This window comes from Carcharodon carcharias, chromosome 1, assembly GCF_017639515.1.
Source record: "Carcharodon carcharias isolate sCarCar2 chromosome 1, sCarCar2.pri, whole genome shotgun sequence".
Taxonomy (NCBI): domain Eukaryota; kingdom Metazoa; phylum Chordata; class Chondrichthyes; order Lamniformes; family Lamnidae; genus Carcharodon; species Carcharodon carcharias.
The window spans coordinates 35,277,275-35,421,453 of record NC_054467.1 but is presented as its reverse complement, the minus strand read 5'-3'; positions in this window follow the sequence as shown (position 1 = coordinate 35,421,453).

Genomic DNA, 144,179 nt, shown 5'->3' with positions numbered 1-144,179 from the left:
AGCCTTAATTCTGTTTCTTGTTAAAAAGAAATTTGGAATGCTGGAATGTCAGAGTATAAAAACAACACAACAGCTCCGAGATAATCTGGGTGCACACCTGCATTAACTTTTTCTTGTGGTTGCACACCAAGTTGTACGTTGATGGAATGAAATCCTTTGCAGTTGGAAAAAAAGGACTCCTGGTTCATCTAGTCATCCTCAGATTGCCATGTGTGTGCAATGGATGGCATTAAATACCCATGGAAATCCAGTCAGAGACATGGGGCCAAGTTTTCCCAGGGGTTGTGATCCCGGTGGCAACCTCCGTTTTGGCTCGGGAACTTGGAAGTGCCTGTGGCGAGACGATGGATACCATCTTAAGGAGGTGACCAATTAAACGCCACCTTCGGAAGCCCCTTCAAGTTAGGGATGGTGGTCATATTTCAATAAAAGGAGGACTGTTTAGTGTGGGTGCTGCTGAGTGGTCAGCAATGGGAGTAACAGCGGCTCTGTTGCGTCAGGAGTTCTGTGGCAGCTGTTGCAACAGGTATAACATTAGTGGAGACATCAGTCTCCATGAGCTGGCTGCCTTATGTTTGTGGACACCTGAGTAATGCAATTTCCACCGACGCACAGTGGCAGTGGATAGTACACGGTGTGTACTATCTACAAGATGTACTGCAGGAATTCACCAAGGCTCCTTATACAGCACCTTTCAACCCACAACCACTATCAACCAGAAGGACAAGGGCAGCAGATAGAATGGAACATCACCACCTGGAAGTGCCCCACCAAATCATTTACCATCCTGACTTGGAAATATATTGCTGTTCCTTCACTGTCGCTGGGTCAAAATCCTGGAATTCCCTCCCTAACAGCACTGTGGGCGTACCTACACCACATGGACTGCAGCGGTTCAAGAAGGCAGCTCACCACCACCTTCTCAAGGGCAATTAGGGATAGACAATAAATGTTGACTTAGCCAGCGAAGCCCACATCCCGTAAATGAATTTTAAAAATCCTGAAATACATCAATGATCACAAGAACTCTCTGCAAAATGATTGCCAGAGAAGCATGAGAAAGCACTGTACTTTCATTCATGTTGCTCAATCAGAATTTTAAAACACCACCATGAAATGCCATCTAATCTCGACTCCATTCATGGTGAGTTTCCCGAGCCCTGGAAACCTGTGCCGGAGATGTTCAATCAAAATCCTCGTCGCAATCGCTTCAAGTCTATCTCATTAGCATGTACTAATGACTGACCTGCCTTCATTGAACAGGTTATGCCTAAATGCACTTCCTTAAACCATTCATGGTGGTTTGGGACCAGGTTTCAGAATTTCTAATTTTTATTTTCCTGCCCATCCTGAGAGTTAAAATACCCTCCCAGAGGGAAAAAAAAAACACATGCAGAAAGTCAAAATGATTTTGCTGTCAATAATTCCTTCTTGAACATCCAAAATGACTGCCCCCTGTCTTTACACCCCCATTTCTAAGAACACACCATTTGGGAATCTCTGAAGGCTGAAAATTCTTTGGATGCTTATACACTCTTTGTAGTCATTCAGATTAATAATAATGGAATATGTGAAATATGGATCATAAAGGTTTCGAATATGAAAGATCCATGTGTGGCCTTTGGTAAACATGAACAATCACCTGAAGCTCAGGGTTTTCAATACACGGTGAGTATAAAGCTAGGGAAAAGAAAGCTTTGTAAGTTCAACATTAAACTCTTGTAGGCCAAGAAAAGCAATACTGTCTGATTTTTGCAGCTGTTACTATATTTAATTTTAAATTATATTTCATCAGCAAGTGAAATATGGGCCACATTTTATAGCAATTGTTATTTTTAGTACAGAATAGTGATCTGAACAGTAGAAATACATTCAAATATAGGTTGATATTAAACAACGAATGCTTAATTCATTACTCCACTGGAAACATAACTCTACAGATGTATCTTGTTAAATCCATACCCACAAAAGTAAATTTTATTCATCTGACAAATTCAATTCATTTCAATGTTTTTTTCACCAGCCTGATTATTCTAACAGACCATGTTTTATGCAGAGAGGCATAAATTAACAACATTATTGAACAAGAGTAAACTAACCAACTGTATATTGTTACTGTGACTAGATGGTAACTGTTGCTTATATATTGATTTATAATCTTAAAACAATTGTATGAAAGGTGTTACCATCCACGTTGTGACTGAAATGTTGCTTTTAAAACATACTAGTTAAAAATAATTTTCCAAGGGAAACTGTCATCCTAGTTTTTTTTCAGGCAAGCTGAAGCACTGGAACAGCCAGCAACAGCGTTGTGTTGAAGTGGCCCACCAGGTCGGCCACACAGGGAAGGCTTGTGCTTCATGAGATGCTTGGTCCACTGCAGTTTGAACTTTTCCCAAAACCTGCAAGTATTTAAGATTTATTGTGCCACCCAAGCCCACCATAAACAATATCCTGTACTGGTGAAGATTCCTGCTGAGACCACTTCCATTATATTAACAGTTGGGTGCCAATAGGGGAACAGATGGTTAAATGGCACTGACATAACTCAAGAGGCAGGAGGAGAAAGTGGGCATGTGGTACAAGCAGTGCCATCACAAGGAATCAACACTCTTGATGTTTTTTTGGGTTTCACAAGCTGGGTTTAAAATGAAGCCAAATGTATAGAAACATCAAAATCTATATGCAAAACATAATCAAATGAGGCAAGAAGAAAGGTTTTGATTTAAAAGGTTGTTTCTGGCTCACATTCAAAGGAAATGATGAAAAGGAAAAACAGGAGGCTAGTGAGTTTCCAACAAGAGCAGTGAGTAGTCAGTGCTAGACAATCCCACGAGGTATGGAAATGGATGAGTGCATTTGAAAGCTTTTGTAATGTCTTTGCTGACTTGCCTGACAGTCTTACAACATCAGTTCAGCTTTGTTTTTCTGGCCTAGTTCTATCTTTCTGTCATATCTACAGCAGGGGTCATTTTTTTTTTCAAGAGGTCTTCTTCAGATTTTCTCGAGCGCTGCTTTTTGATATTCAGGGGCTACTTTTTGGTTTTCAGGGACTCCTTTTTCATTCTCACCAGCTCCCTTATTAGATAATAGAGTCATGTAGTAACATTACATTCTGTTTTGATGTTCACATACGGGGTATTTGGACTCAAATAAAAGCAGAATTAGAAGAATTCATCAATATCCTCAATAATCATTAAACCTAAAGCCACAACACACAAAGAAAGCATTAATTCCCTATACACTACAGTATTTAAATTGGCTCAAGAAAACAACAGGCATAAGTTAGCAACAAAGTTTTTTTTTCCCAAAATAACTGACACACTTCTACACACAAAAAGCTATCATCCTAAACATGCCTTCTGCAGACTGATGAGGTCACAGCTAATGCATTTTCATCTCATATGTACAAAGCTGAAAGATTTTAACCAGGCAGTTACTACCCCTTTTACTACATCTCAGATCTTAATCTCAGTTTTAAATTTAACAATTTATTTAGCATTACAACTGATCTAGCATCAATTATTGTTTGCAGAAGACAATTCCAAGCTTTATGTGTAAAAATGTTTTCCAATTTTACTCCTGAGAGATTGGGTTCTAAATTTTAGACTATGCTCCCTAGTCCGAGGCTGTGCTAAATTAATTGTTGATTTACCTCATTACATTTCCTTCATTACAACAGTGACCACACTTCTACAGTACTTCATTGATTGTAAAGTACTCTGGAATGTACTGAGGTCATAAAATGCATTACAATAATACAAGTTGTTAATTACTGTTGGGATCTTAGTATATGCAAATGGCTCCATGTTAAGCTCTACCACAGTCACTGCACCTCAAGTAACTCATAGTATGTGAAATACTTTGAGATGTGATGACATAAATTCAAATGTTTCTTATGAAATAAAACCATGCAAGTAACAGTAAGATTAAAGCAAAATACTTTGGATGCTGGAAATCTGATATAAAAACACTCCCTTTATCTTGTGTCCATGACATATTTGTCAATCCGTCCTTAGCTCCCACCTATCCTTGACCTTCTATCTTGCTCCATCCCCTCAGTATAAAATCTATCCCATTTCTACATCTCTTTAGCTCTGAAGAAGAGTCATACAGACTCAAAAGATTAACTCTGTTTCTCTCTCCATAGATGCTGCCAGACCTGCTGACTTTTTCTAGCATGTTATGTCTTTGCATGCAGTTAACAGTGTTCATAATAATAGCACTCACAACAATTTTTTCAATACATTAGCAGTAGCTCCTGAATTTATGTAGCCTTAAGCTAGAGACTTCACATTCATTTGCAAGGAATTCATTGCCTCAGTGACTACAAGGCATGAATTTTTGTGAAGGAGGAAAGTTTCTCCATCATTATGAAATGGCTCCAGAGACCTGAATTTGGCTGGGGTGGTGGGGGAGCTGGGGGTGGAGGGAATGAGGGATTGTGTTCCAAATTGCACATCTGTGGTTCATGGATACAACTGCCCAGATAAAACAGCAGTGTCCAGTTGTGTTCGATTTTCATCATCTGGGAGTGGGAAAAATGAAATGTGCAGATAAGACCTGGTAGGAGCAGGTCTAAACTTTGCATAGTTGCTTGGATAAGTGGGGCACTCTCCTGGAGGGAGAAGGTACTTTTTTGTATATGGACCTGGGGCACCTTTGGGGGAGTTCAAGTGGCCTTTGGAAGAGGTAAGCTGCTCTTTGGGAGAGGTAACATGGCCTTTGGGATTGTTAACATTGGACATGAATGTATGTAAAAAGTGCATAAGATCATTGGAACTGTCAATAGGAGTTATCAAGCTGTCAAGGCATTTAAAATTTCTGCTGTTTAAATGTTTGAAAAAATCCTGTGCGCAATGTTTGCTAAAATCCATGCTTGCTATTTCACACTCACTGTTGACATAAGCCTAAAGCCTACCATTACTGGATTAGAGCTGCATGATTGATTTCACAACCTTCCATTATCGAAATGGGGTGCCTCTCGGTTCACAGCTTGATTGGCAATTCCAAGTGGTTGTAAATTATTTGAAGTGGGATATGAATTCTAATGCTTGTTTTTATAAGGGATTAAAGGAAGATAAATGTAGTGAATGGTTTTGTTTTATCAAAGAGTGTTTATTTTTATAACTGAAGTCATTAGCAATCTTTATTTTATCTTATCTCAGCATAGGTCCTGAGGTCATCACATGGTGTATAATGATTGGGTTGGCATGGTAGGTTTAAGGGCAAAAGATGATGTGTGGGGGCATGAGTTGGCACTAAGTTGGCATAGGGGCTATAAAGGGACATGGGGGTGGGTAGAAGGGCATAGGTTGGAATAGGGGCAAAAAAGGGCCATGGGCATGTTTAGAGGGGCATCAGTTGGCATGGGGATAGGTAGAGGGGTTAGGCATGGGGATTATAAGAGGCCATTGGGGTGGGTGGGGGCATGAGATAGCATGGGTTGGCATGGCTGGGGCATGGGGAGTGTGTGAGGGGTGAGGGCTAGAGGGCTGTTTTATACTACATTGTTTTCTTTTAAAACTTTCACACCATGCCAGCGCTCTGAGACGAACTTTCTACCCAACTCACCTCTGCACCTGGCAGCCTCCACACAGTTTCCGGGGTTGTCTGCCATGATTACCGGAAAACCATGCCCCCGTGAATGAAAATCTTAAGTCTTGGGGCATTTTTCCCCCCGGTTCAGGTTTTGGAACTGGGAATTGTCCCGACTTGCGCTCCTGACCCGGGAGTGAAAAGCCCAGTTTCCTGTCTCCCAGTTAGCTGAGTATTTCATTGTTGACAGTGTAAAAATTGCTCTCGCTCCCTTTGCAGCCCCTCCTCCCACAGCTTTTCTCCTCCATTTTGCAGACACTTGCCCCCCTTCGCAGACTCTACCTCCTCACAGCCTCTTCCTCCTTCGCAGTTTCTCACCCACTTCACAACCTCTTCCCCTCGCAGCCTTGTTCACCCTTCGCCGCCTCTCCCCCTGCAACCTTTCCCTCATTGGATCTCCCCCTGCAGCTGCTCCCTCGCTGCCTCTGTCCCCCTGCAGCTGCTCCCTTGCTGCCTCTCTCCACCTGCAGCTGCTCCCATGCTGCCTCTCTCCCCCACTGCAGCCTCCCCAGCACTGTAGCATCTCCCTCGCAGCCTCTCACCACTGCATCAGTGGCCTCAGCCTAAGTGCCACCACTCATCTTCCCACTGCTTATTCCTCCTCCAATCACAGGCTGTTGCTTTCCTATGGTTGCTGCAGAGAGGCTTACCAGTGAGCCTATCAGCAGCAAGAATGGGAGAGAAATAGCTGTGATTGGAGGAGCAGCTCTTAAAGAATCTGTCACTTCTATGTGAGAGAGCAACTTTTCTCAGATTGATCATCCCTATGATTGAATTTTTCCAGACATAATGTTGGTGAACTTCTCACCGCCGCTGTGTATTTTGAACATCCAGACTGAACTCAGTTGAACGGCCAAACCAAGATTCAGTTGGTCAACATGTCCATAACAGTCACCTGTGAAGGCACAAGGGCTAAAGGCAACTTGAAAAGGCCCAGCTCCAGTTAACATGTAAAATACATGACAGCTTAGCTCCTCACTGAACAGCATTTCTCATAATATTAGAGATAATTTTGAGACTAAGTTTCCTGAAAATTTTACAATAAGTATTTTGTAAATCTTAGCTGAAGGTTCTTTGTGCGCTTGTGTTAATGAAGCTTCTCCACTTGCTAGGTCAGGGATCTGGTGGTGTAGTGGTAATGCTACTGGACTAGTAATCCAAAGACCCAGGCTAATGGTCTGGGAACATGGGCTAATAAATCTGGATGTAAACCTAGTTTCAGTCGTGGTAACCATGAAACTATCATGGATTGTCATAAAAACCCAACTGGTTCACCAATGCCCTTTCGGGAAGGAAATCTTCCATCCTTACCTGGCCTGGCCTATGTGTGACTCCAGACTCTCAGTAATGTGGTTGACTCTGAACTGCCTTCTGAACTACCCTAGCAAGCTATTCAGTTCAAGGGCAATTAGGGACAGGCAACAAATGCTGGCCTTGCCAGCGACGCCCGCATCCCATGAAAGAATAAGAGAAAGAAAAGGTCTCCTGCTTTGAACTGAGTACAGTTGTTTTCATTGTCAAAGGGATATTGCATTTGAGCCTATCTTTAATGATACTGGACAAGATAATATACAATGATCTCTTGGCAAAATGGGTTTAAAGTTGGGCTCAGAAATGCCCATTTTTTTGTTACCATGGATGCCATTCAGGAACAAAAATGGCATGCATTACATGCACATACTTCTGCCATGAACCTTGCCAACCCCAGAAAGTGCTAGTGTGCATGAGTTAACGTCTACTTGAAGTATGCAGAGCAAGCAGATATTAAGCCAGCAAGTATGCAATGCTGATTTGATGCCAGTGCTGCCATTATGGAGCTCAAAGCTCCAACTGATGTCCTCTCTTAATGGTTGAAATTGCATTAAGCATCAGGAAGGATTCCACACCAAGGAATTTGTAGCTGATAGATTTCTCCTGGCTGCTGCTATGGTTCTACAAGTGTTTGGTGCTTGCCACAGTTGTTTCAAATTCCAAAAGTCGACAGGGAATGCTCTGAGGCTGCTGAACAACTAAAGCTTCTGCATCAATCAAATACAGGTGCATTAATGAATATTCTCCTCAAGGATAGAACATGACTGGAATTATAAGCAGACGTCATGCAGAGAAGGTGAAGTGGCTATAAGATGGAGGAGGAGGAGTAGAGTGGAGCTCTCAGCAGAAGGCCCTATCTGGCTAGGGTATTCAGGGAACAATATGTTCTCATTAAAATCTCACTGACATATGTCCTCACTGAAATCTGTCATCTGCTGCAATCATAGCTGCAACTTTAGAGCAGGGTCAGGATGGCATTGCCAAAGGCTGTGAAGGTGACAATGGGGATGAACCTTTATGTATCTGGCTTCGTCCAGGCTGGAGCCGGAGATATTTGCAGCATCTCTGTTTTTTGCCAATTGTTGCAAAAGGAAGGTCACTGAAGGTCTCTTTTCAAAGAGAGATAACAAGCTTTCATTCTCTACTGCAAGAGACTAGCAGGTGGAGTGAGCACAGAATTTAATTTGATTGCAGGTGTTCCTATGGTGCAGGGACTCAATGCACAACACCTGTTGGGTGCCGCATGTCAAATCTGTCATGCACTGGACCCGAAAGAAATTCCACTTCCGCAACATCTAGCTGGTCTGTGACCATAGGCAGTGAATCATGCAGGTTGTACCCAGTAACCGGGCAGCAGTCATGATGCCTTCATTGTGCGGCTGTCTACTGTGCTTCTGCATTTGAACCACAAAAGAAAATCAAATGGTGGTTACTGGGTGACAAAAGCTATCTGCATGCCTACAATGAAAGCTATGTTGCCACACAAAATGTGATAGAGAAGACCATTGGTGCGCTGGAGCAATGATTCCGTTGTGTAAGGTTCTGGGGATCTTTGCACCAGAAACAGACAGGAACAGACTTGGTAGCAGAGCTTTGTTGTGAATCGATTTTACTGAGTCAGGCCCAGTTTATTAAGCTCTCAGATAAACCAAGTCAACAAACTTGGGTGGTGACTGACAGTTTAAATTGGAATATACGCACGTGTAAAGGACTGAATGGCAGAACAAACAAAATAGTTTCTATCACAGCTTTGGTCTTTTGGTCCTTGAGTGTCTCTCCTTCTCTCCCCCTCTCTCTCTCTCTCATCTCTCATCTCTTGTCTTGTTTGATCTTGGGTGGAATCATCCCAGATTTCCACCAAGTGTAGTAGTGAGCGGGATAAAAGGGCGTCTTACCCACCAGCTGTAATGACGACTGTTCACACTGTATCATAACATTCCCATATTATCCATTGTCCACTCCTGGGAAACACGCTGGGTTGCTGACAGGGTAGCCTATAATTTGCCTGCCCCGGAGTCACTTCAGGCCTTTAGTAAACCAGGCGCCATATTTAAAGGGCACCCCTGCACGGAGCTAGCACTCTTCAAGGGATTGGATGCTGCTAGGAACTGATGGCTGCCAAAGGGAGGAAACATGCCTACTGGATACAGTAGAGGCCCGCCTTGAAGTCCTCTATCCCCGCCCTGGGTGAAGGCCTGCAAGCAAGATCACCAATTGAGCATGGGAGGCGAGAGCAGCAGTGGTCAGCGCCAATGCACTCCAAAAAAGGACAGCCACCCAGTGCCAAAAGAGGATGAATGGTCTCGTCTGTTCCACCAGGGTAAGTCACTCTTCTCATTGCTCTCAACTCACACACTCTCAAACCCATCACACATCCACAGGGATCTCACACCTCAAGGGAAAACACCACTAACTCTCACACACACCCTCTCATCTTCATAAGGCTCATACCCTCTGGAGCTTGCGTCCTCATCCCTTCCATGGCTCTGCTCATCACACAAACATGCCTTGCAGTGCCATGTGTCCTGCTCACACCCCCTCCATCTGTTTTCATGCAGGAGAAACTGCCTCAAAGTAGAAGTGAGAGGTCCCAAATCGGGGGTGGATTGGCCCACATTAGACCCCTCATTCGCTTTGAGGAGTATGCCGTTGCGCTGACTGGTGAGGTTGGCAGTGAACACCCATGTAAGGATCCTGCACCACATCATCCTTCTCTCAACACAACTGTAAGTGGTCTCTCTGCTGCCATGCATTACTCATCTCTACTTTGATTCACAGGGAGCTCTGCCAAGTGACCGACACCCTCAGCCAGCCAGTTCTTCAGCTCCAGCGAAGAGGACACCTCCTCCATTGAAGAGCTGAAAATAAGCAGCCTGGAAGACCCGTCACAGCGCTTACCCACACCCTGCACCAGTGCAGAGACACACACCTCGATGGGATGTAGACCTAGAGCAGGCTTAGGTTCACAATCTGGTGGTCACCACACAGACACATATCTGCATCAGGAGGAGGCAGATTCAGTCGTGTTCCTCGGAACTCGGAGGACTGCTGGGGAAGAGGCATCTGTGAGGTCTTAGATGGAAGATGAGCCTCTTGATTTGGCCTTCCAACTCATCATGGGGAGTCAGCAGAAGGTGGGGGGACATCACACAGAGCTGTTGGAAGCCCTCAACAGAGTGGCATGAGAGTTGGAGGAGTGCTTCTGCCTGCTCTTTGATGAAGTGGTGCCCATGTGTGCACATATGGAGGTCTCCATGGGAATGATGGTGGATGCCATGGAGACCCTGGCCTAGCAGAAAGTGGAGATATACGTAGACTTGCACTCCACCATGGTAGCCATGGGTGAATTCCTGCAGTGGCAACAAGAGAGGGAAACAGGGAACCTCGATGTCCCTCCAGTGCTCCTTTCCTTCAAGAGGTTAGGTCTGGGCCCTCAGGCACTTGAAGAGAGAGGAGCAGCAGCTGGACATCCCTGGGTCATCCATTCAGGAATCTCAGAGGCTGTCTGCTCCCTCCAAGTCCCCTTTGCCTGTGACGCCCTCAACCTCGTCCTGTCACCGTAGAGGGAGTAGCTGGCCAACAGAAGGACAGCCAAAGCAAGCCGGGGCCCTAAAGGCCCCGGCTCTCCAGAGGATCAACGCCAAAGTCATCAGGGGCAACAGTACCAATTATTGCACAAGCTGTCCCCACCACTGCTGCGGATGTCAGGGCAGCACCTAGAAAAATTGGTAGGCCAAGAAAAGTTAAGAATTTCTGATCATAAGCGATTCTACAGGTGAACACATTTTGCCACTTTTTAATCTGAAAATATATTTACTTTCACAGAATAATGTGCCTTTCAGCTTCATTTACAGACTTTGCGAGTCATCCCCCTGTACCCGCTCCCCACTAGCAGTTCAGCTGCACGCAGCTGGACTACAAGTGATTCCAGAGGGAGAAGTGCGTGTGTGGCAGGGCCTTTTAGAGCCTTGTGCAAGCACTCTCCCAAACACACGGAGCCTTCCTTCATTACACTGATCTTACTGTCCTGAGCATTTTCAATGCTGCCTGCAGGGGTTCTCTTTCAGTTGTACAGCTGAACTGACCTGCATCTCCGCCCACCTGCTGATCACACTCCCATGCAGTACCTGTGCCTGCCCAATATGAGGCCCTACTCACTTTCGATTTTAGAAGCTTTGTGGTGTTAAGTATCTTTTCAATTCTCCCACCCTTTCCCTTCCCCAGTCACCAATGTCCTTTCCCCCATCACAGTTGACCCCCCTGGCACCTTCCACCTCTCCACAGTCACGCACCAACCAGAACTCTTTTCTTTCCAGGATGTCCAGGTGAACATGCACATTCCCTATCTTCCTGAGAATCCCACCCACATCCATGTTAACCTCTCCGACCTTCTCCTTCCCACCTCCAGGATCCAGTCTGACTCCAAGACCCCACCAACCACCCTCGCTGTACCTTATACCGATACCATTGCACCCTCACCCCCAGCCCCCCACCCCACCATTCTGGCTCATTCTGCACCCCTCCCATACTCGCCATTCCCCCCTACCATGCCCACCATCACTTTGCTCCCCAGACTCCACAGACCCCCTCTGACATGTTCACCTGGTCATTCACTCCTCCCTTACCCCTTCCTCCACCCTTACCCCTTCCTCCCTCCGAACTCCGTCTCCCCTCCGAACTCCTCCCCTTGCACCTTCCTCCCTCCTTACACCTACCTCCTATGTTTCCATATTCTCCCCCATTACACCCTCGTCCCCTTATACTCCCTCCCCCTCCCAACCTCACCCACCTCCACACAGCCCACCCCCCTCCCACAGTACACCCTCACCTCCCAGTCAAACCTGGATCTTCCTCTCCACACTCTCGACGATCATCTGTAGCCCAGGGCAAAGATGCTGATGTCCCGAAGCAGACCCCAGGCATCAATGGTTACCTTCCGCCTTCCTTGGGTTGCTTCGCAGCGGAGCCATGTCCATATAAATCCACCCAGGATGCGATGAACGTTTTCCTCCAGGGCCCGAAAGACATCAGGCTCCAGGGCCTTCTGCTCCTCGGACATCCGTGATGTGAGCAGGGCCCTAAGAGTAAGTCCCGACTTCTGCACGCCGCACTTGTCCAGCCGTGTTCTGGGCTGGTGTGTTTTCTTGCTGACGTGAGCGATAAACTTGATGTGGGGGTTTAATTCCGGTGAGCATGGATTATAACTATATGCAGATGTGTTAAAATGATGTTCCTGATGTCCGGTGGCGGGAAACGTGGCCCGTCATTGATGGGCTGAGTGGACGATCGCAAACTGGTTTCATGACGTCTTGAAATGGATTTTTGATCTTCCCGCCATATTGTCCGTTCACGCCTGATGCAATGGGGACGGAAAATTCCAGCCCTTGACTCTGGGTGGTCCTTCTCTCCCCACAAAGAAGGCAAACCCAGGGAATCTTTTATTCTAACTGCTATCGAATTAACCCCTCCCTCAACCCAATCATCTTCAGCTCTGCATGAGAGGATGCTTCCCTTAACCAACCAGGAATAACTTATGTAAATGTGTAAGGTTGGCAATAGCCACATAAGTCATGTCCTTTGTGAGTAATACTGTATTTCAATGGTCTGACATGCCATAATTCCTCATCTGGTAGGGAAAGACATCTACATTCTATTCTTACTGAAGCAGTTTTTCACAGACAGCCTTCAAGTTTTTTCCTTTTGCAGTTAGCAATCTCTTTATGACTTGACATAAACTCCCAGAATCCCTTTTTTCTACACAATGCTCTATTTCAAAGTTTCCTGCTTTACTATTCTACCAAGAAAAGTATCTAATAAAGTCACGTTAGTAAATTACGAGGTCAGTTGTTAATTTCTAATAATAAAATTAGATTTTAACAATTAGTATTCTTGTTAATAGCCCCTAATTTTATAGTGCCTGGAGCACTCTGGAGGAGTCCTGCAGCATTTGACCTAACAGTCCTCAAGAACCATGGTGATTTGCTGTATGTTGGACAACATTGACATCATGAGGAAACAGCCCTACCACTAGCTATCTGGCAAGCTGAGGAACAGAAGCGAGAGCAGCATTTGACCGAATGTGGCATCAAGGAGCCCTCGTAAAACTGAAGTCACCGGAAATCAGGGAGAAAGCTCTCCACTGGTTGGAGTCATACTTAGCACAAGATGGTGGTGGTTGTTGGAGGTCAATTATCTCAGTCCCGGGATATCACTGCAGGATTTCCTCAGGGTAGTGTCCTAGGCCCAACCATCTTCATTTGTTTCATCAATGATCTTCCTCCCATCATCAGGTCAGAAGTGGGAATGTTTGTGGATGATTGCACAAGGTTCAGCACCATTCGTGACTCCTCAGATACTGAAGCTGTCTGTGTCCATATACAGCAAAACCTGAACAACGGGCTTGGGTTTTTATGTGGCAAGTAACATTTGCAATACAAAAGTGCCAGGCAATGATCACCTCCAACAAGAGGAAATCCAACCATCTCCCCTTGACATTCAATGGCATCATCATTGCTAAATCCTGGGGGTTACCATTGACAGAAACTGAACTTGACTAACCATAGAAATACTGTGGCTACAAGAGCAGGTCAGACGCTGGGAATTCTGTGGCCAGTAACTCATCTCCTGCCTCCCCAACGCCTATCCACCATCTACTGGCACAAGTCAGGAGTATGATGGCATACACCCCATTTGCCTGGATGAGTGCAGCCCCAACAACACTCAAGAAGCTTGTCACCATCCAGGGCAAAGCAGCCTCCTTGTTTGGCACCCCATCCACTACCTTCAACATCCACTATTGACGCACAGTGGCAGCAGTGTGCACCATCTACAAGATGCACTGCAGCAACTCACTAACGCTCCTTGGACAGTACCTTCCAAACCTGTGACCTCTATGACCTAGAAGGATAAGGTCAGCAGATGCATGGGAACACCACCACCTGCAAGTTCCCCTCCAAGCCACACACCATCCTGACTTGGAACTATATCGCTGTTCCTTCACTGTTGCTGGATCAAAATCCTAGAACTCCCTCCTCGAAAGCACTGTGGGTGTACCAACATTACTTGGACTGCAGCGGATCAAGAAGGCAGCTCACCACCACCTTCTCAAGGACAAGTAGGGATTGGCAATAAAAATATTGGCCTAGACAGTGGTGCCCACATCCCATGAAAAAGAATTTTTAAAAAGTGAGCAGGAGTGGGAAAAGAAAGAGAAAGGTGCAGAGAATGATATACATTCAATTCCACCTTCTCCTCTTCCTCCTACTCCTCAACCAAGAGGAGGAAGAGAGGCCTTAACTTTGACAGCCCTTCACTTCCTGAGCTGTCTACCAACAACTAATTTGTGTGTGATACCAGTAACCACAAGCCCATATCTCCATTCACCAAGTGTCTTACACTCCTTACCTTCCCTCTGTCACTGATCAATGCATCGTCCTCTTTGTCACAATGAAAAAATAAAACTCACTACAAAATGAACAATGCACACACATTTATAAGTTAATAATGCCATGTTCCATATGCAATTGAAGTAATCATACTTATTCATCCCTTCAAGCTTGTCCTCCATGTATCTTTACTTGTCTGCCTGCTCTACAATCTGCTACGCATGGCTCCTGGAAGTGGGGAAATTACAGATAGTGTATGACCTCGAGCTCTGAGCCTAGAACATCCAGCTTTGGACTACACCATCTCAACATGGGTGGTAGCAGTCTGGGCAGGCTGGCTAACAGGCACTGGCACAGTGACTGTATTGGGAGGACGAATGCTGCCACCCTGAGAAAACTCAGCGGGTTTGTGCCCCATGGAGTCACTGTTATTCCCGATGGTGGCATCTCAGCAAACCTGGTAATCTGTTGGGGGACAGATTGCTGGACTGCTGTGACACACTGCAACCCCTTTGAATGTTGCATCAGGTTTGGGTCCACGAGCGTGTTAACAGAATTGGCACCACTTCCATTCTGAAAAGGATGGGCTCCAGCCTCCGTGCAAAGCCTCTGCTAAGTTGGTGCCAGATTGCTTCAAGCTCCTTGACATTGAATGTAGACTTTCTGGCAGACTTAGTGCACCAAGCATTTCATTGTGCATGCCCAACATCCTTCTTTAACAATCAAAGTGCTTGTCTGGATTCTCTGCAGTGAAACTTGTGTGCCACTTTGTCTTCCAGCAAGTCCCAGTCCTCTCTCCTGGCTGCAGAACACTTGTCTGACCACATGTAAACCCTGTCCCAGTGCCAGCCTCTAGGATACACACAGTTAGTATCTGAGCTGGTGGCTGCGGGTGTGAAATCGAGTGATAGTTTAGGTTCATCTCACTGTCTTCCTGGTCGGCCTCAGCTCCCTGGCAGGTTACAATTCTTGGGAATCTAAAAGATAAAAGGCATAACAGTTAGATTGAGATGAGGGGAGCAGGTACGTAAGAGGTGCATGCTACACCATCTGCAACTTGTAAATTGGAAAAGATTGTGGAATGAGAGGGAATTGGGGTGTGAGAAGGAGGATTTAGGTTTGATGATGCCATCATCTGGCCACAGCCTCAGCAATTGTTGTTATAATAAAGGCCAGCACCATTTTCTCTAGAGGCGTTTGAATATGCAGACATGTCTATCTGCCTCCAGTTGGCTCCTGATGCAGCCAGTTGTGTGTCACCTTGTGTCCCAAGAGAGAGGTAAGTGTGTCAGTGAGTATTGTGTAATCTATTTAGGTGATGTGAATAGTTGGCAGTGTTTGCAAAGTGTTAAACGTGAGCCTGCGGCTTGCCGTATTGCTAAGTGTGTGAAGGCATGAGTCCTGATTGATAGGACTGAATTTAATGGCTGCGTTGTTGGCCCTGGCCAGAAAGCCCATGGCAATGTCAATTCTCGCCATTTCCTGGAGTCTGGATGGGATGAAATCCAGTCAGGCAGTTGCTTGCCGGCTGTCAGTGTTCCTGGATTTTTCAGGATGAGGATCCCGCCTCCAAATGCTGCTGGCTGATCAGGCACAGCAGTGCCACTAGGAGCGATGGCCACTGCTGGGACTGCAGGAGGCCCAGATTAGGGGAAACCATGGAGGCCCCGGAGCCCAGGTAAGTGGAGCAGCCACATCAAGGCCAGTCAGACAGACACCAGCCTCAGCCTTCCCTATCCCTAATCTAATTAGTGGGAGTCAGGAAGCAATAGAGCTCCATCCTGTGACTTCCCACCCAATTAAACGTTGCCCCTCCCCTCCATCCCCCCACTGCCACACATCCCAGTCAGCTCCTGGGGTGGGGCATGGGTGTCGTGGTGGGAATTAAACTCAGCCCTCAGAGACTGTTGATGGATGAGTAATGGGATTCTGGTTAATTGAGGAGTGGTTGAGGCTAGAAGTGCAGTTGGCATTTGATGATGCATTCACTGACTTTGACCACAGCATCTTGTGGCTGTTCAATCAGGTTCTTGGGCCTAGACTTCATGGCTAGCTGGTCGCAGTGCCTTTTGACCATGTGTCTGGAGGGTATCCTAGTCCTCTGTGGATACAGAACATTTCTCCTTCCTTCCACCTCCTCTAGCAAGACCTCAGTGCATCATTGAAAAACCTTTGGGTCTGCTCCCTCCCATAATAAAAACAGAAAATATTGTGCCATATTTCACTGTTTCCCAGGTCAGGTTCACTTTCTGCTTGACTTCCAGCACCTGCTCCAGCAACAATGCAGCTGCCCTTTCAGAGTTACAGGCTTGGAGCAGTGCAGAAGGCTTTAAGAAATTGCATGCAACCAATGAACAGTATAGTTAGCTTGGTTGGTGCTGACTGAATGCCTAAATTATGCTAATTAGCATGCCATTTGAAGCTGCATTCTGCCTGCATTTCAAATAGTGGGAGTGAGTTGATCACGCATTGCGATCCCTATGCCCGTGTAGTGGTCACTTTGACAAACGGACCACAGGAGTCGCAGGCACAGGTCACGATCATTTATTCGAGCAATTGCAAGGGGAGAACCATCTCAATGCAGCTTGAGATAGCACTCTGCTAAATTACAAGTGTTTAACATATTTATACATTATTGGTCACGTACAAGAACAGTTTCCAGATTCCGATCTCCTCAACATATAAGTTTACGTTAAACAGACATCTCTGGTAACAGGTACATGCATCGTATGTCCCTATTTTTCACCCAGGCAGAGACCTTCCCTCCTATTTAACCTAGGACCATCTGTTCTTCCCCTATCTGTTGAAGAGCACACTTAATCTTAGTTGTTATTGTCAATGCTCTGACTGCAGTCTGGCTCCCAAGGCCTTTCTGTTGTTTGCAGGCCCTAAGGCTGTGCAAGGTACATCTGGTAACCTTTAACTGCCAATGTGCTTAGTAGCCCTGGTCACCTGGAGATTTTAAGTAATTCACTCCTTTTCAATAAATTCTCCCTTACCATAAATTCTTACTTACTTCCTTCCCCCTAACACCCGTCTTTGGAGCTTTCCAATTTAACCCCAATGTTTTCTCAGTGTTCAGTTTTGCAAACCCTGTATTTCTAGCCTTCAAGCAGCTACTTCACCAGCAGGAAGGATTATTTATGCATGTTGTCTTTACAAAAAAATGTTTTTTGGGCTATTTTCTGTCAGTGACATCTTTCCTCTGTGTTGGATGCCATTTCTAGGATAACACCAACGCCAACTACTAGCAGATACACGAAAAAAACCTCATGATGCCTCAACTGCTGATTTTCCATTTTTCCTGTGAGAAATGGCTTTATTTGGCTCTCCACCTCCTCCTTGAGGCCCAGAATGGGTCTGAAAATTGCCATGTTGTAAATCACACAAAAACATTTATGTAACCCAGCAATCTCAAAGCTCTGTGGCCTTACACAATTGCTGGGCTGGTGGCTTTGGTCAGCAATATTACTAATCACATTTCATTAGGAAATTGATCCACATTTCAATTAACATAATTAACTTATATTTACCCTAGGCCAAACTTGGGGCTCTAGCTTAGGTTCATCCAGATGTTACAGTTAAAAATGTGATTCTTATTTTCCAGGCACTTACTCCACCAAATAGAGAAGGATTAGCAGCATAATAATGTGTGAAAAGCCAGGATGTGTTCCCTAGACACGATAAACAGTGCACAGACGTCAAACCATGACTTAAGCAGAAGCAGATTTGTTAAAGGGACAAATGACCAACTATTAAATTAGGGAATAGTTGGCTTCTGCAAATTGCTTCTTTTGACAGCTCTAATATTAACCTGAGGACACAAGGTTCACTCTCTCCAAGACTGAAGTTTGCCATACATCATCAAAGCTGTTGAAAAATCGCTTGTTGGGAAAAGATTAGACGATCAACATATTTCCTCAATTATATGATTTATGTTTTTTTCCAGAATGCCTTTTGGTTTAAAATCTTTTAGCTAAGTTATCTGAATGTATTTTGAATAGTTTCAGATTAGTTGCCAACTTCAATAGATAAAGGAATTAATAAACTTGCTAAATTATGACCAGCTCACACTGCGCTACTAGATACTTTGGTGTAACTCGATAATGAAGCTAGTGGGACAAGCAAAGTAATAATGCAGAAAGACATGAAATTATCCGGTTTTATATGGCTTGCTTCCTTTCTTTTTGCGTATCCAATATTTTGTTTTCTGTTGTGAAGGCGCAGATTCTAAGGACACACTCAGCTCTTTGGCATTTTACCCAGGTGGCCATTCTTCACCAGACAAGTCTCAATGGAGAGTGTAAGGCTTTTTAGTCATGGGGTGAATCGTAACTGATTTCAATCCTGCTTGCACCTCATGGTCCCATACATCTATATTTCTATCAGAGATCTTTGGATAACCGAGATTTTTTATTTACCTTTCTTAACTCAGGGTTGCTGAACTTTACTTTAATATCTTCGTAGATATGCCAGTTGTGCTTGGCTGACTCAACGCAGAACATGGAGCAATACTGGAATCTTTGTGCTTTAGTTCAATATTATATCACACAATGCATTTTCTGGTGATACATCAAGAGTCCAACTCACTTTCCTCTATCACAAATGTGCCTGCACAGTGATAGTACTCTCTCCTCTGAATCAATGGTTCAAGCTCCACTCTAGAGGAATTCTTCCAGCATTAGGGCCAATATACATCTCTGAGTATCACTAAAAACAAATTATCAGGTCATATTAGCTGTTCCTCAGAACTCAACTGCCTGCAAAAATAAGCAGCCATGTATTCTTGCATTGCAATACTAACTACATGTCAAAAACACTTCACTGTTGTGAAGCATTTTGAGATGTCCTGAGGATGTGAAAGGTGCTATATGAATGCATAGATTATTATTTTATCAATTGATTTATATGTAAATAATTTGATAACTCATTGGAAGTCATTCTCCAAGGTGGACATTTGGGCTTAAAATTCTGCAGAAGTTGTCCTGACCTCCCACCATAACATTGGCAGGAGTTTGATGGAACTCCTTAAGAAACAGACTATTTGATCAACTTAAGTCATTGCAGGAATTCTGCTAATTTCCCATCAAAGTTGTACTGGGAGATCAGAAGAAACCCTTTGGAAATTCAGGACCTTAATATCTTTCACCATACAACACAAATCAATGCAACTTTCTTTGAAACCTCAGATTCCAATGGCCTTAAATAAGACTGTTTCACCTGGTACAAATCATCTTCCTTGGGAAAACTAGTTTGGATTCCTTGGAGGCTATAATGAACAAAGACTAAACGAAGTGATTTTAATCAATCAAAAGACAGTTGATATTGTGACTATCTAATCAATCAGGATCAACTGCAACCAATATGCTGGGATGTTGACTTTAGTAAGAGTTTAAGATGGAATATAACAGCAAAACATATGACTATGATAAATAGTGAGTGCCAGTTCAGATTGGGCAGGAGGTTGTCCCTTATCTTTTCTCTGTTTTACCTGTAGTCCCGGCAGATGCCACTGAGGCCTTCCTGGCGCTGATGGAGCTGGCCGCCAATCTGATTGATTGGCAGCTCCAGAGGGCAGGACCTCCACACCAATGAGGGGCAGAAGACCCACTCAGCCCTGGTTAATAAACCCCACAGCGCTTTATGGCTGCGGGGCTGCTCGGCGTGTTGTTGGTCGGCTTCACACCAACATTGTTTCTGGGGGTAGGCACGTCCACCCACCACCCCCCCCCCCCCCTCATATTATTCAGCCCAAAGAGTTTGTTGGAACATAGGAGTTTCACTGGTATATAGGCTGAGGAACAGGCAGTCTGAGGTGCAATCGTATCAACACTGGTGAAATGGTGTAATTGTTGCATAAAAAGTTGACATCAGTAATTCCCATCATAAATCTGGATCCAGGAATAGGAATAGATAATAGAAATGTAAAATAAGGACAGAATAACTTTAACACAATGGGTTACATCTGCATTTCCTGTCCCAGCTATATCTCATCCACTAACTGTGATGTCACCTGAGGATTACACTTGGTCTTGACTCACCAAGGCCAAACTTCGAACATCCTTACTTGATTCTGGAATCGTAACGCGACAGGGGTTTTATGCACTAATCTCTGCAGTTGCTGATTCCATTTGTACTTTCAGGATGCTTAGTATAGCACTGAACTGGATAAGGACATGAGTCCCACCAACAATAGGATAGAAATACCTGTTGGAGACTTGGAAAATAATATACAAACACAAAAATAACTGGAAAAACTCAGCAGGTCTGACAGCATCTGTGGAGATGAAGGCAGAGGGCAGAATCTTCTCACTGGTGTGCGGATAGTGGAGTCCACACGCCAGCGCTTAAAATGTCACGCTTTGATGTCGTGTGATTGTCCCAACGTCAGCATGCGGCATCATGGTATTTCGGTCGGTGAGCGCAGTAAGCAGCGGGATTCATGCCCGCCATTAATTAAAGGCATCGTTAAGGCCTTAACTTGCCAATTGTCGATGAGTTTAAGGGGCCCGTGCGAACTTCAGCTCAACGCACAGGCCCAACGGGCAGGTGATTTCTTTACAAACCTCATCCAGTGATGGGATGAGGTTTGATAGCGGTTTTAAAAATGTTTAATAAAGTTTTTGTTCATTCCACCCGCCCCCACCCTGCACAGGAAGTGCATAGTGCCTCCTGTCGGGCGGCCCGCTGGGTGGGCCTTAATTGGCCCACCCACTTAAAATGGTACCAGGGCCCGTTTTGGCAGCAGCGATTAGCTGCCCGCCCGCCGCCAAGCCGGTGGGGCCCGCCCGCCCATCAAGGGCAAAACTCTGCCCAGAGTTAACGTTTCGTGTCCGTATGACTCTTCATCGGAACGAAAGAAAAATAGAAATGAGGTGAAAATATGAGCTGTTAGAGGGGGTTGGGACAGGTGGAGCTGGATAGGTGGCCAATGATAGGTGGAGGCAAAGAAGAGATTGCCAAAGATGTCATAGACAAAAGGACAAAGGGGTGTTGATGTTGGTGATATTAGCTAAAGGATGTGCTAATGGTGACATTAAGGGTGGAAAGCAGGATGAGCAAGGTACAGATAGCCCTAGTGGGGGTGGGGTAGGGGGAAGGGATCGAAATAGGCTAAAAGGTGGAGATAAAACAATGGATGGAAATAAATTTTAAAATAATAATAGAAAGGGGTGGGAAAAGAAAAATATATTTTAAAAATGTATAAATCATTAGAAAAAAAGGGGGAGGGGATCAGAAAGGGAGGAGAGAGTTCATGATCTAAAATTGTTGAACTCAATATTCAGTCCGGAAGGCTGTAAAGTGCCTAATCGGAAGATGAGGTGCTGTTCCTCCAGTTTGCATTGAGCTTCACTGGAACAATGCAGCAGGCCAAGGACAGACATGTGGGCATGAAAGCAGGGTGGTGTGTTGAAATGGCAAGCAACAGGGAGGTCTGGGTCATGCTTGCAGACAGAACGAAGGCGTTCCTTACAATATGTTTGGAGGTGGGCGGGGCGGTAGCAGCAGAGAAGCTAGGGTTTGGACATAACATTTAAAGACAGAATGCACTTAAAGTGCCAACCTTAACAGAAATAGATATGGCACCAGCCATAGGAAGAAACATGGTAACAAATTTCACAAAAACTAATTAGAGTACCTATTAGTTGAAAAAGGGCAGAGAAGGGGGTGGCAATTGTTTGAGTGAGTAGCTTCTTGCCAGCAAACTTTACAGCAAAGCTACATAACTTAATAAGAAACTCAGATATAAATGTCCACTCTGTGCCTAAGTGTTCCTTTATTACTTTATGGGGTTTAACAGTTCACATTAAATTCACAGCTCCAATTTATCTGTCACTGGATCCCTCCCATTCATCACCCTCATTTCTCGCCATGGGGAGGCCTTCTTTCAAATAAATTACTTCTGAATAGCTGAGTGCAGCAGCAAGAGAGCAAGAGGTGCTCTCAAATCTTTATGTAGATAGAAAATCGCATCACATTTTTGAGTGAATGGATTCATGAACCACTGCAGACATATTAAAACATGCTCCATATCATAATTTTGCCAATTCTGGATATATGGGATGCAGGAGAAGATGAAATAAATAAAGCAAAAATTAACTTAGTAAATTTAAAATTAATCAATCTTTTAAGAAGCTACTTTGTTAATGTTTGCAGTGCACCTTTAAAGGTAATGGTTAAGAAAGGCTGCAAGATGTTTTCATTAACTAATACCAGCTGAAACAGTAAGCAGAAACAGTCTATTAATAAGGCCATCGATATGGGCTTTGCATCTCCACCACATGCCAGAATTTGGCAGAGTGTATGCCAGTAAAAATTAGCATTTTCCACCAGTGAAACTCTTTCAAACTTAAATTTAAAAGAGGATTAAATTGCTTGATAAATTGTACTTTCCCATAAAAGCTTTGAGGTCAAGTTGAAAACAATTCCATATAAAAACTGCCACAGATTTAATACGGTGACACAGAAAAGGAATTTCTTTGATTTCGAAGGAAACAATAGAAATTTAATTGCCCAGACTTTTGTAGGAATTATTCTCCTGAATTCCAATGTAAAGGATCAATTTCCACATAATAGGGAGGGAAAAATACCTCATTAAACTGTGATTAAACAGGACATGGTTACAACAGTTTATGATATTACCCATTTAGCAATACATTTCAGGTGTACACTATCTAGGATTTTTATGTAATTGGAATATTAGTTTAACTTGACCTCTCAGGATAGTGTGGTCAGCAGCTGAACTGTACTACAACCAGATCCAAGTATCATTACTGTTGCGATCTTGGTACTAACTGGTACTTTTTATTTTAAAAAATCCAAAACTCTAGTTATTTACTGAAAGAATAAAGCCACAAGATTCCTTGGTTTAAAAGAGAATTTTTACTATACAAGAGTGAACACTAAATACCATTTTAGCTAACCCCCTATAGTCTAAAACCCAGAATCAACTTAAATAAAACATAAATTAACAGGCAAATTGTGGTCCATTATAAACTATAAATTAAATGGCAGATAGAAGTATGACAGATCTTATGCATTGGTTCAGCAGTCCATTCTGCATAAATTTCATCAATCTCAGTCAAAAAGTCCTTCAAACTCTGGCGGAATTTTCCGTGCCTGCTGGCGTCGGGTGTCATGGCACATGTGAGTGGACGATATGGCGAGAAGGCCAAAAATCAGTTTCACAACGTTGTGAAACCAGTTTGCAATCGTCCACTCTGCCCGTCAATGGTGGACCACATTTCCCCCCGCTGCACATCGGGAAATTCATTATAATACATCTGCATCATTGTAAACCCAGCTCGCCGGAACCATCTCCCCATGTTGGATCATATGAGATCACACTGACGTGTTTCACAACAGTACGTAAGCAACGTGTGCCTTGCGAGCTGCTCTTGGCTCAGAACTTCGAGGTTTGTTGGCCTACCTGGCTTAGGTCAGCACTCACAGTCATCAGCATCATGCTTTGAAGGCAGCACACATCACTTTTAGGGGGGCTCACAGGTAGATCTCTAGCTACCAGACCAGTCATAAGGCAGGGATGGCTTTTCAACAGCTACAGGGCTAGGGTTTGCCCGGGGAAGGGGGAGAAGTGGCCACGGGCAAGGGAAGAGGCTGCAGGATGAGGGCCATACTCAGGAAGGGGAGTATGCCAGGGTGTGTGCGGGGGCACACATTGATCTATGCAGGTGGCCTCAAGATGATGACGGCTGAGGAGGCAGTCCCCAGAGGAGATGAGACCAGATGGAGATGTGAGGATTTGTGTGTAAGAGATTGAGTGGTGATATCCCTTGAACTGGCAGTGAGTGAGATGTCAGTGAATGTATGATGGTCTTGTGAGTTTAGAGTGATGAGATCATTACCTTACCCTGGTAGCATGGATGAGATCATTCATCCTCTTTCTACACTGAATGGTCAAACTCTTTTGTGCAGCGTTAATAAGGACCACCACTGCCACTGCCTCCCAAGCCGGAGTGGTGAGATTGCTGGACCTCCTGCGGCCAGCAGGCTTCCAAAGGGCATTTTAGTGACGGGTCACTGAACTCTTCTTGGCTTTCAGGGCCACATCTTCACTGGAGAGGTCTTGGGCTGCAAGCATGGAGAACAGCTGCAGTTTAGATGTGGCACCTAGAGTGAGGAAATGGCAATGTAATAGCGTGGTGGGCAATTCAGAGGTCGCCCACCAGCGAGAAGATGTGTTTCCTCTGGCCGCATAATTAATGAGGTGGGATTGGGATAATATGGTGTGAAAGAATTTCACTCCTCATCTGGGATTTAGCTTGATCCCCAAACGACAGCAGCACACAACCAACCCAATTTCCACGGGCATGGTCTTCATAAAAAATGACACACAGCCTCCTCAACTCTGTTTACCACGATCTGGAATGTGTAGATCCACCAATGTTATTTTCAAGTAACAGGAACAGCTGCAGTAACTGTGTATTTGTCTATTTTCAGCTTCCAGTTCTAGCAACCGCCTTTTTCAGCCTGCTTGTACTGCACCACTGGAATCATCATCAACTGCTGAGCTCAGATGTCTCGGTGGCTCTTTATGTGGTTTTAACCAGTTTCAGCCTCACCAGAAGATTTTGTTTCCATCTCAGTTTCAGTCTGAGTTTCCTTGGAAACTGAAAGGGCTAGTTTCCTTTCTCAGTTTCCCTTTTCAATTCGGGTCTCTCTCAAGAAATGCCAGCTTTGAAACCAGGGATTCCATCACAGTACACAGATCATTTGAGCCTAAAAGTAACAATTCCAGTACATGGGGATGGTCTGGTAACTTCCTGCAACACAATCCATATAGTCCCTCATAAAACTACTGTTGTATGTATGCCACACAACTTTGTTCTGCAACGTGACAATACACAGAGCCACCATTGGATAAGAAATGTCAGCATGCCCAAAGCAGCCTAAAAAAGCATCACCACTTTAAACTGTTGCAGACCTTTAGGATCCAAGACAAAAGTCTGAACACGTTCTGAATAAAAAATGCTTGTCACATCTGGTGCACACTCACAGCATGTACTTTGCCAAACTTAAGAACACATACAGTTTCAGTCAAGCTTAATTCTACAGCGTATATAATGCTGGAACAAAAATCAGCCCCAGTGAATTCTCACCCTTAAGCAAATCCTCACAGAAAATGAGGGTAAATCACCTACAGTAATTTTACACTTCTCTTACCCTGAAAATCAGCAAAAGCTTGGGAATAAATTGTCTATTTGTATTATTCTCAGGGACAGTGTTTGGTGGAGGGAGATCAAAAACTGGAACCGGTGAAAATAAATATTAAAATGCAATGAATATATTTGCAATGAATGAAAGAAAGAAAGACTTGCCTTTATATAGCGTATTCCAAGACTTTAGTAAATCCGAATTGCTTATAGCCAATGAAGTACTTTTGAAATTATGTAATGTAAGAAATGTGGCAGCCAATTTGCACACAGCAAACACCCACAAGAAGCAATGTGATAGTCTGTTTTTGTGATGCTGATTAAGAGACAAATATTGACTAGGATACTGTGGAGAACTCACCTGCTCTTCTTTAAATTAGGACCATGGGATCTTTTACATTCTCCTTAGAGAGCACCTGGGACTTTAACATCTTAATCAGAAAGACAGAACGCCCAACAATGCAGCACTTCCTCAGTACTGTACTGGAGTGCCAGCCTAGATTTTTATGCTCAATTCTCCGGAGTGGGACTTGAACCCAGAAGATTCTAACTGTCAGCTGAACTATGGCAGACAGGTTTCAACATGCTGCTGTAAGTCAATTCTAAAAGGTTAAGAGCTGGTGCAAATCTTGCCAGAATACTAATGTACAAATACCATTCAATTTGGTTTGGTCAGTTTATTTGTATAGTTGTTTGTTTATAGCCCCAAGTGCAGGTTTGGACAGCTACAAGGAAAGTAGCCTATTGTTGGGATGGAATATTGTGTGCAAGTGAGATTTGTGGGGATAAAGGCAATTATAACGAACTCTTTGAATCCAGCATCTGGTTGTCTCTTCCAAGATTACTGAAGTAGAGATGGTGCTACATGAGATATTTGGAGGAGGGTTGCAGTTCTTGCCACTCCACATAATCATTCCATAGGCCAATTTTGTCACATGACTAAAAGTTACAGAAATATTCTTGGAACACACAGCATAGAAGGAGGCCATTCAGCCCATTGTGACTCTATTGGATCTTTGAAAGAAGAGTCATGTTGAGTCCCATATGGTGTCCATATTCCTGCGAGGTGCTCAACTTCAAGTATCTGTCCAGCTCCCTTTTAAAATTATTTATGGGATCAGCTTCCATCACCTTTTCAGGTAGAGTGTTCCAGATCCAGACAACTCTGATTTGCAACATTTATCCATACAGCCCCTCTAAATCTTTACCCCAATAATGTAAAATCTGGTTAGTAACCACCGCACCACCCCCACTCCAGTCCCCCACCCCCTCCCCTCCCCCCCCCTCGCCAGAGGAAATAATTCTTCTCGGACTACTCGTCTAAACCTCTCATCATCATGAAAACCTCTATCAGGCCACCTGTTAACCCACTCCATTACAAGGACAACAGTCCGAGCTTTTCCAACTTCTTCTACCTCAGTCCTTCATCCCTAGTAAAATCCCAGTAAACCTCCTCAATGGCTGTGACAGCTGATCATTACTGTCACTGGATAAGATAGTTCCACATTAGATAGTAACTACAAGTATCCTAGCAACAGGTAGTACAGCTCACTCTACGATGTAGACAATTTCTTACCATTGTTGCTTGGTTGGCAATGCTGACGACCTTGGTTTGCATTCTTCTATGAAATGTCACTCAAAGCATTACATACACTGACTGTACCATTCCCAAGGAAGTGTCCAATGTTACAGTTAGTCAGGTATTCTCATAACTTAATGATGCCATCAATTCTGCTCATCCAGTTTCTTTTGGGAATAAGAATCTCCACATGCAGAAATTCTCTGCCTAAGAGAGGTATGTGCATCCCTGCTGTAGATGCAGTTGTGAGGGTGCAGTCCAACCTGCTCGAAATCCAGGAATGCAAAGATGCTGCGGAACTTAATGGCAGGATCTGTGTAGCCTCTCCTGCTGTCTATCAGGAGTCACGTGATGTTCTGGGACATTCCGACCAATGAGCCCTAATCACGGGCAATCCAGGGCTTGGGGGTGGGGCTTCCTGACGAGAGTCCTGATCGAGCATGTTGCACCTGAAAAGCTCTCTGCAATAAAGTTTCTGTTTCTTGTTGAAACCTGTCCACTCCATCAAGTGATTACATTTGGCAATGAGGGTAAAATAGCTCTGACGCTGCACCTTGCCTTGTTACCATGAGTACATTGAATCTTAAGGAAAAGAAAAGACTACTCACCAGCCATGCTCTTTGGCAGAATCGATCCTTATGATGCGATTATGGAAGACTGGAGCCAGCATGTAGAGCACCTCGGATTTTATTTCGTAGCAAATGAAATTACCGTGGAAGAAAAGCAAAAATCCATCCTTTTGAGTGTGTGTGGCAGTGAGACATTTAATCTCATTCATAACCTGACAGCCCTGAACGCATCCAATTCTAAGTCCTATCATGAATTAGGGGACCTCATGAAAACACATTTCCAGCTGAAGCCATCCGTAATAATGCAGCATTTTAAATTTAATTCCAGAGTTAGGGCCCCGGGAGAGTCCATCGCAACCTATGTAGCGAATCTTATGCAGTTGACAGACACTGCGACTTCGGGGACACATTAAATGAGATGCTGGGGGACTGATTAATTTGTGGAGTTAAGGATGATGCCACTCGGCGCCGCTTACTCACCGAAGTTGACATCGACTTTAAGCACACTCTAGAAATCTTCCTTGCCACAGAAAGTGCTGTGAGAGACTCACAGGCTTTGCAACATATACAACATGGCGCTGTTCTTCATGTGGGGCAGGAACCTACCACTGAGCATGGCACAAAAACCAGACCCACAGCATCGAAGTGAGATGCAATGTCTGCTGTTAGAAACATGAAAAGGCCAAGTAGAAACACTTCAGCAGTGACTCCAAGGTTAATTTGTTACAGACATGGAGGTGACCACTGACCGGACACCTGTAAATTCAAGGAGGCAGAATGCCATTACTGCTATAAGAAAGGTCACGTAGTAAGGCAATGCAGGGCAAAGTCAAAACAGCCCATAAGCCAGCAAACCAACAGGATTGAATTTAAAAATACAGCAGAACCTGAAGCTGCCAACACCAGCATTTATTCCCTGTGTAACGTAACTCCTGTAAAAACCGAACCTATCACTGTCACAATCCAAGTTACTGAGAAGCCACTAATAATGGAGGTGATAAGGTGCCTCAACTACAGTGGTAGGAGAGCAAACTTTCAAATACCTTAATGAAGGCAGACAGCCAATAAACCTGGAGCAGACAACTGCTAAATTAAAGACATACATGGGAGAATCTATTCAGGTAAAGGGCATTGCCAAAGTACCAGTGTCTTACAGGCAACAGACAGCCCAGCTGCCTGTGGTAATAGTGAAAGGAGAAGGACCCAGTCTTTTAGGCCGAGACTTATTACAGAAGATCAAGCTTGACTGGTCTGAGATATTTCACCTGAAAACAGGAGGAGTTCCTGAGCTGATAAGGAAATACAACATGGCATTTCGGGATGAATTAAGGAAGTTGAAAGGCGTGCAGGCCAGGATACATGTAGATCCTCAGGTGACACCACATTTCTTTAAGGCCAGACCTGTGCCTTTTGCATTGAAGGAAAAGGTGGATGTAGAATTGTGCCGGTTAGAAAAGCTGGGCATCATCCAACCTGTCCAGTTCTCGGAATGGGCAGCACCCATTGTTCCAGAGGTTAAACCTGGCCAAACCATACGCGTTTGTGGGGACTATAAATTGACCGTAAATAAGGCAGCAAAACTAGACAAGTACCCCATTCCAAGGATAGATGACTTAAATGCAAAGCTGGAAGGAGGCAAATCCTATACAAAATTGAATATGAGCAATGCCTACCAACAATTAGAACTGGATAGCACGTCGTGAGAATGCGTGACTATTAACACACACAAGGGTCTTTATCAGTACACTCACCTACTCTTTGGATTATCGTCTGCATGTGCTATCTTCCAGAGAACAACTTTTGTAAGGACTTCCCCGAATGATAGCTTACCTAGATGATGTTCTGATCACAGAGTCAACCGAGACTGAATACTAGGCCAACCTGGAGGAGGTGTTAAGAAGGTTCATGGAAGCTGGCGTATGGTTAAAGAAGGAAAAATGCACATTTCAAGCACCAGATGTTACTTACCTGGGTCACAGGGTGGACACCATGAGTTTGCACCCGATAGAAGAGAAAGGTCAGGCAATGAAAATGTATCCTCACCGTCCAATGTAACCGAACTCAAGTCCTTCCTGGGTATGATCAATTAATATAGCTGCCTCTTGCCTAACTTATAAACTGTGTTGGCACCATTACACTTATCGTTAAATAAGAATCACTGTTGAATTCACAACAGGAAGAAGCCTTTGTGAAAGTAAAGAAACTATTGCATTTGTTGTGTTTATTGGTGCACTACAACCCATTGAAAAAGAGTTGGTATTAACATGTGATGCCTCTTCTTATGATGTGGGAACTGTGTTATCACATAGAATGGGAAATGGATCAGAAAGGCCCATTGGCTATGGCTCAATGACCCTCTCCACAGCCGAGAAGGGCTATTCCCAGCTAGAAAAGGGAGGCTTATTGATGGTATTCAGAGCGAAGAAATTCCACCAGTACCTGCATGGATGACATTTTACCATTCTGTCAGACCATAAACCATTAATGGATTTATTCAGTGAGAATAAGGCCATTCCACCAATAGCATCAGCAAGAAATACAACATTGGGCTCTGATATTATCTGCATATGACTATACTTTTATGTGCCACCCTGGCTTACACATTGCAAACGCGGATGCATTCAGACATCTCCTGTTACCAGATAGTATTGTACATGCTCCTGTTCCACAAGAGATAGCGCTATTACTGAATTTCTTGAATCCTTCACCCATGTGTGTGACGTAAATTAGAAAGTGGATGAACAGAGATCCAATATTGTCAAAAGTTAGAGACTTTGTTTTGCAAGGATAGTCAAATTCGCCTGTATCGGAAGATTTGAGACCACTCCATGTCAGAAAAACAGAGTTAAGCTGTCAAGATGGAATTTTGTTGTGGGGATTAAGCTATGTCGTCCCTTCACAAGGCCAAGAACCACTCTTGACAGAGCTCCACAGTGCGCATCCAGGCCTATCAAAGATGAAAATGCTTGCGTGAAGCAATGTCTGGTGGTCAGGCATTGACAGTGACATTGAAAGCATGGTCATGAAAGCAATGTCTCCATTGTCAGCAACAACAGAAGTTGCCTGCTTCAGCTCCCTACATACGTGGGAGTGGCCTGGTTGACCCTGGGTTAGACTACATATCAATTATGTAGGACCATTCTTAGGTACCATGCTTCTGTTGATTGTAGCTGCACATTCTAAATGGATGAATGTATATGAAGTCAAATCACCAACACCGAGCGCAACTATTGAGAAGCTGCGTCACAGTTTTAGCATTCATGGCCCACCTGAAATTGTCGTTTCTGATAATGGTACAGTCTTTACAAGCACAGATTTTCAGAAATTCGTGAATCTGAATGAAATCAGACATATGTAAACAGCCCCTTACCATCCCTCATTGAATAGTTTAGCTGCGAGAGCTGTACAAACTTTCAAGTCTGGTATGTAAAGATTATCAGAAGGTTCTCTAGGATCTCGACTTTCCTGTTTTCTTCTCAGTCATTGTACAACACCACATTTGGTTCAACACCAACTAAATTATTGATGAAATGGTGCCGACGTACACAGTTAAGCCTGGTGTTTCCAAATTTAGGGGGGGAAGGTACAGCAGAGTCAGAGTAATCAAAAATTGAACCACGATATACACTGCAAAGCTCGCACAGTGTAGGTAACATGGTATTCGTGCAAAATTTCTGAGGTGGACCTTGTTGGGTTCCTGGAACCATTGTCTCAGAGACCGGTCCATTATCTTTTCAAGTACAAGTGAAAGATAGAATCATTCATAAGCACGTGGATCACATTCATGCGACAGAGACATTCCAACAACCAACTATTCCACCTGTGATTAACATCAAATCAGAGCTATGCCGTTCTAGTCATATAAGGAGAGCACCTCAGAGACTTGATCTTCAATCACCTGAAGTTATATATATGTATATGTTGTTGGATATTCAAATGTTTTCCGGTAAATAGAAATTGTAAAAACCTAAAGGGAGAGGAAATGTAGTAACTGAAGGTATAGCCTCTCCTGCTATCCATCAGGGATCACTTGATGTTCAGAGAGGCTCCGACCAATGGGCCCTAAGCGTGGGCAATCCAGCGGGTGGGGCTCCCTGACAAGAGTCCTGATTGAGCATGTAGCATCTCAAAAACTGTCACTAATAAAGTTTATCTGTTTCTTGTTGAAACCTGTCCCCTCTATCAAGTCATTACAATGTGATTATCACTTTTTCACTCTGTTCCTTGCTACTGGCCAAAAAAGCCAGCCACAGAAGGTCACACTCAGGAACCAGTTGGGACTAATTAACAATCAGGGAAAATTTAAGTAACTTTAAGAAGCAGTACAAACTACAAACACATCTACTCACTCAGTAGCCAGTAGAAATCAATCAACAACTAAGCTAAAGATAATTGATGTTCCCTTTAAATAGCGATGGTGAGGGGGTCATACCTGATGCTGAATGCATGTTCAGCTGTGCAAGGTTAAGGTGCATTGAGGTTGAAAATGGAAACAATAGAGCCAAATCAGTGTTACATACAGACTGACAATATGCATTGTTAAACAGCACATGTTCCTAATGCCTAGGCTAATATCATGGCCAAAATAGCATTCAGTGTGGCCTGCACCAGAGGTGTGCATGCTCAGTGCAAATGGTGTTTTGCAACCAAAATGGTACCCATGCACTGAAAGAATGGGCACTACAAGCTGAATGTTACATGCGTAATCTTAAAATTGGAGCTAGGCCTTTCAAGAGCAAAATTAGGAAGCACTTTTTCATAGAAAGGGTAGTGAAAATCTGAAGCTCACTATTGTCAAAGGTTGTGGATGTTAGGAAAACTGGTGCTTTCAATACTAAGACAGATAATTTTTGTTAGGTAAGGGTATCAAAGGATATGCAGCAAAGGCAGATAAATGGAGTTGAGGTGCAGGTCCACCATGATCTAAGCATGCTTATGGGGCTCCTGTTCCTTTGCTCCTATGCAATGGGATCAGGACATAATTTAACTCCACAAAGATCCAAATTCTTATCTAAGTGCCTTGGGCCTTTTGTCAATTTTTGCCTGATTCCACTCCTGTGAAGTGCCTCAGGGCATTTTAATATGATTAACGCACTATATTAATGCCAGTTATTTTATAAGAATGTCAAAGTGGCAGATTGGTTATTTATCCATCAAACCTTTGAGTTACTATGGGCAGAATTTTACGTTCCATGGGTGGGCGCGCACCTGACCTGAACAGGCATAAAATCACACAAGACAACACCCGAACAAGTGTCCCAACGTCATCGCGCACTGCAGTGATATTTCGCTCGGTGGACGCGTGCAGCAATTGGGAGTGCGCTTGCCAATAATTAAGCAGGCAATTAAGCCCATTAACGGCACAATTGTCAGTGATTTTTTTTTGTGGCACATCCAACCTTACAGTTGGCAGATGAGCCAATTGGCCAGGCGGCCATTACATTTTTGATGAAACCACATTCAAGGGCGGGATGAAATCTCCGGTAGGAAATAAAATAAAAAGAAATATCTGGGGACAGCATTTTTATGAGGTACGCTTTCAGCTGCTTGAATGTGCTGTATGGACATTTTTTGCAGCTTTTTTGTGTTTTTTTTATTATTTGCAGGCCTGCAGCCCCCTGCCTTCTGGGGAGCTCAGTGGAAGTGTTCATCCACGCCCGCGGTGATGTCAGTGCCTGCCCTCTTCCTGCCCCCACCGGCAGCGCTGAGTTTTTCAGCACGTGTTTGGAGCTGGCTGACTGTTAATTGGCTGTGAAATCGCAGTCTGGGGCCGATCGCAGTCAGGGACCCATTTCCCGACCACTCCCGGGTCCGCCAATCGCATGCGCCTGACAAGGGAAAAGTTCAGACCTACGGAAACTCAATTCCTTGGGCTATCCTATCTTACAGGGCACCGTCCATGGGAGATCTGTATTCCCAGAATTTAAATTTAAACAATGAAAACTCACCGAAAGTCAATAATGAGGAAAATAAATCTCATTTAAGAACGAAGTTTGTTTCTGGACACAATGGTTGTGGTCATTAGCAGCAGTGGTCGTACTACTTTCCACAGAATGACCCAGAGCAGCAAGAGATTAGCAGTAAACTCCCACACACTGCATAGACCATAACAGATAAACCAAGAAAAATAAACTTCTGCTAGGAGAGGAGCAAAACATCAGCACATGCAGGGGAAATGAAAATGTAAACTACAAAAATACAGCCTTTCATTTCTGCTCGTTCATTCTTCCAGCTTAGTCGCTGCCTTCAAGCTTTCGGCTTTGTTTTTCTTTCTTTCTCTCACTCCTACTTTATCAAGTTAACCTACACTTTTTCCAATTATTATTGTCCTGACTCCTCGGAAACAACTAACATTTTAACCATTCTCTTTTATAAAAACTCTGCGACTGCATGTATTTCCTGTTTGCCAACAGCACACTTAGGTTCTCCTCCTTTTCAATTGGTTCCAACAAAAATAAATCGAACTCTTGATGTGAAATGATGAAAATCCTCTAATAAATAAACCAGACACAAAACCAAACAAATCATCTAAAGATTTAAAACTAAATTTCAATCTACCATAACTTTTCTTGAACCTAACGCTTTAGAACTTAAACTGAAATCTGTCAGTTTATAAATAATTTCTAATCCTATTTTGCTCACATTTCTATCTCATTTATCCCAGAAGTATTCTCTCTGAAAAATCTATTCAAGTTCCAGTAGATACCTACACTTCCTAAAACTCACTTAGACCTTCCTCCTGTTTTTCTCTTCAATCAAAAATTGTCTCCGTTGAGCTTTCTAGTTCTCTCAATTACATGTATACATTGTTCCTATCTCATAGGTCATTATTCTTTACCCTGCCATTTTCTTCCCTCTTTTCTCCATTATGATGCCTTTTTCCATTGCATACAGATTTCCCCCACTTTTACTCGTCATTCAATCTTGCACATGCACCTTTACGCACAGCACGAGAGCTGGTACCATTCAGTCAGTGCAAACAAGTTCAGGAGCCCAATTTCAAATGGTAGGAGGAAACAAAACCAAACAGCAAAAATATAATGGAAAGCACAACCAAGAAAACACACATGAAAAATATTAATGCAGGAATAACTCATGCAGTGCTTGAAGAAAGTCAAACGTTGGAGTTTATAAAGAGGTCAATATTGAGTCAAAATAGTGAAGCAATTTATGAATCACTGGTGCATCTGCACTTAGAATACTTTGTACAGTTCTGGTTGTCCCAGTACAAATAGGATATTACCGGTATTGAAAGGGTGCAGAAGAGAGCGGCCAGAATGATTTATGCAGGAGATGGAGTGATTGTGTTACGGGAATGATTATGTAATTGGACATGTTCTCCCAGGCAAAGAGAAAACTGAAAGGTGATCTTAGAATTCTAAAGGGAGCAGATAATGTAGACCATGGAAATGTCTTTCACCTTATCCAGAACAGTAGACCCAGAGGACAAAGCCCACACTTCAATGGGGTAAATTAAAAACTAACCTGTGGAAACAGTAAGCACATCAATCTATATAACAAAGTAAATAAATCTACATGACAAACTCATCAGGGGGCCTGTGAAACCAGTTAGCATCGATTCTTTCAAATGAAAATTAGATAGATTTCTTTCAGAAATTAACATTCTGGGATAACTGGGACAAAACCACAATAACACCACAAATAGGCAGGCAGACAATGAATAACAGGGGTAGAGTATAAGATAAACTGGCAGCACAAATTTCACATTCTGAGCAAATTGAGACATGGCATGTGACAGGTTTAGCATGTTAAAGTTAACTTTAGACATGTAGTTCTTCACCACTGAGGTTTTTGACATTTCTGGATCTATTGTATGCTAACTGAGAGTGACTTCTATGATTAATCAACACCTCTATTATAGTCGTACCATGCGACTACTATGATGATAGAAAATAAGATGGAACTTGATCCTTCCTCGTCCAACAGGTCCAATGTTCCCAAATCAATTCCCAGGGATGGGAGACATTAACGGAAAAACATTCTGGGCAAATAATGCAGAAAATGTCCTACAAATAAACGCCAGAGGGAGGAAAGCATAAAAAAGACAATTAAATGCAAACAGACCCATGTAAAACAACATAGCAACTCAATTGAGTCTGAGAGCGTGCAGAGGGCAGGGTGCTCAGATCATGACCTGAATTTTTCGCTCGTCGGGCGTGCGCCTGGGAGCAGATGGGAAACGGGCCTCTGACCACGAGCGACCCCCAGCCGTGATTTCATGCTGGTTGACCAGTTAACAGCTGGCCAGCATGAAATGCATACTGAGAAAGGCTCAACATTGCTGGTGGGAACAGGAAGAGGGCAGGTGCCAATGTCACTGCAGGTCTGGTGAGCACTTCAGGTGTGCTCCCCGAAGCAGACAGCTGCCTCAGAGAGCTGTAGCCCTCCACAGAATAAACTAAACAACAAAAATGGCTTTCAACTGCCTCCTTAATGGGCTTAATTGCCCGCTTAATTGTCAGTGGGTGCACTTCTGACTGCTGTGCACGGCCGCCAAGCGCGATATCGCACGAGTGCACGATGATATTGCAGCCCTCTCCAAACATCATCTCACACTATTTCACAGCTGGACGGGTCGGGTGCACATCTGCCTGCAGGATGTAAAATTCTGGCCCATGTGAAATTTGTGCTGCCAGTTTATTATACTCTACCCCCGTTAGTCATTGTCTGCCTATTTGTGGTGGCGTAAAATCGGTCTTGACTTCCACGACTTAAAGGTAGACAACAATTCTTAAAGGAGGTGCACCTTGGTGTAGGCAGAATTGAAACCTCTGAAAAGAGAAAAGTCTGTACGGATCAGCACCCAGATTATCTGAAGCTGCTGGACAGTGGACAATAGGGAGTAGGGAAAGCTTGTTCCCCCTGCCAGGCAGGAAGCCCTTCCTCCATGCAACTTTTCCCCAGCCAATGGGAGCAGGTTGCAGAAGAGGTTAATGCCCAGTCCTTAGCTCCTGGGACATGGGTGCAATGCAGGATAAAATTTAATGACATCCAGAGTTGTCAAGATAGCAATCTTAGATCTCACATCGATTGCACACACAATGCAATCACACTACTCCAAACAGTCCTCTCCCCCACTTCCCTTCACTCTCCTATAATGGTTGAACCACACTTCACTCCACGACCTACTTTCGCACTCTGCCACACCTACTTTCATCACAACTGCAGCCCTCACTTCTCCACATCGTACACACAACATACAAACTATTCCTCCATGACAGGCACATTCTCTAAACATCTCACAAGGATGTCACCAGCACACACCCTTGTTTACCGCAGGAATGGATCATGCGTAGCATATGGCAACAAGTAATGATTGGAGAAGGCCGAATCCCCTGCACACTCTGTCCCCTGTGGAAGAAAGTGTACTGGCCATCAAGGATCTTTTTTTCCTTTTTTATTCTTATCACTAACTGGATGATGAGCAGCATCTGTTTTTGCCAGCCATTTCTTCTATACTTTCCCTTCACACCAAATGGTCACCTCTGCCAGTCTCCTTCATTTCAGGTGGAGTATGTAGCACCTCTCTGCCATCACACAGAAGGTGGCACAGAGGGTTTGTGCAGGATGAATGAATTATGCTTGATGTCAGAAAACTGGCCACAGATCTGCATGTGTGCTTTTGGTTGCAAAAAAATGCTGGACATTGAGGAAGTGAAATTTCTCTTATTCAGAAAGATGCCAGGATATTTTTTGTGGACAAAATTTGCAGCAGCTCAGACCCTGGGAAGCCCACAATATGAGGCTGCCCAATCCAATATGATAGACAGCACTGTTTCAACATGGAATGAGCTGGCATGTGCCAGCCACCGTATTGGACCCTAAGGCCACCATTTTGTACCTGTAAAATGTATGTGGCACAATCATATTTCTGGGTCCTTATCTTTTCATTGCCCAATGGCAACACAAGTGAAATCACTGGAGGGTTCTACAATCACGCAGTATTTATCTGCATATTAGTGGCACTCAGAAGCACAAAGTTAATCCCCTAGCAAATGCTTACCAGAATCCCCTAATGTTGTTCTACAGGAAAGGATCACAGTGAAAAGATGGGCTTCAGCTAACCAAAATGAAAGAAATGGCACTATTGTTGATTAATAGAACTTCCCGTCCTAAACATTAAGGGAGAATGTAACGCACCCTCGAGGTGAGAGAGTTCAAGATACTGCCATTTGTATTTAGAATTGGTGGCTTGATGTTCTACGTTATCCTCTGCTTTCAACTTCAATCTGAATATCTATATTCTCAGTTTAACATATTAAAAGCTAGCACACTTACATTAAGCCAAGGAGAGCTTAAGTAGCAGGCTAAGGCCCCCAAGGGGGCACCCAATTAGAATAAAGCAGCTATGGTGTCAAAAATGCCTGTTATTATTAGAAAAAAGGAAATCTACCAAATCCCAGAGCCCACAGTTCATGTGATTTCCAAGTTCAAATCAGATCAGTATGTGATGCTTTATTGAAAAGAACGAATCAAGTCATTGGGAGAGTAAGAAGAGCATGGGGCCCATGATGGTCACAGACCAGTTTGCTGGAAGATGATACTGGCTGAACAGTCAGTCAAATGAACAAGAGAGGCACCAATCTTTGCCTTTAAAATAATATAAGCAGATAAAAGACAGATATATTAGCTTTTATTTAAACAATGAAAATATTTTGTCTCCTCTTATAGATGACTTGATTTGATGAGGAGTGGACATTTGAAATCCCGTGTTTATTCCATTATTAAAGTTCCTTCATGGTTATAGATTAATGACATGAATGCACATGATTGCCCATTCCTTGCGCTGGAAAGGGTATAGGTAGCAGCTATGCCCTAGGAATTATGGCAGGGTGGGAGAGTTGGGGGGCGAGGAAGGATAGGGGTTGGAGTGAAGGGATGGGGTAGAGGGGAGGTGATGAAGGATGGGTGGGAAATGTAAAATAGGTTAAATCTCAATTGTGCCTAGAAATTCCAGTCATGGGAGTCATGGACAAATCTTTCACCCTCCGCCCAATTTCAAAGAAAACAGCTAAGGAGAGTTTCCAGGTTTTCTCAGGAAATTCCTCCCTTTACAAACATGGAATATCTGTGTGGAATTCACACAACTGTAGCCTTGATCTAAGTCCCCTTGAGAACTTCTAAAGGGCCAGAACCTCTGCTAGGGGAAAGCAATGACCTCCTTATTAGTGTAGATCCAGCAGGAGCCAAAGAATTAAAAATAAAATTTTCCTTGGCACAGCTGGTCTTCTAAAGGACTTTCCTCCATGTTGGAAGGGAAGAACAGCTCTGGCTATGCAAATATCCCAGTCACTGGAATTTAGGAAGTCTTCTTCAGCCTTGGACAAGGGTTCCACTCAGCTGCACTAATACTGCAGAACAGGGCCCCAAGATTTTCCAGATCAATTGCTATATAAAATCATTCAGAATACCATCACATATAAAAACTCATTGCCACCCACCCTATAACCATGTAGACCCTGAATCGAAACTTATGTGAACTTAGACAGAGAAAAAAAAACTACATCTTGGTGATATATATGCGGTTAAGATTTGGCTTCGAAACAAAGATTTAACATTTGTTCTCTTTACTGGAGTACAGCCATCATACTTACCCTGGAGGTCTGTTTCACAAGGATTCATTTGATATGTTGCACCTTCTGCTATTAAACTTGCATCATTTGAATGCTGCCTTTCTCGGCTGCAACACATTAACATACAGCTGTTTTTAAATCAAGCACATTAAACAGGTGTAGCTTTGAATCAAACAATAAATCATATAAGCATTGAAAATACAAAAACCCTCCATTTTTAAACACCAATTCACTGTACGAATCAAGACTCTGACACTTTTTATGTGGTAAATTATGCAAATAAATTCTTATGTTTATGCTCCTTAAAGAAAATTGCCAAATATGTTTACAAATAATAAGATAAAAACCATATGGACACAAGAATGTCAGTGACCCTAATAAGACATCTTCAACTTCATGATTTTTCTTCTATAAACTGTTGGTGTTTCTGTTAGCTTTACTAAAACAAAGACTGCATCAGTCTGCATGTCCCATGAAAGACCTCAATATTCCAAAAGTCCTTCATGGATCAGACAGAATCAGCAGCAGACGCTAAATGTATTTTTATTTATGCCTAACAGTCTCAGACTTTGACCTCAACAGCTTGACCTTGTCTAAGAAATGACAAGGGTCATGGACTACTATCAACAAACTCTAAACACGATTGGTAGCATTCAGTATAAATTTCACAGCAATCATTCGAAACAGATTGGCATACTGAATTGAGCATTGCAATCTATTAGGCAGACTGACGTAAAACTTAAACCTGCATTTTAAAATTTAGATCTTTTCTTTTAATTATTGACATCCATCTTCAAACAATATCCTTTGAAACATACCTCATTTTTGCAAAGTTTGTAGTAGTTTCCGCAAAAAAAAAATTAAAATGTACACTATGCCTGAGGCTTGCAAATAAAAACTGAGTATTTTTGGACAATGTTCCATTCAGGCTGCTTCACAAATTTTTGGCCTGGACTCAAGTCATTTATTTTATAGAAATTACTGTTTAGTCATAAAATTTTATTAGCTTTTAAAATGCATGTGGTTTAGTCACTGAGATATTTAGAAATTAGTTCAAAGATTAAAGCAAAGCCTTCAATGGCCCCCACTCTGTAATCCTGTCCAGCCCAATTTCCCAGCTCACATAATGTAATTTTTGAATTTTGGTCAGTTTTGTATCCCTTTTCCCCTTCCTTCCCTCCATTTCACCATCAGTAGCACAGCACCTCAGCCATCAGGTCCTTGGACTCCAAAGTTCTCTTTCTAAACCACTTTGTCTCTCTAAAAGATTCTTTACTATCTTACCCTTTTCACCACTGTTATGGACAGAAGGGAGATAATTTAAACTGCACTAATTTCTCCTCTCACCACCTGTCCGTAAACAGAAAGGTATTTTTGATTTGCTTCCCCCTTGATAAACAATGGCGTATTTCCCAATCCCTCAGTTTTGGTGTGATCTAATTTTCTATTAATAACCCCACAGCAATCTTGAATAGAATGAACTCAAAGGGTTACTCAAAGGATTCCAACATTTTCTGTTTTTATTTCAGGTTTCCAACATCTGCAGTATTTTGCTTTTGCAGTAATTCACTGCCACTTCTCTTCAAGGAATGCCTACCTTGAAGAAGTACTGCTCTTCTTTCCGACAGGATTTCCATTTGTCTCTTTTGACCTGTTCACCTTCATTTGCTTTCCATTTCTCTCCTGGTGTTTGACAAGGTGTTTACTAAAACTCGCTTTCACAGTGACTGTCTACATCTCCGACTTATTCCACGTGGATTCCAACTGAAGTTCCATCCCTCATGTTTTGAATCAACACGGGATTACAGGTATCTCTGGGACATACAATGCTCCTCGGACGGTTGTTCTCGCCGCATCCTGGGATCCACACTCAGTGCCATGTGCCACTATATGAACACACTCAACCTCTCTCGCCAGCAAACTCCAACAACTCATTGATATCAACGCCCATCCAGGACCCTCCACACCTTCCCATTCCTCTGACCCCCTGTCTTCTAATCCCTTGCTGTGTATTCACCATACTCTCTGACCTTCCCCTCTCTGATGCTGAACATTCAGTGCTTAGCAAAGGATTCAGTTTCATACCCTAACGCCCTCATCTCAATGAATTTTGGGCTCGGCATCATGCTGAACTCTTTCTTCCACCACCTCTGTCTCCATGCTCACTTCTTTGGGCAGGAGTCCTCCCTGCGTTCTATGGATCCTTTCACCCACCTCCAGTATTCTCCCTCCACCTGGACTCCTCCCCTTGGACTCTTACCCGCTCTTGATCTTTTCATTGAGAACTGTCGGCATGACATCATCGTCTCAATTTCTCCACTCCTCTCACCCATTCTAACCTGTCTCCTTCTGAGCTTGCTGCATTCCATTCTCTCAGGTCCAACCCTGACTTTGTTATCAAACCTGCTGACAATGGTGGTGCTGTTGTTGTCTGACGTACTTACCTCTACCTCTCAGAGGCTGAGCACCAGCTTTCAGACACTTCCTCCTACCTTCCCCTGGACCATCAAGCCATTGTTTCTAGGACTGTCACTGACCTCATCTCCCCTGGAGATCTTCCCTCCACAGCTTCCAACCTCATAGTCTCCCAATCTCAGACAGCCCGCTTCTACCTCCTCCCCAAAATCCACAAACAGTACTGTCCTGATAGACTGATCGTATCAGCCTGCTCCTGCCCCACAGAACTCATTTCTTCTTTTCTTGACTCTGTTCTCTCTCCCCTTGTCCAGTCTCTTCCCACCTACATCCATGATTCTTCTGATACCCTACAGCATATCAACAATTTCCAGTTTCCTGGCCCTAACCACCTTCTCTTCGCCATGGATGTCCAATCCCTCTACACCTCCATCCCCCACCAGGATGGCCTGAGGGTTCTCCGCTTCTTCCTTGAACAGAGGCCCGAACAATTCCCATCCACCACCACTTTCCTCTGTCTGGCTAAACTTGTTCTCACACTGAATGATTTCTCCTTTAACTTATCTCACTTCCTCCGAATAAAAGGTGTGGCTATGGGTACCCGCATGGGCCCCAGTTATGCCTGTCTCTTTATGGGGTACATGGAACATTCCTTGTTCCAGTCCTACTCAGGTCCCCTCACACAACCTTTTTTCGGTACATCGATGACTATTTTGGTGCCATTTCATACTCTTGTCTGGACCTGAAAAAGTTGATCAATTTTGCTTCCAATTTCCACCCCTCTATCACCTTCACATAGCCCATCTCTGACACTTCCCTTCGCTTCCTTGACTTCTCTGTCTCAATTTCTGGTGATAGACTGTCCACCAATATTCACTGCAAGCCCACAGACTCCCACAGCTACCTTGACTACAGTTCCTCACACCCTGCTTCCTGTAAAGACTCCTTCCCATTCTCTCAGTTCCTTCGCCTCCATCACATCTGTTCTGATGATGCCACTTTCCAAAATGGTGCTTCAGATATGTCTTCGTTCTTCCTTAATCAAGGTTTCATGCCCACTGTGGTTGACAGGGCCCTCAACCGTGTCCAACCCATCTCCCGCGCCTCTGCCCTCACACCTTCCTTTTCCTCCCAGGACCATGATAGGGTCCCCATTGCCCTCACTTTTCACCCCACCAGCCTCCACATTCAAAGGATCATCCTCCGCCATTTCTGCCAACTCCATCAAGATGCCACCACCAAACGTATCTTCCCTTCAACCCGCCCCCCCACCCCCCTCAGCATTCCGTACAGATCATTTAAGCAATGGTATAGAATTTCCAGCAGAAGCAGCATAGATGGGGCCAGGTGTCCTACCTGGGCCCGAGCTCCTTGTCTGTGAAGCTGCTAGTCAGACAGTAAAATGGCAGACTGAAACTTTGCAGTCCAGCAAGGTAATATTACTGGTTCTACAGCCAGAGGCTCATGTCACATGATTCGCACCTCTCCACACCCTTGCCTGGGTCATCGAGTTTGTTAAATGTCTCAATCATTAAGAATTGAAAGGAAGATCATGGGACTCTTTGTTTTAGCAGACTCCTGTTGGCCAGACTGAGTTATGAAATGCAGGGGCCCTTTGTATAGCTCTCTTTGAATTTGCTCTGCGCAGCCCACAGGGGGTCCTTCGTGACTCTTCAGGGATAACGTTGTGTGAGTTTCCCCGATATTGCCAAATAGTATCTTTTGTTTGGGGTCACAGACATAGATTCAGCCAGTTTCAGTCTTTGCCTAGTTTGAAATTTTTAGAGATAGCAATTAGAATTTTCTATATATATATTTTTTTAAAAAGTACAGGGTTTGGTCTTACCTCCATTCAGCTCTTCTGCTTTTATTTCTCTGCCACTTCCCATCATCCATCATTCTTTCCCACTTCTCCCCTATGAAGCCCTCTGGAAAATGTTGTTACATATAGAAATTAAAATGTAAGAATTAATTGCAGAACTCACAGAATCAGGATATGGTAGATGCAGAATTGCTTTATGATTCATCCTGAATCTCAACTATGCCGTTGATGGAAGCTGCCAGACAGATCTCAGTAGAGAGAAAAAATGAAGAGGTGTTCCATCTAGCAGCAGAAGAGGAGAGTTGGCCGAGACCTGGGATCACAATCCGCCCATCTGCTCCATTGGCAGAGGTTGGGCAGGGTAGACAGATACTCAATTAGGAGAATGGGAGAAAATCTTACTTTAAAAAAACATTTACTGGATTTAAAGAAAGACTTTTCATTTATTTAAATGTATTGTTGATAGGTGTCATGTTTACAGCCCATTCAAAGATAATGGCCTAGAACTTTGACCATGCAGCACCTGTTTCTCGAACCAACATTGTCTCCTAACTCTCAGGTAGGCAGGAAGAATGCAGTCTTTATGAGCTGGATACGTGCCGCCCACCATATTGGAGTAGGTAGTTGTGATGGGATCAGGAGTTTGTGTTCCGATCATACTAACAGCAAAATGTTATTTAATTATAATCCAGCACTTCTTGCAAACCAATTTTCTAGAGAGATATGAACAAATTATTGCTTGCTAACTGTTGAACATGCACAGCATGAAGTGGCACTGACGAAGAGGAAGGCCCCCATGCTTATCGAATGAGGAGATAAGATGACCAAAAGAACATTTAACAAACTTGGGCCATTCTCATCCAAGCCACCAATCACACCCATCCCAGCCATTGCTGCACCCCCAATTCAGTCACAAATTGCTGACAGGTCTGAACAGGTTTCTCGCTCCATTGAAATATCAGGGATGAACCAGGACTCACCATTTACACACAGAGACTGTATTCTTTGACACATACATGCATCTGAATTTCTAGGTCAATATACACACATATGTGCACTATCATTTCTACATATCTGTAAACCTGAAGAGAAAATTCAAGACATTTCCTGATACAGTTTATGGGAATTGCTGACTCCAAGGGCAACATCGTCCTCTCCCTCAAATGGAGAATTCACGGCCGGCAGATGCAGACAATACAGTGGGAACTGAAAAATTGGTTTTCCAAAGGTAGGAAATTTACAGCGGGAACTTGCAGTCCCAACCATCATGGCAGGATAATGGTGGATCACCATTTCTGCCAAAGGCCTTCAGGAAGCCATTTTGCATCTCATGTCGGGATTCAAAAGAACACCCGACCAGAATTTCCCACACTCCCCCCACCATCCCGTCCAATCAATGGAGACTGGAGTCAATGTTGGAACTGGGAGCTGCAGTTGGAGCTTCTCGATGTTGGAGCAGGAGCTGCAGTTGGAGCCTCGCGTAGCAAGTGGTGCTTGACAAAGTGGAGCATCCAGCAGCGGGTGTACAGCTATAGCAGATAATGGTGTGCGATGAGGGCCTTTGGTGGGTGGGGAGGGTGGGTAGGGGTGCAGAGAAGAAGGGGAAGAGAGGCACAAAGGGGTGGGGTGGGTTTGCATGCCAAAAGTGGTGGGGCAAGAGGGAAGTCTTGTGGGGGTCTTGGATGGGTGGAGTGGGGGAATGGAACAGGTCCCAAGGAAGGGCAGTGGGGAAAGAATGGGGCCATAGATGGGGGTTGCGGGTGGACAAGGACAACCTGAGTGGATGGGGGGGTTGTAGGTGGACAAGGGACTGTGAGTATTGGGGGGGAGGGCGGCGGGTGGGCATGCAGGTGGATAAGGGGAACATGAGGTCAGGGAGAGGCTTCAAAGGAAGGGGTCTATGTTATCAGTTGAAGAATCCTGGGGGGCAAAGCGAGAGAATTGGTGGTATGATGGAATAGTCACAGTTATAGGGAACAATCATATGTGGTAGGGAGGGAGGATGAGGGTCCTGCGATGATGACTGAAGGGGCGGTTAGAGTTATTACAGGGGAGACAAATTGACATGCGGATCTTTGGGGTGCTCCCCCAACAACCACAGCAGGGGTGGAGGCAGTCTGCTCATGCCCTGTTGTCTTTGACTTTGGTGGGCATCCTCTGGAGCCTGGAGGCCTGGCTTATTTTGGGTGTCCAGGTCTGGGGCAGGTGCACACTCGGCAGTCCCAGAGGCTGGAACTGCTGGGCCCCCAGACAAAGGGGAGTCAGAACGGTCAGGCATCTTCGAAGAGTCCAGAGTGGTGGTTTCTGAGGTGTTTGCCTGATGCTCCTCCTTACTTTGGGTGTCTGAGGGCCTCTTTCTGACTCCTTGATGGAAAGGGGCATCTGGAGGGAGATCAAGGCGCCCCATGTCCCTCTCGCGTAGCCATTACGAAAGCTCACGCATGGCTACAGTGGTGGAGCACGGGTCTGCGCGCATCTCTGGCAGAAACTGATGTTCTGCTGGAGAAGGTTCTATATGGCATCCACCACCCTCCCCATGGAGACATCAATGTGAGCCCATTCCAGTACCACTTCATCAGCTAACAGGCGGACAGACTCCCCTGCCTCGAGCGCTACTCTGTTGAGCGCCTCCTACACCTCTATCTGATGTTCTCTGCCTCTCACTGCATTTTCAGCATCTTGTCTAGGTCCGCTCCCAGAGACTCATCATCTGACTCAGGCTTAGCAGAAATCTCTTCCCAAGCCGTCCTCTGAGTGTCAGTGACCCTGGCTGTCAATGCCTCCTCCTGCTGCCGACACGTGTCTGTGAGGTGACCACCAGGGTGTGAGATGCTTTCTGAACTAGATGTAGTACCCACTGAGGTGTGCCTCTCTGGGCTGGTGGAGGCTGCAGGTGACTGCGCTGATAGGTCTACAGGTGCAGTGTCTTTGTCGTTCTCATCCTCTTTGCTCCTCTGCGGGGTGGAGCTGGTGTTAGACTCAGCTTCAGGGTCAGGTCTTAGCCTCTCCTTGCTGGTACCTGTAATCGAAAGAGGAGAGAATGAATAACTGCATGAGCTGCCTCCAACATGGCACCGAGCATGACCCTTAGGTTTCTATGTCCAGAAAGTAAGCATGGTTCATTGCTGGATGGAGGCCAGATGCCAACTTCACCATCTGCAAAAGAACGGTCCTGAACCTCCCCTGCCAACTCGGTAGCCCACTCTTCGAATGGTGTGAGATGCCAGAGTTCAGCCATGCACTCTTCCGTCCTCCCACTCTCGTGCTTGTTGTGTATTAACTTGTCGTGCAAGGAGAGAAGGTGGTTTGAGAGTAATTGGGGTGCAGGCAGAGTTCACATTCTGCCAGTCTTCACCAACAACCCACTGGCTACTGTGTACTGAGTGAAAGATGCACTTGCAGCTAGTCTGCAAGTGATCTTCAGCAGCACCCTCCAGAGCAGTGATCTCATGCAGGTAGAAGGATAAAGCAGACAGAGGCATGGCATCAGCAGCGAATGCTGGCACCCTCTATGCCAACCCCACCCAACACAATATGAGCACAGTCAAAGACCTACAGTCGCCTCTCTACCTGCAGACTTCATGGATTGCAGTGGGACTATGAGGCGCAATCGCATCATGTTGAGCCGTGCTTTTATGAATGGGCAGCAGAGAAGTTGGCCTTGCCACTCAGGCCCATGTCCCAGTTCCCATTCAGTAAGGTAAATATGTGGAGTGGAGGATTAATTTACCCTGGCGGCACAGATGAGTTCATTCATCCTTTTTCCTGCACTGTCGGGCTGTCCTCTGGTGAATGCAGTTGGCACTCACCACCCTGGCGACTGCCTCCCATGCAGGATTGGTGAGTCCATCCAGCAAGGAACCATGCTTACTCTCTGGACATAGAAACCTAAGGGTCATGCTCGGTGCGATGTTGGAGGCAGCCCATGCAGTTATTCATTCTCTCCTTCCATCCCTCAGGCACAGAAAGTCCCTCCTCTCCTCCACTGCATTCAGCAGCACTTCCAGTGAAGCGTTGCTGAATCTGGGTGCCAATGCTCCTTGGGTTCTGCTGTCCATGTCCTGGTCCATAGTTAAGAGTGCGATAAAGAAGTAGCTGTCAGGACGTCTTTTAAAAATGGTACCTGGATATGATGGCAAGGTGCGTGACTTCCTGCCCAACCCACCGAGAACAATGTCGAGAAACATCTGGCTGCATAATTAGTGAGCCCAGCGTCGGGTGATATGGCACGATATCCCATTGGTCTCCGTGGTGGACAATTCTCTCGCTTCCCGCCCCCGACACAGGACTTAGGCCCAGGGCAGAAAATCCTAACCAAAGAGCAGAATTTTACTGTCACATGGGGGATCTGGATGATGGGCTTGAAAGTCAGGAATAACCCCATTTCGGCCATTTCCAGGAGCCAGGCCACATCTTTTGGGCAGCAGGCAAGTAATTAATTGTTGCCATTGGGCTGCTGTCCCTTTAAACTGCCCACCCCCAGGACGAGCCAGCCAATCGGAGGGCTGCCAGCTCAGCAGCTTCAGCAGCACCTCCGGGAGCATTGGGTACTGCTGGGACTGCCGCTGGAAGAAGAGGACACCATGGAAACACGCCACCCTTCCTACCAGGTAAGTCAGGCAGGCCACGTCGAGGAGGCTGATGATAAGTAAGGGCGGAGTGATTGCCACGAGGGCAGCCATTGCTGCCGGGCGACCCCTCCTTGGACCAAAGTGTGCCTGACTATGAAGAACCACTTCGACCACTAGGAACCTCATACAGCAGAGGTAACCCCACTTCCCACCCCCTCACCCACACAGCTGGTAAATGCCAGCAGTGACAGAAAGAGGGCACTTAAGTGGCTCAAAGGTCCTTTCAGCAGGAGGGCTGTTCTCCACCTTCTTCTCGCTAGTAAAATGGTGTGGAGATGGGAAGATAATCGGCACTCCACCCTTCAATCCCTTGCCTTCTCTCACCATTTTACAGGCCCCCTGCCTCCCAGCCAGTCTCTGGATTGCTGGTAAAATCTAGTCCTAACTGTTGCTATTTACAGTTAATTATAGCACAGGTACAAATCTGGCTATTAGTAATTTCTTTGTGGTCCTGCCATGTTGCATATAACAGAACTCCACTGTACATACACCAATAGCGTTTGTATACTGACATCGAGCAGTAAATGATGTTTTTTTTATAATATTCAATTCAATGGTGGCTTAGTTTATTCAGCTGTGGTGTCTGGGGTTACTTTCCGAATGTACTTACTCCCCAGTACTACATCGCTCAATCTCTGAAAACACTATTTTAATCTTTTTCAATGAGCACGTTTAAATTTGTAGCTTGATACCACACAGTCTGGTCCTGAGCCATGCAGCCAAGATGGTACCAGATCAAATCCTGGTCTGAGCGCAACTGTTCAATCTCAGCTGGAGTGACGATTTGGGGAGGTGCAGTTAAGAAGGTGCTACAATTAATCTCCAAAGTGGCATGGATATGTTGACGCACTTTATCAAGGGCACAACAGTTTGTATACTGCACCACAGAGCCTGCTCCTAGCTCGATATATCAGCTGGGAATTTCTAGGAATTGCCTCTAGCTATGATGGGCCTGCTGCTGCCTTGCAGAAGAGAGGAGGCAGCACCTTGGAGGACCAGCAGCCTAAACACACATGAAAGTGGCCACATGGTCAAATGAGAGGTAAAGCAGATGATCCGGCACAAGACTTCTCAGGTGACATGATTCCAACAGCTATGCACTAACGTGCGTCAGACTGTTCACGTTCCCTGATTTCCACATTGAAAATTCCATTCTCACCCTCCCGGCCCATTAACAAGCTCCTCAAGGAATGTAACAGGCCTATCATTGGCAGCAAGCAGGTTCCCAACACTCTCCCCATCGCCTACACTTTGAAAATTGGAGGGCATCCCAGAGGCATCAAGATCCAGTGTCGCTTTCCAGGAATGTGATTTTCAAATCGCCCATTCCAGACCTTCCCAGCAGCTGAAAATCCAGCCCAGAGTTTCTGCCACTCCTCTGGAAAAACTAAGGTGGTGGAACAAATGGAAGGTCTGAAACAGAGGGACATAGTGGGCAACTGCACCTGAAAAGGAAGTCTCAGAAACACAGGTTGTTGGGCTACGACACTCAATTCGTTAAAGAAAGCCTCCTGAGAGACTTGACCTATAAATAGTTATTGTGTAAATAGTTAATGTGTTTTAAGCTTGTTAGCTGTACTTCTAAGTAAAAGGGGGCGGGGGGAATGTGGTAAAGTGAGGTACCCTGTCCCTTTAAGAGAATGTATGTGCACTGATCGTGTGACAGCACTGATTAATCACTATACACACAGGAAACTGGGAACCGTAAGTCTAGCTCTGGAGATTTCTGAGTGAGCACGTATGATCTGGTGCTCTGCCCTATGTCTCAATAATCCATCATTGTTTATTCTTTCATCAGTCTCTCTCCGTTATTGATTGCAAGCAGAAATTGAGGAGAACATAGGAAGGCGTGCAGATAGAGTTCGGTTGGCCAAAGAACTCTGACCCAAGACATAAAACATACGTTACCGACCAGTTCCCTAGACATGCGCCATCTTCAGCAACACTGATTCTCAGTCATCTGCAGGAATGACACTCTCTATAGCCCTTGGGTCTAGTGAGGCACCTATGAGCGACAGCTTTCCATGGATCTTCAGCTGCGTGTGCAGCAGGGCCTGCTGCACCTTCATCTTGAGGAAGGTGCTCCTCCCTTTGCCAAGCCAGGCTCCTCCTTTGCTCTCTTCTTTTCTCTACCCTTTAGCCTATTTCGATCCCTTCCCTTCACCCCACCCCACCCCACCAGGGCTATCTGTATCTTGCTTGTCCTGCTTTCTACCCTTAACTAGCACATTCCTTAGGTAATATCACCACCTTCAACACCTCTTTGTCCTTTTGTCTATGACATCTTTTGGTTATCTCCACCTATCACTGGCCCTCTATCCAGCTCCAGCTCTACCTGTCCCACCCCACCAACCCCCCCCCCCCCCACCTCAAACCAGCTTATATTTCACCTCTTTTCTATTTTTCCTTAGTTCTGTTGAAGAGTCATACGGACTCGAAACGTTAACTGTGTTCCTCTCTGCAGATGCTGCCAGACCTGCTGAGTTTTTCCAGGGCTTATAATGAGATGCTAAAGTATTGAAATTAGGTTTCTGGCGTGCATGGGTGGGAAATGCAACCCGCCATTGACGGATGGAGCGGATGATCACAAACTGGTTTCATGACAACGTGAAACCTATTTTCTCACCATATTGTCCCCCGTCGCCGGCCCGCCCACCCGTCATGACTCCCAACGCCAATGGGGCCAGACAATTCCCGCCAATTAATTCCCCACATTTCCAAAATCTCAATATCTCGCCACCATGTGAGGAGATGCAAACTTTTTTAAAAATTCTTTGATGGAATGTGGGCATTACTGGCAAGGCCAACTGTTGTTTCCAATCCCCGATTGCCCTTGAGTTGAGATGTTTTCAAGGCCATTTCAGAGTCAACCACATTACTGTGGCTCTGGTGTCACATGTGGGCCAGCAAATTTCTTTTCCTAAAGGACATTAGTGAAGCAGGTGGGTTTTTACAACAATTGATGATAACTTCATGGTCACCAATACTGAGACTAACATTCAATTCCAGGTTTTATTAAGTTAATTTAACTTACACCAATTGCCATGGAGGAGTTTGAACCCATGTCCCCATTGTATTAACCTGAGCCTCTGGATTATTATTCCAGTGGTATTACCACTATACCACCATCCCAACCCCAGCCACTGGACATGGTATTCCATGAGGCCTGGCAAGACCATGTACAAGGGCTAAGTAGTACATTTTGTCTCAGAGTCACTTATCCTATAAATGCACTCTGAGTCTCCATTTGCTCTAGCTATCACTTCACAGCATTTCTCAAGGACCTTTAGACACCAATGGACTTGAATACTTTCTTTCCTCACTCGCTATAAATCTTTTCCCTGAAGGATGTTCAACATTCAACATGCTCACATTCATTTAAGACTAATTCATGCTTCTGAAAGTTGATGGGTTGTTTGCTGTACATGTCAGTTTGGATTTAGTGCAAGTTTTGGTTCAGACCATTATTGGAGTGATTCACACATTTAGCAATCCACTTTACTCAGGATAACAACAGTTCTGCCTTTTAAACTTGAGACCATTGCTAGCTCCAGGGAATCTTGAGCCTAGATTTTCCAAATATTTGTCTGAGGCTAAACATTTAAAGTGAATTCAGTCAGAAAATCTAGGCCCCTGCCTCCCTGGTCTGGACAGTCACGGGCTTCAGTATCCTAATGCATAAATTGAAATGGTGTTAAGCACCGAAAATATAAACTTAAAACATAATTTTAAGTAAAAATAAACAAAATAAACATGGAACTTTGCTCAAACAGTGACCCTTTTCCCTTCTGTTCTCCTCTTCCCAGCACTCTCTTTATTATTTTAACATTAATTTTGCTTTCCTTTTCAATTTTTGGAAGTAAATGTTTAGTATACTGGTTGTGTGGCTTAGCTGGAGTGACTATCGTCTTACTCAGGTAGTTATTTTAAACTGGTTCATTATTATCATATATAAGATAGGTTACAGAATAGGTATGTCTCTCATGAGTGCAGACTCTCTCCCAAGTGCCTAGCACATGACTGCTGATGTCACTGTTACATCATGACCTACATCATTCAGGCCAGTCATATGGCAGGGGTGGCTTTTCAACAGCTACAGGGGAAGGGGAGATGTGTCCTCAGGCATGGGAAGAGGCTGCATGGTGAAGGCAGTGCTGGGAAAGGAGGCTATCCCAGGGTGTGTGTGGGGGCACGTGTTGATCTGTGCAAGTGGCCTCAAGATGGTGAGGGCTGAGGAGGAAGTTTCCAGAAGAGATGGACCAGATGGAGATGTGAGGGTGTCTGTGAAAGAATGAGTGGTGATGTCCCTTGAGCTGGCAGTGAGTGAGATGCTAGTGAATGTATGATGGCCTTGTGAGTTTGTGAGTTTAGAGTGATGAGATCATTGCCTTACCTTGGTGACATGGATGAGATCACTCATTCTCTTTCTGCACGGGATGGTCAACCTCTTATGTCCAGTGTTGGTATGGGCCACCACTGCCACTGCCTCCAAAGCTGGAATGATGAGATTGCTGGATCTCCTGCGGTCAGAGAAGGAGCGGAAAACATCACACCAGGCTTTCACAGGGCATTTTAGGGTCACTGAATTCTTCTTGGATTTCAGGGCCATGTCTTCACTGGAGCAGTCCTGGGCTACAAACATTGAGAACTGTGTGGGCAGCTGCAGTTTAGATATGGCACCCGGAGTAAGGAAATGGCAATGTAATAGCGTGGTGGGCAATTCAGAGGCCACCCTCCAGTGAGATGATGTGTTTTCTGTGGCTGCATAATTAAGGAGGTGGGATTGGGATGATAGTTTGTCAAAGAATTTCAGCTCCTCATCTGGGATTTAGCTTGATCCCCAAATGACAGCAATGCACGACCAACCCGATTTCCATGGGCATTGTCTTCACCAAAAATGGCACATGTCTGCAGAGCCTCCTCAAATCTGCTTACCACAACCTGGAATGTACAGATCCACCAATGTTATCTTTAAGTAACAGGAATAGTTAGTATTCTATTATGTTGTTTTATTCACCATCTTCCGGGTGCAGTCACATTCACTCCTGCTACTTCTCCCCTCCAAGCTGAATCAGATAAAGGGCAAAAAGCACAAAGCAATACAGCAAAGAGTTACATGATGTGTGAGGAGAAAGTGGAAAAGGGAAAAAAAAATGTTTGTTTTTCTTTCCGAGGACTGCCAATAATTTCTCTTTCACTCCCTGCATGTCATTTTCTTCGTAGCACTGACCCGTATCCACAGGGGACCTGTGCGGGATCTTGCAAGCCTCCACTAACAAGTGTATCCAGAGCGTCAGGGATGCCATCTTCGTAAAGTCACAGAATTTTGTGCATTTCGCCTGGGATCAGGGAAGCCAGGAAGCAAAAGTGCTGGGATTTGCGCAGATCTCTGATTTCCCACAGTTGCAGGATGCCATCAATTGCACTCATGTGCTGCTTAGACCTCCATGGCAACAAGCAGTCAACTCCGTCAATCACAAGAGCTGAATGTTCAGCTGGTGTGCAACCACCACAAATGCATCCTACAGGTCTGCGCATAATTCCCAGGGATTGTCCATAACTCCTACATCCAGAGCAGGTCTCAGATCCCTGACATCTTACAGGGTCCACAGAGGCTGCTGGTTAAGCTCCTCGGGGAGAAGGACTACACACAGAGGACATGGCTGATGACACCCGTGCAGCAGCCTTAGACTGCAGCAGAGCGACAGAATAACGAGGCACATGCCACGATCAGGACTTTGGTGAAGCAAACAATTGGCATCTTGAAAATGAGCTTCCAATGCCTTGACAGGTCCGGTGGAGAACTGCAATACAGTCCCCAGACTGTGTCACACATCATCGTCACTTGCTGCGCACTCCACAACCTGGCACTGCAACGGGGGAGAACCTGGCTGAGGAGGAGATGGAAGAGCTCACATCTTCTTCAATAAGAGGATGTCCAAGGGGATGACGGTGATGAGGTCCTCGAAGCCGAAGATGCCGATGATGAGGCCATTGCACTGGCCAGATGAGGCAGACGTGCTCAGGAGGCCCTCATAGCCACAAGACTCGTGGAGGATGATGGTGAGATGCAGTGAGGATAGTCCTAATGTCCTCATCTTGCATCTGTGAACATTTGACTCCTGTGTGGCTGATGGCAGCGCACGTACCCTCAGTGCTCAGGCTCATGTCATGGAGACTCAGCGGAGGCCCTAATGATCATTAGATTCCAGGAGCATGGTGACAACTAGCAGTGAGGACTCCATAGATCTTCACATTGCCTCTATGAATGTCTGACTCCTGTCTGGCTGAGGGCCCCTTGCTTACACTCTGCGATCAGGGTCATATCATGGAGATGTAGCCATGAAACTTTAAATGCACCTGATCGTTTCAGGAGCACAGTGTCACCAGTCACAGACGCTGAAGAGAAGGGAGGCCAGCCCCACCTCAAAGGTGCTGAGAGCACACAGAGAGAATGACCGAACTCTGTGATGCCTGCCCACGACATTCCGGCAGCAATGACAAGCACTATCGAGATGCAGACATCACTAATGTGTCGAGTGAGGGTAAAGTTGGACTATCACTTTGTTCCGAAAGTTACACACTGCACAGGGAAGGACTGAGACACCTGCCTTTATCTTGTGCAGGAACCAAGATTTCATACCTGTGTAACACGAACATTGCTCATTATAACAAGGAGCCAAAGGCAGGGAGATATTCTTGGGAGTTTATTTACAATAGTGAACATTACATACAAGTGATTAACACCAATACCCAGGCTGTGCAACTACATCTTCTTAACTTTCCTAACCCTGCCGGTACATCTTTGTGCTCCCCCGATATCCACAACAGAAGTGGAGGCAGCCTGCTGACTGCTACGCCCTGTCTATGATACCCTTGGCAGGCATCCTCTAAAGGGCCAAGATGTAGAGGGCCCTGGCCTGCTTTTGGTGTCCTGCTGTGTGGTAGTGGCATCCTCCTCATTCTGTGGAGCTGGAGCTGCTAGGGTCACAGGAAGAGGATGCAGATGGGCCGGATATTCCTGGACTCACCTGGGTGGATGGTCCCGGGTTGTGTACCTGGTGATCCTCCTCCCTGTGGATGCCTGAGGGCCCCTGGCTGACTCCTTGTGGTTAAGGGAAAGCTGGAGTGAGATTGCGTTGCTCCTGACCCCTCTCACGTTGACACTGTTGGAGGCCAACTATGGCATCAGTGATGGAGTTGAGCCTGCACAGTAGTGCAGGACCAATGTCCTGGACCAAGGTCTCGATGGCGGCTGCCATCCTACCTTGATGCATTGGCATGCCGGTGTTATCACCTCAGGCTGAAGATGGACGGACTCCTCCATTGTGTGTTGCAATCTGAGGAGTGCAGTGGACATCCCTTCCTGATGTTCCTGAGCTTGCCCTTGCAGCTACAGCAACTGAGGTATGACTGAGTCCAGAGACTCCTCATTTAACTCAGACTCAACAGACGTTTGGCATCCAGCAGTCCTCTGAGTGCAGGAAACCTGGGAAGTCCCTGTCTCCGCCTGCTGTGGATCAGAAAGTGCAATGTGCTCACCAGATTCTGACCCTGAGGCTACCCTAGAACTAGGTCCTACCAAAGTGTGTGTCTCTGTACTGGTGTAATGGGTCTTCAATTAGGATGTCATCAGATTCTTCTTCCAAGATGTCTTCGAGGTTTGAGTCAAGGACCTAGCTCGTGGACCCCCTCAGCTGCTTCCAAGATGTCCCTGCAGAAGCAAGGAGAGATAATTAGTGCATGGCAGGTGACTGTGGAATAGGGGAACTCACTCTAAGCATGGTTGTCTGATGGATGTTGGACTGCTGGATCCTCACTTGGTTGAGCGCCACCGACATCACCATCAGCACAGGAACGGTCCAGATCATCATGGGTCAGCTGGATGACTGTATTCTCAAAGTCTGTGAGGATATTGATGCCAGGCATTCCTCCACCAGTCTGCAACCTCTCCCTTTTGTTGTGTGCCAGCTTGTCCTGCATGAATACAGGTGGAGAGAGTGTAAGCAGGATACTTGGCAGGCCAGATGAGAAGACTGCCTGGCATGTGTGGGTGGTGAGTGGTACCATGAATGGGATGAGGACACTATCTGCGGAGCAGATGAAGGTGTGTGTGGAAGAGTGAATGGTGATGTCCCTTCAGCTGGCAGTGAGATCCCTGTGGATGTGTGATGGGTTTGTGAGTGTGTGAGTTGAGAGTGATAAGAAGAGTGACTTACCCTAGCGGAACGGAAGAGATCATTCATCCTCTTTCAGCACCGAGTGGTTGTCCTCTTTTGCAGGGTGTTGGCACTGACCACTGCCTCTCATGCTGGATTGGTGACCTTGATTGCTGGTCTTGGCCCAGGGCGGGGGTCAAGGACTTCACAGTGGGCCTCCACGGCATCCAGTAGGTGCCAGAGGGAAGTGTCATAATTCCTCCCTTTGGCAGCCATGACTCTCTAGCAACTTCCGACTCCTTAAAGGTGCTAGATCTGTGCAGGGGCGACCTTTAAATATGGCGCCAGGATTACTGAAAGCTTGAGGTAAAGGCGGGGCGGGTGAATCAGAGGCCACCCCGCCAGCAATCTGCTGCGTTTCCCGGGAATGCATTATTAATGAGGCGGAAAGCGACAGGTATGGGACAATATCGCTCAAAAACCCGCCTTTGCGGGTTAAACAACGTTTTTCCCACCCACTACCGCATCTGGGATGATTCTGCCCATTAATTAATTCCTAGTTCAAAGCATCTTAGTTACCAAGGTAAATTAACCAGCTGGGACCCTGCACTTTAAGAAGCATAGGCTTAGGGGTGATCAGGTTGAGAGTTATAAGATGATGAAGCGAATAGATTATGTCCAGTTGACAGGCTGTTCCACTTAAATGGGTTAGGGAGGACCAGAGCTGTACATGGTCAGATCTAGGTTAGATGTCGGGAAGTGATTTTTTTCCCAGTGACTAGTGAACCCCCGAAACATGGTGTTGGCCTGTGCAGTAGACATCATGGGGTGGGGGGGCGGTGGAGATTGATGAGGAATTTCTCAGGTTTTTTTTCCCAAATTGGCCTGGGTTTTTATCTACCTCGTTCAGGACATCACATGGTCTTGATTGGGTTGGAGAGTATTTTATATAGTAATATACAAGGTATCACAATTTTGGGGGACAGGCTGGATAGATGAGGCAATCTTATCCTGTTTGTCATTGTTTATACAGTTGGATCTTAGAATAATATCCAATTGGAGTGGATATATATTTGATCAGACTTTCTCAGTTTGAGGACATAAAACTGGGGAACTCAACTAGAAAATGGAATAGAATCAAGCAATGCTCGATCTCCACCTACATCTATGCCCATTTTATTTTTCATCAATAGCTTTATTGGAAATGATGTTGGAAAATGAAATGAATATTTTTGGATGCATGCAAGAAGGTTAGACAAAAAAATTACAGAATAAATTTATTTGAATAATTTCCATCTGACTCAGTTCTGTTGAAGGGACATGAGGACTTGAAATGTCAACATTTTTCTTCTCCGCTGATGCTGCCAGACCTGCTGAGTTTTTCCAGGTAATTCTGTTTTTGTGTTGTTAAGAATCTATCTATGAATGTGGAAAGGATACTTCCTCTGGTGAGTGAGTCCAGAACTAGGGGGCACTGTTTTAAAATGAGAGGTTGCCTTTTTAGGACAGAGATGAGGAGAAATCTTTTCTCTCAGAGGGTTGTGCGACTTTGGAACTCTCTGCCTCAGAAGGCAGTGGAGGTGAAGTCATTTAATATTAAGGCAGAGATAGGTAAATTTTTGTTAGGCAAGGAAATCAAAAGTTATCGGGGTAGATGGGAATGTGGAATTCAACACACAAACAGATCAGCCATGATCTTATTGAATGGCGGAGCAGACTCAAGGGGCCAAATGGCCTACTTCTGCTCCTATTTTGTATGTTCGCATGTTCCGAAACTAGCAGATTTTGGAAAATTAACACCAAAGCATCTACTGCTTCATTAGCAGCCTCTTTTAAGACCCTGGCATGAAGTCTATCAGGACCCGGAGGTTCATCAGGCCACACCAGTTGGCTCAGTACTGCTTCCCTAGTGACTGTAATTTCACCAAGCTCCCCTCTCCCTTCCACCTCCTGATTTACAGCTATTACTGGAATGTTTTTTGTATCCTCTAAAGTGAAGACAGAAGCAAAGTATTTGTTCATTTCATCCACCATTTCCTTATTATCTATTAACTCCCGACTGTCACTCTCTAGAGGACCAACTCTCGCTTTACTTACTCTTTTCCTTCTTAAATACATATAGAAACTCTTGCTGTCCATTTTTACATTTCTGGACAACTTCCTCTCATACTCTACTTTCTTTCCCCTGATTAACCTTTTAGTCATTCTCTGCTATTCTTTATATTCTGACCAATCACCTGACCTGCCACTCATCTTTGCACAATTATAAGCTTTTTCCTTAAGTTTGATGCTTTCCTTAACTTATTTAATTAACCATGGATGATGGGTCCTCCCCTTAATTTTTTTCGTTATAGTAAGAATACACTTATTCTGAGTATTCTGAAATACCCCCTTAAATGTCTGCCACTGCTTCTCTTTTGATGTATCCCCTCGCCTAGTATCCCAGTTCATGTCAGCTAACTCATCTTTCATGCCCACATAATTGCCTATATTTAAGTTTTAAGTACTAGTCTTGGACCCACTCTTCTCCCTTTCAAACTGGATGTAAAATTCAATCATATTGTGGTCACTGATACCTAGGGGTGCCTTCACTCTGAGATCATGAATTAATTCTGTCACATTACACAATACCAAATCTAATATAACTTGCTCTCTGGTTGGTTCCAGAATGTGCTGCCATCTCAAACCATTCTATGAACTCTTCATCCAGGTTACTGCTGCCAATCTGATTTTTCCAGTTTATCTGGGGATTAAAATCATTCATGATTATTGCTGACCCTTTATCAAAAGCATCCAATATTTCTTCTTGTACACTTTGTCCTACATTGTGGTTACTGTTAGGGGCCCTGTGGACCACTCCCACTAGTGACTTCTTTCCCCTGCTATTCCTCATCTCCACCCAAACCAATTCTATATCCTGATCTCCTGAACCAAGATCACCTCTAACTATTGTACCAATGCCATCCTTGATCAACAATGCTGCACCTTCACTTTTACCAGCTTCCTATTCTTCTTGAATTTCATATACCCCTCAATATTCAGGACCCAATCCTTGTCATTCCACAGCCACCTCCCAGTAATGGCTATCAGATCATATTTATTTACTTCAATGTGTACTATCTATTCATTTCCTTTGTTATGAATGCTACGTGCTATCAGATACAGGGCCTTTAGTTTTGTCTTCTTGTTATCTTTGTAACATCTGGAGTTGACTATTGTGTATTCTTAGGTTTTATCTCTCTGTTCCTTCCTGCAATTCTATGACCCTCATACCCATATTACTATGATGGTCTCCTGCTTTGAATCCTCATGCTCCTTGTTTAGTTCTCTACTTCCCTAGTTATGTGACTCGCAAAAACACATGTTCCAGCATGTCTCTGGTGTAGACCATCCCAACGGTACAGCCCCCACGTTCCCCAGTACTGGTGCCAGTGCCCCATGAATGAGAGCCCACTTCTCCCGCACCAGTCTTTGAACCATGCATTATCTCCCTAATCTTATTTACCCTGTGCCAATTTGTACATGGCTCAGGTAATAATCCAGAGATCATTACCTTTGAAGTTCTGCTTCTTAATTTGGTACCCTGCTTCTCATACTGACTATGCAGAGCCACATTCCTTGTCCTGCCTATGTTGTTGGTACCTACATGGACCACGACACTAGATCCTCCCCCTCCCGCTGCAGGTTCCTCTCTAGCCCTTAGCAGATGTCCTGAACCTTGGCACTGGGCAGGCAACACAGCCTTCTGGACTCTTGCTCTTTGCTGCAGAGAACAGTGTCAATCCCCCTCACTATACTGTACCCTACTACCACTACATTCCTGTTTGCTCCCCTCGCTTGAACAGCTACCTGTACCATGATGCCATGGCCAGCCTGCTCATCCATCTTGCAGACCTCGCTTTCATCTACACAGGTTGTGAGCACTTTAAACCTGTTTGATAATTGCAAAGTTTGAGGCTCCTCCTCTACTGTCTGCTCAGTTCCATTAACTGCCTGTGTCTGCAGTTCAGATTCCAGATGAATAATCCTGATCCGTAATTCCTCAAGCTGCTTGCACTTCCTGCAGATGTGTTTGTCATGGATTGCCTCAGCATCAAAAGGCCCCACATTCCACAGTTGCAATATAACACCTGTCCTGCCATTGTCACTTATGTAATTTAGTTAACTTAATTTAATTGCTCACTTAATTAACTTTAAATAATTCCTATGTATGCTACACCACTTTGCCCTGTGCACCGAATTCCCACATGAACCTAATTCGCTATAGTCTCCATCTCACTCAGGTATAGTTTCTTGCTTCCTCACATGCCCCTTACTGATCATGTGGTTTGAAAAGCCTGTTCTTTTATAGGTCCTCTGATGAGTCACTAGCTAGTTTAGCTTCCTGCTACAGTAATTAACACCACTTGAACCAACTGCTTTCAAGTGATTGACAGATAACTCCCACTCCAGGCAGTTCTCTGTTTAACAAGCTAACCTAACTTATTTGAAGGTTAGTACTTTGTCAGATCTTGATTCTTAATCTATAGTTAAAACCTGAAAAGGACTTACCAGATCTTAATACGTGAATCTAATTTGCTACTCACTCAGTCTCCGTCTCATTCCGACATAGTCACCTGTCTCCTCATGTGCCCCCTTCTGGTAAAGTAAACGGAACTTTGGCTTTTATTGCAAGGGTGATAAAATATAAATGTTGGGAAGTGTTGCTACAACTATACCAGGCATTGACGAGACCGCACCTAGAGTACTATGCACAGTTTTGGTCTCCTTATTTAGGAGGGATATATTTGTATTGGAAGCAGTTCAGAGAAGGTTCACTAGGGTGACTCCTGGGATGAAGGGGTTGTCTTATGAGGAAAGGTTGAGCAACTTGGGCCTATATTCATTGATACTTAGAAGGGTGTGAGGTGATCTTATTGAAACATGCAATATTCTGAAGGGACTTGCAGATTAGATGCTGAGAGAATGTTTCCCCTGTGTGGGAACCTAGAGCTCAGGGCACAATTTCAAATTAATGGGCCTCCCATGTAAGAATGAGGGTTATTAATCTTTGGAATTCTCTACCCAAGAGAGCAGTGAAAGCTGAGTTATTGAACATTCGAGGTTGAGTTGGATAGATGTTTGATCCACAAGGGAGTCAAGGTTTATGAGGGGCAGGCAGGAAAGTGGACTTAAGACCACAGTCTGGTCAACCATGATCTTACTGAATGGCAGAGCAAGCTTGAGGGGCTAAGTGACCTATTCCTGTGCCTATTTCTTGTGATCTTACGACAGCAATATGTAAAAAGCCAACAAACAGGCCTATTTATGGACAATTTGAGCCTGCCTATTAAAGAGAACTGCATGGCATTTATTTTGATTGAATGAATCTTCCACATATGTCTAACTAAAACAAACTGTGTGAAAATGAACTGAGAACCATATTCTCTTCCCTAAGGAGGAATGGGTACACAAGCAATTTTATAGTGGACTGACACAGAACAGTAATGACTCATTACTTTAAACTCCTGCAAACCCAAATACTGGACCTAAAAAACAAACCAAAGATACAAAGACTCTCTTCTTACAATTCAGCAAAGGGTCTACCTCCAAAGGCAAAAGAATCTCAGAAAATAAAATTTAGAATGTGCTTGTGCGATCAAATGCTATGACTTATGTGATACTCTGCCATTTGAATAGCAGACTTAATGAGGGACTAAAAGAATAGAAAATATCACAGGCAGACTGTGAAACTATCTTCACTGGTGAAGCAAATCAAATCAAAATAACATTTAAAGCCATAACGGGTTACTATTAGGGGTCAGTTACATTAAACATATGAGTGTCAGATCATTAGCGATGTGGATTTGACAGCCCGGTGTTGCTCATATTCGGTGACAATGGAACTCTGCTCACTAGCTTCTGAATGTCAGTTAAATTTTAATGTTAGGAGAGACCCAACTAGGTCTACTCTCTCCTAACATAAAGAATATACATAATTAAGTTTAAAAAGTCCTCAGCTGGTTCAATTGACTGCCTTGGTACTCATACACTTGGCTTTGCATTAGACTTTAGTGCATGTGAGATTACCTCATTCCTGTGGACTCCACCAGATCTTTAGTTTTTAGTGCAATCTGCAGTCCGATAATCAGCCTGGCTCTCGTGTTATTCTTAAACAGAAAATGCTGCAAACATACAGTCACTCAGTCAGCACCTGTGAAGTTTAAGTTCTGAATGTAGACGGACATATTGGTTGGGTATTGCCTCAGGGCTTCTCCCAACCCACTGCCATAACTCCAGCGGAAGCTGAGTGGAAACTCTCCTTGCATGCATAAATGTCTGTCAAAGTGACAGTGTTGGAGCTAAAGAGTAAATTACTGGTGAAAGTGGAGGGTGATATTTTATTCAAATATAAAAATAAATATATACATATATACATACAGACAAACAGATGAAACATGAATGGAATTATGTCACAGCTCAATCAAGTAATAAGCACAAGCATTAAGACATTGAAGAAGCAAAGGATATGTAAATAGGTAAGGACACGGAAATATTTCCCTTCCCCCTTTATCTGTTGGGAATAAGATTCTGCCTACTTCTTATTCTTTGCATTCTAAAAAGGCATTTGCCTCAGGAGTTTAAACATGCTTGTTTTCATCACAGATGCTGACAGACCTGTTGTGTGTGTCCAGCATGTTCTGTTTTGTTTCAGATTTCCAGCACCTCCAGTGTTTTGTTATTATACTACAGCTTTGCATTGATGTTTGTCTAAAGCAATTTTGTTTGAAATTGCAACTAGTCACCCAATCACTTACCACTGTCAAAGTGAATGGCAAAAATCTGAAAAGTCCCACTGCTGTATTACGGACAGCACAAAGCTTCTTACATAGCCAACAACTTCCACAGATTGATTATTGTGAAACAGGAATTCACGTAAATAGCTTAGCTTTTCACAAGTTTAAAGATGGAGGGATAGGAATGCAATGGTCAAGAACTTTCATTGTGCTTAAAAACGGCATGCAGTGTTCTAACTTTCTCCCATTAAAACCTATATTACTGTAATCTATAATGCTGTTGTCATCAAATAGTCTTTGAGCACTGTTCTCTAAGCTCATGGTTGACTTATATTCTGCAAGTGCCAGCTAAGGTCAATGCAGGCAGCATACTAATGCTGTTGTTTCCTGATAACTTTAATCATTTAGGTATGCAGCAATGTGGGGACCCTATGTTGGATGTCCAAGAGGCTTCAGATTTCCAGCACCCAGGAGGTCAGCAACTCTCAAAGAGGAGGCTTAAGATACCCAAGACCAATTTGAGTAATAAATGGCTGAAGGAGGGAGTGAACAGGTATCAAGATTCTCTATTGTTGCACTAAAGGCCTTGATGCAGGCAGCTGACAGGAGGGGAATTTTCCTTGCTTGCTGTAGCTGTCCACATGGCAGTGAGAAGAGAATGCTAAGTATCTCGGGAGCATTGTACGAGTGGCTGCAGTTCCGGAAAACAAAATCAGTGATCTCACTAGTGTTGTTGAGGTAAGAAGAATGCTATTATATTTTTATGATCATAGCTGCACCGTTTACATCCTCATTAATTATACTATTAACACTCAAGACAGTCCTTTCCCACTATCCTTTATTGCCCTATAATTACTGCACCACAGTTTGCTAAGCATCCTTCTCCTCATCCTCACACGCTCATTACTATTACAAACTTACTTTCCCACAACTCACTTCAAAACACAGGCATTCCACCCTGACAGCTAAATCCTCCAAAAACTTCACAACACACCTCACGTGTTCCTGCAGGAGAAGATTACACAAAATATCAGACAGCAGCTGGCACCTGAAATGGAAGATCCCACCTGAACAGCCTTTCATCCCTTGACGTGAGTATCCTGGAGAGAAAAGGCACCGTGCAGTGTTTCTTTATGCCTAATCTTCTTTGCTTATTCTGACTTCTCCCTTACCCCACACACTGCATGAGAAGTTGCAGAAGCTTTCATAGGATCATTGAATCATAGAATGGCTGCAGCACAGAAGGAGCCCATTTGACCTATCATGTCCAGGTTGGCTCTCTACAACAGCAACTCCCCTAGTTCCACTCCCCCGCCATCCCCTTGTAGCTCTGCGAGTCTTTTCTCTCCAGTTGATTATCCAATTCTTTTCTGAAGTCCTCGATTGAATCTATCTCCAGCACACTCTCAGGCAATGCATTCCAGATCCATACCACTGGCTGCATAAAAATGTTTTTCTCATGTCACAGTTGCTTCTTTTTCCAATCATCTTAAATCAGTCTCCTCAGGTTCTTGATCCTTCCAACAAGGTCAGTTTCTCCCAATGTGCACTATCCAGAACCCTTATGATTTTGAACACCTCTATCAAATCTCTTCTTAATCTCCTCTTCTCCAAGAAGAACAGCACTAGCTTCTCCTGCCTATCCATAGAACTAAATTCCCCATCCTTAGAACCAATCTTGTGGATCTTTTCTGCATCTTAGCTAATGCCTTTGCGCCCTTCCTGAAGTACGGTGCCCAAAACTGGACACAATACTCCAGCTGAGGCCAAACCAGAGTTTAATACAGGTTTATCATAACTTCCTTGCTTTTGTACTCTATGTCCCTATTTATAAAGCCTGGAATTCCATATGCTTTACTAACTGCTTTCTCAACATACCCTGCTGCTTTCAATGACATGTGCACATATAGCCCCAAGTTCCTCTGCTCCTGCACCAACTTTGGAACTGCATGCCTTATTTTATATTGCCTCTTCTCATTCTTCTTCCCAAAATGAATCACTTCACATTTCTCTGTATTAAATTTCATCTGCCACTTGTCCACTCCTAGCACCAGCCTGTCTATATTCTCTTGAAGATCATCACTGTCCTCCTCACAGTTCACAATACTTCCAACTTTTGTATCATCCACAGATTTTGAAATTGTGCCCTGTACACCCAAGTCTAGATCATTAACATATATCAAGAAGAGCAGAGTTTCTAACACTGACCGCTGGGGAACCCCACTATAGACCTGCCTCCAGTCTGTAAAACAACCGTTCAGCACTATTCTTTGTTCCCAGTCACTCAGCTAATTTCATATCCATGCTGCCATTGTCCCTTTTATTCCATGGCCTTCAACTTCACGGACCAACTTGAGATGTGGTATTTTATCAAATGCCCTTTGGAAGTCGACATAAACCATGTCAATCTCATTACCCTCATCACCCCTCTGTTACATCATCAAAAAACTCAAGCAAGTTAGTTAAACATGGTTTGCCCTCAACAAATCCATGTTGGCTTGGTTGAATTGATCCACATTTGTCCAAGTAACTGGTAATTTTGTCCAACACCCATTTCTTTCTCTCTTCTCTCCCTCACATAACTCGCCCACGTCTTTAATTTAAGCTGCTGACATCCAATGGAGAAAAGAAGTCCTGAAGATGCACCATTACTGGATTTCATTTCTGCAAGCACTAGCTATGATACTGACACCACATGGACAATGGAGGCTAGGTTACAGAAGGTATCTGCACATGGTAGCTCACCAGGCAAAAGTGCACAAGAACTAGAACAGAGGCACAAAATGCCACAGATGGCAGCTCACATAAAGGCAGAGGACTCAGGGCAGAATTTTCTGTGGCCGTTAATGTTGGGCGTCATGGCGGGCATGATCAGACAATATGGCAGAAAGGCCAAACATCAGTTTCACGCCACCGTGAAACAATTTTGCAGACATCCGCTTTGCCCATGCACGTCATTATAAGCCCAGCTTGCTAGAATCAACCCCTCCCCCCCATGTCAAATTAACTGCTCACGTTGAGGGGAAAACACATCGGTATACAATATGTCTTGACAAGTGTGAGGGCCTTGTTCATATCGCGAACATCCAAGGAACAGAATATGCTGGAGCCTGACAGCAACAGGACCCTAGAGGAACATCCATCACATGCTGGGTGAATTCACATGGACATGTCTCCTCTACGAAGTAGCTCACGGAAGGTGGAAAATCACAGTTGAGGTCTGCATTGGGACTTCAGTGTTTTGGCCATCGTCTGTCATGGATGATCGTCGAGGGGTGGAGAGGAAGGTCCAGCTGTGAGTGGGAGCGCAAGATGTACCGGAGGTTGGGAGAGGAAAGTCTAGGTTTGACTGGGAGATGAAGGTGTATAGGGGGTGGGGAGGGAGTGAGGTTGGGAGGGGAGAACGAAGGTGTCAAGGTGGTGAAGTTGGGGGGAGGGAGGGGGTACATGCAGAGGAGGGGGAAACGGGGGAGAATACGGTAACTGGGGAGGTAGGCGTAAGTGGGAAAAAGGTTTAGGGGAAGGAGTTCAGAATGGCAAGGAGACCAGAGAGGGGAAGGTGTACAGAGGGAGGTAGGAGTCCAGAGAGAGGTAGGAGTCTGGAGGAGGAAGGAGTCGGGGGGAGGAAGGCGTCTGGAGAGGGGAAGGAGTACAAGGGGAGGAAGGAGTCCGATGAAGTGGAGGGGAGGGATGAGTCCAGAGAAGGGAAGGAGTAAGGAGGAAGAAGTAAGGGTGGAGGACGAGTCTAGAAAGGGAAAGAGTAATGGTGGAGGGAGGAGTAAGGCTGGAGGAAGGAGTCAGGAAGAGGGAAGGACTAAGGGGAGGAGGAATCTGGGGGGGGAGGAGTCCAAGGGGGGAGGAGTTCCAAAGAGAAAGGAATCTGGAGGGGGGATGTCCAGCTGAACATGCAAGAGAGGGGCCTGTGGAATCGATGACTGCCTCCTGGGGAGTGAACTGAGGGTGGGCATTATAGGAGGGAATGGTGAGAATGACTGAGGGCAGAGTGAGTGAGGCAGTAGGGTGGGAGGGTGAGGGTGTGAGGGTATTGGTAGAAGGGGCAGTGAGGGTGGTTGTTGGGAACTCGGAGGCAGACATGCACCCTGGGGGTGGGAAGGAGGAGGTCAGGGAGGTTTATGTGGATGGGGGTGGGATTGCCAGGAAGGTAGGGAACATCCATGCTCACCTGAACATCCTGGAAAGACAAGGGTTGTGGCTGGTGGTGACATTGGGGAGGTGGAGTATGATGTCAGGAGGGTCGACAGTGATGGGGGAAAGTACATGGGCGACTGGCGGAGGGGAAAGGGCGAGGCATCTGAATCAAAATGTTAGACGCAACATGCTTACAAATCTGAGAGTGGAAGGAGACTCATGGTGAGCAGGAATAGGTGTCTCATGGGAGTGTGATCAGTGGCTGGGCAGAGATACAGGTCAGCTCAGATAGACAACTGAAAACGAACCCCAGCAGGCAGCATTAAAAATGCTCAGGACATTGAAATAAATGTGATGGGGGAAGGATCCATGTGCATGGGTGAGTGCTTTCACGATGCTCTGAAAGGACCTGCCACACAAACACCTCTCCCACCAAAATCACCTGTGGTCTGGCTGTGTGCAACTGAACTGCTAGTGGGTGGGTGGGGATGGCAGGGAGATGACTCACGTGGCCTGTAAATGACGCTGAAAGACACCATTACACATTATTCAGTGAAAGTAAAGATATTTTCAGATTATAGAGTGACAAAATGTGTTCACTCGTGCAACCACTTGTGATCAGAATTTCTTAACTTTTCTAGGCCAACCACTTCTTCTAGGTGCTACCCTGACATCCACAGCAGGGGTGGAGACAGCCTGTGCAATGGTTGGCCCTGTTGCTTCTGATGCCTTTGGTGTGGGTCCTCTGGAGAACCAAGGCCTTGGGAACCCCGGCTTGCTTTGACTGTCTTCCTTTGGACCAACTGCTCTCTCTTCGGTGATAAACAGTGAGGTTGATGGGGTCACAGGCAAAGAGGACTCGGAGGGAGCAGACAGCTCCTGAGATTTCTGAACAAATGACCCAGGGATGTCCAGCTGCTGCAACTCCTCCCTTTGGGCCTGGCCTAACTCCTTGAGGGGAAGGAACACCTGGAAGGACATCGAGGTGCCCTGTTTCCCTCTTGCGTTGCCACTGCAGGAACTCACCCATGACTCCTGCGATGGAGTGCAGGTCTGCGTGCACCTCTACATTCTACTGGACCAGAGCCTCTGTGGCGACTGCCATCCTTCCCACTGAGACCGCCATACATGCATATGTGGGTACCACTTCATCAGACAGCAGGTGGGCACACTCCTCCAACTCGCATGCCACTACGTTGAGGGCTTCCAACTGCTCTGTGTGATGTTCTCCCACCTTCTACTTACTCTCCACGATCAGTTGGAAGGCCAAATCCCAGAGGCTCGACATCAGACTCAGACCTCACAGATGCCTCGTCCCCAGTAGTCCTCTGAATACCAATGAGCTCAGCTGAACCTGCCTCCTCCTGCTGCGGACACGTGCCCATGCGGTGACCACCGATTGTGAACCCAAGTCTGCTCTAGGTTTAAACCCCACTGAGGTACGTGTCTCTGCGCTGGTGGAGGGTGTGAATAAGCACTGTGACAGGTCTTCCAGGCTGCTTATTTCCAGCTCTTCAATGGGGGAGTTGTCCTCTTGGCTGGAGTTGAGGGCATGGATGGAGTTGAAAAGTAGAGATAATTAGTGCATGGCAGCATAGTCAAAAGCAGGAGAGAGAGCGCTCACAGTTTTATTGAGGGTGGGATGATGTGGTGCAGGACCTTCACATGGCTGTTCGCTGCTGACCTCACCATCACCGTAAACACGGTCCATGCCCTCACCAGTATGCTCTATCGCACACTCCTCAAAGTGAGTGAGGGGCCTAATGTGGGCCACTCCACCCCTGGTCTGGGACCTGTACCTGCAGCTTTGAGCCAGCTTCTCCTGCATGAAAACAAGTAGAGAGACTACAAGCAGGACACATGGCACTGTGTGAAATGTTTGTGTGGTCAGCGGAATCATGGTGTAAGGACACAAGCTCCAGAGGATATGAGCCTGATGTAGATGTGATGGCGTATGTGAAAGTTAGTGGTGTTGTCCCTTGAGATGTGAGATCCCTGTGGATGTGTGATGGGTTTATGAACATTTGAGTTGAGAGTGATAAGAAGAGTGACTTACCCTGGTGGAACAGATGAGGCCATTCATCGCCTTGTGGCACTGGGTGGCTGTCCTTTTTGCAGGGCATTGGTGCTGACTATCACTGCCATAGCCTCCCACACTAGATTGGAGACCTCGATTGCTGGTCTTCATCCAGAGTGTAGGTAGAAGACACTGTGGCAGGCCTCCACAGTATCCAAAAGGCATTCCAGGGATGTGTCATTAAATCAGGGAGCTGCAGTTGTTTTGCCTTTCATGGCCATGTCTTCTGAGCAGCAGCCCTGGGCTGGAAACACTGAGAGGTGTATGCACAGATACACTTTAAATATAACATCTGGTGTGAGGAAGCAGCAAGGTGATGGTGTGGCGGGCGAAACGGAGTCTGTCCACCATCGAAATGGCGCGTTTCCTGGGAATGTATGATTAATAAGGTGGGATTGGAATGATATGACACAAAAAGCCACCATTGCAGCCGGCAGGAAAAACTTCCTGCCCACTATTGCATTTAGTGCAAATTTGGGATGATTGCCCCCTCAGATTCAGGCTTTGAGGGCACAAACTATGAAAGAAATCTGATGGGCACATACTGGGAACTTCTAAGTGTAGTAAGAACCTCTCCAGCTTGTCACAGAACTTGGTGGAAGCCAGCTCCAACTTGGCTCATGGCTTGATGAAGTCCATTCCATCCAACATGGACTAAAAGTAGCCTGCTCAATAAATTCCACAATGCAACCTTCCATGATGAAGCTAAGAAGACTGCCATCTTAGTTTTGATGTCACTGATGAAAGGTGCTTCCAGGTCATTGCACCACTCCTACACTCTGTTCTCAAGCATACCTCTAGAGGTGCTGAGGTGATGCCCCAAGAGAGTGGACTTGGCTTAATGGGAGAGGCATTTGCTGTTACTTTCTTCTATTTGACAGAAATGTACCAATCACTTGACAAGGATTGGTAGAATAACGTGGGTTCTTTATTTGAAGATAAGACTATATATAAATCACGTGTACTATAGGCTAATTATACATGTCTGACTCCTATCAACTGCTGCTGTAGACTGAATGCAAGTCATGGGGTTACTACATCACATCCTGCTGAGGTGGTAGTGATTGTCAGCAGGCTAAAGTACACCCCTTAAATGTACATGTACATCATATCTCAGCATCCTCCTTTTTCTGAATTAAAGGTGTACCTTTAAAGAGTCAAATGATTTACACAACAGCAAAATTAAAATAACATTGTGCCTGAATAAACCATTATACAAAGCAATAAATTTACAAGTCTCTGAAATGTATCGGCGGTTTCCTTTTCCGTCCAGACTTAGATATGGTGATCTTTGTTGGAAACTGTTGTACATTTTCTGAATGCTGGTTAGGGTGCTTATTATGGAGTTGATTTTCCAGACAGGCTTCTCATAAGAAACAGTGAACTTTATTTACGGGGCTTCAGCAGTAGTCACATGCTTCCATCAAGATTCACAAATAGACACAACCTCCACTCCTAAGGTTCCCCGCGCTTAAGGCCGATTCGTTCATACTGTCACATGATACTACATAGTATCTCTTAAAGCTAGTCACTACATTCCTTAAAGCTACAGTTACTACATTCCTCCCCTTTTAATTTGTTTCTTACAATTCGTATTTATAAGAACAACTACATTTGTGGCATTACAATTATACACACAGGTTATGAAACTATAAGTTCAACCTCCCAGGTGGTTTCCTGATCCAAGAGGACGGTCGTAGCTCTACGACTTTAGAAGCTCTTACTGAATATTCATTTTCTGGGCCCGCAGCAACATCAGGTACCTCCTTAGGCACAGGCAGTTCAGTGTTATCCACTTCAACAGAGGCACCTGGTATGTCTATCCTCGATTGATCAATCACAGTGGGGACCACAGGTTTTACAATGGTTACAAGTAGAATATCGGTTTGTTGGGGTATCTCCCTTCTTCTCAAATGATCCACGTGTTTTCAGGTGATCCAGCCCTCCACCTCTACATGGTATGACTACAGTCCGGTCACAGAAAATATTACACCAGGTAACCAACTCAATCCACCATTGAAGTTTTGTACAAACACTGTTCACCAACAGTAAATTCTCACTCTTGATTATGCAAATCATGAGTCACTTTTTGATTGCCTTGACTGTTCTCTACCTTCTCCAAATTGGTAAGTGCCAGGTTTAATCTTGTACGAAGGCAGCACTTCATAAGTAATTCTGAAGGTGTTGAACCTGTAGTAGTGCAGGAGGTTGGTCTATAGTGAAACAGGAAACATAAAAGTTTAGTCTCCAACGATCCTCCTGATAATTTTTTCATCCCAACTTTAAAAGTTTGTACTGCTCCCTCGGCCAATCCGTTAGACGACAGATGATACGGTGCTGTCTTTACATGTTTGATACCATTTAGGCTCATGAATCTTTGAAATTCAGCTCTAGTAAATGCAGTACCATTGGCTGGGATATTCCATGCCTGCTGGTGTCAGGCGTATTCAGTGGTGTGAGTGGACAAAATGGCGAGAAGACCAAAAATCGGTTTCACGACATTGTGAAACTAGTTTACTGTTGTGTGCTCAGCCCGTCAGCCATCACGTGTCAGGAACATCATTGTAATATATCAACATATCACTATAAGGCCAGCCCACCAGACTCACCCACCACCCCCCTACCACCCCCCTCCTCCCCCACCCCCAGCTGTATCGTCTGCCCACATCAGCAGTAAAATACACCGCCGTGTTTCACAACAGCACATATAAGGCATGCATTCGGCAGGCTGCACTTCACTTGGGGCTGGAAGCTTTGTTTACCTACCTTGCTTAAGGCAGCACTTGCAGTCTTCAACACCAGGCTTCACAGACAGCACCACATCACTTTTAGGGGTCTCAGGGCAGGTCTCTACCTACCAGATAAGCCACATATGGGTGGCTTTTCAATGGGTGCAGGGCTAGGGCTTGCTTGGGGAAGGGGGAGAAGTAGCCTCAGGCAGGGCAAGAGGCTGAAGGATGAGGGCTGTACTGCGGAAGGAGGGTATCCCAGTTTTTGTGTGGGAGTAAATGTTGATCTGTGCATGTGGCCTCAAGATGGTGAGGGCTGAGGAGGCAGTCTCTAGAGGAGATGAGGCCAGATGGACATGTGAAGGTATGTGTGTGAGAGTGGGTGGTGACGTCCCTTGAGCTGGCAGTGAGTGAGATGCCAGTAATGTGTGATAGGCTTAAGTGTGTGAGTTTAGGGTGATGAGATGGTTGCCATACCCTGGCTGCATGGATGAGATCATTCATCCTCTATCTGTATTGAATGGCCAACCTCTTCTGTGCAGCATTGGCACTGACCACCCCTGCCATCACTGACCAAGCCAGAGTGGTAATGTAGCTGTTACTCCTGGGCCAGAGCACAGGTAGAGGACATCACAGTGGGCCTCCACAACATTCAAAAGGCACTCAAGGGCTGCAATCTTCTTGCCTTTCGGGGCCATGTCTTCTTTGTTGCAGTCCTGGGCTGGAAGAACTGAGCGCAGCCGTACTTTAAATGTAGTGCCTGTTGTGATGAAGCAGCAAGGTGACAGTGTGGCAGACGAATCGGAGCCCATCCACCATCGAAACAGCATGTATCCCAGGGATGAATAATTAATGTAGTAGGTTTGGGACAATACGGCATGAAAAGCCGCCATTGCAGCTGGTGGGTAAAATGTCGTTTTTCCTGCCCACTACCGCATTTAGTGCAAATCTGGGACAATGCCACCTATTGTCTTTTCTGAATCATCCTCCATCTTGTCTCCTTCTGTCTACTGCAGAGTTTAGTCTCATCCTTCATTTTGACTTCACAGTCGGCCAGACTTCTCTCAGGCGAAATCTCAGCTTGGTTCAGATCAGGGGTTGAGCTACACATGGCTTTCATCACCCACTTGCATTTTGGAAAGTTCCATGACTTTTCCTTCTGATGCTTCATTTGTTTCACTCAGCTGATTCTTCAGCTCTTCTGCCTCCTTCTTGTATCTTTTGGCTTCCTCCTGGAATCTTGAACATTGCTGCATCTTCTCTGCCAACTGGTTCTTCAGCTTGTTCAGAGTGACATTAAATTCATTCTGAATCTCCTTGTAATTTTCCAGTGGTACAAGCTTTGACCTGAGGGATCCCTGTAGTGTGTGAAGGTCTTTCAACAGGTTTTCCTTTTCTTTGCAAAGATCACTTGCTTCATCTTGAATTTTGTAATTCAGCAGAGTCACCTTGAGTTTCTCCTGCTGTTCTTCCATGGTGCTGTTTAAGACAGTCATCATTGCCTCAGGATGCTGAATGGCTACACTCTCCTTTTGTATCCTGTTAAGCTCCTTTGGCTCTCCAGGCTCATTCTGAAGTTGCCTTGTTCCTTTCCCAACTCAGGAACACTTCCTGCTTCATTTTCAAACCTCACTGGCCAATCAAGATTAATTTCCCTCAACCAATTACAACCTAGGAGGCTTGGTCCTTCACCTTCCACTACAGTCACAGGAAGCTGTGCTATCTGGTGCTTGTAATAAACAGGTACAGTGATAATAACTTTCACTTGTATGGCTTCACTAGTGTACGTTTTCAATTTGGCTGAAGTCTGCTCCATATTCAATTGTTGAGTACCCTTGTTTTAAATATTTGAATGTGTGCTCCCCTACTACAGTGGTTGATGCATCAGTATCCACTTCCATAATCAAAGGTTTTCCATTGACCTGCAGAATTACAATGATTGGCTCTTTTTTCCCTACATTAGCATTAAATTGAGAATAAACATCGGAATTAATGGTTTCTGGTTCTTCCACGTTATGTACATTGATCAGTTTTGCTTACACAGTACTCACCCTTCCTGAACACAGCAGGTCATTGAAGCACTTCCGGCACCGCATCCAGGTGTGCCACACTATGTCATGGCTGCTCACATGGGCTGCCACCTCCGTTTTTTTTTATTCATTCATGGGATGTGGGCTTCGCTGGCTGGGCCAGCATTTATTGCCCATCCCTAGTTGCCCTTGAGAAGGTGATGGTGAGCTGCCTTCTTGAACCGCTGCAGTCCATGTGGTGTAGGTATACCTCCAGTGCTGTTAGGAAGGGAATTCCAGAATTTTGACCCAGCGACAGTGAAGGAACAGTGATATATTTCCAAGTCAAGATGGTGAGTGACTTGGTGAGGAACTTCCAGTTGGTGGTGTTCCCATGTATCTGCTGCCCTTGTCCTTCTAGATGGTAGTGGCCAGGGGTTTGGAAGGTGCTGTCGATGGAGCCTTGATGAACTCCTACAGTGCATCTTCTAGGTGGTACAGACTGCTGCTCCTGTGCATTGCTGGTGGAGGGAGTGAATGTTTGTGGATGTGGTGCCAATCAAGCGGACTGCTTTGTCCTGGACGGTGTCCAGCTTCTTCATTGTTGTAGGACCTGCATTCTTCCAGGCAACTGGGGGAGTATTCCGTCACACCCCTGACTTGTGCCTTGTAGATGGTGGACAGGCTTTGGGGAGTCAGGAGGTGAGTTTCTCATTGCAAGACCTGCTCTTGTAACCACAGTCTTTATATGGCTAGTCCAGTTCAGTTTCTGGTCAATGGTAAGCCCCCAGGATGTTGATAGTGGGGGATTCAGTGTTGGCAATGCCATTGATCATCAAGGGGCGATGGTTGGATTCTCTCTTGTTGGAGATGGTCATTGCCTGATACTTGCATGGCATGAATGTTACTTGCTGCTTGTCAGCCCAAGCCTGGGTATTGTTCAGGTCTTGCTGTATTTGGACTTCAGTATCTGAGGAGTCGCGAATGGTGCTGAACATTGTGCAATCATCAGTGAACATCCCCACTTCTGACCTTCTGATGGAAGGAAGTTCATTGATGAAGCAGCTGAAGATGGTTGGGCCTGGGACATTACCCTGAGGAACTCCTGCAGTGATGTTCTGGAGCTGAGATGACTGACCTCCAACAATCACAACCATCTTCCTTTGTGCTAGGTATGACTGCAACCAGTGGAGAGTTTTCCCCTGATTCCTATTGACTCCAGTTTTGCTAGAGCTCCTTGATGCCACACTCAGTCAAATGCTGCCTTGCTGTCAAAGGCAGTCACTCTCACCTCACCTTGGGAGTTCAGTTCTTTTGTCCATGTTTGAACGAAGGCTGTAATAAGGTAAGGAGCTGAGTGGCCCTGGCGGAACCCAAACTGGGCATCAGTGAGCAGGATATTGATAAGCAAGTGCCACTTAATAGCACTGTTGATGACTCCTACCATTACTTCATTGATGATCAAGAGCAGACTAACAGGGCAGCAACTGGTTGGGTTGAAATTGTCCTGCTTTTTGTGTACAGGACATACCTGGGCAATTTTCCACATAGCCAGGTAGATGCCAGTGTTGTAGCTGTACTGGAAAAGCTTGGCTAGGGGCGTGGCAAATTCTGGAGCACAAGTCTTCAGTACTATTGCTGGAATATTGTCAGGGCCCATAGCCTTTGCAGTATCCAGTGCCTTCAACCATTTCTTGATATCACGTGGAGTGAATTGAATTGGCTGAAGGCTGGCATCTATGATGCTGGGGACCCTTGGAGGAGGCCAAGGTGGATCATCCACTCAGCAATTCTGGCTGAAGATTGTTGTGAATGCTTCAGCCTTATCTTTTGCACTGCTGTGTTGGGCTCCGCCATCATTGAGGATGAGGATATTTGTGGAGCCACCTCATCCAGTGAGTTGTTTAATTGTCCACCACCATTCACAACTGGACGTGGCAGGACTGCAGAGCTTAGATCTGATCCATTGGTTGTGGGATCACTTAGATCTGTCCATCACTTGCTGCTTATGCTGTTTGGCACACAAATAATCCTGTTTTTTAGTTTCACCTGGTTGACACCTCATTTTTAGGTATGCCTGATGCTTCTCCTGGCATGCCTCCCTGCACTCTTCATTGAACCATGGTTGATCCCCTAGCTTGATGGTAATGGTAGAGTGAGGGATATACCGGGCCATGAGGTTACAGGTTGTGTTCGAGTATAATTCTGCTGCTGCTGATGGTCCACAGCACCTCATGGCTACCCAGTCTTGAGTTGCTAGATCTGTTCAAAACCTATCCCATTTAGCACAGTGGTAGGGCCACACAACACAATGGAGGGTAACCTCAGTGTGAAGGCAGGACTTTGACTCCACAACGGCTGTGCAGTGGTCACTCTTACCAATACTGTCATGGACAGATGCATCTGCAACAGGCAGGTTGGTGAGGATGAGGTCAAGTATGTTTTTCCCTCTTGTTGGTTCTCTCACCACCTGCTGCAGATGCACTCTAGCAACTATGTCATTTGGGACTCGGCCAGCAGTGATGATACCGAGCCACTCTCGGTGATGGACATTGAAGTCCCACACCTAGAGTACATTCTGTGCCCTTTCCACCCTCAGTGCTTCCTCCAAGTGATGTTCAACATGGATTCATCAATTGAGGGATGGCGGTGCATGATAATAAGCATAGGTTTCCTTGCCCCTGTTTGACCTAATGCCATGAGTCAATGTTGAGGACTCCCAGGGCAAATCCCTCCCAACTGTATACCACTGTGCCGTCACCTCTGCTGGGTCTGCCCTGCCGGTGGGACAGGACATACCCAAGGATGTTGATGGTGATGTCTGGGACATTATCTGTCGGATATGATTCAGTGAGTATAACTATGTCAGGGTGTTGCTTGACTAGCCTGTGAGATAGCTCTTCCAATTTTGCCACTAGCACCCAGATGTTAGTCAGGAGGACTTTGCAGGGTCGATAGGGCTGCAATTGCTGTTGTCATTTCCGGTGCCTAGGTCAATGCAGGGTGATCCATCCAGTTTCATTCCTTTTTTTTGTGTCTTTGTAACAGTTTGTTGCAACTGAGTGGCTTGTTAGGATTTCAGTCACATGTAGGCCAGACCAGGTAAGGACAACGGATTTCCTTCCCTAAAGGACATTAGTGAACCAGATGGGTTTTTACAACAATCGACAATGCTTTCATGGTCACCATTGGACTTTTAATTCCAGGTTTTTATTGAATTCAAATTCTACCATCTGACGTGGTGGGATTCGGACCCAGGTCCCCAGAGCATCACCCCGGGTCCCTGGATTACTAGTCCAGTGACAACACCACTACGCCTTCGCCTCCTCCCATTGCCTTCTTGGGAGGTGCGGTAGCCTCCTCTTCCTTTCTCCAGGGACAAGGATGTCCCTTCTGGCAGCCACCTCCTCCAGGAGGGCAGCAAGGCACTCATTAGAAAAATGGGGGCGGGGGGGTGGGGGGGGCCTAGTGCCCATCTAACCTGCCCATCTGCCTGGTGTTTGTGGCCACACTCGAGTCCATCTTTACAACGGCAGACAGACGTCCTTCCCTGGCAGCCTTTCTGGGGCTGCCTGGGCTGTTTTTAAACCAGCCGCCGGGTCACCATTAGACCCAGCGGCCAACAGGACTCGACCCCTGCTCAGCCCTTGCCGGCCAGTGACGAGCTGCTCCCGCCCGCCCCTGCTGAGCCCGCCCAATGAGGGCAAAAATTCTGCCCTCTGGCTCCTTGTTCTGATGAGCAGTTCTCTTGTTACTCAGATGTGAAACCTTTCTGCACAAGATAAAGGCAGGTGTCTCAGTCCAGGGCCTATTCCCTGTGCTCTGTGCAGCCTTCAGACCACAGTGATGGTCCAGCCTCACATTCCCTGGACACATTACTGATGCCTGCACCTCGGCGGAGCTGGTCATTGCTGCCAGAATGTAGTGGGCAGGCACCACAGAGTTCCATCATTCTTTTGTGTGCTCTCAGCACATTTAAGAAGGGGCTGGCCTCCATCTCTTCAGCATCTGTGAACACTGATGCTGTGCTCCAGATCCTGAAGGGCTCAGGTGCTGAAGGCGGACAAAGAAAAAGATGCCTCTAAATTTTCATGTCTGTGTCTCCATGATATGAGCCTGGTCACGGAGCACAAGTGAACTGTCCTCAGCCAGACAGGAGTGAGACATTCTCAGAGGCCATGTGAAGATTTATGGAGTGTTCTCACTGTATGTTGCCATCATGTTCCTGCAATCGAGTGACTATTAGGGCCTCCACTGCACCTCCATGACAGGAGCGTTCTCACAGAGGGTATCTGGCCATAAGCCAGACTCAAGTCAAACATTCACAAATGTGATGTGAGGAACAATGGGGTCACCTCACTGCATGTTTTCATCATCCTCCACAAATCTAGCAGCTATGAGGGCCTCCCGAGCACGCCTGCCTTGTCTAGCCAGTGCCGGGGCCTCATCCCCGTCAACATCTTCCTCATCAGAGGAGACGTGCAGCTCCATCTGCTCCTCAGCCAGCTCTTTTCCCCGTTGGAGCGCCAGCTTGTAAAGGGCGCAGCAGACAACAATGATGCTTGGCACCCTCTGTGGCCTGAATTGCAGGGCTCCAGCAGACCAGTCCAAGCACCAGAACCTCATTTACAGCATCTCTCGGTGGTCTGCTCCACCAAGTTGCAAATTGCAGTATGAGCCTTGTTATACCGTCGCTCTGCTGCAGTCTGAGGCCGCCAGATGGGTGCCATCAGCCACGGCCTCTGCTGGTAGCCCTTGTCCCTGAGAAGCCATCCCTGCAGCCTCTGTGGACCATGGAAGACTTCAGGGATCTGTGAACGACTGAGGATGTAAGTGTCGTGTACACTCCCTGGAAACTGTGCGCACACCTACAGAATGCATTTCTGGTGGTCGCACACCAGTTACACATTCAGTGAATGGAACCCCATGCTGTTGATGTAGTTCACTGCGTGTTGTGATGGAGATCTGAGCACCACATGAGTGCAGTCAATCACACCCTGCGCTGTGGAAAACCCAAGATCTGGGCAAATGCAATCACTCTTATATCTTGGCTGTCCTGGTCCCAGGCGAAATGCGTAAAGTTGTGTGCCCTCGCAAAGATGGCATCCGTGACCTCATGGATGCATTTGTGGGTGGAGGTTTGAGAGATCCCACAGAGGTCACCTGTGGATCTGTGAAAGGAGCTCTCCCATCTGGGGAATTCAGCTTAAAGCTAGACTACCTGGAGTCTGCTGTTTAGTTTCTGTTCTTGCGCAGACTTTGTAGCAGGTAGACATATACTATTTAAGCTCTCCCAAATTTCAACAGTCTTACCGGGACCCAGTGCTTGCTGGCTGGTGTGTTGTGTGATTCCAGACAAAAGTACAGTTTTGGGGATTCCTCCAGGGGTACAGAATCACAGTCACATGGTTAGTACTTTATGGTTGTTTCAATTGCACACCAATTCTTCTCAGCTGCTTATGAAGGGTTAATGTTTGTATACAGCTCAATGAAATCTTCAAAAACCATGCTTCTGCCATGTTACGTTTTCCTATTTGACATAAACGTACTAATCACATGACAAGGATTGGTGCAACAACGATGTGGGTTCTTCGTTGAAGATAAGACCATATACAAACAATGGCTGGGATTTTCCGCTCCTGCTTGCACCGGGCATCACAGCGGGTGGGAGTGGAAAATATCGAGAGATCGCAAAAATCAGTTTCATGTGGTCGTAAAACCAGTTTGCAATTGTCCACTTTGACTGTCAGTGGAGGGCCGCATTTCCCACCGCCAAAAGCCGGGAACCTAATTTGATTACTTTAGCATTTCAGTATAAGCCCTGCTCACTAGAATCATCCCCCAATACTGAACATGAGCTCACATCAGCGTGATTGCACGCTGACGTGTTTCACAACGACACATAAGCAACGTGCACCTAGCAATATGTACTTCGCTCAAGACTTCAGGCTTCATTAGCCTACCTTGCTTCAGGCAGCACTGGTGGTCCTCAGCAGCACCGCATCACTTTTAAGGAGGCTCGTGGGCAGATCTCTACTTACCAGCCCAGCTGTAAGGTAGGGGCGGTTTTCCAACGGCTGCAGGGTGAGCGCTTGGTTGGGGAAAGGGGAGGTGGCCTCAGGCAAGGGAAGAGGCTGCAGGGTGAGGGCTGTACTGCGGAAGGGGGGTATCCCAGGTTGTGTGTGGGGCACATGTTGATTTGTGCAAGTGGCCTCAAGATGGTGAGGGCTGAGGAGGCAGGCTCCAGAGGAGATGAGGCCAGATGGACATGTGAGGGTTTGTGTGAGGGAAAGTGGGTGGTGATGACCCTTGAGCTGGCAGCAAGTGAGATGCCAGTGAATGTGTGATGGGCTTGAGTGTGTGAGTTTAGAGTGATGAGATGGTTGCCACACCTGGCTGCATGGATGAGATCATTCATCCACTTTCTGCAGTGCATGGCCAACCTGTTTTGTACAGCATTGGCACTGACCACCACTGCCACTGCCTCCCAAGCTGGAGTGGTGAGATTGCTGGACCATCTGTGGCCAGAGTGGGGGTGGAAGACATCATAGCAAGTCTCCAAAAGGCCCACCAAGTCACTGAACTCTTCTTGGCCTTTGGGGCCATGACTTCACTGGAGCAGTCCTGGGCTGCAAGAATTGAGAACTGTGTGCACGGCTGCAGTTTAGGTATGGCACCCAGAGTGAGGAAATGGTTAGGTAATGGCATGGTGGGCGATTAAGAGGCCGCCCACCAGCGAGATGTCATATTTCCCGTGTCTGCATAATTAATTAGGTGGGAAGTGGATGAGATAGCACAAAAATCCACCCTTGCAGCCAGCGGGAAAAACGTCTTTATTCACGCCTGCCATCGTACCTTGTGCAATTCAGGGAAAATTCCACCTAATATTAACTAGGACGAGATGTATACATGTCTGACACCTACCATTTGTTGCTGTAGACTGAATACAGGTCATAGGGCTACTACATCAACCCTGCTTGAGGTGATAGTGATTTACAGCAGCTGAAGTTACAAGTACATCACATCAGAAGAACTGCTGCCTGATCTTAGGAAGACATACTTGCTTACCTGTCAGCCTCTCCAGCAGTGCCCTTGCTGGTGCCACTCAACCAGCCAGCCCAGCCTGCTGAAGCCCAACCTGAAAAGCTACCTACTTCCTTTTTCTCTGCCAATTTCCTTTCCTACTGTAGATGCCCTGCAATTCCCATGATAGTGAACGATGGCAGCCCTTTAAATATGGCATCATTACCTGCCAAAGTATGACCTGATGCTGCCTCCGCTCCATTCGTGGTCAGCCCCCCATGTTTTCCAACCCTTAATTAGCTGGCAGCTGGAAAATCACTTGTGGCCAGTCAATCTCAACCAGTCAATCAGTAGCAGCTCCCACTTCCAGCCCCCATGGAGGAACCTGAGGCCTTGCAGTGAAATTTAGCCCGTGGATACAGGAAAACTATTTCTTCTGAGGTAAACACCTCATAAAAGTAGTAGAATAGTTAAGAGAACACTTACGAAAGTTATTATAGGATCACAAGACAGTAATAATTAGTTTGCAGACATTTTGTAAACCAGTAAAATTTTAAACTATTTGCATTCTTTTTATGAAGTGTATTCTTGTAATAGCTGGTGACTGTGCAAAATCAAGTGACTAGTAAATCAACCCTGGTGTTTGGATAGAAGTAATTGATTGGAAGTACTGGCAGTGATACAGTGGAGCAGGGATTGTTCAGCTGAAGTGCTCTGCAATCAGCTGCTGTGGAAGAGCTCTGGCTGCTTTCTGCATTGGAGCCATCCCAAATTCTTTGCCACAATGTTATTTGCATCATCTTCATCATCTGGTTCTAAGCCCTAATCCAATAGCGGCTCCATGTGTTGCAGAACAAAGTTGTGTAGCACACATTGAACAATGATATGGAGTCTCTTTCTTTGATGTACTGTAGGAGCATGAGTAAGTGGAAAGGATAACTCAGGAAATAGCTTCTTTGATCAAACTGTCACTACCACCCCTTCTTTCTTCACTTTCCTTTCTTTCCTTAGTGCTGTGGAACCATTAGACCTGCCCAGACAATGGAACCATTGCTTGAGCAGTCCACTGGGGCAAGTGCACCAGGATAGAACTTTAGAGAGGTGGGAAAATGTGCACAGGAGATTGGAAGAGGCAAATAGCATGAGAGTAAAGAAAGGTTCAGAAATCAAAGGGATCACACAGGGAGAACATGTGTCTCTGTCCAAGTTGGGTATGTATATAAATGATCAGATCATGATAAATAAGGTGGTGAGCTGCAGACACAAGTCACCACATGGGATTATGATATAGTGGTGAGAAGAGAATCCTTTTAAAAGAGGAGGATTAGGAATGGTATATTCCTGATTACAAGATATTTTGAAAAGGTAGGGAAGGAAAAACTGGAGAGGGAAGATAAATTTTGGACGAAGAAACTATTATAGCACTGGAGAGGGATGAGGTAGTTGAGGGGTAAAAGACAGAGACCATTGGGTTAGAATTAGAGGACACCAAATAGTTTGGAGACAAAGGGACACATTTTCAGGCAAATTACAGAAAGATGCAAGAATTACAGAGTAGTGTTAAGAAGGAACCTTAATTATCCTAATATAGGCTAGGAAACATAAGAACATAAGAAATAGGAGTAGGTGCAGGCCATTTGGTCCCTCAAACCTGCTCTGCTATTCAATAAGATCATGGTTTATCTGATTGGGACCTTAACTCTACTTTCCAGCTTGCCCCCATAAATCTTGACTCCCTTGTCAAAAATCTATCCAACGTAACCTTGAGTAAATTCAATGACTCAGCTTCCACTGCTCTCTGGTGAAGAGAATTCCAAAAATGAAGGACCCTCTGAGTGATGAAATTCCTGCTCATTTCCATCTTAAATGGGAGATCCCTTAATTTGAAACAGTCCCCCTTAGTTTTAGATTCCCCCTGTCAAGTCCCCTCAGAATTGAATGTGTTTCAATAAGATCACTTCTTATTCTTCTAAACTCCAATTGCTCGGCCTTTCTTCATAAGACAATCCCTTCATCCCAGGAATCAGCCTACTGAACAATCTCTGAACTGCTTCCAATGGAAGTATATCCTGAATTAAGCAAGGAGGCCAAAACTGTACACGGTACTCCAGGTATTGTCTCACCAATGTCCTGTACAGTTATAGCAAGATACCTGCTTTTATACACCATCCTACTTTTATACACCAACCCTCTTGCAATAAAGGCCAACATTCCGTTTACCTTCCTAATTACATGCTGTACTTCCATGCTAGCTTTTGTGATTCACTTATGAGCACATCCAGATCTCTCTGTATGGCAGCACTCTGCAATATTTCTTCATTTAATTAATATTCTTTTTTTTCTATTCTTCATGCCAAAATGGACAACTTCATATTTTCCCACAATATACTCAATCTGCAAATCACTTAACCTTCTATATCCCTTTGCAGACTCTTTGTGTCCTCTTTACAACTTGCTACCGCTTTGTATCATCAGCAGATTTGACTACAGTACACTCAGTCCCTTCATACAAGTTATTTACTTTTATACAGATTGTAAATAGTTGAGGCCTCAACACTGATCACTGTGGCACTCCACTGGTTACAATTTACCAACCTGAAAATAACGCAATTATCCTGACCCTATGTTTCCTGTTAGTTAGCCAATCCTCCATCCATACTAATATATGAGTTCTTATCCTGTGCGTTACCTTTTATGCTGGTACCTTATCAAATGCTTTTGGAAATCCAAATACACTACACTACTGGTTCCCCTCTATCCACCTTATTTGTTACATCCTCAAAGAACGCTAATGAATTTTAGAAAGAAATGTCCCTTTCATGAAACCAATTTGACTTTGCTTGATTGTATTAAGATTTTCTACATGTCCCGCTTCCGCTCCCTTAATAATGGATTCCAGCATTTTCCCAATTTCAGACCTTCAGCTAACCGTGGTGTAGTTTCCTACTTTCTGTCTCCCTCCTCTCTTGAATAGAGGAGTTACATTTGCTATTTTCCAATCCACCGGGTCTTTTCCAGAATCTAGGGACTTCTGGAAGATTACAACCAGTGCATCTACTATCTTTCAGGCACTTGTTTTAGACTTTAACATGCAGGCCAGCAGGTCCAGAGGACTTGGCAGCCTTTAGTTCTTTAGTTTTTTGAGTACTTTTTCTATGGTGATAATGATTGTTTTAAGTTCTTCTCACCCTTTTGAGCCTTGTTGTTCAACTATTCTCGGGATGCTTTTGTGTCTTCTACCATGAAGACGGATGCAAAATATTCATTCAAAGTTACTGGCATTTCCTTGCTTCCCATTTTTTCAAAGCTTGCAGACAATATGAAATTCAGAAATATAGGGCAAGATTTTTCATATGGCGGGTGGGCTCAGCGGGAGCAGGCGGGGCTGCCCATAGTAAACAAAGATTAGGATCGTAACGGACTTCAGAAGAACATTGACAGACTAGTAAATTTTGCAGACACATGGGGCTGGATCTTATGTGCCCCCAGTGGGCATGTTTCCCATGGAGGGGTGTATAAAGTATGGTTGACGTCCATCCCATCACCTTTCCGCCCACCCCTGAACTCACCACTATAATACAGGGGTGGGGGGGAGGGCACCGAACCCACTATATTTAAATGAATAACTAAGGGTCAATGAGGCCTGTAATCAAGCCAGTTGACCCTGATAAAATGCTGCCCACTCCATAAAATGTTTGGCGTGGGCAGCAGGGTGGGAGCAGGAAGCACAATTTTTAACTCAAGTGCGTAAAGAGCAGGGAGGAAGGGGGAGGGTGCTCTTCAGGGGCTGCCCTTTGCCCATCGTGGGGCAGCCCCCACTTAGGTAAAGCCCCCTCCCTTCTACCCATGCCAAATGAAGGGTAGAAATCCCACTCGGCTGTCATTAGTCCACCCCACAGAGCTTTATGGCTGCAGGGCAGGTCAGCATGGATCATTTCTGTGTCGGGTGGGAACATATTATTCAGTCCATGGCAGTTGAAACTTAATGCAGAGAAGCGTGAAATTATAAATTTGGCTGGAGGGATAAGGAGAAGCAATATGAGCTGAATGCTACAATATTAATTAATTAGAGTGGGTTCAGAAACAAACAAACCTGGGGGTATATGTACACAAATCTCTGAAGGTAGCAGGACTGATTAAGGGAGCAGTTCATAAAGCAGATGGGACCCTGGGTTTTATAAATAGAGCCATAATGGGCTGGATTTTCCCATGGTCTCTGGACCCCCAATGTTGGGGCCAAATGCAGATCCCGAGCTCACGCTTGCCAGCCACAGACCCAACAATGCAATCTTCCCAGAGGTAGCCTCCTAATTGGTCATTCTCACCATTTTATTAAGGGTGGCAGGTGGACTCTCAATGCTGCTGATCCAAAAAAACTGCCAGCAGCTCTGGAGCCTGGGCAGTCCCAAGAGGGGATGTGGACACTGCTGAGGCAGGTCAGAGACTACGAAGGTACCTCAACATGGAAGCGCCCTGTGAGGTATATATTTAAATTCAAGTTATTAGGGGGAAGCCGCTTGGCCACTTGAAGCAAAGGAGAAGCCCCTCTGGATGCATTGTTCAGACCAGAAGTGAAGCCTTTCCTACCAGTGCCCTCCTCTTTGGGACTTAGAGCCTCCTGCTGCAGAGAGACTGCCTCCGTGGAGAGCAACAAGATGACTGCATGCCCACAAAATTGGACCTCATTAATCCATAATCAGCTTAATTAGCTGCCTGTCTCTGTGGATTCCCCACCATCCTTGGGAAGTGACCCCAGTGGCAGGAACACATTGGGGAGCACACCCCCACAAATCAATTTTCTTTTTTCTCCACTACCATCACCTCCAAGCTCACCATCATGGTGCCGGGAAAAATCAGACATTGAGTACAAATCTTTGAAATCTTTGAAGGCAGCTGAAGAGGTTGAAGAGGCTGCTAAAAAAGCACATATAAAAGAATTAGGAAGTTATGCTGAACCATAATAAAACACTGACTAGACTTCAACTGGACATCATAGTTAGGCAAGATGTCAAGGCCTTAGAGAGATTTACGGAATGGTACCAAGGTTGAGGGAATTTTGTTATGTGGAGAGGCTGGAAAAAACTGGGATCATTTTCCTTCGAACGGAGAAGGTTAAGAGGAGGTTTGAAAGAGATGTTAACATCATAAGTGGTTTTAATGTAGTAATTAAAAGCAACAATTTCCAATAGCAGAAGTGTTAGTAACCAGAGGATAGAGATTTAAGATGTTTGGCAAAGAACCAGAGATGACTTGAGGAAACATCTCTTGACAGAGCGAATTGTTGTGATCTGGAATGCACTGTTTAAAGGGATGGTGAAAGCAGATTCACTAGTAACATTCAAAAGAGAATTGGATAAATACTTGAAGAGAAGAAAGTAACAGGTCAAGTGGAAAGAGAGAGTGGGTATAATTGGACAGGTCTACCAAAGAGCAAGCACAGGCACCATGGCCGAATGGCCTCCTTCTGTGCTATATCACTCTATGATTCTATAATGTATTTTGAGGCTTGTAGTCAACTGGTAGATCTGGCTGCAGTGCAGTTCAGCCGGCAAGCAGGGGTTTCTGAACAGAGTCATGAGACCAAGTGTGCAAATGTCCCCAAGCAGCCAATGTCTCACTTCCTATGCAAAGGCAAAGAGTGGAGAGGGGGAATCAATAATTACCTCTAAATTAAAACATCATAAGAACTATCAAGAAAGCACAAAGTTGCATATTGCACAATTGATGACATGTCAGGAATTCCCTCATGGAAAGCTATTGCAATTTATCAAGGCAGCAGATTTATTTGCAGGAGCCTGCATTGTGATGAGTATAAAGTTAACGATGCCTTGGAATGCCTGCGATTATCAGGTATCCTTGGGCAATGTGATGAAATGATTGCCAGTTACCTGCTTAATGCAAGCATAAACAGCATACTGACTGATTCTGCTTGTATCCCCTGTTGCCACCTGAAAGGAGATGGAGGCAAAAATTGCGTAGACTTCCATAAAATATAAAGCGTGGAAACAGGTCATTTGGCCCAACCAGCCCATGTTTATTGCTTGCGTGAACTTCCTCTCAACCTTCCTCAGCTAATTCTAGCAGCATAACTCTCTATTCCTTTCTCCGTCCTTCACCTATATTGTCTCCACTACCTCTACTATGCACCTCAGTGACTGCCTATGGTAGGGAGATATATAGTCTTAAGGTAAGGAAGCTTATTCTAAATGTTCTGTCTTATATTGATAACCCTTGGTTTTGTACTTCCCTGCAAGTTGAAACACTCTTCTGTGTTTATTCTAGCAAAACCTTTTTCATGAAAGGGATACAGACATTGCAATCAGAAAGGAGGTGTGTGAAATATTGGATGAAATTAATGTGCTGAGAGAGGAAGTATTAAGGGTTTCAATATCTTTGAAAGTGGATAGATCTTCAGATTTGAACAAAATATATCCTAGGCTGCTAAGACAAGCAAGGGGAGAAATAACAGAGGCACTGATCATTGTTTTCCAATCTTCTCTGGCTACAGACATGGGGCAGAATTTTCTGCCTACTGGGCGGGCGGGGAGCCGATCCCTGCCAGAGAAACGGGACCCACCACCATTTTTAGTGGTCGGGCCAATTAAGGCCCGCCCAGCGTGACACCCGGCGGGAAGCGCTATGCACTTCCTGTGCAGGCGGGGGTGATTCCCCAAATGAGAGAATGCGCTCTTTCACGCATGCACACGAAAGAGCGCACATCTCCCTGAGGCTAAGTGCTGCCTCAGGGAGATCGCTGAAAGTTGTACAAATATTAAAAATAGAAAAAAAATTCCTTAACATGTCCCCCTCATGTGACAATGTCACAGGAGACAGGACATGTTAATAAATTTCTCTAAAACTTTATTAAACTTTTTAAATGCCTATATGAAACCTCATTCCGCCAGTAGATGAGGTTTCATGTTTTTTCTATTCCCCACTGGGGCTTCTGGCCTGCCCGCCAACCTTAAGGTTGGATGGGCAGATCCTTTAATTGTTTTAATGATCCTGTCAATGGCCTCAATTGGCCATTGACAGGTCGGCGAGCCCGCAACTGATTTTGCTGCGCCCCTGCCTTCCTGAAAATTTAAACGGGGCGGGATGACTTTAGGGGTGCCCCCGACATCATCCCGCGTTAGTTTGTGCGTCGGCGAGCAGGCCCCGCCCCCTGCTCACCGACGGCAAAATTCAGCCCATGGTGCCAGAGGATAACTTACATTGTAACATTGTTTAAAAAGGGAGAAAGGGATAGACCAAGTGATTACAAGTCAGTCAGCCTAACCTCAGTGGTGGAAAATCTATTGGAAAAAAACTATGAAGTACAGGATAAATTTTTTTTTAAGGAAGTCGTGGATTACTCAAAGACAACATTATTAAGGGAAGGTCCTGACTGGCCAACATGATTGAATGTTTTGAGATGGTAACAAGAAGGGTCGATGAGGCTACTGCATTTAATATGGTTTATACAGATTTTAGCAAGGCTTTTGATAAGTCTCACGTGGCAGTCTGGTCATGAAAGTAAAGGCCCATGGGATCCAAGGACAAATGGCAAGCTCGATCCAAAATTGGCTTAGAGGCAGGGAGGATACTAGTCGGTTGGTGCTTTTGTGATTGGACGGCTGTCTCCAGTGGCCCCACAGAGCTTAATACTAGGCTCCTTGCTTTTTGTGATATATACCAATGATTGTAGGGCTCTGATGAAGAAGTTTGCAAATAATCCAAAAATTGGCTGCATGGTTGATAATGAAGAAGAAAGCTATTGACTGCACAGAAGATATCAAGGCTATCCCTGTCCTTGACCTCTCTGTCTCCATTTCTGGTGATGGATTGTCCAATAATATTCATTACAAGCCCACTGACCCCTACACCTACCTCGACTACATCTTCTCACACCCTGCTTCCGGTAAGGACTCCACACCATTCTCCCAGTTCCTCCACTTCCGTCGCATCTTTCCCGACGATGCTACCTTCTAAAAAGGTGCTTCTGACATGTCTTCTTTTTCCTGAATGGAGTGTTCCCCCTCAACCGTGTCCAACCCATCTCCCACACCACTTTTCTCACCCCTTCCTCTCCTTCCCAGATCCATGAGGAAAGTGCAAAAGAACAACCCCAAGCCAGGCAGTCAGCATCACTAAGGGAGAGCAGAGGAGCTATAAAAACAGCACGAGAAGCGCAGAGAGTTCGAGAGCGGAGGTGACTGAGGGAGTTTGGTGAGGAGGGAGGAGGTGGTCCTTTCCTTTTCTACCTTTCCTCAGAAAGAAGAGTAGCAGTCTTGGTAAGTAGGACCTGGTGAGTAAATTAGAAAAGTGTAATACTTTTAAACAAGTAGCTATACTTGGATTTAACTGAGAAGCACCAGGAATAAGGAAAATTTAGGGCCAATATAATAAAGTAATATAAATAATCCAAAGTAGAATAAAATTAATGTTAGGGAAGTAGTGTTAAGAAATGGCAGGGCAGCTCAGTTGAGTGCAATGTGTGTCCTGTAACATGTGCAAAGTCATGGACATTGCCGATGTCCTAGATGATCACATGTGCAATAAGTGCTGCCAGCTGCAGAAACTTGAGCTCTGAGATTCAGAGCTCGACCGGCAGCTGGAGTCACTGTGGCACATCCGCGAGGCTGAGAGCTACATGGATAGCACATTCAGAGAGGTGGTCACACCGCAGCTTAAAGGCCTGGAGATAGAGAGGGAATGGGTGACCACCTGGCAGTCCAAGAGAAGTAAGCAGGTAGTGCAGGAGTACCCTGGGTTCCCGCTCACCAATCAGTTTTCCATTTTGGAAGCTGGTGAGGGCAATGGTTCTTCAGAGGAGTGCAGTCACAGCCAAGTTTGTGGCATCATGAGCAGTTCGGCTGTACAGGAGGGGAGGAAGAAGAATGGAAAAGCAATAGTGATAGGGGATTAATTGGTTAGGGGAACAGACAGGCATTTCCTTAGCTGGTGACGTGACTCCAGGATGGTATGTTGCCTCCCTGCTGCCAGGGTCAGGGATGTCACAGAGCAGCTGCAGGACATTCTTCTGGGGGGAAGGCGAACAACCAGAGGTCATGGTCCACATTGGTATCAATGATTTAGGTGGGAAGGGGGATGTGGTTCTGCGATCAGAATTTAGGGAGCTATGTAGAAAATTAGCAAGCAGGACTCCAAATGTAGTAATCTCCAGATTATTCCTGGTGCCACCACCAGTGAGTACAGAAATAGGAGGATAAGGCAGATGAATGTGTGGCTAGAAAGATGGTGCAGGAGGTAGGGCTTTAGATTCCTGGGATACTGGGACTGGCTCTGGGGAAGATGGCACCTGTACAAGCTGGATGGATTGCACCTGAACAAAGCTGGGCCTGGTTCCTTGTGGGCGGATTGCTAGTGCTGTTGGGAAGGCTTTAAACTAACTCGGCAGGGAACCAGGAGAGAATATTAAAGAGGAATACCAGGGTGCACAAAATACTGGGAAAGACAGATAACACTGGAACTAGAGAATAGTAAATTAATAGATGGAGCCGGAGTGTGCGAGAAAGTAACAAAATCTAAATCAGGGTTACTATGCATGTATGTGAATCCACAGAGCACAATAAATAAGATTGGGGAGTTACAGGCGCAGATTGCCATGTGAAAATATGATGTTGTGACGATAACAGGGACATGGCTGAAGGAAGGGCAGGACTGAGTGTTAAATATTCCTGGGTAAAAGGTGTTCAGAAAAGATAGGAAAGGAGGAGGGGTGGCAGTATGGTTAAGGAAAGCATTGTAGTGCTGGAGAAAGAGGATGCCCCAGAGGGTTCAAGGACAAAATAAAGTTTGGCTAGAGCTAAGGAACAAAAAGGGTGCAATTATATTACTTGGTGTAGTCTATAGACCACCAACTAATGAGAAGGACGTAGAAGAACAAATCTGCAGGGAAATTGCAGGCAGATGCAAGCATTATAGAGTAGATATAATGGGGGGGCTTTAATTACCCAAATGTAGACTGGGACAGTGGTAGTGTAAAGAGCAGAGAGGGGCAAAAGTTCTAGATTGTGTTCAGGAAAATTTTCTACAGCAGTATGTGTCCAATCCAACAAAAAAAGATGCACTGTTGGACCTGGTTCTTGGAAAATTAGATGGGCCAAGTAGATCAAGTGTCAGTGGCAGAACATTTAGGAGACAGTGATCATTGTGTCGTAAGGTTTAGGACGATGGTAGAAAAAGACGATAGGCAATCCAGAGTAAGAATAATTAATTGGATGAGAGCTGACTTTGATGGGGCAAGAACAGAGCTGCGCCAGATAGGTTGGAATGAAAGCTAACCCATGTTTGTTTAATAGAGTCAGAATAGAGGATATAGAGCTACAAAACAGCAGGTGAGCTTACTTAGCTGAAGAAATTGTAATTGAAAGATAATTAGCTTAAAGGTTGGTTTGAGGATAACTTAGAGCCAATTACATCATCATGGAGACAGGTGGAGCTCAGGAAGGCTCTTTGGTTTCAATTTATCTGGGTGTTTCCTGGGGGAGGTTTCTAGTTGCAGCTTGGACCTCATGTGGTTTGCAATTCACTGAGAAAAGTTAGCCAAAAGTAAAACATTAACTTTATCATTGACCACATGAAAAGTGGGTGAGGCTTAATCTCAGTTTGAATTTTGTGAGGGATCAGAAGCTGGAAGATTGCCTAGTTTGAAGCTAATGGGATAATCTACAGTGGGCCTCACAGTGCCTTATTGCAAAAGCCAGCAGATTAGCTTGGAAGTAATGGAAAGGTAACCAGAACAAGGAACTGGAAAAGTAACCAGAACAGAGGACTGAGGCCTCCACATTCAACAGAGGGTAAATGAAAGTTTTACCTCTGAGAATAGCTGGTGCTGAGGAAAATTCTCCAGATGTCTATGGCATACTTATAAGTGGTCCCTACAGAAGATTGATGTCTTATAAGGCAGTTCTTGGAGGAAGTAAGAAGTAAACCTGAGTGCATAGCATACTTGGTTATAAGCTATATGTTAACTTGCTCGCATTTGCTTTGTTTAATTTGTTCTATGTACAAGAAAGTTTATGTTTTGTTAAAAAAATAGTGAAATCTTGTGGCATTGTTCTATTAGTTAAAAGGAAATGTTCAGATTTCTACTTGTGTTAACAATCCCTAACTGGATCATAACACAAGTAATATGTGACCTCATAATTTTTCTTACCAAAATATAATACCATACCTGTGTTGAGATTCATTTTCCAATTATCTGCCCAGTCTGGAAGCTTATGAGTATCTTCTTATAATTTGTTGAAGTCCTCCTCAGTATTAAATATCACCCCATCCCCACACTAATTTGGTGTCATCTGCAAATTTAGAAATTGTGTCTTGATTTCAAAGTCTAAATCATTAATATGAACTGTAAACCCGCAGTGTTCCCAGAATTGATCTTTGTGGGATCCCACTTTTCGTCTTCTGCCACTTTGAATAGCTAGCCTTTACCTCTACTCTCTATTTTCTGTCTTGCATCCAGCTTGCTATCCGTTCTGCTACTTGTCCCCTGACTCTGCATACTCTGATATTATTCATTAGGCTATTGTTGCTGCTGTTGCCAGTAGCTACCCCTAGCAGAAGGGTTTGTCAAGCTCATCTGTCTTGCGCCATCCTCACACATCCACTGTAGCTTGTGTGCAGCCAATCTGTGACACCCAACATCCAACTATGCCTAGGTCGACTCCTCTGTCTTCTGCCCTCCACTTTGCCCTCTTGAAGAGACCTCTACAACTTTTCAGCTCTGATCAAATGGCAAAAATACTGACATTTACTTTTCTGGATGTTACTTTTTAGAGTTCTTGTTGTTCTTGCAATTTCAAGCACCTCTTCATTGCTTTTAAGGTCCTTATATGGAATATTTAGCATATGTTTTGGCATCCACATTTCAAAGCCCTCTATTTACTTCCATAGATATAGTCCATAGTTCCTTAGGCATATTCTATTTCCCTTCTTAAATATAGATAGAGTGTTAGCTTTCCGCCTGTTCTCCATTCTGCACTTTTTGTTTAAGGATTATTGACTATCTCTAATAATGCTTCTGCTATCTCTTTAGATTTTGTAAAAATGCATGAATGCAAATCATCCAGACCAGTGATCTGATCCTCTTTGCATTTGATTGCTTTAATTAAAATTCCTCTTCTTTTTATTTTAAATGCAATGAGATGTTGAGGGCTGTAGAAATCTTGGCTGCCAACTGTGGCAGGGAGCTACAGCCTTTGTTGTAGAAGATGACATATATCTCCCTGGAGAAGCACAATGTCCTTATGCTCTTCTCTTCTGTGAAGTGGAGTCTGTAAGTCCTCTTAGGTCTCCCTGCATTACAGCTCCACGTGCTCATTTCATCTGTTGCTGATGCTTCTCTTCCTCTAGCCAGGATGCAATTGCTTAAAGGATTCTTATTTTCAAAAAGGGATGTTTCCAATATACACCCTTAGGGTTACTGAAAGATTTCCTGCTACTGCAATTCTACCAAAATGTCCGTGAACTAATAGGAAGATGTCTGGCAAATGTTTGCAGTGAAGTGCATGACAGCAGGTGGGTGCTCTTTTTTATAACACTGGAAATGGCTGCCCTGAACCCTGAACCAACCATGATTTGTGTATGGGTGAGTTTTTGAAAGTTACGCTGACATGGAGTCTTGTTTTCCACAAGTGTCAGTCAATGGGGGGTACAGTAATGCATTGGCACTATCAGCAAATCAATTATTTGGCCATGGCAAATTTTATAAATTGCTGCATTTCACATTCCATACTGGCATTTTTAAGCTATAAATTGGCATTTGCAATTATATAGCGGCTAAGATTATGAGAATAATAAATGTAAGATGACCAAGGCCACTGATTTTCTTTTTTTAGGGAACAGTGGGTGTGAGAATAATGTGTGATCCCAAAACATCAGTAAAGATTCTAAAATCCCATAATAAAAACAGAATTTGACTTATTCATTCACCAGAAACCAATAGTCCAGGAATGGCCAAAAGCAACAGCTCATGAAGAGCTAAACATTAAAACTCAATGACTAGGAAATTACTAGTTTTCCCAAGAAGGTTCCTCCATTATTGTGGAATGTTCCAAGTGCCTGAATCGCAAAAGGTATTGAAGCCAGGGAACTTATTCTGATGTTGACTCAACTAATGAAGCAGTAGGGCCGACAGAATTTGTTTGGATTGGAATCCTGATCCCCAGAGAATCAGATCAGCAATTGGCTCCCATCAGTTAGGCACAATCACCAGTATTTTGATAGACTCTAGGCCTTAAGAAATGCATTATAATAATCTCTAATATATTAAAATTCTTATATAGCTTGTGCACCCCAATGAAACCGCTATGTAAACATTTTCTATTGAAAATTCAATTCAAAAATGTTTTCACTTATCTGGTACACTTACCCTTTATGATTTCCTGGAATCCCAGTGGACAGTGGAGTTCCAATGTTAGTCTTAAAATTTACCCGTCACACCTCCCTGAAACACGAACATATGGTGCGGTGTTATTCTTTCACCACAAATCACTCAAAATGCTCAAAAAGAATTCATCTGCTATATTTTTCTCTCAGTAAATGAAATATCCAAAGTAAACAAAATGAAAAAATCAGAAATACCAACAGAAAGTGCTGAAAAAACTCAGTAGGTCTGGCAGCATCTGTGAAGAAAGAAATGAAGTTAACGTTTCAAGTCCGTATGACTCTTCTTCGGAACTACACAAAGATTTCCAAACAAATGTAAAAAGTTGCATGTTTCATAATGGCATGCTTAAACTTATTAGTTGAATTGGCTTTTACGTGTCCCAAGTACATTATTAAAGATTTTATTTAAATAGCTGAGTCTTCCCCAAAAGATTTACACTGGATGTGATATTTTTGCATACAGTTATGACTATTAGCTGAATGCAGATTAATTGAATGTGTATGTGTGTGTCTTTGTGTATATATAGAGGGTTCAATCTATGTTTAATCTATGTATTACAAGTTATAAAACATATATCTTCTATGAATAACAAAGTAAGAGATAGAAGGACAAAGAGAGGTACAAAAATGGCGAGACAGAAATAGTAAGAGAAATATAATAATATTAATTCAGACAGCTGAGCAGGAACGGGATGGGAGCAGCCTTAAAGCCAGAGAGCTGCACATTGGCCCATTCTCGCACCAATCCCACTTGCCACCAATTTTTCCAGGGCCTTTACCAGAGCAGCTCAGAAGGCTCACTAAATAATAATACAATAAATAAATGCAATAATGAAAATAATTTAGTGAGACATCCTTCTGATTCAGGTGGACAATTCACAGAATCACAGAATTATTACAATGCTGAAGGGGGCTATTCAGCCCATTGTCTGCACCAGCTCTCCAAATGAACAAATCATTTAGTGCCATATGAGTTGGTTCCTGAAGCATACAAGCAAAAATTTAGGAATATAAGAAAACAGCCTGGGCAAACTTATACTGAGTTTGAGAGAGTAAAGCAAAGTCATTTTGACCGGTAAATACAGGCATTAAAGATGGGCCAGAATTTTTCGGTGAACGGGCAGGGTATGTGCCAGACCCACTCAAGCATAAAATAGTGCGTGATGACGTTGGGCAAGCGCTAAACTCAGAAGTGCACCCGCCAACAATTAAGACAGCTATTAAGCCTATTAACGGCACAATTAACTGGGATTTTTCACTGCCCATCCAATGTTACGGTTGGTGAGCGGGCGAATCGGCCTTTGCATTTTTCAGGGAACCCCATCCAAGGGCAGGATGAGGTTTCTGTTATTAAATTAAAAAAAATAAAAATCTTTGCACAGAATTTTTATAATGTCTATGCTCAGGTGACTGCTTGTATTGCGTGCACAGTTTTTTCTGGACTTTAAAAATCTTTGTTTATTTGATACTTTTGAAGTCTTCAGCTCCCTGAGGTAGGGAGCTTTCTGTGAGTGCTCCCCCGCTCCCGCGCTGACTTCAGTGCTCACCCCCTCCTCCAGCCCCTAACCCAGGCAGCTCTGATCATACCTTCATGCTGGATGGCCATTAGTTGGCATAAAATTGCGGTTGGGGGATGATTGTGGGTGGCAGCCCGTTCCCTGGCTGCTCCTAGGCCCACACGCAAACCTAAAAATCCTGCCCATAGAGACAACATTTGCAGCTCTTAGAGAAGTAAATCTTTTGGAACAATTTTAAGATTCAATTCCTTTGGTAGTGAGAACTCATGTGAAGGAACAGAGAGCTAGAACGGTAAGGCAAGCAGCAGAGATAGCTGATGGTTATGAATTAGCTCATAGATCTAAACATTTATTTGGTGACCCTTTTAAATCTGAGAAGGATAGAAAGTGGGAAGGTGAAAGAAAGGTGGGTAGTCAGCATAGAGAAGGATTATTTGGAAATTCCCAGGGTGTCTTTTCTCAGCTAAAAAAGGTGCTAAGGGTAGAAGTGACACTCAAATATTGAGGTGTTTTCATTGTAATAAAGTTGGACACGTGAAGTCAGTGTGTTACAGGAAATTACAGGGAAAATCCATTGGGATTATTGGGATGCAGAAAAGTTCTGGAAGTAAAAGTACTGTGGGTTCTGAGGTTCAGGCACAGGAAAAACCAGTGGTTTGTGTACAGGTAAAACGGGAAGAATCAGCAATAGATAAAGAAGTGGGAATGTGTTCACTATTCACCCAAAGGAGTTCTGAGGAGCAGGTTGCAGAAATGTTTAAAGATTTTGTCTGTGAAGGGTAAGTGTTTCCATGTGTACAGGGTGGAGCAGGTAAAGATGTTAAAATTTTAAAAGACACAATCCTTAATATTGTGGGATAGTGATATTTGTTGTTCAGAGGGAGTATTGTAGGAACAGGTGATAATAAGTGGGGTTCATGGAAATGTTAAACCTATTCCATTGTGGAAGGTAAATTTAAAGAGTAAATGGAAAACAGGTGAGGTGATTGTTGGAGTAGTAGAAAAATTGCCCATTGCAGGGGTTCAATTTATTTTAGGTAATGATATAGCTGGGTCACGGATGTTGGTAATGCCTATGGTAGTTGAAGTGTTTGTAGTCTGTAGAAGCGTTTACAACTGAAGTGTTGCAGAAGGAGCATCCTGGATTGTTTCCAGATTGTGTGTTAACAAGATCACAGGCTCACAGGTTGAAACAGGAAGAACAGGAAATTAGAAGGCAGGGAGAAGGTGTTGAAATCCATTTAGAAAACACTGTTTTTGATAAGATTGTTCAGGAAGAAAGAATGGAGGATAATGCAGTTGAGGTATTTAGCTCAAGGTAGTTGGTAGAGTTACATAAAAAGAGCATGCAAATAAGACAGGTATATCAAACAGCTTACTCAAAAACAGAGGCAGAATATATTCCAGAATGTTCTTACCTTAAGGGTAGTCTTTTAATGAGAAAGGGACAACCATTTCATGCTTCAGCAAATGAAAACTAAAGAGAAGTACATCAGATTGTTATATCATTTGGATATAGAAATGAGATCCCGAGAATAGCTCATGAAATTCCCATTGTGGGGAACATTTAGGAATTAGAAAGACAAAATAGGAATTAGAAAATACAAAAACAGTTCTCGTGGCCTGGATTGCATAGAGATGTAGTCAAATTCTGTGGAACATGTCTGGTGAAAGGGAAACCTCAAGCAGTGATTAAGCCAGCATCTTTAACTCCGATTCCAGCATTTGAAGAACCTTTTACTAGTGTCATGATTGATTGTGTGGGACCCCTCCCTAAGAGTAAAAGTGGAAATCAGTACTTACTGAAATTAATAGACATGTCTAAAAGGTTTCCTGAAGCAATACCTTTAAGAAATATTGCAACAAGGAAAATTGTGGAAGAGTTGACTAATTTTTTTTACAACATATGGTTTACTGAAACAAATACAATTAAAGGAGGGTTTGAACTTCATGTCACAGCTGTTTACAGAAGTAATGAACAGTTTGAGGATAAAACAGTTTAAGTCAACAGCCTATCATCCTGAATCATAAGGGGCTTTGGAAAGACGGCATCAAACTTTAAAAACTATGATGAGGACGTAAAGTCAGGACTAGCCATAGGATTGAGATAGGGGGATTCCATTCTTGTTATCTATTATTTGGGATGCTCCTAATGCATCAACTGGATTTAGTCCTTTCGAATGAATCTAAGGCCATGAAGTAAGGGGACCACTGAAATTGATTCATGAGAAATTGGTGGGTCAAAATTTGGAAATTACTCTCCTGGATTATGTATCAAACTTCAGAGAAAGATTGAACAAGAGCATGTGAGTTAGCTCAGGAACATTTAAAGATATCACAGCAAGTGATGTAAGTGAAGGCTGACAGGAAAGCTACAGCTCATAGTTTTGTTGCTGGGGAAAAAATGCTAGCTTTGTTACCAGTACTGGGTGACTCATTAAAGGCAAGGTTTAGTGGACATTACAGGATGGAAAAGAGACTGAATGAAGTAAATGTTTAAATAAATACTCCAGATAGAAGAAAGAAGCAGAGGTTGTATCATGTAAATAGGCTTAAAAAGTGTTTTGACAGGGAAGAGGACAAAAAGGAGGTATTAGTGGTGCTAGATAATGAGAAAGAGGTAAAAATGAAGGATTCTGAAATTGATTTTCCTCTAGTCAAATTGGATAATGAGGGGGCACTTGAAAATTTAAATGTAATATTGAGTTACCTTTCAGGCAAGTGTCATAGTGATTTGAAGAAGCTATTGCAATCATACAAAACTATTTGTGGGAATAAGCTGGGGAGGACAAATTTAGCTGTACATGATGTGTGTGTAGAAGTTTCATCTTCGATAAGGCTACATCCTTATAGATTAAATCCGGCAAAGTTATCAGAAGTAGAGAGAGAAATCGAATTCATGCTTCAAAATGATATCATTGACTCTAGTTGTAGTAACTGGAGTTTGCCTATTGTGATGGTACCAAATCTGGATGGGACACAAAGACTGTGTGTGGATTATCGAAAGGTGAATGCAGTGATAAAAGCAGATTCATATCGTATTTGGAGGATTGCATTGATAAAGTGGGACAATCAAAGTCTATCACAAAGATTAACTTGCTGAGAGGGTATTGGCAAGTACCATTATCAGAGAGAGCAAAGGAGATATCGGCTTTTGTGACGCTAGATGAGCTATATCAGTTTAAAGTCATGCTGTTTGGTATGGAAAATGAATCTGCAACATTTCAAAGACTGACAAACAAAGTAATTGAAGGTAAAAGCAAAATACTGTGGATGCTGGAAATCTGAAACAAAAATAAAAATACCTGGAAAAACTCAGCAGGCCTGACAGCATCTGCAGAGAGGAAGACAGTTAACGTTTCAAGTCCATATGACTCTTCTTCAGAACTCGGAAATATAGAAATGTGGTGAAATATAAGCTGGTTGAGGGGGGTGGGATAGGTGGAGCTGGATAGAGGGCCAGTGATAGGTGGAAGCAAAGATGATATTGCCAAAGATGTCATAGGCAAAAGGGCAAAGGGGTGTTGACTGTGGTGATATTATTAAAGGAATGTGCTAATGGTGACATTAAGGGTAGAAAGCAGGACAAGCAAGTGACAGATGGCCCTAGTGGGGGTTGGGTTGGGGGGGAAGGGATTGAAATGGGCGAAAAGGTGAAGATAAAATGATAGATCGAAATAGATTTAAAAATAGATGGGAAAAGAAAAATATATTTTAAAAATTATAAATTATTGGAAAAGGGGGGATCAGAAAGGGGTGGGGATGGAGGAGAGAGTTCATTATCTGAAGTTGATGAACTCAATGTTAATTCCGGAAGGCTGTAGAGTGCCTAGTCAGAAGATGAGGTGCTGTTCCTCCAGTTTGCATTGAGCTTCATTGGAACATTGCAGCAGGCCAAGGAAGGACACGTGGGCATGAGAGCAGGGTGGTGTGTTGAAATGGCAAGCGACAGGGAGGTCTAGGTCATGCTTGCGGACAGACCAAAGGTGTTCTGCAAAGCGGTCACCCAGTCTGCGTTTGGTCTCTCCAGTGTAGAGGAGACCGCATTGGGAGCAACGAATGCAGTAGACTAAATTGAGGGAAGTGCAAGTGGAATGCTGCTTCACTTGAAAGGAGTGTTTGGGCACTTGGACGGTGAGGAGGTACAAGTAATGGTACGTGTTACACCTTCTTGCATGGGAAGGTGCCGTGGGAGGGGGCTGAGGTGTAGGGGGTGATGGAGGAGTGGACCAGGGCATCCCGGAGGGAATGATCCCTGCAGAATGCTGCCGGGGGGGTGAAGGGAAGATGTGTTTGGTGGTGGCATCATGCTGGAGTTGGCGGAAATGGTGGAGGATGATCCTTTGAATGCGGAGGCTGGTGGGGTGATAAGTGAGGACAAGGGGGGCCCTATCATGGTTCTGGGAGGGAGAGGAAGGAGTGAGGGCAGATGCGCAGGAGATGGACTGGACACAGTTGAGGGCCCTGTCAACCACCGTGGGTGGGAAGCCTCGGTTAAGGAAGAAAGAAGACATGTCAGAGGAACTGTTTTTGAAAGTGGCATCATCAGAGCAGATGCGACAGAGGTGAAGAAACTGAGAGAATGGGATAGAGTCCTTACAGGAGGCGGGGTGTGAGGAGCTGTAGTCGAGGTAGCTGTGGGAGTCGGTAGGCTTGTAATGAATATTCGTGGACAGTCTATCATCAGAAATTGAGACAGAGAGGTCAAGGAAAGGGAGGGAACTGTCAGTGATGGACCATGTGAAAATGATGGAGGGGTGGAAATTGGAAGCAAAATTAATAAATTTTTCCAAGTCCAGACGAGTGCATGAAGCAGCACCGAAGCAATCATCGATGTACCGGAGAAAGAGTTGTGGGAGGGGGCCTGAGTAGGACTGGAACAAGGAATGTTCCACATACCCCATAAAGAGACAGGCATAACTGGGGCCCATACGGGTACCCATAGCCACACCTTTTTGGAGGAAGTGAAACGAGTTTAAGGAGAAATTGTTCAGTAAGAGAACAAGTTCAGCCAGACAGAGGAGAGTAGTGGTGGATGGGAATTGTTCGGGCCTCTGTTCGAGGAAGAAGCGGAGAGCCTTCAGACTATCCTGGTGGGGGATGGAGGTGTAGAGGGATTGGACGTCCATGGTGAAGAGGAGGCGATTGGGGCCAGGGAACTGGAAATTGTTGATATGATGTAGGACCTCAGAGGAATCACAGATGTAGGTGGAAGAGACTGGAAAAGGGGAGAGAGAATGAAGTCAAGATAGCATGAAATGAGTTCCGTGAGGCAGGAACAGGTTGAAACGATCGGTCTGCCAGGACAGTCTTGTTTATGGATTTTGGATAGGAGGTAGAAGTGGGCCGTTCGAGGTTGGGAGTCGATGAGGTTGGAAGCTGTGGAGGGAAGATCTCCAGAGGAGATGAGGTCAGTGACAGTCCTGGAAACAATGGCTTGATGTTCAGTGGTGGGGTCATGTTCCAGGGGGAGGTATGAGGAAGTGTCTACGAGTTGACGCTCAGCCTCTGAGAGATAGAGGTCAGTGCACCAGACAACAACAGCACCACCTTTGTCAGCAGGTTTGATGACGAAGTCAGGGTTGGACCTGAGAGAACAGAGTGCAGCAATTTCAGAAAGAGACAGGTTAGAGTGGGTGAGAGGCGCAGAGAAATTGAGACGACTGATCTCACGCCGACAGTCCTCAATGAAAAGATCAAGAGCAGGTAAGAATCCAGAGGGAGGGGTCCAGGTGGAGGGAGAATATTGGAGACGGGCAAAAGGATCCGTTAAACAGGGAGAGGACTGCTGCCAAAAGAAGTGAGCACAGAGATGAAGGCAGCAGAAGAAGAGTTCAGCATCATGCTGAGCCTGAAATTCATTGAAGTGAGGGCGTAAGGGTAGGAAACTGAGTTCTTTGCTAAGCACTGAACATTCAGCATCAGAGAGGGGAAGGTCAGGGGGTAAGGTGAATACATGACCGGGGCTGGAATTGGAAGACAGAATGGGGTCAGAGGGATGGGCAGGGGTGGAGAGTCCTGGATGAGTTGCTGGAGCTTGCACCTGAAAGAAAGAGACAAAGTTTCTTGTTGAGGCACCGGATGAGATGAAGAATAAAATGAAACTGGGGGTAAGGACAGCTTAGAGATAGGGTGAGTCGATGCTGCTGGAGGGAGAGGTCGAGTGTGTTCATATGGTGGTGCATGGCACTGAGTGTGGATCTCAGGATGCAACGAGAACAGCCGTCCGAGGAACATTGTGTGTCCCGGAGATACCTGTAATCCTGGGTGTGTTTGAAACATGAGCGATGGAACTTCAGTTGGAATCCACATGGGGTAAGTTGGAGACAGAGGCAGTCACTGAGGAAGGAAATATGGCTGTGAAAGCAAGTTTTAGTAAACACCTTGTCAAACACCAGGAGAGAAATGGAAAGCAATGAAGGTGAACAGGGCAAAAGAGACAAGCAGAATCCTGTTAGAGAGAAGAGCAGTACTTCTTCAAGGTAGGCATTCCTGGAAGAGAAGTGGCAGTCAATTGAATTTATTGAAGTAATTGAAGGACTGAGTGACTGGGCAATTTATATTGACAACTTAATAGTTTTCAGTCAAACAAGGGAGGAATTATTTAATCAACTACAAGAAACTAATTTGGTGATGAATTAGCTGAAAGTGAATTTGCAAAAGTGCAAGTTACATATCTAGTCCATGTCATTGGACATGGTAAGGTGGCTTCAAGAGACGTGAAAGCCAAGACTATCGCAGACTTCCCTGTGCCTACAACAAAGCGAGAAATTTTGAGATTTCTGGGCATGAGTGGGCTATACCAGAAATTTGCACCAAATTTTAGTAATGTGTTTGCTCCATTGACTGAACTATTAACAAAGAACAAGAAGTTTCAATGGACATAGGAGTGTCAGAATGCATTTGACAGTTTTAAAACAGTATTGACTACGGCATCAGTTTTGGCAGTATGCATTTATGCCAACAATTTAAGTTGGCCACTGACACAAGCAATGTAGGCATTGGGGCCGAGCTGTTACAAGAAGATGAAACTGGAATTGAGAAACCAATTGGGTATTTTTCACAGAAGTTGAATGTATAACAGAGAAGATATTCAACGATCGAAAAGGAGACTCTGGGTCTGGTGTTAGCATTTTGAGATTTACATTGCAAACAATTTGTCAGAAACAATTGTTTATACAGACCACAATCCTTTGAAGTATCTGGACAAGTTTCAAGACAGGGGCACAAGGCTGCTCAGATAGAGTTTATTACTGCAACCATTTAATCTACAGATTATGCATGCATCTGGTAATGTAATAGTGTGAGTGTATAGATAAGTATAGGAGGTAGTATAAAATAGGTTAAGAAAATGAAGCTATCTTTTTAAATTATGACAGTTCATTTCTTTGTAAGGAGAGGGGTGTTATGAAAATATAATAATTTTCATAATATTATTGTGATCTATTGTAAAAGTGAGTTAATAGTGGGATTTGAATTAGTTTCACTCTGTGTATATCTCTGTGTGTGGGGGGGGGTTAACTGAATTGGAGACAGCTGGTCTGGAGGTTTGTGAGCCATCAAACAAGAAAGCCAGGTTTGAAATGCTGGCTTTCCTTAATTAACCCACAATTGTCCATATGACTCTTGATGGGTTTATCTTTATATCTTTCTTGGAACAAGGGTGTAACATTTGCAATTCTGCAGTCTTCTGGCGCCACCCTGAGTCTAAGGAAGACTGAAAAATTATGGCCAGTGCCCCTGCAATTTACACTCTCACTTCCCTCAGTATCCATGGATGTATCTCATCCGGCCCTGGTGCCTTATCAACTTTAAGTACAGACAGCCTAACCAGTACCTCCTACTCATCAATTTTAAACCCTTCCAGTTTCTGAATTACCCCCTCTTTCACCACAGCTTGGGTAGCATCTTCTTCCTCAGTAAAGACATGTAAAGTATTCATTTAATACCTCAACTATGCCCTCTGCCTCCATGCATAAATCCCCTTTTCAGTCCCTAATCAGCCGTACTCCCCCTTTTACAACCATTTTACTATTTATATGCCAATAAAAGACTTTGGGATTCGCTTTTATGTTAGCTGCCAGTCTGTTTTCAAACTCGCTCTTTGCTTCTCTTATTTGCTTTTACACCTCCTCTCTGAACATTCTCCCTTCAGCCTGGTTCTCAATTGTATTTTCTACCTGACATCGTTCATAAGCACTCTATCTTCTTTATCTTAATTTCTATCTCTTCTGTCACCCAGGGAGTTCTGGCTTTGTTTGCCCTACCTTTGCTTTTTGAGGGAATATGCCTTGACTCTGCCCAAACTATCTTTTCTTTGAAGGTAGCCCATTGTTCAGCTACTGTTTTCCTGCCAAACTTTGGCTCCAATTAACTCAACCCACATCTATTCTTATTAATTAAAGTTGGCTTTCTCACAATTAATTACTCTTACTCTGGATTTTTCTTTGTCAGTTTGCAGTCAGCCTAAACCTTATGATACAATAATCATTGTCCCCTAAATATTATCCTGCCGACACTTGATCCACTTGGCCCACATCATTCCCAAGAACCAGATCCAGCAGTACCTTCTTTCTCACTTAGGGGTCGTGTAACTATTTCTGCTGGACTCCCCAAAAAAAAATTCAGGCCACCACCAGCTCCTCCATGCACTCTCATCACCCCTCTACTCTCCCCCACCACCCCCAGTGCCCACCCCCAAGGTTCACATCTCACTTCAAGTTCTAACTCATGTTGCACAGTTTCTAGCCCCTTTAGAACCAATACGCTGCAACAAGGTGCCTGGTTGTCACCTGAAGCTCACAAGGTGGCAGTAGATAATGGTGAACTGAGTGACAGAACAGTGAGGGGAAGAGCAGGTACATCACTTGAATGAACGGGTCAAAGGGGAAAGTATGACAAATGATAGGAACGAGTAGGGGCAATATTATGATTAAAAAGTTGGGGGATAAGGAGGTGACTAGCAGATGGTTTGGCAAGGTAGGCACTGAAGGCTACAGGATTCATTTTCCCCATAACCCCAATAGAAAATGCTGACTGTAGCTATTGTCGGCTTCTTCCTCTTTTACTCCATTCACCACAATCTCTCTATTGCTCCCTCTCCCACCCACCCACCAAAAAGGAAGGAGGCGAAAGAGAAAGAAAAGAACAAGGAAAGAAAACAAGAAAAGATGAGAAAAAGAAGCAAAAGGGAAGAGAAAGAGGGAAGCTTAAGTTGAAGATGAAACAGAGAAAACTAGGAACACAAAAATAATTGGGATGGATAAGGGAGCTTCCAAGTTTTTGAATTTACCATCCATTATGCTGCAGGAATACATAATTATGACCTTCCAAAATATTTTTTTTTCGTTCTGTATAGGATTTATTCACTTCTTTATGTTTAACATTTTGCCTTTGTCTCCCTTCCCTACTATTAACTTTCCACCTCCCCTCCACTGCCTCATCTTCTCCTTTGACCTCGCCCCTCCTATTCAAGGCTTCAACCAAGCTCAGCTCCTTTTGGGAAAGTAAGATGCCAATCAGCTTCATGCAGATCAGAAAAGGCTGAAATAACAAATCAACCATTGGGCATTAATAATGGAAAAGTAGCAGCGAAATCATTAAAAACAGCTTCATAAAATATAAACACACAAATGTGTTATTATTTCCACTAAATTATTATAAAATTTTATGTAGTGGCACTTGGGTTTCAAAATACTGCTGATTTTGTCCAACAGTATTTAGATTTTGTGTATGTCCAAATGAGATTGATTTCAGTAGGTAAACTAATAGTCCCTGTGGGCAATTCCAGCCCACCATAATACAAAAATCATTATTTACCCAAATGAGGCCTCTATGCAAAAGCATTCAGGTCCATAGCCTGAAGGGTTTCTTTTAAAACAACAGTAGTAAGCACTATCAATGATAGGTGCTTAACTATAAATTCCTTTCATTTTATTCCAGAGAAATTTTGGGGATTTTCTGGCCCCGTTCTGGTGGGCGTCATGGCAGGCACTGGGGGACAATATGGGGAGAAGGCCAAAAATCAGTTTCACGCTGGCGTGAAACACAATGGGATCATCCGACGGTGTCTGCCATGGCGGAATGCCAATCCAGCTGGAAGCTGGCATGAACCCGATTTGCATCCCTTGGTAATGGGATGCAAAGTAAGGCCCAACCACAATCATGCCCAGACACCAGACTTAACTGTTACGCAGGTGGGAAGACACCCTGACCCAGAGCACGTCTGGACAGGTGTGATGTGCTGAAGTCGGGACTTATCGTTAGGGCCTTGCTCAGGCCACAGACATCCGAGGAGCAGAAGTTGCTGGAGCTCTACAGGTACCAGACCCTGGAGGAACATGTGCATCGCATGCTGGGTGGATCCTCATGCACATAGCTCTGCCAAGAAGCAGCTCATGGAAGGTGGGAGGACTCCGTTGATGTCTCAGGTCTGCTTCGGAACATCACGGTCTTGGCCTTGGGCTGCTACAGTTGATCAGCGAGTGGGGGATGAGGAAGGTCAAGCTGTTAGTGGGAGAGGAACGTGTATTGGAGTGGGGGAGAGTGTGGGGGAGGAAGTTTCAGGCATGACTGGGAGAGGAAGGTGTACCGGTGGTGGGGGGTGGGGGGGCAGGGTGGTGGTGGCGTGAGATTGTGGGGAGGGGGAAACAAAGGCGCCGAGGGCATGAGGTTGGGTGTGGGGGTCAAAGGTGTCAGGGAGTGGTGAGATTGGGGGGGAGGAGGGAGTACAGTTGGGGGAGGAGGATGTAAGGGGGGAAAATGCGGCAAGTGGAGAGATAGGTGTAAGGGGGAAGGAAGGTGCAATGGAGTGGATTGGTAAGGGAAAGGAGTTCATAAGAGGAAGGAGCTCGGAGGATGGAAGGTCTCCAGGGGGAGGAATGTGTCGGGGGGGGCGGAGTTCAGAGGGAGGCAGGTGCCCAGGGGGAGGAGGGAGTTCAAAAGGAGGAAGGTGTCTAGGGGGAGGAGGGAGTTCGGAAGGGGGAAGGTATCTGATGGGAGGAGGGAGTAAGGGTAGAGGAGGGAGTAAAGGGTGGGGGATGTCCAGGGGAATGTGCAAGGGAGGGGTCTGTGGAGTCAATGACTATCTCCTGGGGAACGAACTAAAGGTGGGTGTGGTCGGAGGGAATGGTGAGAATGACAGAGGGCAGAGTGAGACAGCAGGATAGGAGGGCGAGGGTGCAACAGTATCAGTAGTAGGGGTGGCGAGGGTGGTTGATGGGGACTCTGAGGCAGGCACGTACCCTGTGGGTGGGAAGGAGGAGGTTGGAGAGGTCCATGTGGATGGGGGTGGGATTCTCAGGAAGGTAGGGAACATGTACGTTCACCTGGGCATCCTGGAAAGACAAGGGTTCGGGTTGCTAGGTAATGGTGAGGAGGTGGAAGGTGATAACGGGGGGGTCAAAAGTGTTGGAGGAAAGAACATGGATGACTGGAGCAGGGGAAAGGATGGGGAAGCCGATCAAAAACTTGACTATGACCATCGTTGTCGAAATCAAAAGTGATCGGAGCCCTATATTGGACAGACATTGGTGCTGCATAGGAGTGTGAACAGTGGGTGGGTGGAGATGCAGGTCAGCTCAGCTGGACAACTGAAAGAGAACTCCAGCAAATGCTCAGGACAGTGAGGCGAGTGTGATGGATGAAGGCTCCGTGTGTGTGGGAGAGGCTTGCATGAGATTCCGAAAGGCCCTGCCACACACACACTTATCCCTCCAGGGTTTGGCTGTATGCAGCTGAACTGCTAGTTGGGGAGGATACAGTGGGAAGACTCACAAAGCTTGTCAATGAAGCTGAAAGACAACATTACACATTATCCAGTGAAAGTGAACATACTTACAGATTATAAAGTGAAAGATGTGTTCACCCGTGCAACCACTTATGATCAGAAATGCTTAACTTTTCTAGGCCTACCACTTCTTCTAGTAACTGCCCTGAAATTGCAGCAGGGGTGGAGACAGCCTGTGCGATGGTTGGCCTTGTTGCCTCTGATGACTTCAGCGTGTGTTCTCTGGAGAGCTGAGACCTTGGTGCTTGCTTTGGCTGTCCTCCTGTGGACCAGCTGCTCCCTCTCTGGTGACAGAGGACAGGGTTTAGGGGCTCACAGGCAAAGGGGACTTGGAGGAAGAGGACAGCCTCTGAAATTCCTAAGTGGATGACCCGGGTGGTCCAGCTGCTGCTCTTCCTTCCTTCAGGTGCCCGAGGGCCTCAGCCTGACTCCTTGAGGGGAAGGAGCACCTGGAGGGACGTCAAGGTGTCCGCTTTCCCTCTCGTGTTGCCATTGCAGGAACCAACCTATTGCTGCCATGATGGAGGGCAGGTCTGCACACATCTCTGCGTTCTGCTAGACCAGGGTTTCCATGGCATCTGCCATCCTTCCCATGTGGGCACCGCTTCATCGGGGGCAGGCGGATTCACTCCTTCAACTCGCAAGCCACTCTCTTGAGGGTTTCCAACAGCTCTGTGTGGTGTTCCCCCACCTTTTTGCTGACTCTCCATGAAGGCCATTTCCAGAAGCTCATCATCTGTCTCAGACCTCACAGATGCCTCTTCCCCAGCAGTCCTCTGAGTGCCGGGGAGCTCGGCTGAACCAGCCTCCTCCTGATGCGATGTCCGTGCGATGATCACCAGATTGTGAACCCGAGCCTGCTCTAGATCTATGCCCCACCGAGGTGTGTCTCTCTGCGCTGGTTGAGGGTGTGGGTAAGCGCTGTGACTTCCAGGCTGCTTATTTCCAGCTCTTCAATGGGGGAGGCATCCTCTTGGCTGGAGGTGAGGACATAGATGGAGCTGAGAGACTGGCTGGCTGAGGGTGTAGGACCCTTGGCAGAGCTCCCTGTGAACCAAAGTAGAGATAATTAGTGCATGGCAGCAGAGTCAAAAGCAGGAGAGAGAGCACTTGCAGTTGCATTGAGAGAGGGATGATGTTGTACAGGATCTTCACGAAGGTGTTCACCGCTGACCTCACCATCGCAGCAAGTGTGGTCCACAGCCTCACCAGTCAGCGCAATGGCACACTCCACAAAGTGAGTGAGGGGCCTAATGTGGGCCACTCCACCCCTGGTCTTGGATCTCTCCCTGCTGTGGTGAGCCAGCTTCTTCTGCATGAAAACAGCTGGACAGAGTATGAGCAGGACACATGGCACTGCATGGAATGTTTGTGTGGTGAGCAGAGCCTTGGACACGATAAAGACGCGAGCGCCAGAGGATAAAAATGGTGGAGATGTGAGGGTGTGTGTGAGAGTTAGTGGTGTTGTTCCTTCAGGCATGAGATCCCTGTGGATGTGTGATGGGTTTGTGAGTGTGTGAGTTGAGAGTGATGAGGTGGTTGACTTTCCCTGGCGGAATAAATGAGAGCATTCATCCTCTTCCTGCACTGGATGGCTGGCCTCCTCTGAGCTCCAGTGGTGCTTGCGACCGCTGCCACCATCTCCCAGGCCAGTGACTCTGGTGTACCTCCTGCAGCCAGAGTGGGGCTAGAGGATATCATGGCCGACCTTCCACTGTGTCCAGCAGATACTCCAGAGAGGCATCACTAAATTTGGGGGTTGCTGTCTTCTTTGCTTTTGGCGCCAGCGATCCTGAGTGTTTCCCATGAATGCATTATTAATGATACGGTACGCACCGGGAATGAGACGATACAGCTTGAAAATTCACCATTGCGGTCGGCAGGTAAAATGGCTTTCCTCCCCCTGCTACCACACTTTGTGCAAATCTGGGACAACTTTGCCCAATGTTTCACATTTTAATCTATTGACTTTATTCATTGAAATGAAAATTGAAGATATACAAAAGAATTTTAACATTTTTGCAACAAGTAGGTACAAGTAATTATAGGCAAGCTAGATCTCACTGCTGTATTTGCATATTGCTTAGAGAGGTCCACACATTGGGTAGTATTTAACCCAGGCAACAAGGGTCTCGCCCACTGGCTGAAGACCTGGCCAGAACCCCATGTCACTTCCTTTGGGGAAGTCCCACCATTTTAAGTGGTCAACGGTGGGCCTTCCCTGGGACCAAAGACCACTGGGGGGTTGGTGGGGGGGCGGGGGTGGCAAGAACTGCTGGCCAATCAGAGGCTGGCAGTTGTCTATTGCAGGCAGCACCAAAGAGAGTGGTGGCAGCTGCTGGCAATGCACCCACCATGGGCCCACAATCAGTGAGTGCCCCAGGCCACAGGGAAGTGAGGGCTGCATGGAGGCTGCAAGGTGGGAGTTGCAAGAGAGGGTGAGATGGAGTCGGCAGCAAGGGCAGGGGGTGGCTCTCAGCGGGCATCCCCCTTCCCAATGCCGAGTCCATCAATCAGGCACTGAGTGCCTACCAATCAGGAACCCACCCCCAGGCGGGGTAATTGCCCCTTTAAAGGCCTCATTTGATGGTGAGGTGGGAAAGCTGTCCATCAATCTTTCCGCCACGGATTTAATCAGGGTGGAGGTGGGAATCTGGCAGGTCCCCACCCGATATTCTTCCGCTTGATCAAATGGCCCTTGCTTCCAAAGTCATCTTGGGGGGAGCGCACTAAATTCCACCCATTGTGTGTAACCATTGATCCAAAGTTCTGTCACTTAAACCCAATTTACTTCATTTCCAAAACTCGTGTAAGCACATCTAAATTTTATAAGTAATTGCGATCGCAAATAAGTGTAAAATCTGGAAATTGAGGCATTGCTCTTTTTTGTTCCGTTCAAATATCATTTTACCCAAGGACTGTGGAAATTATGGGCTGAAATTTCTGGCATTGTCGGGACCTCAACATCAGGCCCATGGGCAGGATCTTCCGGTCGGCGAGCGGGAGGGTGGAGCCCGCTCACCAACGCATAAAACGACGCGGGATGGTGACAGGCAGAACTCCCGACATCAACCTGCGTCATTTCCATTTTCAGGTCAGCGGGGGTGCAGCCACATCAGTGGCGCTGCCAACCTGTCAACAGCCTACTGAGGCCATTGAAATTAAAGTCATTAATGGACCTGCCCGTCCAACCGTAAGGTTGGCAGGCAGGCCAGGGAGCCTTGGTGGGCTTCAGAAAAAGCATGAAGCCTCATCCATGGGTGGGATGAGGTTTCATGAAGGTATTTAAATTTTTAATAAAGCTTTTAGTAAAAGTTATGGACATGCCCAACTCATGTGTTAGTGTCACATGAGGAGAAATGTCAGGGGAATTTTTCTATCATTTGTATTACAAGTTTTAATTCAGAGCTGATCTCCCTGAGGCAGCACTTAGCCTCAGGGAGATCTCTGTGCTCTTTCGTGCACATGTGCAAAAGAGCATACTCCCGGTTGAGGGAATCCCCCACCCACCCGCACAGGAAGTGCATAGCGCTTCCTGGCGGACACCACGTTGGGCCTTAACTGGCCCACCCACATAAAATGGCAGCGCACCCCCCATGGGGGTGCCGATCGGGGGCACGTCTGCTTGCGCCCACTCCTGCATGTCCCCCCTCCCCCTCCGACGGGGGAAAATTTTTCCCCATATGTGGGTGCTGAGTCTGCACATGTCCTCAGCACACTTGCCAACGCAGCACTCCAGATGGTGGCTTCCTAATTGGAGGTCTCTGTACTCACTGCCCTGTTAAGGACAGCAGACAAGTTCCCGAGGCTTGGAGGCCCAAACAGAGGTGCCACAGAAATGGCAGGTTAGCATCCACCAGGAAATGGGGAGGTGCCGAGTAGCTGCATTCTCAAATAAAGAGGCCTGAAGGCAGTAGAGTCCTTGAAGTGGTGGGGAAACCCCTCTGTCGGTGTAGTAATGGACATGGCTGCGGCCTTACATCCTTTGGGGCTGTCACTGGGGCATGGAGCCTCAGGCTCCGACAGCCACCCAGCCTGCCATTGGGAATCTACCTGGATCGAGCCAGCAGCCTTCACACATGGCAAGGATGGTGGTGGGGGGGGCCACAGTCCAATGGTGGGAAGATACCAGCATCATCGCACAATAGCCCCCAAGTGTGGACTTAATTACTCTAATTGACTGCCTGCCTCCATGGCGTAGGCAGGCAATCCCAGTCCAACCTTGGAAAAGGAGGCAGGAATGATTTGGGGAGCCCCCCATTGTTTCCTGTTGGCGACCCTATCACCTCAAAATCCGCCTCCACACAGTTACGAAAGTTCAGCCCTACAATCACTTATCTGCATAATAAGTTCTCCTGAAGTAAGATGCTACAAAGGGTCTCCATTTCCTCCTTGCTTTCTCAAGGAAAGGTCTACATCTATGAAAACTTAACTTGGCAAAATGGAACCATACTGCCTGGTTTCATAGTTTTGAAATAGAATGATTTAAAAAAGAAACTGTGTTCTCTGAGCAAGTTTCAAAATGAAGAATAGTAGACAAATTCTCTGTGACACCATGCCAAAATGATTGACTTTGAAACTGATAAAGTTACAGGGGCTTTGCTCTAAATATTAATTACTGTTAAAATACTGTTTGATCAAGGTATTAGCAGGTACATAGAATGTAGGCCACGTGTGAGTAACTGCTCATCAGCAATTTTTGCAACAACTTCTACTTATATGCCTTTGATCATGGATCAAAGTAGCCCAGACTTGAGAGGCACTTGAAATTGATAAGCATTGGGGAATTCTTCCATAGGCTTTATTCTGTCTGAAAATCTGAGCCATGGGGATGAACTGAGATTTACAATATTCGTATATAATATTACATGATGGAAGACTACCAGAAGGCCAAATTTTATCTCCAGAATGTCTTACTGCTAATAAAATACCAGAAAGAATCATAACTTAGAAAACAGTGTTTTATCCCTTCAAAACTGACAAGGTGCCAAGAAAACTGATAATGCAAACAAAAAAACGGGAAGATACCCCTGAATAAAGCTTTGTGATCAAGGCCCATGTTTTAAGGTCACTGAATAAAATAGAGGTTATTTGTGTAGCACCATTGACTACCTCAGGACCTCTCAAAACACTCTGTATCCAAAAAGGTACTTTTAAAATGTAGTAATATATACCCACCTGAGTGGGAAGATGCAGCTTCAGTTTAGCACCTCATCCAAAAATGACATCTTTGCCAGAGCAGCACTTCCTCAATACTGCAGTGAAGTATCACCTAGATTTTGCACTTCTTTGGAATAGAACATGAACCTGTAATTTTTATGCCTCAGAGGTAGAGTGCTACCCCTGAGCTGCAGCTAACACGAAATGATAAGTCTGATTCATTTCTATGACGCTGGAGTTCAGAATTTTTTAGTAATGTTTTGGAATCACATTCTGCAATTCAGTTTGCTTTTCTGTACACAAGACTGTCTCAGTTGCTCTAATTCACATGCTTCCGGTGCTAATAGATCCATTTGTCACCCCTATATTGGAGGTGAAACTAAGTTTGCTAAATATTGAGATGAAGCTTATTAACAATCATATTCAGATTGATTCTCCCTGCTTAAGTGATTAGTCCAAACATTCTTCATATGTTCCACAAAGCAATTTAAAAACCAGCAATGTGCTCATCTGGCTGACTCAGACATTGACTGGTGGTAAGTGCCAGCTTCATGCTGGACAGCACTGTGCATAAATACATTCACGGCTGCTCTGGCTTAGCCTATTTGGAAAAGTACAAGCTCTAAGAATATTTGCACTTAATGTCACAGGCAGTTCAATGTTTGTTTAAGTAATGGATCTGTAAAAGATCGGAGTGAGATTAATCCACAGAAACTCTGGCCCTGATTTTAATGGGAAGGGGGCAGGAGAGTGGTTCATGTAGTGCACCTGGAAATAACGGAGGCATTGAGGCTTAGTTGATTTAATAGCCACTTCCATCAATTTCTGACTCACAATCCAGCTCCTGGTAGGTTTGATCGAGCGCGGAAGCCTGCACTGCTCCTCTGTCAAGCCTCAGACTAAAGTGCAATCAAGTCCCAATTCTGTCATCAAACCAAATCTGCACATTTAAAGCAGGATCCCTGCTGCCTTTCCCCTGGTGTCTTCACCTGTTCAAAAGAGCAGGTTAACATTGGGCCCCAGTGGGAAGTCAGCCAGACCACAGCAGCAAAGTCATTGCTCTTATTTTAACTGGTCCACCCAATTTTCGCCAGACAAGGGGACTTAAAATCAGAGCCTCTGGTCTAGTTTTTCGCTCCTGGGTTGGGTGCGCAGAGAATTCCTGGCTCTGCAAACCCCACCTTTAAAAATGGCAGCCCAGACATCAGATTTTCCATCCGGGCTGGATTAGAAGCTGGGGTGAGTGAATCCAGAAATACTGAGGAGGATGCCAGGTACGATGGTGGACTGGCCGAAGGCCTGCCTCGGAGATCCAGCACCACGTCCAAAATATAAAGAAAAGGAATAATACATGAAACAACCCAGCAGTCCTCATCCCTCATCCCCCACACAGGCCCCATTTCCCATCCATGCCAACCCATGTCATCTTAAGCCTGCCACGTCAAGCTCTGCCCCTCCATCCACCCCAATGGTCCTTCATATCCTCCATGCCAACTGATGCCTCTCTACTCACCCTCATGACCCCCATGCCAAAGTATGCCCCCCTTAAGCAATTGCTATGGCCCCTCACATCCTCCATGTCAATCTGTGTCCCTCCACCTATCCTACTCCCCCACTGGCCCCTCACATGCACCATACCATCCTATGGCCCTCCACACACCCCCATGGCCCTTTATATCCCTTATGCCAACTTAGTGCCATCTCATGCCAACCCATGCCCACCACCGTCTGCTCTTACACCTACCATGCCAAATCACTTTGTATCCACCATGGCAGACCTCAGGACCCATGCAGAGATGAGATATGAAAAAAAGTTCTAACCCTGACCCGAACGGACATGAAATTGCGTGAGATGATGTCGGGCAAGCATCCTGATGTCATCACGCACTCACGCGATATTTCACTCAGTGGACACGCGCAAAAATCGGAAGAGCGCCCGCTGACAATTAAGTGGGCAAGTAACCCCAGTGGTGCAACTGTCTGCAAATTTTCACGGCCCTTCCAACCTTATGGTTGGCGGACGGACCAATCAGCCAGGCAGGCTTTACATTTTTGATGAAATCTCATTCAAGGGCGGGATGAAATCTCCATTGGGATTTTAAAAAATTTTTTAAATGACTGAGGACTTTTTTTAATGAGGCTGCTGTCAGGTGCTTGATTGTGCTGCATGGACATTTTTTGCAGCATTTTTGGGCTTTATTTTCTTATTTGGAGGACTGCAGCTCCCTGAGGCAACTATCTGCCTTCAGGGAGCTCTCTCAAAGTGCTCACCCGCGCCCGTGGTGACATCACCGCCCCCTCTTCTTCCTGCCCCAATGACAGTGCTGAGACTTCCTCCGGGTGCATTTCACACTGGCTAGCCATTAATTGGTCAGCCAGTGTAAGATTGTGGTTGGGGGCCGAATGCAGGTGGAAGAGCATTTTGCATCCACTTCCAGGCCCACTGATCCCGCATGCCTGACGAGTGCAAAATTCAGACCTAATTATTTATTGCAAACTTCACCATATTGAAAAATCACTCTCATTCATAAAAACCCATTTATTACATTTACATTCCTTCAACTAAATACAGCATGATAACAATAAACATTTCATTCAAGTGCACAATCCCTTATAACAACAAGCATTAGAATTCATCCCACATAAGAGAGTATTTAACTACCTGTAGCTGTCAATCAAACTGTGAAATGGTAAGCACCCTACTGTGATAATGGATGGTTGTGAAATCAGTCATGCAGCACTAGATTAAAAATGGAAGCCCTCAGGCTTATGTCAAGCAATCATTTCCTTAACACTCCAGACATTTTTTTTCAAATATTTAAAGTGTATGACTTTTAAAAGCCTTGACAGCTTTACAGCTCTGTTTGACAGGCGGTTCTGACAGTTTTGACAGATCCCTTTGACGGGTACTCATGACAGTTTGACATCCCTCTTTGACAGGTGCTCATGACAGCTTGACATCCCCCTTTGACATATGCTCATGACAGCTTTGACAGTTGATTTTGACAGGTCAATTGACAGGTCCAATGAGCTTGACAGTAATGAGTTTTTGCACTTTTTATACACATTGATGTCTACTTTTAACAATTCCAAAGGGCACTTTACCTCCGCCAAAGGACACCTGAGCTATCCCATGGAACACCTGACATACACCAAAAGGCATCTGACCTCCCCCAAAGGTGTCCCAAGACCATATCCAAAAGGGGTACCCTGGCTATCCAAACGAATCCACAAAGTTCAAACCTGCTCTTACCAAGTATAATCTGCACACTTAAGTGTTCACAGTCCAAAACTACCAAGATCCCACTTCAGTGGAGGTAGATGATGATTTAAATGGCCAGCTACCTCCATAAAACGTGCATGCACAAAACATGCCCACCTCCATTCCTGCTCCCGAGAAAATGGGAATTGCCTTATTCGGAAGTGGGACTTAGGATTTTCAGCTATTTCCACTTTATCACCACGACGGAGTGGTGAAAATCTGGAGCTCTGTGTTTGAGGTAATCCATCCTGCACCAGACGTTGATTGACAGAGATCACAGAGCACAAATGGCTGTGACCCATTTCCTTGTTACCACAGTTGATGGCATAGACTCAAGCAATGGGACTAAAATAGCAATTTTAAAAGGAACATTCTGTACAAATTTTCAGAAGTGCGTTCTTACATTTATATCCATATTAAAAGCATATGCCATTCCTTAGCTAAGTGGTCCAAATTCCTTTTGAATGCTATCCTTTACAGAAGGCAGAGGCAGTCTAGTGAGATTTAATGTAAGTGTTCTATAATAAAGGATTGTGAGGCTGCAGGGCTAAGACAGTTTTAAAAATGAGTGCAATCTTCAGTGCAATGTTCTTCCCCAGGAATGCATAGAACAGAATTCTATCTGCCAAGAGAAGTTGCAGGTGGGGATTAAAGCTTTAAGAAGTGTCAGCAGGTCAGAAACTCAACATGATCTCATCCACTTCTAGATTTTGCCAGGGTGTTTGCTGAGGCGAGCAGAAACCCCTGTGGAGCAGTCGGGCCACTGGTTTAAATATTTAAATAGTCTATTAATTGAGTATTTAACCATAAAATCTGGCTTTAACCACCAGCACAGGGGTTTCCTGAAATGCGTGGAACTCACCAGGGTCAGCAAGGTGAGAACACCGTAGGGACTCATTAATCAATTAAACTGACAGGCTGGAAAGCCATTAAAAAGTGAAATTGCATAGCTGCTGGCTTGCCTATGTGAAAGGCTTGTGCTCACAGCATTCTTTTTGAGACCCTGATTTCACTGCTTTACAGGTGATTTCTAACTTTTTGGAAGTTCTTTCACCTATCATGAGCTTTGCTCACCTTGATCTGACCTTCCCTTCAATGTAGCTTGGGAGCAACTTACACAGATAAAGCATGAACCTCTAATCAGGAACAACAGGAGCAACTACAATACCACCAGCACCAGGAGCCACATTAACAGCACCTGCAGGAGGAGCAACAGAGAATCACAGAATAAATGATATAATGGTTATGGCACAGAAGGAGGTCATTTGGCCCGTCGGATTCTTGCCAGCTCTCTGAAAAAGATAGTTAGCTAGTCACACTAACAAACCCTTTCCCCATAGTCCTGTATTATTTTTTCCCTTCAGGTGCTTATCTATTTTTGAAAGCTACAATTGAACCAGCACCCTCTCAGGCAGTGTATTCCAAATCCTAACAATGCGCTATGTGAAAAGGTTTTTCCTTATGTTGCCCTTGGTTCTTTTGCCAATCACCTTATATCGGTGTCCTTTGGTTCTCAAGGCATTCTGCCAATGGAAACAGTTTCTTCCTAACTACTGTGTCTAGACACCTCATGATTTTGAACACCTCTATCAAATCTCATCTCAATATTTTGTTCTCTAAAGATCCACATAACTGAAGCCTCTCAACCCTCGCACTATTCTTGTAAATCTTTTCTGCACCTTCTTTAAAGCCCTCACATCCTGCAGTGTCAGGGTATTGGACACAATACTCCAGTTGAGGCTGAAACATGTATTTTATAAAGGTTTTATCATAAATTCCTTGCTTTTGTACATGATGCCTCTATTTATGAAGTCCAGGATCCTGTCTGCTTTTTCAACCACTTACTCAGCCAGCAACTTATAAACATATACCAGATCCATCTGTTCCTTTTAGAATTGTACGCTTTAGTTGATAATGTCTCTCATCATTCTTCCTACCAAAATATATCACTTCACACTCCTCTACATTAAATTTCATCTGCCACATGTCTGTCCATTCCACCAATCTGCCCATGTCTTTTTGAAGTCTATCACTATTCTCCTCACAATTCACAATATTTCCAAGTTTTGCACCATCTGCAAATTTTGAGGTTGTTTCCTGTACATCCAAGTTTAAGTCATTGATATAAATCAAGGAAAGCTTTGGTACAAATACTGACCCCTGGAGAAAGCCACTGTATGCCCACTTCCAGTATGAAAATAACTGTTCATCGCTACTGGCAGTCATCACTACTCTCTGTTTCCTGTCAACTCAGCCAACTTTATAACCATAATGCCACTGTCCTATTTATCCCATGGGCTTCAAATTTGCTGACAAGCCTATTATTTGTCCCTTTTGGAAGTCCACATGCAACACATCAACAGCATTACTCTCATCAACCCTCTCTGTTACCCCATCAAAAACTCAATCTTATTAGTTGAACATGATTTTCCTTCACTAAATCAGTGCTGGTTATCATTAATTAATACACCCTTGACCAAGTGACTTCAAATTTTGTCCAGAATTATTGTTTGTAAAAGGTTTCTCATCACCAGGATTAAACTGACTGGCCTGTAGTTGCCCGGTTTATCTTTACACCCTTTTTCTAACAAGGATATAACATTTGTAATTTTCCAGTTTTGGCAAAAACATCTAATGAGGATCAGAAAATTATGGCCAGTAACTCTGCTCCCTCAGCATCCTCAGATGCATCCAATTGAGTCCTGGTGACTTATCAACTTGAAGTACAGCCAGCCTTTCTAATACCTCCTCTTGATCATTTTTTAGCTTTCTCTAATACCAAGACTTTGACAGCATCTTCTTCCCTGGTAATGACATATGCAAAGTATTTGTTTAATACCTCAGCCATGCCTCTCTCTCCATGAGCAGATTCCCTTTTTGGTCTTGATTGGCCTCACCTCGCTTCTTAGTATCCTTTTACAATTTATATGCCTATAGGAGACATTTGGATTCCCTCTTATGTTACGTGCTATTCTCTTCTCCTACTTTTTCCTTGTCTCACGTGCACTATTTCCTCTTTCACTTCCCCTTGGAACTCATTATATTCAGCCTGTTTCGCATTTGTCATCACGTCTCATCATCTCATCATCTGACGTGGGCAACCTTTTTCTGCTCATCTTACACCATGTGCGGAATCACCCCAGAATTTCACACAGAAGTGCAGTAGCGGGCATGAAAAACGATGATTTGCCCACTGGTGGCACCTCATTAATTATGCAGTAACAGGAAACACGCTGTCCCTCTGCGTCACCTGCCATGCTATTGCCTCACCCTTTCCCCATGCAAGGTGCCATATCTAAACAGCAGCTGTCCACACAGTTCTCAATGCTTGCAGCCCAGGACTGCTCCAGTGAAGACATGGCCCTGAAAGCCAAGGAGAGTTCAGTGACCAGTCACTGGAATGCCTTTTGGAGATCTGCCGTGAAGTCCTCCACCCCCAATCTGGCCACAGGAGGTCCAGCAATCTCACCACTCCGGCTTGGGAGGCAGTGGCAGTGGTGGTCAGTGCCAACATTACACAGAAGAAGTTGGTCATCCAGTGCAGAAAGAGGATGAATGAACTCATCCATGCCACCAGGGCAAGGCAACCATCTCATCACTTTAAACTCACACATTCACTGGCATCTCACTCACTGCCAGCTCAAGGGACATCACCACTCACTTTCTCTCACACACCCTCACATCTCCATCTGGCCTCATCTCCTCTGGAGACTGCCTCTTCAGCCCTCACCATCTTGAGGCCACTAGCACAGATCAACATGTACCCATGCACACATCCAGGGATACTCCCCTTCCTCACCCTGCTACCTGTTCCCTTGCCTGAGGCCACTTCTCCCCCTTCCCCAAGCAAGCCCTAGTCCTGCAGCCATTGAAAAGCCATCCCCGCCTTATGGCTGATCTGGCAGGTAGAAACCTGCCTGTGAGCCCCTCTAAAAGTGATGTGGTGCTGCCTGTGAAGCCTGGCGCTGATGACTGCAAGTGCTGCCTGAAGCAAGGTAAGCAAACAAACCTCGAATTCCCGAGTGAAATGCAGCTTGTCAGGTGCTTATCGCTTATGTACTGTTGTGAAACACATCGGCATGCAATCATGCTGACCTGCCCGGATAATCCAGCGTTGGGAGATGATTCCAGCAAGCAGGGCTTATATTGAGAGACTAAAGTATTGGAATTACGTTCCCGGCATGCGGCGGTGGGAAACGCAGCCTGCCTTTGATGGGCAGAGTGGACAGTTGGAAACCTGTTTCACAACAGCGTAAAACTGATTTTTGGCCTTCTTGCCATATTGTCCGCTTATGACACCAAACTCACCTGCCGCCAATGGGAGTGGAAAATTCAGCCCCATGTCTTTTGTATCCAAGGAGCTCTAGTTTTGTTTTGCCTACCATTGCCCCTCAAGGAAATGTATCTCAGCTGTATCCAAACCATCTCCCCTTTGATGGTAGCCTATTCTTCCATTATAGTTTTATCTGACCATTTTTGATTCCAATTTACTGGTGCCAGATCTGTCCTCAACTCACTGGAATTGGGCCTCCTCTAGGTAAGTATTTTTGCTAGATATTGTTCCTTATCCTTTTCAATAACTAATCTAAACCTTATTATACTATGATCACTGTTCCCTAAACATTCCCCTATTGACATTTGATCCATCTGACCCACTTCATTCCTCACAACCAGATTCACCAATTTCTCTGTCCTCATTGGGCCAGGAATCTACTTATGAGAAAATTCTCCTGAAGACATTTCAGAAACTCTTCTTCTCTGCTATTTACACTATTACTATCCCAGTCCATGTTATTACATCATGTTATTACTGCTCTAACGTTTTTGCACCTTTCTGTAATCTCCTTGCAGTTAGCCCTCTATATTTTACCAATGGGTTGGTAGCCTGTAGAATATGCCCAGAAGTGTAATTAATGGCATCTCTCTTGCTTCTTAACATTACCAAATAGATTCTGTCCTTGATTACTCCAGGACACCATCTCTCCTTAAAACTGCAATATCCTTCTTAATCAATCCCCCTCCTACTTTATTTCCTTCCTTCTCTTTCTTCAACGCCTTGTATTCAGGAATATTTAGCACTTAATTCTCCTCTTTTTGCTCTGTTGACCACTAGTTTATAGTCCCCACAGATCTGGACAGATCTAGTTTAAGGATAGGGACTATGGAGCTGCCCACTCTGAGGACTGAACCGCTTTTATGACACCCAGCTTCTCAAGCCAGTTCAGCCCAGGGTCAACTCTCAGGCACTGGTCTTGTTTTCAAGAAGCAAGAGGTTGCTTCTGGGTCCACATAAATCTTAGCCTGTAGGCCTTGGATTTTTCCCAGTTCATCCTTGAAGAAGGTGTCATTTTTTTTTAGCAGCTCTGGTAGTCCACCTGCTCGCAACAGGAAGGTTTCGAACCAGTTTAATTTAATCTCCTTCAACCAATCATGCCTTAGAAGGCTTGGTCCTTCACCTTCTACCACCATCACTGGTTGCTTTGCCAATTGGTTTCTATAAAGAACAGTTGCTCTGGTGATACCTTTTACTTGGATTTCTTCGTCTGTGTACATTTGTTCCAAATTTAATTGCTAATCATCTTTATTTAATATCTGAAGGTGTGTTCTCCTATTACAGTAGTAGACGCACCTGTGTCTACTTCCATTTTTAATGGTTTACTATTCACTTGCATTTAACAAATATTGGCTCGGTATTCCCAACTTTCATGCTGAATAATGAATAAATGTCAGAATTGGTTGTTTCTGGCTCTTCTACACTATAGACTTCATTGGACTTTGTTTGTTGTTTTTGGAGGCCTGTTTAAATCTCGCTTTGCACTGCTTCATTATGTGTTCACTTCTGCGATAAAGTAACATTTTACTTTTTTAAATTACCAATCGTTAGAAGAATGATTGTTTCCATGTCGATGAAAGTTAGTTTTTGGTTTAGTTGCTAAGCTGTTTCCTCTCATTTTGCGGTTAGCAGGGGCTGATTCCCGCTTCACAGTGGAGTTGCGGCTTTTTGCGCCACTTTCAGCTGACTTTTCTTGCCCAGGTAGGAGAACAGCGCCATTTTGCGGCCCTTGAATCGCTTGTGAATCCCTTACAACACATTCCATCACCAGCACAATTTCAAATGCTTTCTTAAATTCAAGATTCACTTTAGCCAGCAATCTTCGCTGAAGTGCCTTCCTGCACGCCATATACTAAACAATCTCTGATCATGTTATTTAGCATTTCACTGAAAACACAATATTCTGTTTAATTTCGCCACGTAGGTAGCAATGGTCTCCTGTAGGGCTCTGTTCTGTGAATTGAACCTGAACATTGTGACTAAAGGCTTGGGTTGAAAGTGTCCCTTAACGAGGTCTACTAATTCACTGAAAGTCTTCGAATTTGGGACACTGGGGACAATCAAGCATCAAACTAAACCGAAGATCTTGCTCCCACAAATACTCAGGAGAATTGCTCTCCTCTTTTCCTCCCCCGTAATTTCATTGGCTTGAAAGTAGAACACAAGCCGTTCTATATATTGAGACCAATTGTCTGTGACTGTCTCAAAGAGATTGATTCTGCCAAACTGTGGCATTTTGGATGAGTATATCTTCTTTTCTTTCAAATGAACTTAGATACTCACAATTGCTGGGCAAGGTACAGCACTGACTCTGGTTTATCCTTATCACCAGTTTGTTATAGAGTTGATCTTCCAGACAACTTTTCTTAGTGGACACATTTAACTTTATTTAGAAGAAAGCAGCAGCAACTACACATGTTACATCAAACTCCATAACTAAACAAGAACTCTCCTGTAGAGGTTCCCCATACTGCTAACACATTGGTTTACACAGATCATGTGATCTTACCACACAGGATTATTCTTTAAGCTACAGTCCTACATTTCCCAACACTATAATTACTACAGTTAGATGTGGCAGCATTGACCACAGGATCGCTGCTTGGACTGCAGCTATTTACAATCTCTATTAATGGCTCAGATGAGGGGACAGAGTCCAACGTATCCAAGTTTGCTGACAATACAAAGTTAGACAAGAAAGTCAGCAGTGGAGAACACAAAAAGGTTGCAGAGGGATATAGATAGATTGGGTGAATGGGCAAGAACATGGCAGATGGAATCCAATGTGCCAAAATATGAAGTTATCTGCTTTGGTAGGAAAAATAAAAATGTAGAATATTTTTTGAATGGTGAGAAATTGGGAAATATTTGCATTCAGATGGGCCTCTCTATCCTGATACATGAATCACAAAGTTAACATGTAGGTAAAGCAAGAAATTAGGAACACAAATGTTGTGTTAGCTGTTGTTACAAAACAATTGGAGCATAAGAGCAAATAAGTTTTATTATAATTATACAATGCACTGATGATGGCACATTGGGGTTACTGTGTGCAGCTTTTGTCTCTTTACCCAAGGAAAGACATTCCTGTCCTAGTGCAACAAAGGTTCACTATATTTCTTCCTGGGATGAGAGGATTGTCCTAGGAGGAGATATTGAGTAGACCAGATCTATATTCCCTGGAGTTCAGAAGAATGAGAGGTGATCATTAAAAATTCTTATGGGGCTTGGTAGGATAAGTGCTGAGAATATATTTCCCTGACTGAAACATCTAGAACATGGGTCACAACCTCAGAATAAGGGGGTCAACCATTTATGACTGACATTAGGAGAAATTTCTTACTCAAAGAGTTGCAAATCTTTGGAATCCTATACCTCAAAGACCTGTGGATGCCCTGTTATTGAATAGATTTCAAACAAAGATTGATTGATTTTGGGGTACTAAGGGAACCAAGGGAAATGGGGCTTGTGCAGGAAGGTGGAGTTCAGGTAGAATATGAGCAATAATCTAATGGAACAGCAAAGAAAGCTTGAAATACCAACTGGCCTACTTTAGTTCCTATTTCTTAAGTTCTTAGAGCTGGAGAACTCATGGCTGCAGACCAGGCGGCTGATGAAAGGCCAAAGTTAGGGTATCATGCATCCTATTTAAGGTGACATTCACAGTGTACAAGCCATTGGTGAGGGCCTGCATGCACTCATTTAATTGTCGTATTTGATGTTCCATGCAAATGGTCACTCTGTCCATGAACAAATTATAATTGCAAAGACTAGCAATACCATAGCATTCATGCTTGAGATGGGCTCCTCCAATCTCTGTCCAAGCATACATATTGCAGCTGGAACACCTACCAGCACATCACACATTCTTTGCTGCTGCGTCAAAGGCATCCTCTTCATCAACAGCATCCGAACTTTAGCAACTGTGTCCCGTTGGAGTATCCTGCAATCTTCAACCCAGACACTCCAATGCTGTCCCTGTCTCCCTTTGGATTGATAAATTATCATGGATAGAGGATTGGCTAACTAACAAGAAACAGAAAGTTGGGATAAATGGATCATTTTCAGATTGGCAAACTGTAACTAGTGGAGTGCCACATGGATCAATGCTGGGGCCTCGGCTATTTACAGACTACATTAATGATTTGGATTACTGTATTATAGCCAAATTTGATGATGATAAAAGATAGGTAGGAAATTGTGAGAAAGATACAAAAAACCTGCGAAGGGATAGATAGGTTAAGTGAGTGGGCAAGACAAAACATTGGTAAGTGGAATATAATGTGGGAAAATGTGAGGTTGTCCACTTTGTCAGGAAGAATAGAAAAACAGAAATTTATCTAAATGGAGCGAGACTACAGAATGCTAGGTACAGGAGGGATCTGGGTGTCCTTGTACATGAATTGCAAAAGGTACAGCAGGTAATGAGGAAGGCAAATGGGTTATCGGCCTTTATAGCAAGGGGGATGGTGCATGAAAGTAGGGAAGCCTTGCTACAATTGTGCAGGGCATTGGTAGACTGCACCTGGAATATTGTGTACAGTTTTGGTCTCCTTACTTAAGGAAGGACATGTGATGTTCCCTTTGAGGTGTCGTCATCATATTCCTCAATCACCTGCTATGGGATACTTGAAAGCTATGTGGGAGATTAAAGATATGAATTAGAATAGTCAATTTAAGAATGTTACAAATGATCATTATGCACATGATAATTCTTCATTCGTTGCTAACATGAGTGTTGTATGTCATGTGGCTGTCTGATATTTAATTCTCTCACCAGGTGTCTGGAAGACCTCAAACTCTCACATCCAAACAAGCTGAGATTCCACTAACATCCAGCACTTCCTCCTCTGCAGCTCTCAGTTGAGAGATGACTGGAAGGCTACCTACAGTTCTTAGCCTCTGCCTTGTTTTGTGCTCTCTTCTCCTGCAAGGAGGAAAAGAAGAGACCTTTGAGTGAAGTTAATGGAATATGTTGAGCAGAAGGGTGGAAAACATTTATTGAGGATGACCATATGTGAACAGCATGGTCGCGAGTTGAGAAAGCCTACAGTCCAATCCAAAAGTGGACAGTTGGCAACTATGAAATATGACTAATTTGTTTTGGTCTAAGAGCATGGTACTTTCACGAGAGAGGGGAGCACATGGAAGGCATCCCACATGATCTCCAATGAAAAATATATTGCAATTAAGAGTTGATTGTTAGATGTGGACACAATAGTACATATAGAACACATGTAAGGGCATAGCTGTTGAGTGACTTCTCGTAGTCTTGTAGGCAACCTTGAGCCCTGAGACCTCGGTAGGAACTGGTCATCTACTCCAAAGCAGCACTGCAGTTTATTGCTCTGCTGAACATTGTTCAACCATTGCCTAAAGGTTATTAAAAACCATTTCTGTTTCGCAGTGCACTAAGGCGGGTGTTCAATTTCTAACAGCCTTGTGAGGGGAAAGGATTTCTAACATCTTATCACAGTTTAGAATGATTAACTGTTTTTGTATTTCATGATCTCTAGTGCTTGGCATATAACTAACTTCTTTCTGATTGTCTATTAAGGAAGAGTATTCATTGTTGGATTAAACTCATTATTCAAGCTCCATCATGTTTATTACTGATTTTGACATTTTTAAACTTACAACTATATCAGAGGAACCAAATCACTAAGTTGTTGTTATTACGTTAATAAGAGATTAGTTTAGTATTTGGGGTAGATGATGCACATTATTAATAGTGCCTGTGTGATGTCCTGGAACTTCTGCGCATCTGGAATGATTATATTCAGGAAGAGTCTCTGACTCCTCTACTCAAGTTCAAGGTATCTGAACTTGAGCATTAGCTAAGTACAATGTCAATGAATGGCTCTATAAATCACACATTGCAGGAGATGAACAGCCACAAACAGAGAAAATTAATAAGGAAGGGAACTGTGTGACCATTGTCCTCACAGCAAGAAAGGGGATGCCTTTCTACAATGTGTCCAACACAACTTTCTAGATCAGCATTTTGAGATGGAGAGATGGATATAGTTCTAGTGCTTTAGAGAGGGTTCAGCAAAGATTTACAAGAATGTTTCCAGGGATGAGTGACTTCAATTACATGGATACGTGGGAGAAGCTGGCATTGTTCTCCTTGAAGAGAAGGTTGAGAGAAGATTTGATAGAATTGTTCAAAATCATGAGAGATGTAAACAGAGTAGATGCAGAGATACTGTTCCCATTAGTGGAAGCGTCTAGTACCAAAGGACACAGATTTAAGGTGATTAGCAAAACAACCAACATGATGAAAAGTTTTTTGACACAGTGAGTGCTTAGGATCTGGAATGCATGACCTGAAGAGTGTGGTGGTTGCAAATTCAATCATGGCTTTGAAAAGGGAATTGACTAAGCTCCTGAAAAGAAAGACATAGCAGGGATAAGGGGAGAGGGCGAGGCAGCAGGACTAGCTGAGTTACTTTTGCAGAGCGCTGACCTTCTCCTGTGCCATAACAATTCCATAATGAAGGCTAGGGGTAGTCTAAGAATTAGTGATGTTAACATTATACAGTTTGATATAAAAATTGAAATGGAGAGGAAAAAGTCAAAGATAAAGCAGTGACTGGAAAAAAGCAAATGTCAATGATGCAAAAATGGCACTAGCTGTGATAAACTGGAAAGAAAAGTAGACAAGTCAGCAGACAAACAATGGAGATGATTATCAATTAGACATACTGCAACATGTAAAGAGGATGTAGGTGGTTTTACAGCTGCAGTTCCTCAGGTATATAGAAAATTAAAATTAAACTGGCACATAAAAATGAGGCGCATATCAAATATAGATCTAAAATGCAAAAGAAATTCAAGCAAAGTACAAAAAATATAGATGGGAATCAAACAAACTAGAAAGACAGAATGCAGAATATTATCAGCCCTGCTGAGACAGCATTGGAGGCAGGATAGGAGCAAAATTTCAAAATAGCATTTCAGGTCAACTTCCAATGTGATCCCAGCTCCAAACAATCTTGCCAGAGGTAAGGTCAATAGAGTGACAGCTACCTGCCTGGTAGCCAGTTAGGCCAATTGAGGCTGGGAAGGGGAGGGGGGGTGGTGGGGGGACGCCACTCACACCTTCTATCAATTCCCCCATCACAGAGCTGCTGGAATGGGAAGACTACAGCACAAGAAATATGATGGAGGGACTCCCACTCCACAATGTTGGCCTGATAACTGTGCCCATGCTTTATTTTCAAATTTTCTGAAGGTTTCAGGGAATGCCTTCATTTTAAAGCACCTTCTTGGTGCCCCAACAGCCTCAGCAGTGCCTACTTCTCACAATGGAGCTACCGGCCATCCAGAGCGCCAGGCCTTCTGATTGGGCCTCCTGTCTCAGGAACCACCCCACCATCCGTAATTGCCCTGCTAATTGGCTGCCTCCCATCAGTTTGCTAAGCCCTGCGGCTAACCAACATCAGTGAGGTGGGGAAATGCTTTTGGTAACAAAGGGAAAAAAATGCCAAAGTTGGTAAGGTTCCTCCATAAGAGTATGAAAAGAGGGTGACAGAGAATATAAAAGAAAATAGTTAAGGGTTTTATAAAGAGATCTAGAATATTTAAAGAAAATCTAAGGCTGAACAGAGACAAAACAGAGAAATCTAATTGAGATGAAGATCTTAAATGAGTATTCTGATGGAATCTGTGCTTTGAAATGTAGAAGACCCTGACTGAAAAGGAAAACTGAAAATGGAAACCTTGAAAAGAAATTGACCCTTCCAGTTTCTATGGAAACCAATACTGAAATTGAGATTGAAACCAAAACTTCTGGGGAGTCTGGAACTGGCTGAAGCATATAAAAGGACACGGAGCCATCAAAGTTCCTTTGATGATTCCAGTGGTGCAGAACAGGGAGGCTGAAAAAGACAGAGGCTCAATCCAGAAGCTGAAAATAGGCATATTTACAGTTGCTGCAGCTGTTTCTGTTACTTGAAGCTAACAATGGTGGATCTACTTCACCCAGACCATCGAAAACAGAGTGGAGGAGCTTCTGCAGGCATGTGCCATTCTTGGTGAAGACCCTGCCCGAAGGTTGGTAAGGTGCTGCTGTCAACTGGGGATCAGGCTAAATCCTAGAAGAAAAGGAGCTGAAATTCCTCGTGCGAAAGACAGAGCTTTGAAGGACTTTGTGACTGAGATTGAAGACAAATATGCTGAATGGACTATTGATTTATAAGATCTTCTTAGTTGTATCTGCCATTCAATGTGTAATTTATTGTTTATAATTTGCCTGTTAATTTATGTTTAACTTCTGTTGATTCTGGGTTTTAGAATACAGGTGGTCACCTAAATTAGTATTTAGTGTTTGCTTTGTTTAACTCTTATATAGTCAAAATTATTTTGTTTGAAATCGTGGAATCTTGTGGCTTCATTCTTTCAGTAGGATTTTGGATTTCTTCTTCTTTAAAAAAATGTTACTTTTCTCGACCAAGATCATTTTGCTTTGTGTTCCTCAGAAGAATTTGATAGTGGATTGAAAGGTGCAAGAGAAGAGAGTGGAACACGTACATGGAAAAGCAACTGAAAATAAATTAGTCCTACAAAAGTTAATGGCAATCAGAATGGAAAGGCCAACAATCCTGATGGCTGTGGGAAGTCAGAGAGGAACAGACACTGATCACATTATTTCAAACAACCAAATATGGAAGTTGTGGCAAAGGTTGCCAATATAACACATTTGTTTAAAAAGGTAGAAAGGAATAAAGCAGGTAACCAAAGACTAGATTGAAAGGAAATTTTATTTTAAATGGTAACATTTTAAAAACAGTTGGAAGGAGTCACTGGAGTTCAGATGCATAAATCTTAAAAAGTGGAAGGAAAATTGATAAAGGTGTAAAAAACAATTCTAAATTTTATAACTATACGCATAAGAATACAAAAACAGAGTAATTACAGACCTATAGTTAGTTAATAGATGACAATGGTTAGGTCATTATGGGAATATATGTCTAGTTTTGGGCATTTACTTTAAGAAAGATGTCAAAGTCATGCAGATGACACAGAAGTGATTCACTAAAATGATACCAGGACAAAAAGTTCCGTTTATGGGGAATGCCCAGGAAATTGAGGCTTTTTTCACTCGGACAGGGTTGAGAAGACTTCATAAAGGTGTTCAAAATTATGTGGGGCTATGGTTAGGTAAGTTGGGGAAAAAGCACTTCCATTTATTGTTGTGTCCATAACTAAAGTGTATACATCCAAGATCATCACCAAAAAAACATAAGGAGACACTAGGAGACTTTTGTTTTACACGTGGCAGGTTGTTAGGGCATGGAAGCCCCAAACAGAAACAGCTGTGGAGACAGAATTTATGATAGCTTTCAAAAGGAAAGTGAATAAATATTTGGAAATAAACATTTTAAAGAGTATGTGGAGAGGGCAAGGGAATGGAAGTAAATAGATGGCTCTTCAAGAGAGCCAGCACAAATACCATGAGGCAAATGGCCTCCTTCTATCTGTGGGGGCGGCAGTGGCATAGTGGTCCAGAGTAATCCAGAAACCCAGGGTAATGCTCTGGGTACCTGTGTTCAAATCCCACCATGGCAGATGGTGAAATTTGAAGTCAATGAAAATGATGACCATGAAACCATTTGTTGCAACTCTGGTCTCGCCTACATGTGACTCCAGACCCACAGCAATTGTCTGAAATGGCCTAGCAAGCCATTCAGTTGTGTGAAAGTCAAAAAGGAATGGAACCAGATGGACTCAAGCCCTGAAAATAGCAACCCAAGCCTGCAATGTCCTCCTCACTAATTTGGGGGGGGGGGGGAGGCGGTACAGCTTGTGCCAAGATTGGGAGAGCTGTCTCACAGACTAGTCAAACAATAGTCTGACTGACTGACATGGCCATATTCATGGAAACATACCTTACTGTTAGGACAGACCCAGCACGGGTGGTGGCACAGTGGAGAGAGAGTTGCCCTAGAGGTCCTCAACATTGACTTGGGACCCCATCAGGCCAAACATGGGCAAGGAAACCTACTGCTGATTACCATGTACCACCCTCCCTCAGCTAATGAATCAGTGCTCCTCCATGTTGAAGATCACTTGGAGGAAGCACTGAGGGTGGCAACATTGCAGAATGCACTCTGGGTGGGGAACTTTAATGTCCATCACCAAGAGTGGCTTGGTAGCACCAGTGCTGACTGAATCCTAAAGGACATGACTGGGACTACATCAGGTGGTGAGGGGAAAATAGACTGGACTTTCCTTCACCAACCTGCCTGCCACGGTATCATGTGAGGTGAGAATGACTGCCCTTGACATCAAGGTGACCTAGCAGAACTGGAATCAGGGGGAAAACTCTCCATTGGTTGGAGTCATACCTAGCACAAAAGAAGATTGTGGTTGTTGGAGATCAGTCATCTCAGTCCCAGGGCATCAATGCAGGAGTTTCTCAGGTTAGTGTCCTCAGCCCAACCATCTTCAGCTGCTTCATTAATGACCTTCCTTCCATCAGAAGTGGGGATGTTCGCTGATAATTGCACAACGTTCATCATCATTCATGACTCCTCAGGTACTGAAGCAGTCCATGTCCAAATGCAGCAAGTCCTGGACAATATCCAGGCTTGTGGTGGCAAGTAACATTTGCACCACAGGAGTGCCAGGCAATGACTACCTCCAGCAAAGAGAATCTAACCATTGCCCTGTGATATTCAATGGCATTACCATTGCTGAATCCCCCACTATCAACATCCTGAGGGTTACCATTGACCAGAAACTGAACTGGACTAGCCATATAAATACTGTGGCTACAAGAGCAGGCCAGAGACTAGGAAGCCTGTGACAAGAATCTTACCTCCTGACTCCCTAAATCCTATCCATGATCCACAAGTCAGGAGTGTGATGGAATACTCCTCACTTGCCTGGATGAGTACAGCTCCCACAGCACTAAAGAAGCTTGACACCATCCAGGACACAGCAACCTACTTGTTTGGCACCCCATCCACAAACATATACTCCCTCCACCACCAACGCACTGTGGCAGCAGTGTGTTACCACCTACAAGATGGACTGCATTTGGTGAACTCACAAAGCCTGCTTAGAAAGCACCTTCCACAGATACATGGGAACACCACCACCTGGAAGATCCCTTCCAAGCCACTCACCATCATGACTTGGAAATATATCACCATTCCTTCACTTTCGCTGGGTCAAATTCCTGGACCTCCCTCCCTAATAACACTGTGGATATACCTACACTGCATGGACTGCTAACTCACCTGGTTCACTAATGTTCTTTAGGGAAGGAAGTCTGCTGTCTCTACCTGGTCTGGCCTACATGTGACTCCAGGTCCACAGCAATGTGGTTGACTCTTAAATGCTCCCTGAAGAGGGCAGTTAGGGGTGGGCAATAAATGCTGGCCTAGTCAGTAACGCCCACACCCGAATAAAAAAAACTCACCACCACCTTCTCAAGGGCAATTGGGGATGGGCATTAAATGATGGCCCAGCCAGCAACACCACATTCCAGGAGTGAATAAAAGAAAATCCTGTAAAATTCTATGATTCTAAATGAAACTGCTCAAGAATAATTCATTACGCCAATTTAATTAGTAAATGTACTTACCCATTCCCCTTAGTGAAGTAGGACCTTTATGTAGAGATTTCTCCTCTGTTTAACTTCAACATCTGCAGATGCAAATTATTCAGAAGTCTCATAAATGCTCCACATCTGCTGTTTTTTTTTCTGCAGACTATTGCTCTATAACATTCAATTGGAGGCATGCCACTGAAAATTAATAAGCATGTGATATTCAATAAACTTTGCTGACCGGCAAATTGCCACTTAGCAGCAATTGAAATTTCAGGAGCCTCCAGGTGCAGTTAATTTCTGACTACCACTATAAATTCTATGCAATATGCTCAATAAGTCTCTGTCTTCTACACTTGTAGAATTCAATATTAGAGGAGCAAGTCTTGGTTAAATTGTGGTCTTCTCATTTCTGCAACTTAGGATTCCAGATGATTGCTTAAAAGTCTCCATTATCTGGTGACTCTGAAACATGCATTGTGAATTGAAAGCCATTGTTAGCTCAGTTTCAAGGGGAGGCAATGGCATAGTGGTGTTGTTGCTGGACTAGTAATCCAGGGTAATCCTCTGGGGAGCTGGGTTCAAATCCTGCCACAGAGGATGGTAAATGACCATGAAACCATTGTCAGTTGTTGTAAAAACCCATCTGGTTCACTAATGTCCTTTAAGGAAGGAAATCTACTTACCTAGTCTGTGACTCCAAACCCACAGCAATGTGGTTGACTCTTAAATGCCCCCAGAACAAGGATAATTAGGAATGGGCAATAAATGCTGGCCTAGTCAGTGATGCCCACATCCCATGGATGAATATAAAAAAAGAGTATCCACATCAAAAGCTGTGCATAAATTGACACAGTCACATAGATTAATGGATGGTTGAGGTTTGAAATAGAGCAGAAGTAGATTTTTGCAAACCAGAGTAAAATGTACATTAATCTGTATCTAATTGTACTTGAATATCAGGTGCAGAGGATTGAAAGCCATTCTACAAGCTGCTCAGATTGACCACATTAACCAATGTAAATTGTTTAAATCCGAGAGAAGGGAACAGCCAGTTGGGGCAAAGTCTGAGAATAAAAATCCTCAGCCTGCAGCAGGAGCAAACTCACAGACTGCACAAGCAGGTGTAGTGGCTTGTTTTGAGGGAAGGACCATCCCACCCACCATTTGGGACACTCCCCCGCTCATCTGGGTCTCAGACGAGGTGGGACCTGAAGGCAGAGAGTTACCTGCCCCCGACACAGGTTTAGAAGAGGTACAGCCTGAGGATAGAATTCCCCAGCCAGCGACAGTGGAGATTCCACAGACCGCACAAGAGGGGACAATGGCACGGGTTGAAGACCCACCAGCCAGAAAACCCCCACCAGACAGAGTCTCTAGAAACTCCCCACGAACGCCACAGCCAAAGAAACCATGGTCACCGGCTCCCCAGTTTAAAAGGGCAGCCCCTCAAGTCAGGGATCGATCTGAGGACAGAGGTCCCCAGCCAGCAGCCGCAGGCTGTGAGGGACCAAAGGTACAGGACAGGGCGGCCACACCGAAGGGAGTAGTGTACTGTAGCCCGAACAGGGATTAACCTGGCCGCCCGGGGACAGGCGGTGGATGTACATAGCTTCTGTTATTTAATTTTGAAATTGTTAAGTTTGGGTGTTTTAGTTAAATTTTAAATAAGGTGGTTGGTAGTTTAAGTATTATTGTTTAAGAATGTTTGTGATGAGTCGAAGTCGCAAGACTCGACGATGCTTTACCCAAGCCAGCAAATCCGTTCAGGACCTAGCTATATGCTCTTATTTCTCCCTACAGAAAGGATTTCGATAGGATGGGGGGCATACTCCTACTCATCCTGATAGGAATGGCCGCTGTGAGGTGATGTGACAGTGAGGACTCCCACATTTCTGGGTGCTCAGGGGAGAGAGCAGCGGTTGTGACTGCGAGGGGCAGCAAAGGTGACGTGGAGGAGATCAGTACCTATTCCCATGTGGGAAGATGGCCAGGGTGGTTGGGATCTAACTCCATCCAATACTCCAGTCAGACCGGGTTCACCCACGGGAGGCCTCCCTCCCCTGACCCAGCAGACAGGTTCTGGCCACACGGATCTGGGTCACTGAGGGGAAGTGTGTGTGCCTGACCTGCAGAGGACAGATTCCCCTGGGAAGTTGTGGTGGCTCAGGAAGCTGAGCAGAGACATGGGGGACGGTACAGCCGATTGGGAGTGACTGGGGAACGACACCCATCAGTCAATTATCAGGAACCATGGCGGGGTGAGCGTGTGCTGGGACAAGTGGTGGAAAGTGGAACAGGGAATCTACATCTGCATGTGGGGATCGTGGAAGACCTGCCCCATGGGCGTATCCATTATCTTTCCCACAGCATGGCTGGACAAGGGGAAGAGGGTGGAATGGGATTCCCACCTACACACTTGCATAACCCCATCCTCTACAGTCTCAGTTAAGGCCACGGAACTCGTGGCACATGCCCAAAAGCCCCTGCCCACGGCCCCGACAGTAAGGACACATGTGGAGAAGTGCCCTGCCACCACCAAGGGACCAGGGAATGGGCTGGTACTAGTGCCGACTGAAAAGGTGCTATACCAGGGGGTACACTACTTGATAGCATCCATGATTCTAAACCTCACACAGGTACACTTACCTGCGTGGTGCCCCAAGGAGACAGAACAGCTATACCAGGCCCGGTTAAGTGAAATGTTCAGGAAATTCTACGAGTTTGATTTTGCCAATGTAGACAAAACAGAACTGTACACCACCCACACGGAATACTTTAGCAATGCAGGGAGACAAAGAAGGGGAACCTGGAATGATGTTTTAACAGCGTATAATACAGGATCCTCTGTGATAAACAGTCTGGATGACATAGAATTACAGACACAAATAAACGGTTAAAAACACAATTATGAGAAATCTTAACAGAGGAGAACACAGTGATAGGCTCAGAGCTACACGAGGACCAGGCCGTGACGGTCCATTTAAAGGAGATTATTGCTGTGTTGGAAAGGCATGCCAAAACAGTGAATGCACTCATTCGAGAGGATAGGAGTGCATCAGACCAGGCTGCACAGAATGAGGTGAGCGTGCTGTACGGGGCATGGTTGCTGGGTGAGGGCCGCAGCAACCTGGAGGATTTAAAGCAAAGTTTAGTCCCCTCCTGGATCAGCAACAAGCACCTCACAGCCCTCAACCCATTTGAGAATTCACTAAGCCCGTGTCAGTTCCGCCTAGCCTCTGAAGCCTACCCTGTCCCAGTAGATTGTGGGCGCTCCAACCACACCATCTTGGGTATAGCAGTGAGAATGCCAGTCATGGGTGGGACAGCCTGACCTGCACTGGAAAAAGGGTGGAGAACATTGGAGTCATTCAAGGGGGTGTACACGTCCGTTTCGCAGTGGTCCCACCTTACGTCATAAAGTGGGAGCACATGATGACAGGTACAGACCCCTCTGGGTGCCAGAGCCGGGGTGCACACATAGTACTGTGTCCCCAGCACTTGAACGCCTATTCCAGATCACAATGCGGATTTAAAACTGCTGGTAGATGGCCTATAAACTGTACCATGGAAGTAATGGCACAAGGCCATGTTCCCCCACAGGTAACAATATGTAGGGGGTGGGACATATTGTGTCACCACAAGTGCGCCCCACTACCAGCTTGGACAGCACATCCAGTTTCCAGTAAATGACAGCAGTTTTTGTTTTAAACCCGGGGCAGAAGTTCAAGTGGCCCAGGAACAGATTGTCCCCATTCCTGATCCCTCTACTGTTCACCTCACTGTTAGGGAAAACATTACCAACCTGCAGAGCTCTGTCACACATTTCAGTTACGAAATTCCCCCTCTACCAGAACATCTTACTAAACCACTAAAATCTGTAGAGTTATCACAAAAGTATTTCTATACTTTGGAACAGAAAACACACGAGATAGAGGGAGAGATTCAAGGCATCACAGTCCCACTCATTTTCGAAAATAGAGAGGTCTCTTCATGGGTCAGAATGGCTTCCCACATCCTCGTGGTTTGCCAGCTGGGAATAGTGTTGTACCTGTTGTGCTGTCAGTGCAAGGGAAAAGGCAAAATCCTAGAGTTTCAGAACGAAAGGACCTGGAAGAAGCATTGTGCTAATTTGGAGAGAGATACACTTGTTTGAACCTTTCATATATTTCTTTGCGTGTTCCTGGATAAAGATTGTTTTTTTTTTGTTTGATTATTTTTAAGAAAGACTTTTATGTGTTGTTTTCTTTTAATAAAGATGTATGTGCACCAAGTGACATGTTGGACCCTCTAAATGTTTGGATGTATGTAAATAACTGTATTTTGCCTATGCATGCATACTTACACCACATTTTAAAGAATGGGGAATGTATGTGTCATGAGATCTCAGATAGGTAATTACAGGGGAAGGTTCAGGAATTTTGTTTGTTTTCCAGTATGATACTTGAAACAAGATTTAAGTATCACGGGGGGGCTGAAATGTTCTCAAAATTCCCACATTTTTCATATCATCAACAAGGATATGACTTTCATGGCAGAGGATCCAACTGCTGAGTTAAGTTTAGAACCCTGCAGACAGGAGGCTAGGCCCATAAAGGCCTGGGACTGGACATGCCCGGCCTTGTTGAGTGCAGTGTGGATTTTGCCTAAAACCAGACAACGAGAGGAGACTGAATACGCATTCTTCCCTTTAAAATAATCAACCCAGAGAAAGACTTCATCTTACACAAAACTAAAGCCCACCAAAATCTTGCATAAATAATCGCTACTAACCACTAAGGCAGGAAGGCAGCAATCAATGCAATTATGCGAACCTATCAATACTCCACATATACAATGGCTTTCAATTCAAGACTAGTTATGGGGACAGGAAGACAACGAAAAACATCATGAGAGCCCATTAAAAATGAGACAACAATCACCTGGGGAAGCCCACCAAAATTAGACAAAGAACTAACCTTGATTTGGATTGAGATAAAAAAAATTTGAAAAAACAGTATAGCTGGGCAACCATTACGAAGGTGGAGCTGACACAGGAGGCTGAGCAGTTTTGGAATGGTTGAAGCAGAGTTTAAGCAGAGAGGAGTAGCTGAGCCAAGCAGAGGAAGGAGATCTGGAGGTTTGCAGGTCCACAGGCAACATCACAGTGAGGGGCACAGGTTGGCAGGCTCAACCGAAGACAACAAGGCTGCAACCACAGCCCTCCACGAAGATTGATCACTCACAACCGCGCCTTCCACCCAACTGAAAAACCTTCGCAGATTCCACAGACCAGGACCACATAGGGACAGCAGGCCCCAGAGGACACAAAGAGCGTACCCCAAAACTGCAACCGGCTTACCTGGCTGGATTTCGAACTGTCAAGGAACCCTGATTGGTGAGCATGATCCCTGACCTCTCCTAGTTCAATTTAGTTAGGTTTTGGGGGTGGGACAAGGGTAAGGGGATTAGTAGTGTGATTTTCCCTCGTTATGCCGTGTGTTCTCCATTCTTAAATAAGTGTACTTTGTAGGTCTGTATAATCTCAGTGTAATCCTAAATTATAAGTTCATTTGTGACTTCAATAAACTCAGTTTTATTCTTGCACCAAAACCAGTTGTCTGCTGCACCTTGTCCTAACCCCCAAATAAGTCCAAGGTCTAGAACCCAGCGAGTGGGAGCGATTCAAACCACTCAGAAGTCAGAGGTGAAGCTGATACACACCAACACCCCCTACAGTAGTTCATGATGTGGAGAGGAACATAAACTTATCTTAAAAAAATAACTGGGAGAAATAAATAAAGAAACATAAATGAGTGTCCATACAGTACCTCAGCCCCTCCTCCAAGCCCCCCATTCTTCACGTGTGAACCTAGACAGGTTATTAATCCACACAGAGGGCAGAATTTTCTCTCGTCGGGTGAGCACGGGCCTGAACCGAACGAGAGTAAAATAGCGCGCGATGATGTAGGGCAAGCATCCTGACATCATCGGGCACTCTTGCAATATTTCGCTCTGCAGCAACGTGCCTGCCAACAATTATGAGGCCTGATAAGGCCCTTGATCAATTAATTAAACAAGATTTTTCACTGCCCGTCCAACCATTCAGTTGGCAGGCGGGCAAAAAGGCCAAGTGGCCTTTGGATTTTTGATAAAACCTCCTCCACAGGCAGGATAAGATTTCCAACAGGAATTAGGAATAAAATAAAAATGTTTAACTCTCACTTATAACATGTCCCTGCTCACGTGACAGAGTCATGTAAGGGGACATGTTCACCTTATTTGTTAAATCTTTATTTTTCCTGTTATAAATTTTCAGCCCCCTGAGGCAGCTCTGTGCCTTCAGGGAGGTTTCAGTGTGTGCATCCACATGCTCACCAACCACCCCCCACCCACCCCATCCCCCGCACCCCCCCCCCCCCCCACCCCACCCCCACCCCAGCAGCGCTCAGCGTTGCAGCGAGGAGTTCACGCTAGCTGGCCGTTAATTAGCCAGCCAGCGTGAAATCGCAGACAGGGCTCGATCGCGGGCAGTGGTCAGTTTCCTGACTGCTCCCGGGCCCACCCGTTGCTCCCACTCGACAAGGGCAAAATTCAGCCCAGAGTTTTGCAGTCAAGTCCAAACTCCTCCTTCCCTGACATCCACCACATATGCTTCCAATCCAGGGTCATTGTCAGACAGAATTTTAAGGCCCCCGGCCCCAGGAGCAGGATGGCAGGGCATAAAATTAGTTGCCATGGCAGTGGCACCCGACCTGCTGCCAGCCCACATCTGCCCATCCCACTGCAATTTTGCTAGCAGGTTTTCGCTGCCCGTCCAACCCAGGTGAAAAGGCCAAGCGGCCTTTGCACTTTTTTTTTGAAACCTCATCCACAGGCAGGATGAGGTTTCCAAAAGCAAATAAAAACTTTAATAACATGTCCCTACTCATGTGACAGAGTCTCATGAGGGGATGTTTCATTACGTTTTCATTTCCTTTATTATTTTTTTATCACACCTCTTCATCTCAGGGCGATTTGCAAATGGTATCCGCACTCGCCCGGCTCGCACTCAGCCCCACCCCCTCCCCTCCCTGCCCTCAGAGGCAGCACTGAGTGCTGAAGCTTGCGTTTCACACTGGGTGGGCCTTAATTGGCATTCCGGCCCCGATTGCGGGCAGTGGTCAGCTTCCCGACCGCCCTCGCCCACCCCACCAAGCCTGCCCAACATGGGTGAAATTCTGCCCCAGGAGGTGCATTTTCCATTAAGCCAACAGGGAATTCTGACTGTATTTTATCACTCTACAATGTAAATGAGGGCTGAATACTGTTTCAACCCTACTTCAGCTTGCTTTGTAAAATCCTTGAGCTTGGACAGATGTATCTCAAGTCATCATCATTATGTATGCTCTGTCTGAAGGCAGGCCCTGGGTTCATTGTCTTCTCCGTGTCTCGTTTTCCACTAACTTCCTTCAATTTTCAAGCCATCCAGCATTGATATTCTCTTCCTCTTCTTCTTTTTCCCCAAAATCTTCCCTCCATAATGTCCCTTACTAGTCCATTTCCTAACATGTGTCCTGCCCTGTCTCCCTGTCTTTTTCCTAATTATATTCAGCAAAATTTTTGTTCATTCACATTCCTCAGCACTTCATTATTTGTTACTTTTTCTTTACTTTACTTTGCTAGTAACAAATAAAGTAACAAGGTAAAGTATCTCTAGTAACACTTGTAAAAATATAAAACTGTAATTTTAAAAATTGTACCTCTGAGAAACATGCTGCACTGTTTGGAAAATGCAGTATAAAGGGTGATGACATTTTTTTATTGCAATTGGTGAGTTACAGTCTGGAACGCAAATGAATATAAAATTATTTTTTCATGTCTTTCAACAGTAAAGTCTATTTATAATGCTCCTGTGGTCCAAGAATTCTTCAAATTTAGAGCTAACTGCCCATTTCTTTTTAAGTTTAGTCTTAATGGAAAATATAAAAATCATAGATAGGACTTTAGTGCTCTCCAGTACTTCATGTGAATCATGTCTCATTTCTATCCAGAGTTGAATAGTCAACATCATGAAAATTTCCTGAACAGCGATTAACTGATTAACTCAGCCTCAAATATTTCTTGGCTTGAATATTTTTTGTCTGTGACTCAATGGAATGTTAAAAAACTCTAATAACATTTCAAAATAACAGCAAGCTCTGAATGCTAGGGAGTGATACTCTTACTACATCAGTTAGGTTGGCACTCTGTATGTTATTATTGGTGTGAAAGGGCTTGCATACAGGTGTGCAAACCTTCAGTTATTAAATGCTTTAGTTTGTGAGACGAAAGCGACTACTGATATGGCCACCAGGAAAATGCAATTATTCTTTGATTGGTATATCGCTGTTATAAATGGAACTGCTTATTACTAATAGATTTGCATAGATAATATTAAACTATTTATAAAATTGGAAATATTTCTGCCTTTCACTTATCCATTATGGTATTATGCTAAGTATGTTTGGCCATTTTATTTTTCATTTATTGGCCCTGATTCTTTGCAGCGAAGTAAATGGCTGCACAGCTGCTTCTCAGCAATTCCTTGTGTCAGCGGCCACAATGGATGGTTAGGAAAAACCCAGGTAAAATTCGCTTTCAGGGACACACAGGAGCTTTTTCCTCAGTTTCTTCTTTCTCAATGCAACTCAGGTTGAGGCTTGAGTGGAGCACTATTCAAACCTATGATCCTCCTCACTGCCTGGCTCAGGAGTGTTAACATTTCCGATACTCAATGCCAATTTAGAACTTGGGGGACAGATCCCAATTCCAGTAGGTTTCAAAAGAATCACTTCTCTCCATCTAAAAACAGCAGGAGGTAGAAGTTCCACTTTGGTGTAATCAGTGATTCCGCTGCAAATTGCACCCAGAATTACAGCCACTTTGAAAAGTGATTTCCTGTCCCCCACCTCCCACTACCATCACTCTGAGATGCTGTTCAAACTCACTTCCATATTGCTGAACACAAATTCTGCAATGTACTTGTTCGATTTAAAAAGAAATGACACTTAACCAGATATTCCTCGATGTATTTAAAACTGTTATATTGGTAAGGTTTGATCAATACAGCTGAAAGTTGGTTTATGTCAAAAAATAAGCCTTTTAAATCACAGTGTCAATCCACCACTTGTGAGTGACCTGATTTGAAATTAATGACAATGGGCAGAATTTTGCCCTTGGTGGGCGGGCGGGCCCCACCGGCTCGGTGGCGGGCAGGCAGCTGAACTCCGCGCTGAAACGGGGCCCGCCGCCATTTTGAGTGGGCAGGCCAATTAAGGCCCGCCCAGCTGGCTGCCCAATGGAAAGCACTATGCACTTCTTGTGTTGCGGGGAGGGATTCCCCATCTATCAAAGTTGACTAAGTGCTGCCTCAGGGAGATTACTGACATTCCAAAAAAACTTTAAAAATAGAAAAATATAAAAATTATTAACATGTCCCCCTCATGTGACAATGTCACATGAGATGGGACATGTTAATAAAAAGGACATAAACTTTATTAAAGTTTTTAAAAACGGACATGAAACCTCATCCCGCCGGCAGATGAAGTTTCATGTATTATCAGAAGCCCACTGGGGCTCCTGGCCTGCCCGCCAACCTTAAGGTTGGATGGGCAGGGAATTTAACTACCTTAATTATCCCGTCAATGGCCTCAATTGGCCATTGACAGGTCAGCGGGAGGACAGCTGATTTCGCTGTCCGCCCGCCTTCCTGAATATTTAAATGGACCGGGATGATGTCGGGGGTTCCTCCTGACGTCATCCCGCGTCACTTTCCCCTCGGCAACCGGGCCCCGCCCTCAAATTGCCAACGGGTAACTTTTAAAGTACGCAAAGCTATTTTCTAGCTAGGTTGAAATAGCTCCTTAGTAAATTTTAAAAAGACATTTGAAACTATTCAAATTGTACCTTGTGCCCAAAATTTCTAGATTAAATGCTGATGTGTCCTTGAAGACCTGTAAACAAGTGGAGTTGGCAGTAAATTCTTAATGGTGATTAAGTCGCCCTGATGGAGAATGGCCTGTTTTGTGGGAAGGATCTTGTCTAGTGCAATGTTTTTAACAGCAGTGCAAAGGATTGGGAAACTCAATTTGCTCTGAAGCAATTCGCACATAAAATTCTGGAATCTTTTGCCCTAGTTATGCCAGTAAAACGAGTTACTCCAAGAAAAACAGCGCAATGAAGCAGCAGCTGCGGGTCCAGTAACATTATGGAAACTTATCTTAATTTAAAAATGTGTGTGAAGTATTCCTCACACTCCTCAATGGTTATGTTGTCCTACTTTTGTGAATCTTACATTTATACTCAAAAGATCATTTTCTTACATTGTATGGGCCCTATCCTCCGAGTTTCCCAGCATCGGATTTGAGGGGAACCCAAAAGATAGGCTGGGGAATCCCTCTGGGAAGTTCCCAGCTAAGGGTTTGCACGGCAATTGCCCAGAAGTGCACACTTCCTCTGGACAATTGCGCTGCCTGCTCTGCGCTGTGAACCATCCAAAAATGCAGTTTAAATCACAAACTTTGGATGGTTCCTCCAGGGTCATACTAATAGTTACCCGAAAAAAGTTAGAAGAATTAAATCATCTTCTAACTTCTGGGTAAGTATTGTAAAAACCCAGGCCGATCCCCCCACGGGACTCCTTCACCCCTGACTAACCAATCTGCCCCACATTCCTCACCCGCTGACCCCTACGGGACTCCCCCACAGCCCTGACTCCCCCCCAAGGGGCTTCCCCACCCCTGACTAAGCACCCCACCCTACTGTACTCCCCACCCACTGACTTCCATGGGATTCCCTCCACCCATAGGACTCCCCCATAGCCCTGACCCCCCCCACCCCCCCACCCAACCCAACAGACTCCACCACCCCTAACTAACCACCCCGCCCCACGTTCCTCACCCACTGACCCCCATGGGATTCCCTCCACCTACACAGGTCTCCGCCCAACATCCTCCACCGCCACTCCTTGCGGGCCCAACTCTTACCCCCTGAACCAACTCCTCACCCCCTCCCAATGTCCAACGCACCACAGCCCTCCCAATGTCCAAATCCCTCACCCCCAAGAATGTCCGGCCCAGTGCGTCCTCTCCTGATGTCTGACCCACCTAGACTCCTCCGATGTCCAACCCCCCAACCCATATCCCTCCAAATGTCTACTCCCCACCCGTGCCCCTCCAGCCCCCAGCAAATATCTGGCCAGCATGCACCCCCCCTTCTCGATGTCCAGCTTCCCCCACACCAACCTCCGATGTCAGACCCCTCCCCCCATCCAAATATCCCCATCCACAAATCTTTTTCACTTGCTTTAGAATCTTACCTTCTCCCTGGTCTTTAAACTTACCTGCTTTATGGTAGCTAGTGCCGGAAAAAAGGGGACATTACCTCCTTCAATTTGACGGTGCTGGACTTCAAAGCTGGACTGCGGAGGCAGCTGTGCCGCCTGGATCTCGCCCAGCCTGGGTTGGAAGGTCGGGCACGACAGGTACGTAAGAAATTTAGCGTAGGTAAGTTGGCACCGAGTGGCAACCAGATGCTGATTGCCACTCTGAGGAAGTTACAACCTCATGTGTTTGATAGTCCAGAAAGGTAATATTTAAGCAAGTTTTTTAATTCATTTACGGAATTTCGGCACCATTGGCTAGGCCAACATTTATTGCCCACCCCTAATTGTCCTTGAAAAGGTGGCGGTGAGCTGCTCCCTTGAACCGCTGCAGTCCACGTGATGTAGATACACCCATAATGCTGTTAGTAAGGGAGTTCAGGATTTTGACCCAGCGACGGTGTAGGAACAGCAACAAACTTCATAATCAGGATTGTGAGTGGCTTCTAGGAGAACTTCCAATTGGTGGTGCTTGCATGTGTCTGCTGGCATTGTCCTTCTAGATGGTAGGGGTCGTGGGTTTGGGAGGTAAATGGTAACCCCCAGGATTTTGATAGTGGGGGATCCAGTGATATTAATGCCATTGAATGTCAAGGGGTGACAATTAGATTCTCTCTTGTTGGAGATGGTCATTGCCTGTCACTTCTGTGGCACAAATGTTACTTGCCACTTATCAACCCAAGCCTATCCAGGTTTTGTTGCATTTGGACATGGACTGCTTCAGTATCTGAGGAATCGTGAATGGTGCAGAATATTGTGCAATCATCAGCGAACATCTCCACTT